Source organism: Cyprinodon tularosa, unplaced genomic scaffold, assembly GCF_016077235.1.
Source record: "Cyprinodon tularosa strain WSP-4 unplaced genomic scaffold, ASM1607723v1 ctg210, whole genome shotgun sequence".
Classification (NCBI taxonomy): domain Eukaryota; kingdom Metazoa; phylum Chordata; class Actinopteri; order Cyprinodontiformes; family Cyprinodontidae; genus Cyprinodon; species Cyprinodon tularosa.
Genome location: NW_024038779.1, coordinates 2933267 through 3077445, shown reverse-complemented (window position 1 = coordinate 3077445; position 144179 = coordinate 2933267). Strand labels below are relative to the sequence as shown.

Below are 144179 nucleotides of genomic sequence, written 5' to 3'. Positions count from 1 at the left end.
TCTTTTGAATGGATTTGATTAAACTTTAAGTCCCTCGGTATAAAATAAATATTTTGATGGAGATGAGGCATCTGCTTCCTCCTTGGTGAATAACCAATAGTTTACATCCAATAATTTAAAAAAACGGTGTTAGTTTTTTAGTTTATATATGTATTATGCTATAATTTCTAGTTACCGATCTTTGCTACTATATTTTAATTTGACGAACCGGAATTTCTCAATGTTCTTTTTCCTGTTTGGTGCGATTGCAATTGCGGGTCTTGACCTGGCCAGAACACTTATTCTGTATTTTTAAATCAGTTTTGAGGAGTTATAGCTGTTTTTATTTCTTTTTATGTCAGTATTTTTCATTGTAAAATGCTTATTGTTGTGTTTCTTTTTAGTTAGACAATTTTAAGATCTGTCCAGCGACAACAGATAAAAAAAATTGCCTTTTGGCTAATTTTGGTGCATTTGCAGGAATGCTTTTTAGTGTAGACTGTCCCTGTCAAATAAATAAATAAATTCAATTAAAATCCCAAGGACAAAACCCCCAAACCGAATATGAGCGGGGTGGTGTACACAGTTCAATGCAGTGAGGAATGCTCTGATCTTTTTATTGGAGAAACCAAACAACCTCTCCACAAACGCATAGCCCAACACAGAAGAGCCACCTCTTCTGGACAAGTCTCTGTGGTACATCTACATCTTTTGGACAAAGGACATTCATTTGAGGACCAGAATGTTCCCATTTTGGAGAAAGAAAATGGGTGGTTTGAGAGGGGTGTGAAGGCAGCCATCTATGTTAAGAAAGAAAAACCAACCTTAAACAGAGGGGGTGGAATCAGGTTCCAGCTTCCAAAAACTTAAAATGCAGCTATTGAGTTAATCCCGTCCCATTATCGTCCCAGCCCCACCCCCGGTACAGGAGAATGGAGGACCTTGTTGAATCAGCCAGTCCGACAATCCCCTTTAACAACCGACCTTTATATGGGCATGGGGTATTGCAGTGTAACAAAAGAAGCCAAACGACCCCCATTCCAACACCATTTGTCTGTTCCAATTTGCATGTTTTCAAAACAAAAACAAGCCGTGTTCGGGTACTGTATACAACCTCGAACTTAACGCTATTCCTGACATTTTGAATTGAAAAAGCTTTCTGGATGGAAAGTGAAACGTCTTCAAACTTGGAAACCACATCCAATGGATTTGTTTTAATTTTTTAGGAATGACTATGACCTGGATGACTGAGAACCTTCACCATCAACTAAAAAAGAATTTAGCTCAGCATGATTTTTCCCCCACAACTCACTAAACCGGTTTGGTCATAAGCAATGACTGGTTAACTTGATAGCCATCTAAGACTAATACCTTAATAAGAGTCCAGTGAGGGGAGAATTTTAATACCAAGCCATCTGACCAGGTCCCCATCCATGAACCCTGTATCAGCTCCAGAGTCCACAAAAGCTGAAAGGTCATAACCTTTCAGCTTCTGTGGACCAACAAAAACGGACACAGTATGTAGAAATCCTGGGGAGGCAGATCACACATCAACAACTGCCTAATAGGGATTTTTTCCTCTTTTGCTGCCAAAACATACAGATATAAATAATATTAACAATTTTTTTATTTAATCATTAATATGGAAGCTCAGCAACCTTTCATTTTATTAAGTCCTGTCAAACATGATTTCTTACTATTGTTTAAAACCACAAATATTTTTGTCAGTTCAGGGGCAATGCTAAGGTTTCATTTCTCATAAAAGGAAACTGATATGTTTGAGTTAGAAATAACGTGACCAGGCATGACCTAGAGGCACATCAGGAACAAAAGAAACCTGTGTTCGGGTAAAGAAGAAATTAAACCTATCTATTCATGCTTGTGTAAAACCATCTGAGAAAAATACAGTTGTATTTGTTTTATAAATTGAACACGGACTGTTTTCAACACTATAGGAATAGTGCCATATTAATTCCTTAAATCTAAGATATAGGAAACAATACTCTAAAAAACGCAACTTGTCAGAGAAGCTGCAGAGGGATGTGTTAACCTACGACTCTGCTTCCTGTTCTGCTACTGCTTTTGGTGTTTCCATGTGATGAAAATTTGTATCGGACCACTATTATTGAAATAAATTTAAAACTTTCCTCTTTACTTTGAGGATCCAAAAGCTTTCTTGCATTTGCTTCCTTGAAAACATACCTTAGGTCCCATTTTCATTCAAGAAAGCCAAACTGACTGTGTGTATGATGATTCAATTGAAATTATCTAATTACTTTTGCTTATTCTTTCTTATGAAAGACAAGTATCATAACATTGGATGCTCATATAAGGATCAAATCTAGTTTGGTATTTACAACAAAAAAGGTGTATAAAGCATGAAATTGAATATTAATATTGAATCTAGAAGTTAAAAAACTTAAAGAAAAAGTATAATCAAAAGGATTAAAACCTACAAATAAAAAAAACAAGCAGGAATATCTGACTAATTTCAAACAGCTACATAAGTTGATTATGAAGAATAAAACTAGTGGTCTATGAGATAAGCCCCTCCCAGAAAAAGTTCTGTATATATTTACTGAGAAAAGTGGAATTCACTTGTGTAGAGGCAACAAAATGTTCATGTTGTTGTTTATCGGGGTGTTTTTTCTCCCAAAAAGTAAGTTGTTGATTAAATTCAATGCTATTATTTATTTTTTTCATAAATTGATGCGATTTCATTAGGTTAAGCTTTTCTTGTATTTTCTAATTTTTCAGACCTTTCATTTAAATTGTATTTTAGCATATTTTAAGATAAGCTCAATTGGGTTGACTTAGACGGTGTTGCACTAATCTGTAAGAGCCTCAATGCCTATTCTGTGTGTTTTAGAAGACAATGTTAAAAAAAAGTTTAAGTGAATTAGGGGTTTTATAACTATTACACATTAAAAACTCTCTCTCTCTCTCTCTCTCTCTCTATATATATATATATATATATATATATATATATATGATGTCATTGCAGCTTTTGTTATTATCCTGTAATTATCCTGTAACAAATTGTAGCCTTTTCCTTCTCGCACTGTTTCAGCCTTTTTTGTCCCGTTTGCACCAAGAAATTTACGTAACATTGTGTAATTTATACTTTGCTTACAAAGAAGTGTGGTTTCTTATTGTTTTAAGCAGCTGATGCCCTGCAATGCTATGAATGTCCAATGAGTGTCGATGGGACATGCAAAGAGAAAAAAACAGAATGTCCCTCACAGAAGTACCAGTGTCTAGCGACAAGAGCAGTCTCATATCAAGGTGTGTAACTGTATGGTTTCACACGGTTTTTGGACCCTAGTTTGGAACTGACTTAAATGTATGTGTTCTTTGTCCTAGGAGAAAACAAGATTTTTGACATGACAGCCAAAGGTTGTGCTATGTCTGAAGAGTGTGTTGATGGCTCCATTAACTTTGGAATTGTCAGAACTGTACACATGACCTCATGCTGCACAACACCCCTCTGCAACAACAGATTTCAAGGTAGTTTAATTCTTAGCTGTTTTTTTTTGTTTTTATATTAATACTGCAGTAGTGAAGAGATTTAAACTAACAAGCATTTACTACTGAAGATGTATAACTTTTTTACACATTGAAGTAAAAATGGAATAAAAAAAAAAAATGAAAGTTGAAAGGGAAATATTTAATAAGTCTTAATCTCCTTTCAATGAATAACTATCTTGTTTCTTAGACTATAAATCCATTCCAAATGGCAAAAAGTGCTTCAGCTGCAAGGGAGAGGATTGCACCCGGACTGTTAATTGCGAAGGGGAGGAAAACCACTGCATCAAAATGACAGGTAAGTGGCCAGCATGTTTTTACATGTTATATGTTTGTCTTGAAGCTTAGTAGCTTTAGAAGAATTTTAAGAAAATATCTGAAGATGTTACTCTCCTGATAAATTCCATTTTTTTTTTTTTTTTTTTAGCAAATGCAGCAGGAGTTAGAGTGGAACTGAAGGGATGCGCCTCCAAGCTGATGTGCACAGATCAAGTGACTTCACTGCTAACAATGTACAGTGGTCTACAGTATAGTTGCTGCCAGGGAGACTACTGCAACAGTGCCAGCAGTGCAAGTCCTGCCCTGCTGCTCTTGTTGGTGCCACTGTTTTTTTCTGCACTATTTTGTTAGCTGATAAAAGCAGTTTAGGTGGTGCCAAGTTTACTTTTTAAGCCAGAGCCATCATTCATTTGACAAATGTACTCTTTTCCTCTTAGCGGATTTGTTACTAATGTAAAGCGTTGGTTAGTAATGACCAAGCAACATTCTGCAAAATTCTCATCATTGCATTGCTGTTTGAAAATAAAGAATGTTGAATAAAAGCAAGTATAAAGTAATTAAGTGTCCAGCACCTTCCTAAACCTAAAAAAAATCAATGTTAAAAGAAAATAATGACTTGATGGTAGTTAAAATGTGAATTATACTTTTTTCAAAGGTGACCTGTTTCATAAATAAAGTATTTTTCAAATTGATGATGGATGGATGGATGGATGGATGGATGGATGGATGGATGGATGGATGGATGGATGGATGGATGGATGGATGGATGGATGGATGGATGGATGGATGGAAACTGTATATAAACTCCACTTATATTCAGTGAGTACTTCTTCAGAAACTGGGCTACATGCTTTTTGTTAGTCTTCAACATGGTAATCATAACAACTCAGTGGGTTTCCATTTTTTTTTACAGTATCCTGTCTGGCAATGTGGCAATAAGAATAATTGTAAGTAGTATGGCAATTGCCATATTGCTCCACTTGTTTCATGCAAATAAATTGCTTCATTATAACTATGTAGGGAGTTTTACAGATTATATGGACACTGCAATGTAAATAGAACAGAAGAGGAAAAACAGAAGAAGAAAGAGATAAAAAAAGAGAAGTGATTAAAGAAAGAGGAACCAGAAAGGAGACAATGACAAAACATTTTCAGTCTGCTTTATCACCTGCAATGAGATGCAAAAAGAACAGCACAACCGAAAGACATGGTACCAGACATACAATAAAGCAACACCTTGAAACTGTCGCTGAAGTAGTATTATTTAGTCTGACATCTATTCTGTGTTACCTGAAGATAAGAGTGTGGGCTTTCTGTGTGGAGTTGGTTTCCTGACACAGGCCATGGGTTTTAGTATAGTTTCCAAATGTTCAATTGGATTTATGGCAAATCCTAAGCAGTAAAAAGCAGTAAAAGTTTTTGAGTTATGGAAAATCTTTTTTTCACTCATCTGTATTTAGTTTTTTTTGTGTTTTTTTACATACCTGTTCTTAGAGCTTATGTATGGATTTGGGTATTAAAAGGGGAAGTAATGCCAAATTCAATAGCTATGGAATGAGGTTTTAGTTTGGTTATGTTTTCCAAAGTGGCCATTTAGAAACTTCAGATGGTCACTATAGAAAAAGAAAAATGAAAAGGCTTTAACTCCTAAATCTTTCATCATATGCACAAAGTAAAATCTAATCCAATCCATCTTTTTTATATACCACTTTAAAAACTAACAAGACCAATTAAATGCACTAAGATTAATAAATACAGTATTAAATGAATTAAGTAAAAAAAAAATACAGAGAATAAAAGAAAAAAACATTAAATCATCCAGCACCGACATCTTTTATAGCATTAAACGCTAAAGAGAAAAAAATGAGAATTTCAAAGAGATTTTAAAAAATGATCTAAGAGAAAACCTGCCTGATACACAGTGGCAGATAATTCCAGAGTTTGGGAGTGTTATGCCATATGCCATGATAATGCATTGTGGACATTGGGAACCATCTTGACATGATGATGAGAGAAGAGGATAAAAGTTTGGTGAACAAGCAGCTATAAGAACTCTGCAACCCCCCTCTCTCAGCCACAGGAACTCCTACAGAGGTGTGACCAACCACCCCCCTCTGTGTGAGGACAGAATAAACCACAGACCACACAGGATTCTCCCTCTTTCCCCTCCGCTCTTTTTCCCCATGAAGGTGCTGAAGTCCACTTGAGAAGGGTCACCATCAAATTGGAGATTGATGGAGACCCAGGCCCAAAAAGACCCAGATCTCCAGAATGATCACAGATAAGTCATCATGGTTGACCATTCAGCACCAGACTGCTGCAAAACAGACTTTTTGCAACACGTTTCTCTTGAGTTTCAGAACTTACAGTGCCAGACTGGATGAGAAGGACCCCTGGTGTTAGCCTGAGACAAAGATACCCCTGGTTGCTGTTACCCTGATTGCTAAGCTGCTGCTGGATGAAACTCAACCTTCTAAATTGACATGGACAAAAATGGTATGCAGGTTTGGCACAATAAAGGACAGAACAAACAATATGTCTTTTGATTATGTTGAACATGTCATGTGTTTACTGATGGGTAAAGACAAGCTAATAGGATGGTATCTATGCTATGCTACAGTAACATGTTTTGAGCTGTTGTTGAAGCTTGGACAAGCTTAATTTCACTAAGGGTTTAACACTGATATAACATTAGTGTTTACGTCTTCCTCATATGCTGATTACATTTCGATTGCCAAGTATGACCAAGAGTCATGTAGTGGAATCCTCCTGTCTATATGCTGCTAGCTATTTCAAAGAGGGTAAAGAATCATTAACTAAAGGGTATTGGTTCCTGATTAAGCAAATCATTTAATAAAACATTATTTGGTCAAATAATGTTTTATTCACCTCATGGATTTGCATTGTGAACTGGTCGGAAAACATTCCAATTTCTCCAAATTAGTGAAAAGCTAATATGATTATATCCCAAATTCCTCCAAATAAACTTTGGTTTTCAAACACAAGATCCATCTTAAACTGTTGTAGTGAATTAATCTGCACCAATGATTAGAATAAAATGGAATTAAATGTTTTACAATGCATATAGAGTTGTTTCACAATAAATACATTTATGTTATTAAGGCCAAAGAGAGAGAAAGAGAGCAGTGTGTGTAAGGCTCTCTGCAGCTGGCCCTTTGAAGTTTTGGGATCCAAGTAAGATGCAGGTTTTTGGAAAGGGGACAGAAATATTGGATTGAATCCAAGGTGTTGGTACTGCAGAGCTACAGAGATAAGGCCTTTTGATGATGAAGTCACACTCATTAAAAATGAATTATTTGGACATATCAAGGTTGCACAGGCCAGCTGCACTAATTGTGATATATGAGTTGTCATATCCAAAGTGATACTGTGCGGTACTGAGCAGGTACTGAGCGACATACAAGTGATGTGTTACTAAGATTATGAGTTTTAATGTTATGCCGACTTTTTTAATGAGATGTTATGAAAACATAAGTCACACTGGATGATGAAAGCGTTGTTTTGACATATTGAGTTTTGATTTAACTGCAATAAATGTCACCATGAAAGTGTAAAGAAAAGGCTTTGATAGATCAAAAGAAAGGCTTTAAAAATAATGCTCCTCGAGTGTATAAAAGAGGGCCTTTTTCTGCATGTAAGTCAGAAGTTTTACCGGTATGCATCTCGGGTGGTTCATCTGTATTTTGCAATAAACCACTCTGGACCTGGACCCAGCTGCCTCTGCCTAATTTTTGATCATTGTTTGAAGACTTCTCAACTGTTTTTTAAGAACTTAGAATTTTTATAAGACTTAGTACCAATTTTAAGTCGTTGGGAGGACATTTTCCACGACACTGTAATATAGTTTTCAACCATGTTTCCCCTTTCTTTTTATACATAGTAGTTTAGTTTAGTTGAGTTTCACTAGTTTTAGTTAAGAGTTTTAAACTGAAATATGTTAGACTTGTTGGAGCTGAATGATTTTTGTTAATAAACTTATATTTTGAACAGAAATTGTGGGGAATTTATTCCATGTGTAACCCGGTTAAAAACATTGATTAATACTAGTTCACAAATTAAATAATTAGTCTGATTAAAAAAGGTTTGAAATTCATTAAAAGGTTCTAAACATGTTAAAAGCATTTTTAAAATAAGTATTATGCTTATTATGTTTATTGTTTTTCTTTAAAATGTAAAAAATTAATCTGTATCTGTATGTATCTGTAAAACTGTTTAAACCAGCATTTATGGGGTTAATGTAGACAGGCCGGAACGTAACAGGACGGGTGGGAGAACGGAGCAGAGTGAGAAGGAGAGAGACTGGAGAGAAAAGCGAGAAGAAGCAGTTAAAGAAAGAGTAACGAAAAGAGACTGTTAAACAGATGTTTTGACCAAGTTTGTGGAGAAGAACAACACGGACTCTCCAGAAGATTTATAAGACGCTTTTTTGTTGGTTTGAGTGAGCTACTCAACCTGAAAAGACAGAACTTTGCTAAGCTAGCAGCAAGCTAACTGTGTGGCAGAGACTGTTAGAGAGGCACGTGGAGCTGCAGACGACGAGCGAGCACCGCATCTTCGGCAGTGAAAGGGTCGTCATTTTCCTCTGGACGGACTTTCTTCTCAACTCACTTTTTTCTACCATCCAGCTGTGTGTTCTGAGGTTTCAACGAACTCAAGCTACACCCAGGCCTGCACCGAACACTAAAGGGTACCCATTTGGTTAAAAAAACTAATACGATTGCCGGCTTTAGTACTAAGGTGTGTGGGCCCACAAAATTTAGGTTTTTATTATTTGTGCATATTTCTGGTTCAGTGTTTTAATAAACAAAAAATTAGGATATCTCATTAACCTAGAAAAAAACATTTCAGTTTGATAATTTTCTATAAAAGAGGGAGAATTAAGTTACAGTTCCTGTGTAAACAAAAGAAGAATTCATCCAGAGTTTAACAATATAAAAGTATTTATTTTGAATATTTGTTCTCTTTAAAGAATAAGAAGCTCTGATATTTTAATTTCATTTTTACATTGCTTTAATCATTTGGTATTCAGTAAATAATTGAGAATTGATTTTCTAAAACAGTGTGTGGTGTATTTTATTACCTTAAATGAGTAATTAATTTAATTTTGGTTGTATAATCTTGATTAAACTTGTTAGTTCAAAGGTAAGTTAGTATAGTCCATTGGTATAAACTTAAAAAGAGAAATTCAAAACAAATATTAAACGTGAGTTAATCAGGTTTAAGCATATTTGGACATTTATTTTTTAGACGAACCCAAAAGCCCTGCCCTCATCTCTATGATTACTGAGGGGAGCGCTACATAAAATGGAGGCACCGCTGGGATAGTTTTGGATTTCTCAGTCTTAAAAAAATAAAAAAGGTTATTTTAAAAAAGTTTCAGAGTTAAAATAACTAATTTAAGAGCTAAGCTTTATACCAACAAAATAAAGATGGAAAAAACAGAACTAGTGTCAGAGTTAAAACGCTGGTGCCGTGGTGAAGGGTTAGATGAGACTCATTCGCTTATGACCATCGTCCCAGAAGATGTAGAGATCAGTGAAGTAGAAGAAACACTGGGAACTATCAAGTCTTTGGGACGGGTGCGTGTCCGTGGGAGAAGCTTCAGTACGAGACTAAACCGACGGATGGTTTTGTGTGAGTGTAAAGAGACTGTGAACGAGGCGAGTGTTCCTCCTGAGGTTGTGACAATTGATGGTGGAGAGGCTTGGCCTGTTATCATCATTGGAAAGGCGCAGGCAGCTGCGGAAGAGTTTAATAATAAACTGAAAGGGTTGCTGCAGGCTGAAGGTAAAACAATGGAGGACCTCAAAACCTTGTTCCCCGGTACACCCCCACCCACTACCTCCACTGAATCTATCTTTCAAGTTGTTGGAGAGTTATTGGACAAGACAAGCAGACCAGCTGATGGTGGGAGCTACATCAGACTGCGCATATTCTCGGGAACCCTACCAACACCACCAGGTGAGGAGACATTTGATCATTGGCTAGAGCAAGCATGGCTTATGGTGGAGGAGACTGAATGCTCCGACAGAGAAAAAAGACGCAGACTTATTGGAAGTTTAAAGGGGTCCGCACTAGAAATTGTGAAAGCAGTGCGACATGCCAACCCTGAAGCCAGCGCAAAAGAATGCTTGGAAGCCCTTGAAATAGCCTTTGGAAATGCAGAGTCCGGTGATGATCTCTATTTTTCTTTCAGATTAATGCAACAACAAAAAGGAGAGAAATTATCAGACTTCCTTCGACGTCTAGAGAGGTCTCTAACTAAGGTGGTTCAACGAGGTGGTCTTTCTGCAAGCTGCATGGATCGAGCGCGCTTGGAACAGCTGCTAAGAGGTGCTATTGCTTCAGACCTGATGTTGATCCAGCTGCGTTTGAGAGAAAGGAAGACCACACCCCCAAACTTTCTGCAGCTCTTGACTGAGATCCGTGCTGAGGAAGAGTATGAAACTTCTAGAATGAAGCTCAGTGCCTCAGTACATCAAGTGCATGCTAATCCTGAAGTGGATACCAGGCAGGCCGAGATCCAGAGCTTAAAGGTGGAAATAAAAGAACTGAAGGCAATGGTTGCATCATTATCTTCCCAATCCACTCCAGTCAAGGAGGATTATAGGATGGCCACACCCATTAACACACCACCTGCTCCCGAGAACCGGCAAAATGCCGAGCTGGCTGCCTTGAAAAAACAACTGAAACGACTACAGCAGAAAACCAGCAACAAGATGTCTGACCAAGATGCTGCAGTCTCATCCATCGAAGCTTCTGAACAGGTCTCCCACACACCCAAAGAAACACAGAAAAAGTCAGATGAGAATGTCTGCTACAGGTGTGGTGAGAGCGGACATTTTGTCACTAAATGCCGCAACCCTGAAAATCAAACCAAGGTTATCAGAAAGCTAATTCATGCTTTAAAGGTGACCAAAGACCAGAAGCAGTCAGCTGGTTCCACCACCAGTGAAGTGAACTGTGGTGTCAAGAAAAATGCTGTTACCTCATCTGAGCAGGCTGGCATCCCTGAAGGCTTGATTGGCCCACCCAGCATCGTACCCTTGAAAGTAAATGGTCATTGCTGTGATGCCTTGTTTGATAGTGGTTCTCAGGTCACCATTATTTTTGAATCTTGGTATCAGACTTACCTGTCTGATGTCCCCATACGCCCCGTGTCTGGTTTAGCCCTGTGGGGACTGAGTGAATCTGAGGGCAGTTATCCCTACCGTGGGTATGTAGTGGTCGATGTTGAATACCCAGCAAAGGTTATAGGGGCTGATCAGACCGTGACCATCCTTGCCCTAATCTGTCCCCAGCCCCGAACTGCAGACCAGACCCCTGTCATTGTGGGGACCAATGCCAGTCACATCCGACGTCTTGTGCAGCAATGTAAAGACAATGGCATTGACATCACCCAGACCCTGGGGATACGGTGTTACAGAGATAACAAAATAACATCGACTAACACAACAGCCTTGGATGATATTGGCTGTGTGTTATGGCAAGGCCCTGACCCTCTGACTCTGCCCCCTGGTGGTAACTGTAGTGCAGTCTGCAAAGTAGAGTATAGGCAGCACGTCGACAAAGAAATTCTGATGGTTGACTCGTCTCCTCTAACTCCACTCCCAGCTGGTGTACTACTTCAGCCAATGGTGGTGCCTAGTGAAGATGTAAATGTTAGCCAATTCAGAATCCTGGTCCAAAATGAGTCCTTGACCGAGACAGTCATACCAGTGGGAACAGTTATCGGACATATGTATCTGACTGATGCAGTTACTAACCTCTCTCACTCCAAGTCCGCTGACACGGAGTTTGATCCAAACCAGATCGACTTTGGAGACTCACCTGTCTCAGAGGAGTGGAAACAGAGACTCCGTCAGAAGCTATCCACAAGGGCTCAGGTGTTTTCGCTGCATGAATGGGATGTTGGATTGGCAAAAGGAGTAGAACAAACAATCCGAATGTCAGATCCACGGCCATTCAGAGAGCGCTCCCGTCGCCTGGCTCCAGCTGACCTAGAAGACGTGAGAAAGCACCTCCAAGAACTGTTGCATGCAGGCATTATTAAGGAGTCACGTAGCCCCTATGCCTCCCCAATCGTGATTGTTCATAAAAAGAATGGATCAGTGAGAATGTGCATTGATTATCGATTGTTGAACAGCCGAACAATTCCCGATCAGTACACAACACCTTGTATTGATGATGTGTTGGATTCAATGACTGGAAGCAAGTGGTTCTCCGTTCTTGATCTGCGGAGCGGATATTACCAAATTGCTATGGCTGAGGATGATAAGGAAAAGACGGCCTTCATCTGTCCACTGGGGTTCTTCCAGTTTGAGAGAATGCCTCAGGGGATAACTGGAGCCCCAGCCACCTTCCAGAGACTAATGGAGAAGGCTGTAGGTGACATGAACCTGCTTGAAGTCCTTGTATACCTCGATGACCTGATTGTATTTGGCCGAACTTTAGAAGAGCATGAAGAGAGACTTCTTAAAGTCCTTGATCGTCTGGCAGAGGTTGGACTAAAAATCTCAATCGACAAATGTCAGTTCTGCCTGCCTAAGGTAAAGTACCTTGGACATATTGTGTCGGCTGATGGAGTATCGCCTGACCCATCCAAGATAGAAGCCGTTACAAATTGGCCACAGCCTACACACCTGAAGGCTCTTCAATCCTTCTTAGGATTTTGCGGCTACTACCGTCGCTTCATTGCTAATTATGCAGCCATTGTCAGGCCATTGTCTGAGCTCACAAAAGGTTACGCTCCAACTCAGAGGGGCAAAAAGTCTGAGAAAGACAACACAAAGACTTACCTCAAAGAGTCTGAGCCTTTTGGTGAGCGATGGGACCAATCTTGCACCGAGGCTTTCCACAAGATTATCCACTGCCTCACCCATGCACCTGTGTTGGCCTTTGCAGACCCCAACAAGCCATACATCCTGCATGTAGATGCCAGCTTGAAAGGGCTTGGTGCTGTCCTGTATCAGGAACACAGGGAGGGTCTGAGACCAGTTGCCTTCGCCAGCAGGAAGCTAAAGGTCTCTGAGAGGAACTACCCCGTTCACCAGCTGGAGTTCCTGGCCCTTAAGTGGGCGGTTGTGGATAAATTCCATGACTATTTGTATGGGGTCAGGTTCACAGTACGTACAGACAACAACCCGCTCACATACGTACTGTCGACCGCCAAGCTCAGTGCCGTGGGGCACAGATGGCTTTCTGCCTTATCCACCTACGACTTCGATGTCCAATACCGACCGGGCAGACACAACATAGACGCAGACTTCTCTCGAGAAATATGCCTGATGAGAGCACAGAAGAATGGACAACAATACCACAGTCTGGTGTGAGATCGATCTGCAAACGAATCTGCATCCCTGGTTCTGCAGGCAGTCCGAGGTATGTGGATCAGTTGGGAGCTTGTGTGCCTGATGTCTTTGCATTCCCGACTCACCTGGAGTTGAGATCCTTGGGGCAAATGTCAAACCAGGAGCTTATAAAAGCTCAAGAGGAGGATGAAGCCATCCGACTTGCCATTCAGGCTGTTAAACATCGAAAATGGCCTGAAGAAAATGGATCCAAACCAGAGACCTTTCGCCTTAAGAAAGAGATGGGGAAGCTAGTGATGAAGGATGGGCTACTCCATCGTTTAAGCAAGCGGCCCTCCGGAGAAGAACTGACTCAACTTGTTTTGCCAAGCGGGTTCAAAGAAGCTGTGTTGAAAGCTACACATGATGATCTAGGACAACTTGGAATTGAAAGAACTACTGACTTGTTGAGGAACCGTTTCTTTTGGCCGAAGCTTGCAAGTGATGTTGAGCAGTACATAAAGAACTGTGGAGAGTGTGTCACGAGAAAGACCCCTTGTCATAGGTCAGCGCCTTTGCATCATATATCAAGCAGTGGACCAATGGACCTTGTGTGCATTGATTTTCTGTCGATGGAGCCAGATTCTGCCGGCATTGGAAATGTTTTAGTGGTAACGGATCATTTCACCCGTTACGCTCAGGCTTTCCCAGCCCGAAATCAGAAGGCACAGACAGTGGCGAAGATCCTGGTTGACAAGTATTTTCTACATTATGGTCTGCCAGCCAGAATTCACTCCGATCAGGGGAGAGACTTTGAAAGCCAGTTAATCAAAGAGCTTTTGAAGATGATGGGAATCCGTAAATCGAGAACCACTCCCTATCACCCGCAGGGAGATCCGCAGCCTGAAAGGTTCAACAGAACTCTTCTTTCCATGCTGGGAACCCTGGGGAGTGAGAGGAAAAAGCAGTGGAGCAAACATGTTGGCTACCTGGTTCATGCCTACAACAGTACCAAATGTGATGCTACAGGATACTCACCCTATTTCTTAATGTTTGGCCGAGAAGCAAGGCTTCCTATAGACTTGTGCTTTGGAACCTCTCCTGATGGTGAAGCTGATGGTTGCCATTCCCGCTATGTAACCAAGCTAAAAGATGACTTGCAGAAGGCCTACAAGCTTGCATCTGATACGGCTTTTAAGACACATCAGAGGAACAAAAGATCCTATGATAGAAGAGTGGGATTCCAAACCTTGGATATTGGTGACAGAGTGCTACTTAGGAACTTGGGACTGAAAGGAAAACATAAATTGGAGAGTCGATGGAGTCCTATCCCTTATATGGTTGTAGTAAAGATGCCCAACCTTCCAGTGTACAAAGTCAAACAAGAAGGAGGGGGAGGAGTCAAAACTCTCCATCGTGATCATCTCCTGGCAATTGGACAATTAGTGAGAATGCCAAATGTGGAGTTGGAGGAAAAGTCACATGTCATGAGAAGTTCAAGAACCAGAGCCGAGACACAAAAGAGATCAAAGAAACCTGAATCTGAAGTACAAGAGGTTTTTCAACAGTTGCAGGAGTGTACAGATTCTTCTTCAGATGTGGAGTATTATGGACCTGAAAAACCCTACAGTGTTCACCTGAAGGAAATCCTAAAAAAGGAAAGAGATACTGCAAGACAGTCAACTCTCATCCCAGATGATGGGGATTCTCCTCTACAGTCAGATGGAAATCCTGCTGAGGACAGCTTGTCAGAGGAAGACAGTGTGGAGGAGGAACACAACAATGTGGGAGAAGAGTATGGAGATCAAGATTCACTTCCAGAGGAGGAAAGTGGTTCAGAGTCTGATAACCCTAGCACCAATGAGCATCCAGAGACAGTCCCTAGAGCAAGAATTATTAGTAAACCGGAAAACCGTCCAAAAAGAATAGTGAAACCAGTTATCAGGTTAACTTATGATGAGCCTGGTAGGGCAAAGGATCAGCCTCTCACTATTGTACATAGAGGAGTTGTCATTAAGATTGGTAAGAGTTAATTTAAACATGGTTATGCACCCTTCTTACTAGTTAACAGTTAAAATAAATCAAAAAGTTCATTAGGGTTGATGAGGACATCAAAAACATTTAGAAGGGGGAGGGTGTAACCCGGTTAAAAACATTGATTAATACTAGTTCACAAATTAAATAATTAGTCTGATTAAAAAAGGTTTGAAATTCATTAAAAGGTTCTAAACATGTTAAAGGCATTTTTAAAATAAGTATTATGCTTATTATGTTTATTGTTTTTCTTTAAAATGTAAAAAATTAATCTGTATCTGTATGTATTTGTAAAACTGTTTAAACCAGCATTTATGGGGTTAATGTAGACAGGCCGGAACGTAACCGGACGGGTGGGAGAACGGAGCAGAGTGAGAAGGAGAGAGACTGGAGAGAAAAGCGAGAAGAAGCAGTTAAAGAAAGAGTAACGAAAAGAGACTGTTAAACAGATGTTTTGACCAAGTTTGTGGAGAAGAACAACACGGACTCTCCAGAAGATTTATAAGACGCTTTTTTGTTGGTTTGAGTGAGCTACTCAACCTGAAAAGACAGAACTTTGCTAAGCTAGCAGCAAGCTAACTGTGTGGCAGAGACTGTTAGAGAGGCACGTGGAGCTGCAGACGACGAGCGAGCACCGCATCTTCGGCAGTGAAAGGGTCGTCATTTTCCTCTGGACGGACTTTCTTCTCAACTCACTTTTTTCTACCATCCAGCTGTGTGTTCTGAGGTTTCAACGAACTCAAGCTACACCCAGGCCTGCACCGAACACTAAAGGGTACCCATTTGGTTAAAAAAACTAATACGATTGCCGGCTTTAGTACTAAGGTGTGTGGGCCCACAAAATTTAGGTTTTTATTATTTGTGCATATTTCTGGTTCAGTGTTTTAATAAACAAAAAATTAGGATATCTCATTAACCTAGAAAAAAACATTTCAGTTTGATAATTTTCTATAAAAGAGGGAGAATTAAGTTACAGTTCCTGTGTAAACAAAAGAAGAATTCATCCAGAGTTTAACAATATAAAAGTATTTATTTTGAATATTTGTTCTCTTTAAAGAATAAGAAGCTCTGATATTTTAATTTCATTTTTACATTGCTTTAATCATTTGGTATTCAGTAAATAATTGAGAATTGATTTTCTAAAACAGTGTGTGGTGTATTTTATTACCTTAAATGAGTAATTAATTTAATTTTGGTTGTATAATCTTGATTAAACTTGTTAGTTCAAAGGTAAGTTAGTATAGTCCATTGGTATAAACTTAAAAAGAGAAATTCAAAACAAATATTAAACGTGAGTTAATCAGGTTTAAGCATATTTGGACATTTATTTTTTAGACGAACCCAAAAGCCCTGCCCTCATCTCTATGATTACTGAGGGGAGCGCTACACATGTATGTGCAGAAATAACTGACTATGATTAGTGCTTGAATAAATTTTTTATTTATTGTTCTAACAGACAGCTAGTAGGGCTGTGTGTTCATAAACAACATATATCAGCCTAAATAATATTTGATTAAATAAAATATTTACCACCCCTACCGGGGAGGGCAATTAACATCTTAAAGTATGAGAAATATAAATTCCCAGCTGGCTGGGATTGAATAGAATATAAATCCACAACATCAATAGGCATCCCTGGATGACCATTGAAAATAAATTCCCAACAGGACCAACTACACAGAAGGTAGGTACTGATGGGATTAATTGATCCGCTGACTTAAGAGACAAAGTGAAACATATGGATGTAGGAGGTCAGCAATATATGGTGGGACAAGGCCACCAATTATTTTAAAATGAATCCTAATATTGACCGGCAGCGAGTGAGTTAAACTTCAGTGTATCCCAGTTAAAAGTTGTGCAGCACAATTTTGAACTGTCTGCAGGCAGGAAACTATAAATCTACTAACACAAAAATAAAGTGCATTGCAGTAATCCAGCCGGTTGGTCACAAAGGCATGAATAACTGTCTCAAAGTGTGCTTCACTCAGCATGAACTTTATTTTTTGATCAAGCGTATTTTTCCTACCCAAAGTGTAATGTTATAAGGTATAAACTCTAATGTTCTTTTTTTTATTATTATTATTTCTCTATGAGCCAAATTAGTAAAAGCAGACACCGCGTACAAAGCAGGATTATCAGAAGTGACACAAGTAAAATTACAGCAGAACTTTCTAATAGTGGGTGGGCACAGGAATTTTGCCTTAGCACAGTAAAATACAAGGTAATGATTCCTCCTGTTTCCCAAATACCTGATCCAGAACCCATGCAATTGGGGATAATTAAGGTTTCTCTAGAGGAGCATTCTCGCTGTAAGCAACCCAACCTGTGCTTTTACTGAGGGACACAGGGTCATGTTGCCGCCTAATGCCCCGCTAAAAGGCCAGGCGCAGTAGGGGTGAGGAGATCTTTGCTGAGCCTCGGTTCTATTTCTGTCTCCTCACTCCCCTTCCCTGCTAAGATTTTGGTCTGCTCTTTTTCCCATCAGTTCCCAGTATTTATTGAATAAGGGGCAGATATTAAGATTTTGGATGAGTCCTTTGCCATTGTGTTCCTCATTTACACACGTGTATGATTTAATGATGTGGCATAGTGTTCAAAAAGATACTTGGTGTATAAAAACTTTCTTTAACTCTGGTTCAGGGCCAACGTCTTAAAGCAGCAAGCCTGTGAAAATACCACACTTGCAAAATGTTTTTCAACAGTCCCAAGACTGTTTGTGGTGGTTGATGCATCTTTCTTGTCAACAGGAAATACCCTCAACAAGAATGAACAGATATGTACGGTACTTCATTCTTTATCTGTAAAATTACCAGGTCATGTCTGTTCATGTTAAAGCAAACTAACCACAGACCAGTTTCAGTTTGTGAGAAACAAAACTTAAAACCACTTAAATGTTTTCAGGTTTAAAACCAAGTTAGTCTGCACATTGTTACTGTTTGGTAGAAAATAATGAAATAAAAAATATATCCTTACATAATATAATTACAAAAAAAGCACTTTAACTATTTATTATACTTTTATGTTTTGGCATCAAACAAGTTAGCTGATCTATCACAAGCATTAACAGAAGAGTTTTGTTTCTTCAGTATATGTAAATTCTTCATATGTCTGTTATTGTAAGATGTTAACATAACTTTTGGTGACTGTTTCATGAAGAAAGAAATGTACAGTAATTTTGAATGTGTCAGTTTTCTGGCAGACAATATAAAAATTTATTGTGGACTGTGATAGAAGTATTTGTGATTGTTGTGCAAGCTACATTTAAGTGTTTGTTTAAATCATTGTGGTTATTAACAAAAATAATTAACACTGCTTGTGCTTTATTTGCCACAGTTCACAGGTTGACAAACCATAGTATCTCCTCGGCTGATGAACTCAAATCCAATAAGGGCTGCAATGAGTTTGCAAAGTTACAAATATCAGACATGCAGCCTGTACTTCAATATCAAATCCAGTACCAATGCTCTTACCAGTTAAAATAAATTCTATTAAGGGGGCGTGGCCTAGGTCTCAACATGGAGTAGACGTGTTTTGAGGGAGCTCCGACTCAACTCCACTATTACTGTATCTCACCCTAAATAATAATATTTAAACTTCTGCCTAGCATATTCGTAGTGCACCGTCACACTATGAAAAGGACGACCAAGCCCAAACCTATTAAGAAAGAAAAAAGCTCCTGGGAGGAGACCTTGGACGACCGGACCAAACTAGCAAGCCTGGAAGTGGCTAATGCAAACACAAGCCCCACGTGCTCTCAAGGTCCATCCGCTACCAATGAGGACGTCCTATCAGCTATTAGTAAGCTTACCAGCATGGTCGACATGAGGTTTGTGGAGCTCAACGGATCAATTTCCAGTCTCAAAGAGGCGCTTTCGGATATTTGTGACAGTGTGACATCAACCGAGGCCACAGTTGGGTCACAGGATAGACGGATTTCTGAGCTGGAGAAAGGACACTACAGTCTGGCAGCTCAATGCTCTCTACAGCAAGCAAAGCTGGAGGATTTGGAGGCGCGCTCACACCCGCAGAATATATGTATTGTAGGCCGAGAATGGTAGATCCACGGACTTTGTCTGTAAACTGCTGCCCAAATTGCTGGGAGAAAACAATTTTGATTGGCCAATTGAACTGGACACACCTGAGCCTAACGCAGGCCAAAGACGGTAAAGCGAGAGCCATCATTGTCAGGCTGCAGTATTTTCAAGAGAGAGAGCGTATGCTGCGGTTGGCGAGGGAGAAAAGTCCTCTGCAATACAACGGTCGCTCGGTGTTCATCTTTCCCGATCTCACCTCAGCTGTAATGAAGAAACGTCAGGCGTTCCAAGCTATCAGGGAGCAATGCAGGTCCAAGAAGATTCGCTATGGATTTCGATACCCTGCGCAGTTCATGATTACCGTGAATAACAACACCACTACGTTCGACACTCCGGTGGAAGCCTACAAATTCCTGAGTACTGGCACTCTGGGACTAAATGAAGCAGGTGGGCAAACTGTTCATTTGTTGCTACATTTGAGATTTTGAGAAAGCAAGAAAAATTTTGTCATCGGGTGAGAATTGGAATTTGTTTGTTTTAATAAGCTAGTTGTGAGGGGTTGAGTGGCTGTTCTTGTTGGAAAGGTGAAGAAGCTTGTTACTTGTCCTCCACTGGATAGACAGGTAGTTCCAGCTTTAAGGTGGAGGTGTGGAGATACCGCTCTTGGTTCTGTTCAGTTATGTTGGGTGGTTGGGAGGGTTAGTTATGTTTTTGGGAATACTGTTTCTTACACATCAGTGTGTTCTGAATACCTTAAAATTATCCTCACAGTCATGCAACAGTTGATTACTAAAATGTACACGAATTAATGTTAACTGATCCAGATAAACATTGTAGGGATGGGGTTAATTTGATTAGCTGGAATGTACGAGAAATAAACAGCCCTCTAAAAAGAGGTAAAGTTTATGCACATCTGCGTTCACTGAAGGCTGATATTTGTTTTCTCCAGGAGACCCATATTGAGAAAACAGCTGCACAAGCTCTTAGTCCCTCATGGGCTTCCAATGTATACTAGTCAAATTTCAGCAAAAAAACAACTAGAGGGGTTGCAATCCTGATTAAAAAAACATACATACCAGTGACACTAATAAATATATACGGGCCTAATTTTGATGATCCCATCATTTTTTAAGACCTATTTAATGTAGTGCCGGATTGGGTTGGCTCTAATATAATCATTGGTGGGGATTTAAACCTAATTCTGGACCCAGTTTTAGATAGACAACGCCCTCAGTCTAAATCATTAAATAGCGGGGAATCCCTTAAAAGTCTATTACAATCCCACAATATGGTTGACATTTGGAGACTACTAAATCCTACTGGGAGAGATTATTCATACTTTTCAGCAGTACATAATTCCTACTCTAGGATTGATTACTTCTTGTTGGACTCTAGGTTGCTAGCAGCAGTATCAAGCTGCAAATATGACAATATTCACATATCAGATCACGCTCCTGTGTCACTGAACCTTAAATTAGATTTTAAAAAGGCGAGGTGGAACAGGCGTTTACATAACACTCTGTTGAAAGATAAGATATTTTACTCTTTTATTTCATACAAAATTAAGTCATACCTGAGTGCTAATGACAGGGGGGATGTAGATGACTCGATGCTCTGGGAAGCAATGAAGGCGGTTATTAGGGAATGTATAATTTCGTTCGAGGCAGCAAAAAGTAAGGAGTCCAAGATTAGGTTGGATAAAATAGAAGGCCTGTTGACCAGCTTAGGAAACTCATACAAATTAAAGCAGTGTCCAGATATATTGAATAAATTAACAGCTCTACGTTATGCATATAACTCTATTATGTCAAGAAATGTTTCTAAATTACTGGGACAAGTCAAACAAAAATGCTTTGAGTTAGGTGATAAACCTCATAAGCTTTTAGCCCATCAGCTCAAACAATCACAGGCCTCTAGAGCCATACATCGTATTAAGCTTGAAGATGGAACTTTACTCACAGAACCGGATAAAATCAATAATTGCTTTGCGGACTTCTATGCTAGTGTTTATCAGTCACAGGAAAAATTAGATATTGAAAATTTGGAAAGATTTTTTGAAAACTTGAATTTGCCAAAACTCCCATCAGATTCAGCTGAAGCTCTGGAAGCTGATACAACTTTACAGGAAATTGAATCTGTTATCTCTTCACTTCCCAATAACAAAGCACCGGGTCCTGACGGCTTCAGTGCTGACTTCTTCAAAGTATTTAGTTCTAAATTATCACCTCCACTTTTGCGTATGTTAAACCATTCTAAGCAAGTTTCAAGACTGCCCCCCACTTTATACAGAGCCAATATTTAGCTAATTCCTAAACCTAGCCGAGATCCAGAGGTTGTTTCATCCTACCGCCCAATTTCGTTGTTACCTCTAGAAACCAAAATTCTTGAGAAAATTCTAGCCAATAGACTCAAAAAACACATTGGTTTAATCGTCCATCCGGATCAGACTGGCTTTATGCCAGGTAGGCATATGTTTTTTAACCTGCGGCGTCTTTTCAATATTTTATATTCAAATCATTCAAATGAGTCCATTGTCATTTCGCTAGACGCACAACGTGCATTTGACCATGTAGAATGGCCCTATATGATGTATGCGCTCAAAAAATTTGGTTTTGGAACCTTGTTTACAGAATGGATTGAAATAATTTATTCACACCCAACTGTTTCCGTCATTACAAATCAGAATATCTCCTGTCCCTTTGCTATTCATCGCGGTACACGTCAAGGCTGCCCCCTCTCCCTATTTCTCTTCTCAGTCATTATCGAACCCCTGGCCGCCGGCATTAGGCAAGACCCCTCAATATCCCCTATTGACATGTTTAATTGTAAGCATCATATTTCGCTGTATGCTGACGATATACTTTTGTATGTCTCTAACCCACGTAAAACGCTGTCTCCTCTTTTGACGATGATCAACAGTTTTGGCAGTTTCTCAGGTTTCTCTATTAATTGGGACAAAAGAGAGCTAATGCCGCTTACCACAGATGCTGATTTGGTATATTTGACTTACACTTTATTTAAGGTAGCTTATGACTCCTTTACGTATTTGGGCGTGTTGGTAACAAAAAAACCAGAACATCTTTTACGGCTGAACTGGCAAAGTAAAATTCTTCAACTCAAGCAGAATATTGATTTCTGGAGGACGCTCCCACTATCTATCGCCGGTAGGATCAACCCCATTAAAATGGTGGTGTAACCGCGATTCCTTCATTTATTCAATCTGTCCCATGTTTTATAGGTGTATCCTACTTCAGTCAATTAGATTCTATTATTATTCCCTTTATTTGGGGCTATAAAAGAGTCAGAATTTCCCAAAAACACTTATGTAAACCAGGAATGGATGGTGGGTTCTTCTTACCTGATTTCAAGCAATATTACTGGGCTTGCCATTTAAACATCCTGGCGGTGTGGAGGAAGGGCCCACTCTCATCTGATGTGACCTGTCCTACCTGGTTATCTTTAGAGCGTCTGCATTGTTGTAATTCGTCTCTACCCGCCCTCCTTAACAGCCCCATTAAAGTCAGTAAAACACTCTTTACCAATAGTTTTGTCATTGGTCATACTATCAGAATCTGGAATCAGATACCAAAATTTATAAAAGCTCCGGAGGTTTACTTTGACACTCCTATTTGTAAAAATCACTCCTTTGCACCAGGTCTCCGTGACGCCGTCTTTCGGATGTGGAGAATGAAGGGCATCAGTGTGATAGGTGATCTATATATTAATGGAACTTTTGCATCTTTTGCACAGTTATGTTCTGAGTATAATCTTCCCCCGTCAAGTTTTTTCCGTTACCTGCAGGTTCGGGACTATGTTAGGTAAAATGTATCGGATTTTGGAACTTTATGAAAACATGAAACCCTAGAGAAAATAAATAAATTTGATCCTGTCACTCGGGGGGCAGTGTCTCACTTTTATAAGATCTTTAATAATATATGTGTAGACACAACCAAGATTAAAAAGGCATGGAAGGATGAGTTGGGGCAGCAGTTATCTGAAGATCTGTGGGAGGAGGGTTTGAAAAGTATTCAAGATTGTTCAGTCAATGCCAGACACAATCTCATACAGTTCAAAACTATACATAGGCTCCATTATTCGAGGGAGAAACTGAGCACTTTCTTTCCTAGTGTGTCTCCAATTTGTATTTGTTGTCGGGTTGCTATTGGTAACTTGACGCGCTCCTTCTGGTCATGTGTTCAGCTTCACTCATTCTGGAAGAAAATTTTAAATTTTTTTTCAGCAGCTTTTGGAAAAAAATGGGTGGTGTTTTCATCATGTTGTCTTGACTGTGTAAGTGTTCTATGATGTGCTGTTTTGTGCGGGTAAGGGAAGGGTGGGGATTTGATCTTTTATGTTATTTTTTGTATATCCATTTGGAAAATTTTATACAAAAAAATAAATAAATAAATTCTATTAAAATGCCACAATTCTGCCAAATCAACTGAAAAACTTTATAACAAACTGCTGTGAAGTAAAATTGTGTTTTCAACTTATATCTTTGTTTTTAAGTAAGCAGTGTATTTATTGAGGGTCACAAGGGTGTAAAATGACCCTGCAGAGACTAAGCAGAGTTTCATAATAGGTGTTGCTTAACACTAAAAGTCCCAGGGATATGAGAATTTTCGTCAGCCTCCAGTACCCCCAACAGTACTTCACAACTCATGAATCCCTTTTCAGATGTATCCCTTTTCATATATTTATCTAGGAGCCTAATTAGCAAAAGCAGACACCACATAAAAAGCAGGATTATCAGAAGGGACACACAAGTAAAATTAAAGCAGAACTTCCTAATAGTGGCTGGTGTTGTCGGAAAATTTTGATTTCTCTTCTATTATATATTATTTATCCTATTTACTCACTATAAAAGTTTTCACTCAGTCTGTTTCTTTCTCGAGACCACACAATTCTCTGCAGGATGGTGTTTGTAGACCAGACATAGCTTCTTCCCATAACAAACCAGATTCTTTCTCAAGGTTTATTCATAACATGTTACTGTTTAACCAAAGTGTCTGTAATTTGTTTTGACTTTGACTACTTTTGCATTGTTATAAGGGGGGGCCAAACGCTGTCCAGATCAGAACAGGGCAAAATGCTGTGTCAATAGGGCTGTATGATGAACTGTTCTCTCTTTGCAAAGATATGAATAAATGTGCCGACTGAGTGAAATCCATCGATCTCCGTTTATTTAACTAGGGTGAACAGTTGAATACTTTTTTCTCACGACACTGTGCACAGGAATTTTGCCTTAGCACAGTGAAATACAAGGAATTGATTCCTCCTGCCTCCCAAAAACCTGATCCAGAACCCATACAATTGGGGATAATTAAGGTTTCTCTAGAGGAGCATTCTCACTGTAAGCAACCCAACCTGTGCTTTTACTGAGGGACACAGGGTCATGTTGCCGCCGAATGCCCCGCTAAAAGGCCAGGCTCAGCATGGGTGAGGAGATCTTTGCTGAGCCGTGGTTCTATTTCTGTCTCCTCACTCCCCTTCCCTGCTAAGATTTTAGTCTGCTCTGTTTCCCATCAGGTCTCAGTATTTATTGAATACGGAGCAGACATTAAGATTTTGAATGAGTCCTTTACCACTGTCTCCTCAATTACAAACGTGTATGATTTAAATATGTGGTAGGTGTCATGGTCTTGGTTCTGTTGCACTTTACTTTGCTCCTTGTTTTCTAGTTTTATTGGTTTAATTCCAGTTTTGTTGTAATTTCAAGATTTATGTTAGTTCTCATGTTTTTCTGTTGTCCTCTGTTGCCCTCTTTTGTGTGTGTGTGTGTGTGTGTTCCTTTCCCCTTGGCTCCCTCGTTGTCTCCTCTCACACCTGCTCCTTGTCAGCTCGTTAGCCCTGCCTTTGTCTCAGTCACCTATTTTTACTCTCCCTCTGCTGTCACTCCTGGTTGTTTCCTCGTTGTTACTGGTCCTGTCATCGCTCCTTTCTCCCTACCCAGCCTCTCCCCGGCTCCTCAGACTCGTTTTCCCCGGATGTCTCCATGGTTTTTTGGTTTGTTTAACATTTTAAGTTGGATTTTTGGATTGGTGCCTCTGTTTTTGCCTGTGTTCTTCAATTAAATCTGTCAGAACTCATCTCTGCTTCACTCGTCTCAGCATCTGGGTCCTCAAGCAACCTCACTACCCATATTTGACAGAAGGAACCAGGCAAATTGAACCGAGCAGAGTCAAACATTGCAGGAAGCATGACAGACTTTCTGAAGAACTGTCGGATCACTCTGGATAAGATTGCCACTCAGCCCACCTTGGAGACGGGTATGTGCTGCTGCCAATCTCCAAAAGATTTTAACCCCCAAAACTACTCTCCTCTCATCCCTAGGGTTTCTGGACATTTTAGAAGAGGTGGAGTGGAACCACAAGGCCGCTTTTGCTCAGCTTTTTAATAAGCTTCCTCACCTCGACCACAATCACCTGCAGTGGTTGCCTGCTCAACATCTCCATCCGTTCCTTCCACTTCTCCCTCAGCCTCTACTGTTTCTCCCCTGCCATCTGCTTCCTTCAGGCGTAAGCGCCGCCGGGGGAAGAAGACCACTCCTTCTCTGGCGGGTCAGCCTGATGCCTCCACTCCCTCTCGGGCAGGTCAGCCTGACAACTTGACCTCCTCTCCGGCGGGTCAGCCTGACGCATCCACTCTCTCTCCGGAGGGTCAACCTAACGCCTCCACTCCCATTGGTCAGTCAGCTTCTAGCTTTAACTCCCCTAGTAACCAGGTCAGTGTCTCCCTAAGTCTCAGTTGTCACCTCCATGACCAACAGCTAGCCCCATCTTTGAAGAGACTCAAATCAGTACCCATGATTACACACCCTGCAGTCAGAGCTCCCCATCTAGAGGAGTCTCAGGTATGGGCCTTCTTTTATGGGGAGAGGGAAAATCTTTTCCCTTTTCTACCACCTCCATCAGCTCCAGAGCCCTTTAGCGGACCAGTTTCCCTAGCTTCAGAACCCACAAGTGGGCCAGTTTCCCTAGCTCCAGTGCCCATTAGCGGACCAGTTTCCCTAGCTCCAGTGCCCATTAGCGGGCCAGTTTCCCCAGTGCCTGAGCCCATTACCAGGCCAGTAAGCCAAGCTTCAGAGACCCCTGAGCCAGCTCTGTGCCGTCCAGAGACCCATGAGCTAACTAACAAAAAGGCCTCAGAGTTAAAGCTCGGTGGGAGTTCATCCCCAAGGCCCCTCAGTGGGTGCTCCAAGCCTCCAAGAGCACTCAGCGGGCGCTCCCAGCCCCCTCTAAGGCAGTTCCTGAGCCGCAGTCAGCGGCCCCTCTGAGGCAGTTCCTGAGCCGCAGTCGGCGGCCCCCTGTGAGGCTGTTCCTGAGCCGCAGTCGGCGGCCGCCAAGGATGCTGCTGCATCAGAGACGGCGTCCTCCTTCAAAGGCCCCCCTTCGTCAGAGATGGCCTCTCCTCCAGCCCCACGGCCGGCCTCCAGAGACTTTGATTCTCCTCCGCCCACCCTGGGTGGGTTTTTTTTTGTTTCTGGACATTTTAGGGCATCTGGGAACCGCCCTTAAGTGGGGGGCACGGTCATGGTCTTGGTTCTGTTGTACTTTACTTTGCTCCTTATTTCTAGTTTATTGGTTTAATTCCACTTTTGTTGTAATTTCTAGATTTATGTTAGTCCTCTGTTCCCCTTGTGTGTGTGTGTGTGTGTGTGTTCCTTCCTTTCCCCTTGGCTCCCTCGTTGTCTCCTCTCACACCTGCTCTTTGTCAGCTCTTTAGCCCTGCCTTTGTCTTAGTCACCTATTTATACTGTCCCTCTGCTGTCACTCCTGGTTGGTTCCTTGTTGTTGCTGGTCCTGTCGTCACTGCTTTCTTCCTACCTCGTCTCTCCCCGGCTCCTCAGGCTCGTTTTCCCCTGATGTCTCCATGGTTTTGGTTTGTTTAGCATTCTAAGTTGATTCTAAGATTTCTGGATTTCTACCTCTGTTACCTATGGTCTGCAATTAAATCTCTCAGAACTCATCTCTGCTTCACTCGTCTTTGCATCTGGGTCCTCAAGCAACCTCACCACCCCCTCATGACAATAGAGTGTTCAAAAAGTTACTTGGTGTATAAAAACTTTCTTTAACTGTGATTCAGGGCTAACTTCCTGAAGCAGCAAGTCTGGGAAAGTACCACATTTGCAAAATGCTTTTCAACAGTCCCAAGACTGTTTGTGGTTGAGGGCTCAACAACCCTTCGCACCTTTCTGTTTTTTTTAGTAAAGAGGAAATTCTCTCAACAAGCATTAACGGATGAACTTTCTTCTGTATGTGTAAATCATCCAGGTCATGTCTGTTTATGTTGATGCAAACTAAAAACAGACCAGTTTCAGTTTGTGAGAAACAAATTTAAAACCACACAATAACTGCCTGAAATATTTTCAGGCAGTAATTGTTTCAGGTTAGAGTCTGCACATTATATCACAAATATATTGAAAAACAAAATACAAAGACTTTGAATAGAACATTTTGGACATGGCAATAATTCAGGAAGCTTCTTAGCAAATCAACTAAAAATAAACAAAGAAAAAAAGACTATATTTTGAGTTAGACTCAACTGGTAATACTTTCCATGATCTAGAATGTATAAACAACGCTTTCCAGGATTTCTACAAATCTTTATACAGTACACATCACAGATGAATCCATCAGATAATACATCAAGCAATTTCTGGATTAATTAACTTTTCTTGAATTATCAGAGAGTCAAAGATGGACCCTGGACTCACCGCTGACAACAATTGACGTTCAGGAAGCTCTAAAAAGCATGCCAAATAAAAAGGCTTCAGGCTTTTCCTAAAGGGGTAAATCATGATAATTAAAATAATTCTATTTGGGGAAGATGATTAAATGTGGTTTATTTAACATAAGATCTCTTTTCTCAAAATGTCTGTTAGTTAATGACATGATTTATGATAATGAGATTGATTTATGTTGCCTTATAGAAACTTGGCTGCAGCAAGAGGATTATGTAAGCATAAATGAGGCAACTCCCTCTAGTTAAAATTTTCACATACGCAGAAATTCTTGGTTAGTAGGAGGAGTGGCAACAATTTTTCAGTCTGACTTACTGATTGCTCCCAATTCAGTTAATAATTACAAATCTTTGAAAGTTTAACCGTTAGTTTCCCTCATCCAAATTGTAAAGCAACACAAAACCTCTTGTTTTTGTAACTTTGTATCGTCCACCAGGTCCTTACTCTGAATTTTTAGATTAGCTTCTATCTGATTTAGTGTTACATACTGACATGGTCATCATAGTGGGGGATTTTAACATCCATGCTGACATTGAAGGTGATAGCCCAAATATAGCCTTTAATGATATCTCAAACTCGATTGGCTTTCTTTAAAATGTTAGTAGTCCTACACATACTCATATTCATAGTTTGGACTTTGAGCTGACATGTGGCATTAAATGTGAAGAAATTTCAGTATTTCCTCAAAACCCCGTCCTCAGGATTGTCTTTTGACAGAGAACCCATATGATATACATATAACCTTCCTATGTTCCCTTTTTATAGCTATCACATAGGGATAACCAAAGCCTTAGATTTTGCTGAAATTTAGAGATATCTCCTGGAGATGATGTTGACAAACTGCATGTTTATAATAACTGCCAACAGTACAATGCATAAAATGAAGCCCCATTTGCATTCAATGTTTTTTTTCCCTCAAGCCTTTTCTTTTTGATCATTCATACATCATTTTTCACATTTTTGTTGCGTTTGCCTGTATCTTTTTTCGTTTTACAGGTTTTTGATTTATACATAGAAGGTTAGTGTTGCCTCATCAGTGGATAACTACATTAGAAACCATGTTTTTTTATGTGTTTTTGTTGTGTTAGTTTCTTTTAATCTCCGATAGTAAAAAAAAAAAACTCAGGTAGTTTTTTGTTTGAAGCGGAAAACAAAATAGTGTTGTAATTACAACGTAGATGATATGTAATATGTGATTACAAATGCTTTAATCACACTTTTTTAAATGATTGCTGTTGAAAAGTAGTTGCATTATTGGGCAATTACATGTTAACTTTGACAGCCAAAATAGAAAGGTTTTATCATTATTCCTTGCACTAAGCTGTTTTCAATGAATCACTTCATGGCATTGCTAAAGTATTCCTGCAGCATTTCTTTTTTTTTTTTTACTACTTCACTACATACACTGCTTATGAAGGAGGAAACACGACAAGACAGACTGGAAAGACGACAAGATATTCTATAAATATCTTTACTTAAACCTTATAGTATGCTTTCTACTTTTAAGTATGTCCTTATAATGGTTAGCAACTATTACTGGGTAAAATAATATGGTAAAAGTGGCATATGTTTGTTAAGACCAGGCCCAATAATGAGAAGAAAAATATTTTACAAAAGGAAACCTTAATGAGCGTATTGAAATCTTAAATCTTTTAAGTACCGGTAGCTTTCATTCTAATTCTATAAAGTAAATTTTCATGTCAACACAATGAGGCCTGAAGTTAGTAAAAATGGACGATTTGTGACTTTAAATTAGCCTCATATGGGTTTGATTTCCCATTTAAAGCACTGGTTTCATATTAGTTCATTTAAACAGTGTTCATGCTTGTCTCAGTCTGAAGTTGTCTACAATATAGGCTGTGGTCCCCTGCACAGAAAGAAAACATTTTAGCACATGTTGAAGTAAGCTTAACAGCTATCTAAACTTCTTAGTTTAGAACCAAAATATTTAATATGGTTTTTGATATCTGATCAATTATAGTAAAATCTGTTAATATTTTATGTACAACATTAATATTTGACATTTTAAATGTTGAAGCAGGCTATTTGCCTTATATAGACTTGTTGCATGGCTGTACACTGTCTCAGCAACAAAACTTAAAGGTCAGTTGTGAGCCTTAGTAACAACATGGTCTCCAAGGCTGCTTCGTATGCAATTAGATGATGCATGAGGGGGTTTGGCAAAATCAGAGAACATCTGTATAAACATTCCTTGAGGGTCGCAGTGACTTTGACACAAATCAGCACACTGTTGGGATCCTGAGGTTTGCCCACCAGAGGGCGCCGAGGATCCCTTCCTAGGGGTTTGTGTTACTGTTGGGATCTGGGGTTCTGTCTATCTTTTTTCCACCAGAGGGCGTATTGGATCTCCTGAAGCTGGAGCTGACTTCACCAGCTGTTCCTTATCTGCTCATCAGGAGCCCAGTATTTAAGTGGGCTGAGAACCATACTCCAGTGCCAGAGTGTTTAGTCAGTCACGGTACAGCAAACCCTGAGCCAACCTGCCTGTCTAGTCTCCTGACTACGAAACCTGAACCTGAACCGGATCCATTTTGTTTTCTCTGCTTCCCAGGTTGAACCAGCCAGAAACCAGAAATCCCCTGAAGAGTTTCTCTGTTGGGAAATCGGTCTGTCTGATCTCAGTAGAACCCTGGAGAACCAAACCTGTCAAGGATCTGCCAGCCGGCCCCCAGAAGAATCTGGAAGGGAAACTGAAGCTGAAACCAGGTGATTTACAAGCTCTAACCAAACTCAGCCTAACCAAACTCAGCCTCCACCAAGCCCTCAGCCTCTGGACCCCCTGGTTCCCCCCCTTTGCCGCTAAGCTCAAAACTCTAGCACTGTGAACCCTGTCGAGACCAGTCCCGAACCTGATAACCCTGGATCTGTTTATTCTCTGGACTGTGTTCAACAACAAACCTTTGAACTTTTTCCCTGCCTCCGGTTGTTTCTGCATATGGGCTAGGAACCAAAACCCAAATATGACACACACGTGAATTGTCAACACAATTTTCCGTTGTGCATGTGGATACACACAGTGCGAAGCTGAGACTATAAGACTTGGTGGATTGGAATGTGAGTTGAGAAATAAGCAAGATATGTTCAGCGCTGTGATACGTGTACTGAGGACAGCATGTAAATTTGATCTATAAAATAAATGCTTCTTCTCCAGTCCTGGGGCAATCAGATGATCGACTGAAGGTGTCCTGATTTTTGAGATTCTACCATTGAAAGCCACCACATTAACTCACGCAGCTAATACATGAAAAGCCTTTCAATTTTTTTTATCAGGTTTATGCTACACTCTTGGCAAAATCATTTCTTAGGTCAGTGACAAACTTAAAAATATTGTTTTTTTTATATCCAATGATCAATCTGACCTCTCTTGACTGCACGATGGAGTGGAGTCTGAGAAAAGCTATACTGCCATCTTCTGGTACAACAAAGCAACAAACAGAACTAACCAAAGCATTCATTTATTGCACAACTTGTAGCACCAAGATTAAACCCTTTTAACCAAGATGTATAAACTTATTTGTAAAGAAGCTTAAGCAGCCGGATTAGATGAATGGTAATTGGAAACCAGGCAGAGTTAGGCAAGTGAAAGAAATTAACAGGCCATTATCAGGCCAGCTCTCAGGGCTATGATAATGACAGACGAAATAAATGGGAGAAATTGAAGTACTGATGGATATTCAGATCTAATTTATAAAAAGGAGTGATCAGACCTTGGAGAGCTCCTGCATTAAGTGGACGGACATGAATCATGGCTCCAACATGAGAGATGTTAATTGAAACAAAGGAGAGGTTTATCAAACTCATAAAAGAGGGTAAATCATCACACAATGTTGCAAAAGATGTTGGTTGTTCACAGTCAGCTGTGTCTAAAATCTAGAAAAAATCAAACCAAATACGAAGGTTATTAAAGGTACGCATACTGGTAGACTAAGGAAGACATCAAAGCGTCAAGACAGAAAACCTAAAGCAATATGTTTAAAAAAAATGAAAATGCACAACAAAACAAATGAGGATCAAATGTGAGAAAAAACTGGAGTCAACGTCTGTGACCTAACTATAAGAAACTAGCTGATGGAAATGGGAATTTTAAAAAAAGAAAAGCTAAATTAAAGCCATCATTAACACCTAAACGGAAAAGACTCTCTGATGCGATGTACCTGCTCACACTGTATGACTGAAAACCATGTCGGACTCAGCTCCACAGTGAGATCGCACTACTCGGACTCATCTATTAGGAAGCCAAACGAGTAGAAAATTAATATTAAGCTCAATAAAGTTAAACGTGCTGCCTTGGCAATTTGTGCAATTGTGTTTGCTGAAAGCCCTAAAAAGAAAGGGCAAAATCGTATTTGGACAAAGACATAGCTGAACAAATGTGGTTACGGTCTGTTAATTTTACAGAAAGAACACCATTTCACTCACACCTCTGCCATGCTTCTGTGTTTTCCTCTGAGATTCCGTAAAAATTTTAAAAATATCCACTGGACTTGGCTTTCAAGATTTGAAGACGTTTCGCCATCTCTCTAGGAAGCTTTCTCAATTCAAATGTCTGGATCCGCAGTGAGTTTGAGTCTTATATAGACAAAGCCTTGTATTGCTTGGGAACATGCAAATGGTAACCGATGAATGGGTCGTTTAGTTCCATCTTTAGCCTGTAATATCTGAACCTGTCTATGATTCTAGGGGTCGGTCATTGAAGGGGGGATTGCTATTAAGGGGGGGATTGTCTCCTGTAATACCTGAAACCTGTCTATGATTGTTAAGAGTCGGTCGTTAAGGAGGTACTGTTCACCGGCTGTAGCGGGTAGGTCCCTCGTTCCTCTGTGATGGGGTGGGGGGTTTGGTGATATCTGGAAGGGATCATGTCTATGATTGAATTGTATGTTTTTGGAAGCTGGAATCTGAGTCCACCACCTCTGTTTAAAGTTGGTTTTTCTCTCTTAACATAGATGGCTTCCTTCACGCCCCTCTCAACCCACCTATTTTCTTTATCCAGAATATGGACATTCTGGTCCTCAAAAGAATGTCCTTTGTCCACAAGGTGTAGGTGTACTGCAGAGTCTTGTCCAGAGGCGGCCGCTTTTCTGTGTTGGGCCATGCGTCTGTGGACAGGTTGTTTGGTTTCTCCAATATAAAGATCAGAGCATTCCTCGCTGCACTGAACAGCATATACCTCTCCGCTCATATTCGATCTGGGGGTTTTATCTTTAGGATGCACTAGCCTCTGTACCGTGTAACCTGCATAAAATAAGAACCCGTATTTTATTTTGGCGGGTCAAATTGATAGCACCCTTTAAGTTCCGGGTCACAGGTGACTCAGATCTGAATAGCTGTTGCTGCTGTCGCTGTGGCTAGCTGCTCGTCTCGGCGTCTTCTAAACTAATAGAAGAATACGGCTGGATCAAGGCTTACTAAGACGGCCGAAGGATTTAACTGAGTGTTTTCTGTCGACCGCTCGACGGTGAGTCGTTTAATTTACGTATTTTGTTTTTCTTTAGAAATAGAAATGCGGTGGCGACACGCCCACTAAATTTGTGCATTTAAAGATTGAAAAGTATATTTATTGACTTAAGGGTCATTTTCTTTTGTTAATTTTGTGGCCGAATGGATTATATGTTGTTAAAATATTAAATAGGCCTTTTGATTTTTGTAGATTCATCCTTTTAGGACGGTTTCAGTTACTTTTTATTAAATTTTGCTAACAGCCTACAGAACTCTGGGCTTAGATATTTTTTTGTGAGGAATAAGAGGAAAAAAAACAATTCTTTTTTGAAATGATATGGAAGTCAATTAAGTTTAATTGACTGCGTCAATTAAACTTAGATGGAATTTAAAAAGTGCACTTTACTTTGATCTGTACCGGTAACTTTACTTTGATCTGTACCGGTAACTTTACTTTGATTTGTACTAGTAACTTTAATCTGATCGCGATCTTTAATTTAAATTCATGAGAAACACTTATTGAAATGAAGTTATTTATTTATGTTGTAATTGTTGAATGTTTCTTTATTTTGAATAACATTTTAACAATGTTTAAATATGATAGCTAATTTGTATTTTTATTTATGACCTTGTTTAGGTCAGGTTTTTTTCACCCCCTGTGTCACGTCAGGATGGCGAGCTACCGGATCACCGCAGCTTTGCGGTAGGATTTACATGAACCAAGTTACTTTCTCATTCTGAACTTATTTGCTTTGGGTTATGGACAAGAAAAACCCTACAACAATCAGACATTGATTGATGAACCGTTGAATCACTCTAGATTCATGAATGGACTAAAAAGGAAACTCTTGGGTGACATAAGGGTTTATTGTTTTTGTTGCTGAGTTGTTTGTCCTTTTTTTTTTCCCCCCCTTGTCGTGTTTTTGGTTATATTATAGAAAATCACTGTTATTATAAATATTATTAATATTGCATATCTTCCTATATATCAAACTTGAATACAATAATTTAAGCATACTTTTGTCTAATGGTATTTTGTTCACACCCACGGGCTCCATAGGCGAACCTGAGTGCCTATTATAACTGGCTGCAGTCAGGCGCCTAGCCTTAAATAAGCGTTACACGTGGCGAGCTAGCCAGGAGCTTGTGTGTGTGAACATTTTTTTTTTTTGGGCTATTTCTCATTTTGAACATTTATTTCAGTTGTAGGAATATGAAATTCTAAGTAAAATATTCAACTTTTTCAAAAGGTAAAATAAAGAATACTTAATAATTAATAAAAAAAGACAAAAGGATTTTGTTAGCAAATGGGTATAATTATCAAGCTGATGATTACTGGTGCTCCCGTACAAGGTTATGGGGAAAAAATATTTAAATTTGTTTTAAGTAATGGGTAAATTTTAACCCGCACTTTATTTATGATTCCTCAAAGCATTTTTTAAAAACCGATTTTGATTTGCGATTTAGTTTGTTTTTCCGCATACCCCCGCTTTACCTTTTTTACTTACCCCTTCAAAACAAATACGGACCGGTTTTTTGTGCACGCTTTGGCATTCGAGAAATGCCCACAGAGGGCAGCAGGCAAACATCACCCAAACATCGCTGGTCGGGGAAAATTTTGATCAAAGCGGCCATCGTTTTAAAGATGTTTAAACGAATGGCCAGATAGGCCAACATCTGCTTCAGCAGAGCAAGAAAATTTTGATGTTTGGATGATTAACATGACAATGATGAGGAAGGGACGAGTAAAGGTGAAAGGGAAAGGGAATGGATAAATTTATACGCCAGCCATGCAAATGGACTTTTGGGATCATTATCCTCACTTCCTCCTCTCATTCATCCTGGGGCCCGGGGGAGCACACCCGTCGAAAGCAAAAGGGCCCAGCCCCGGGGGTTCCCTTTCTACCAATGATTTTAACCCCCTCAGATAAAAGGGGTTGTTTTGAACATGGGTTCAAAATATGTTTTTGCGGGTTCCAACCCCCTTTTGTCTCCGTACTTTTTCGGGAAGGTTCCAAAAAGAGTAAGGGAAGTGATTTTAAAGTCCTGGCTTTCCCAAATTTGAGTTCTGTTTTGCGATCCCAGTCTCTCTGCCTCCCTATCACTAACGAACCAGAATTTGTCATCACCGCACTGATTTGGTAAAAAGGTTTGAGCCCCAACACGCCCAAAACATTTTGCAAAACTATAATTTCCTTTGGAACATTTTGCGGGACGGTGAAGAATGTTGCAAAATCTTAAACATTTCTGCAAATCCGGGGGGAACGAGTCCATTTAAACCTTCAAAGACTTCTGTCACTCTCAAACCTTTGGGAAAAAGGGGGGGGTTTTCCCCTCTGCTTTAATAAACATTTACCAAACATTTTGTCGGGGGTGTTGGGAAACCTGTCATCAAAATTACAGCTGGAAAAAAGAAAAAAAAACCCACCACTTTTTTATTTAGGTTTTTACTGGGGACAGAAGAAGATGGGAAAACTGCTAAAAAAAATCATTATGAAAAAAAAACTTTGGGAAACGTCCAACAGAAATTAACACCCCGTCCCAAAGTGCTTTTTTTGGGGGGGACTTTACATCCTAAAACTGAAAGAAATAAAAACGCCAGAAAACCGCGCAAAGCCCCAAACTTCTGTGGGAAAGTCCAACCTGAATTCAGCCCCATTTTCCAAAAAGAACAAGTCCTTCCCTTTTCACCTCCGGGGGGACGAACCCAAGCCAAGTTGGTACTTTTTATTGGGAGAAGACACCATTTTTCCTCCTCCTCCAATAAAGAAAACCCCATCGGGGTTGGCAAAAAAAAATGTTACGCCAGAAAAACAGCAGGGGATCCCAAAAAAAATTTCAAAATCTTTAAACTAGAAACGGGTCCTGTAGTGGACAACAGAACTGTGTATTAACACCCCCAAAGAACGCGGGTTTAAAACACTGCCACAATTTTATTGGAAAAAAGGCTTTATCCCAAGTTCAGAAAAAAGGGAGATCAGCTTAACTGCCCCCTTTGATTCGGTCAAGGGTTACCACCCCCTATCCTTCTACAATACTTACCCCGGGGGCCCATGAAATCAAACAATAAAAAACCTTTTGGGAAAAAAGGACAAATGGAAAAACATGCTTCCCTGGGATTTAGAATCAAATGACCTTCCCCACCTGAATTTTTTTGGTTTACCTTTAATTGACACACTTGTCTTTTTCCTGATAATAACCATTCAACATCTTTTCATTGGGCAAAAATCCCTTTAAATGTTGTTACAGCAAACTTTTTGACACCCCCTGACAGTCTTTCCCCTCGTCTCGGGTTTAAATTAGGGGTGTAAAGTCCTCCAACACCGCTATCCCAAGTCAAATGAACTTACAAAAAGTCCCCCCTGCATCTGCACCCAAATCTTTAAGCGGGGGCCACAGTTGTAGGGGGGGGCTTAGCTTCAAGATTGGGCAAGGAAAAAAACAAGTCCCCTAAAACATCCGAGTTCCTTTTGCCCTCCTGGGGGGCTCGGGAAAACCCCCTCTTTTGACTTGCTAAAACCCGGGCCCTTTTGATGTGCCCGGTGGAAATGAGTCAACCATAAATTCATTTTTCCAGCACGAGCATATAGCAAAAATAGCATTTTTCCAAATGTGTTCACAAAGAAACAGTCCACAATTCACCCGTTCAGACCCCTACAACCTTCTCAAAAAAAACAATTTGGGAGATCACTTTATCCCCAGAATGGAACACAAATCATCCAAAACTCAACATATTCTGGGTGTTTGCAAGCACCGGATTGGGCCGGGACAGCAAAGTTAAAACTAAAAACCCCCCAAAGTTGTCTGATCCCACCCCTTTCAAAAAAAGGCCAAGACCAATCCCCCCCTAAAGGTTTGTGCTGTAAGAAAGCATTTGCAAGAGTTCTGATTCGGAGTAATACGGTTGATTCACCATTTGCTTCCCCAATTGTGGTTGTACGCAAGAAGAACCAGTGTACCCCTCTTATTGACTACGGGAAAAGAAAATCTTCAAACAAAAAAAGGACCCATGCTCTCCCCAAGTTGAAGATACATTTTCTCCCCTTTCTGGATCAAAGTGGTTCACTTGTTAGACCTTAATCGGGCTATTCCCAATTGAAATGGGGAAAAAGGGATAAATCAAAAACTCCCTTTGTTGTCCATTGGGGTTTGGGGGGTTCAACCCCATGCCGCAAGGGGTACCAATCCCCCCCAAACATTCCAAAGGTTATGGGAAAAAACATGGGAACTTAAATTAAAAGAATTTTGGTTTTATCGATGATTTAATGTTTTTGCACCTCCTTTGGGAAAACATAAGACCCCGATGAAAGTTCTCAACAAACTTAAGGATTTTGGGTTGAGCGTCAGTTGAGAATTGTGTTTTTCCAAAAAATCTTGGGGAAGTATTGGGATGTTGTGTCCCCAAATTGTTGAACGTCCAATAGTCAAAACCTTACCCCTGGCCAGTGCCCAAAAACCTAAAAAACAAGGCCCCTTTCTGGTTTTTTGGGTTTCCGCGTTTTCCAAGGTATTCAGCCAATTAAACCATTGCTGACCGACTGCTGGTTATCCGCCCTCTCAAAAAAATGACCCAAAGGTAAAACCAAAGGGGAAATTTCCTGAACCCCAAGGGACCTTTGGGGACGATGGATCAGGGGTGAGAAGGGTTTTGAAACCATAATGAAAGATATTCTGCCCCTGTATTTGGGATTTGCTGATCCACAAAAAACCCCAATCCCCACACCGATGCCCGTTCTACGGGCTTTGGGCGGTGTTGTATCAGGAGCGGCAAAAGAACAGAGTTGTGCATATGCCCGCAAGGTCTCCGCGGGGGTGAACCCCAATATCCCGTACAAATGGAATTTCTCCTCTGAAAGGGCGTGACAGGAAAAATTTAATGTTACTTTAGGGGGCTCATTCAATTTTCACAGACAGCAATCCACTGACTTACCGTTACCTCAGCAAAATTGAGCGACCCTTACAGAGGGGTTTTACTTTGCAACATTACTTTAATCATCTCAGAGCCCGGGAAAACAAACATGGTGCTGATGGATTTTCGACGACCCCATGGTGAGCTGTTTTATGACCTACCCCCCAAAAACTGAACGGGTCCTGAAAATTTGTTCGTCACCTCAAAGAAAAAATTTTTTTCCCTTGATCAGCCACCATGAAGCAGTTTGTGCCCTCACCTGGTGTTTGCCCCGGGCACATCTTGACCCGCTTGGTGTTTTTATGACCCCCATGTCAACACCTACCTGAAGCTTTACTGATGATGAAAAGTTCAGCCCCCTTCACTTCCCCCATTCTCAGCGATAAATTGCAGCTAAGCAGCGTGACGACCCTTTACCCCATTCATAGCTATGGGAAAGAGGAAATCACCACACCCGGTGAAGGAAGAATTCCCGAACTCCCTTCTACTCCCCAGAAGTAAAAAATGGGGTCCAAAACACCCTTTCGTTGAGGGGACAATGGGAAGTGAAACAAAGTACCAATATAACCTAGGGGTACGAGTGTTGTGCTGCACAAAGCATAACCCAAAATTTATATGGGGAAATTTACAAAAACTATAGACTTGTGTTTTCCCGTTTCTACTGGCCTAATGTTTTTTTGTTTTTGTCAATAAATCAAACCTTGAAAGATGTGTGAACGCAAATCTTTACCCAAAAGAGCTCCCTTTGGTCAACTCAAACCCTCACCCTTTGGGGTTGTGTATGGATTTCCCCTTAGAAACCCCGGGTCCAGAATCAAAGACATCCTTGTTTAAAAAGCCACTTTACAAAGTTTTCCATTGCTGTGCCTAAAACCCAAACCCAAAAGGTTTTTGGGGAAAATTTTCCTTAGCTTATTTGGAATTCCGGGGAAAACTGCACAGGATCAGGTCCAGATTTTTTAATCAAGAAAAACCCCCAGAAGTAAAAAAGGCCCAAATTCACAAAATAAGGAACCCATTCATCCCAAAAGGGGAAATCCCGTGGAAAGTTTTTTTTAAAAGAACGCTTCTGGACATCTGGGGAAAATTATCTGAAAAAAAAAAAAACTAATTGGAGGGGTTTTGGTAAAACCAAGTGCATGCTTACAACTGCACAAAGAACAGTCAGGGGTTTCTCACCCCCGAGTGATGTTCGGGACGCAACCCCCCTTACCCGGTGGGATTTGTTTTGGATGCCCTTAAATGGGATGGGTTTTCTCCATAGCATATGTGCAAAAATTTAAAATCCCCCTGGGAAAAATACAAACGGCCGTAAGAATCAGCAAAGGGTCACGTAACAAAACCGTTTACCAGAAAGTTATGATCAAACTTAATTTGGGAGACAGAGCCTAGTAAGGACGGGGGATAAGGGGGAAAAACCAAATCGAATAAGTGGGGGGTCATCGTGTTATTGTGTGAAAAGCCGGGTTTTTTACCAGTCAGACCGGAAGGCAGAACAAACCCCTAAAACCCCACAGACCTTTTATTGCCATGTGGGTACTTACCTTTTTCCGAGGAAAATTGCCTCCAGACTTAAAAAAATTCTGGTTTTTTTCCAGTATCTCCTGATATGAAGAGGGTCCCTCAGAGGAAAAATAGTCGATCCACCTTTGCACATTCCATATCTTTAACCTGTCGATTTACGATTATATTACCTGCCCCCCTGCAGCAGTCGTCCCAGGGGAAATGAACTTTTTCCCATCACACAATCTCCTGCTGTAATGAAGAGGACAGTTGCGAGGATGATTCCCAAATTTTTTGGAAGGGGAACCTATGACTGTTTTAAAAAGGAAAACTAACAGTAACATGAGGGAACTGAAATTGATGTGGGAAAATCCCTCCCCGCTAACCCTCCCAATTGAAGGAAACTTCTCCAATCCTGATACTCCAGATCTGACAATCAAAATAACAAAAAACTGAATTATTTCATTCCCACCTACTGAAGAACCTTTTCCCCACCGTAGTTTTGTTCTCTGGAATGAAACCAACCTCGAGGGGTTTTAGCCGCAAAAAATCCACCTGACGATTTCATACACTAAACCCGGGGAAAAAATTACTGAAAAAACATTCAGGCTTTTTCTTCACGGTTTGAGCTTGCTTTCTCCTTCGCCCTTCAGAAGATGAAGAAAAACATTTTCTCCGTACTCCAATCACCCCCCATTTCTGCCCCCCGTGCTGTCGGGGCGTACTGGATCAGGAGGGAGGGGGGTAACCTGCATAAAATAAGACCCGTATTTTTTTTTGGCGGGGGGCAAATTTTATAGCACCCCTTTAGTTCGGGGCACAGGGACTCAGATCTGAAAAGCTTCTCTGTGCTGTGGGACTCTCGTTCTGGGGTTTTTTCTAAACAAAAAGAAAATACGGGGGATCAAGGCTTATAAACGGCCGAAAAATTTTTCTGAGTGTTTTCTGTCGACCGTCGCGGGAAGTCGTTTTTAAATTTACGTATTTTGTTTTTTTTAGAAATAAAATCGGTGGCACACCCCATAAATTTGTGCATTTAAAGTTGAAAAGAATTTATTTACTTTAAGGGGCATTCTTTGTTTTAAATTTTTTGGGGCCCATGGGTTATATGTTGTTAAAATATTAATAGGGGCCTTTGATTTTGGTGATTTTCCTTTTTTGGGGGTTTTTAGTTTCTTTTTATTAATTTTTTTAAAAGCCTACAGAATCTGGGGTTAGAATTTTTTTGTGAGGAAAAAGAGGAAAAAAAAAAATTCTTTTTGAAAAGATATGGAAAATCAATTAAGTTTAATTGACTGCGGTCAAAAAAATTTGATTTTAAAAAAGTGCCTTTTTTGATTGAGGAAAAACTTTTATCTTGGAAATTTTAACAAACTTTAAATTTTCGCGATTTTAATTTAAATTATGGAAAACCTTTTGAAATTTAAGATTTATTTTGTGTAATTTTTAATGTTTTTTTTTTGAAAAACATTTTAAAAAATGTTTAAATTTGATAGCAATTTTTTTTTTATTTATACCTTTTTAGTGGTTTTTTTTTACCCCCTTGTCACTCAATGGCGAGCTACCGGGTCCCGCAGCTTCGCGGGGAGGGTTTAAAATAACCCAAATTACTTTTATTCTGAAATTTTTTCTTTGGGAGGGCAAAAAACCCCACAACAACAACTTGATTATGAAACCTTAAATTGTTCATGAATGGCTAAAAAAGAACTCTTGGGGAATAAGGGTTTTTTGTTTTTGGGGTTTGAGTTTTTGTCCCCTTTTTTTTTTCCCCCCCTTTTTTTTTTGGTTTTTATTTTAAAAAACACGTTTTTAAAATTTATTAAAATTTGCTTTCTTCCCATTTTAGAAAAAAAACTCAAACTTAAATACAATAATTTAAGCATACTTTTGTCTAATGGTATTTTGTTCACACCCACGGGCTCCATAGGCGAACCTATCTGAGTACCTATTATAACTGGCTGCAGACAGGCGCCTAGCCTTAAATAAGCGTTACAACCGACTCTTAACAATCATAGACAGGTTTCAGGTATTACAGGAGACAATCCCCCCCTTAATGGCAATCCCCCCTTCAACGATCGACCCCTAGAATCATAGACAGGTTCAGATGCTGATGAAGGTTCTCAGTCATCCAGGTCATAGTCATTCCGTAAAAATTCAAAAAATATCCACTGGACTTGGTTTTCAAGATTTGAAGACGTTTCGCCACCTCTCCAGGAAGCTTTCTCAATTCAAATGTCTGGATCCGCAGTGAGTTTGAGTCTTATATAGACACGCCTTGTATCGCTTGGAAACATGCGATACTTTAATAGGATTACTTTAATAGAGTTTTGCTCCCCCAAAAGAAGGTTTCACTTTAGACGGGCTTAAACTGTGCGATTTTTAGCCCTTTTCAGGATGACTTTCCAGTCATGCGAGAATTTTCCGATCGGACTGACTTTCAGCCTGGTTGTGCGTTGTGTAGTGTACAAAGGGTAACGAGGGGCGTCAGGGGACGACCACCTCCCGATCAGGAATCATTAGGTCGGCAGAAAATCAATCATGTCCAATTTTCTCCCGACCGTCTTGGACAAATTGCTCTGTGGGCATGCGCAAACAAGGATTCTTCTTCTCCTTCCTCTCAGAGGAAATATGCTGATGAAGGTTCTCAGTCATCCAGGTCATAGTCATTCTGTAACAATTCAAAAAATATCCACTGGACTTGGCTTTCAAGATTTGAAGACGTTTCGCCACCTCTCAATGAAGCTTTATCAATTCAAATGTCTGGATCCGCAGTGAGTTTGAGTCTTATATAGACAAAGCCTTGTATTGCTTGGGAACATGCAAATGGTAACCGATGAATGGGTCGTTTAGTTCCATCGTTAGCCTGTAATATCTGAACCTGTCATTCCGTAAAAATTCAAAAAATATCCACTGGACTTGGTTTTCAAGATTTGAAGACGTTTCGCCACCTCTCCAGGAAGCTTTCTCAATTCAAATGTCTGGATCCGCAGTGAGTTTGAGTCTTATATACACGCCTTGTATCGCTTGGAAACATGCAATGGTAACCGATGAATGGGTCGTTAGTTCCATCGTTAGCCTGTAATATCTGAACCTGTCTATGATTCTAGGGGTCGGTCGTTAAAGGGGGGATTGCCATTAACGGGGGGGATTGTCTCCTGTAATACCTGAAACCTGTCTATGATTGTTAAGGGTTGGTCGTTAAGGAGGTATTGTTCACCGGCTGGGGCGGGTAGGTCCCTCGTTCCTCTGTGATGGGGTGGGGGGTTTGGTGATATCTGGAAGGGATCATGTCTATGATTGAATTGTATGTTTTTGGAAGCTGGAATCTGAGTCCACCACCTCTGTTTAAAGTTGGTTTTTCTCTCTTAACATAGATGGCTTCCTTCACGCCCCTCTCAAACCACCCATTTTCTTTATCCAGAATATGGACATTCTGGTCCTCAAAAGAATGTCCTTTGTCCATAAGGTGTAGGTGTACTGCGGAGTCTTGTCCAGAGGCGGCCGCTCTTCTGTGTTGGGCCATGCGTCTGTGGAGAGGTTGTTTTGTTTCGCCAATATAAAGATCAGAGCATTCCTCGCTGCACTGAACAGCATATACCACTCCGCTCATATTCGGTCTGGAGGTTTTATCTTTAGGGTGCACTAGCCTCTGTTTAAGGGTTTGGTTTGGCTTGAAATGTACTGGGATCTTGTGTTTGGAGAAAATCCTCTTGAGCTTTTCAGACACTCCAGCAACATAAGGGATTGTGATGTTTTTGCGTTTAATTTTCCCATCGCTGTCTTCTGTTGCGTGTCTTTTGGATTTCCTTGCTGATTTGATAAAAGCCCAGTTTGGATATCCACAGTTTTGGAGAGCATCTTTGATGTGTTTCTGTTCTTTTTGCTTCCCATCTGTTTTAGTAGGGACATGTTCTGCCCGGTGTTGTAAGGTTCTGATGACTGAGAGTTTGTGTTCCAGTGGGTGGTGTGAGTCAAAAAGAAGATACTGGTCTGTGTGAGTAGGTTTCCTATACACTTCAATGTTTAGGCTTCCATCTCCTTCCATGCTCACCAGGCAGTCCAGAAAGGGTAGTTTGTTGTCCTTGGCATCCTCTCTGGTGAATTTGATGTTACGGTCAACAGAGTTGATGTGTTTGGTGAAAGCTTCCACTTCCTCTAGTTGGATTTTGACGAAAGTGTCATCCACGTATCTAAACCAGTGGCTTGGTGGTATTCCATTGAAAGTGTCTAAATCCTACCTAAAATAATAAACCCAGACCAGGCAGGGTTTATAAAAATGAGATATGGCACAGACAATATCCGACGTGTTCTTAATGTTGTTCAGTACCTTAATACTCACAAAGAGCCAGCAGTAATTGTTTCCCTTGATGCTGAGAAGGCTTTTGACCGAGTTGAATGGCAGTTTCTTTTTCAGGTGTTACATAAATTCGGTCTGGGCCCAAACTTTATCAAGCTGGTTAAAAGCTTTTATTCAGACCCAACAGCCTCAGTTAACACAAATGGCTTGATGTCTGAGCCCTTCGAGATCCATAGGGGCTGTAGGCAGGGATGCCCCCTTTCACCCTTATTGTTTACATTGTTTATTGAACCTTTGGCCGAGATTATCAGGACTAATCCAGATGTATCTGGAATAAATATAGACGGTAGAAACCACGTAATCTCATTATTTGCAGATGATATACTATTGTATATGTGTAACCCTGAGAAATCAATTCCAGCTACTCTGGAATCTATGACTACATTCAGTGCATTGTCAGGATATAAAATCAATTTAGGAAAGTCTGTCGCCACCCCTTTCAGCATGCCCCCAGAAAGTCTCACGCAATCTCCCTTTCAAATGTCTACAAAAGGTTTCAAGTATCTGGGTATTTTTGTTACACCTGATCTGAATAATCTTTTTGGGACTAATTACTCTCCTTTAATACAAAAGATAAAAAATGATTTGATAAAATGGGCTCCCCTGCCAACTTCTCTTTTAGGGAGAATCAACACTATAAAAATAAACATTCTTCCACGACTGAACTATTTATATCAAAACCTTCCCTGCTATCTATCTCCTGCACACTTCAAATCACTAAATTCTCATTTATCTCGTTTTGTCTGGAACAACAAACATCCAAGAGTCAAGTTCTCTATATTAACTAAGCCAAAACACCTTGGAGGTTTGTCATTACCTTCCCTGCAGCTTTATTATTGGTCAGCACAACTTAAAATCGTTTCTAATTGGTTTATGAACAGAGGGAACTCTTTGTGGCTGGATTTGGAATCCCAATCTTGTTTCCCTAGCAAACTTAACTCTCTTTTCTTTATAAATGGCATAGATCAAATACCCCATCTCAAAAGTAATTTTATTGTTTATAATACTTTACTGGCCTGGCGAGATGTGAAGAAATACTTTAATATCTCTTCCACCCTCTCCTCTTGGTCATCGTTGACTTTGAATCCTGATTTACCAGCAGAAATTAGAAGCATTGGATTGTCTGAATGGTCATCGAAGGGATTGTCAAATATTCTGGACATATTGAATTCTGACTCTGTTAAACCCTTTGAACAAATTAAAGCTAATTTCAATATTTCTAATAGAGATTTTTATAAATACTTACAGATTCGTCATTTTGTGAACTCTCTCAGGAGGACAGGAAAACTACGTACAAAATTGTCTGAGTTAGAGAATACAATTGTTTTGACCAAATCTTCTAAGGGACTTATATCTAAGATATATAGTTTGTTATCTGGCTCTGACTCCTCAGGTTATGATGCCATGAAGCTGGTGTGGGAGTATGATCTGGGATTGACGTTCAATCCAGCAGATTGGGAGGAAATCTGTGATGGGGTTTTCCCTAATTGCACTTCGCTTTCTATACACGAGCAGAATTTTAAACTCTTCTATCGAACATATTACACACCTGTTCGCCTTCGGAAAATGTTTCCTGATGCTTCAGATCTCTGTCATAAATGCAGAATACATAAGGGCACATTTATTCATTTATTTTGGTCTTGTGACTATATTCAAGTCTTCTGGAAGGCAGTTCATCTGGTGATACAAGAGATTATTGGTAAACAGTTCTCACTAACTTCCTCCTTCTGTCTTTTTAATCACACTTCAGGGATTTTCTTTAATGCAGATACCAAACATCTGCTTGCAATTCTCTTATTTCTGGCTAAGAAATGTATACTACTGAGGTGGTCAGCATTACTAGCCCCTACAGTCGATATGTGGTTATCACAAATGTCTGCTATTGTCGCAGTTGAAAAACTGACTTGTGACCTTCATCAAGAGTCGGACAAATTCCGAAGGATATGGGACCCGGTACAATCTTTTTTACAGAAACTGTAAATTCAGTTTTTTTTTTTTTTTCTTTTTTTTTGATTTTTTCTCTCTATTTTTCTTTCTTTTTTTTTTTTTTTTTTTTTTTTTTTTTTTTTTATTCAATATACCATACATTTGGTTGTCCGACAGTGTGGACCACTTTGAACCATGTCTGTTTGTATTTTGTGTATGTGGGCTGTATGTATGTATGATTCTTTTTTTCTCTTTTTTCTCTTTTATGTGAACACCGCAGTGCTCCTTGTTGATTTGGGGTGGGTTGTTTTTGTTTGTTTGTTTATTTATTTGTTTGTTTGTTTTTGTTGATGTTTATATAAAGCTGTGAAAACTTAAAAAAGATAATAAAAAAAAAAAAAAAAAAAAAGTGTCTAAAGCTCTCTTTTCCATTTCTTCCATGTAAAGATTGGCTACAATTGGTGATACTGGAGATCCCATTGCGCAGCCATGCTTCTGTCTGTAAAAATTACCTCTGAATTTGAAATAGGTTGTGGAAAGACAAAGACCCAGTAGTGTGCAGATCTGGTCCGGAGTGAAATTAGTCCTGTTGTTTAAATCACTATCTTGTTCAAGACGTGTCCTGACTGTTTCCACTGCCTCTGTTATAGGTATGCATGTGAAAAGTGAAGTAACATCAAACGATACCAAGGTTTCTCCTGGAGCCATCCTTAAATGTTTGGCTTTGTTGGCAAAGTCTTTGGAGTTTTCTATGTGATGTGGTGTGTTCCCCACCAAGGGAGCTAAGATATTAGTAAGCTGTTTAGCAATGTTGTATGTTACTGAGTTAATGCTGCTGACGATATGGACTTCACCAAACCCTTATCTGATCCCCTTCTGCCTTATCCCTTCTGCCTTATCTGATCTATTTTGTGCGAGATAGCTTCAATTGTGAAATGAGTCTGTCTAATCCTCTCACTAAGCAGCTTTTTGTGCGCATTCCTAAGAATCTCTTCTGCCCTGTGTCCTTTGATAGTAGACTTCAGTCTTAGACTGTTGGGAATGAGACCTTGCTGTCTACATCTTAAATTGAAACGTAGATGATTCCTATAATCTGCAAGTTTCCTAAGCAATTTCTCATACTCACGCGTTATCCCGAGGGTGTCTTTCCCAAAATGGAGTGCAATATGCTGATGAAGGTTCTCAGTCATCCAGGTCATAGTCATTCCGTAAAAATTCAAAAAATATCCACTGGACTTGGTTTTCAAGATTTGAAGACGTTTCGCCACCTCTCCAGGAAGCTTTCTCAATTCAAATGTCTGGATCCGCAGTGAGTTTGAGTCTTATATAGACACGCCTTGTATCGCTTGGAAACATGCAATGGTAACCGATGAATGGGTCGTTAGTTCCATCGTTAGCCTGTAATACCTGAAACCTGTCTATGATTGTTAAGGGTTGGTCGTTAAGGAGGTATTGTTCACCGGCTGGGGCGGGTAGGTCCCTCGTTCCTCTGTGATGGGGTGGGGGGTTTGGTGATAGTTTGGTGAAGTTATATGGACTTCCAAAAATTCACAAAGAAGGGGCACCACTCAGGCCCATCGTCAGCAGCATTAACTCAGTAACATACAACATTGCTAAACAGCTTACTAATATCTTAGCTCCCTTGGTGGGGAACACACCACATCACATAGAAAACTCCAAAGACTTTGCCAACAAAGCCAAACATTTAAGGATGGCTCCAGGAGAAACCTTGGTATCGTTTGATGTTACTTCACTTTTCACATGCATACCTATAACAGAGGCAGTGGAAACAGTCAGGACACGTCTTGAACAAGATAGTGATTTAAACAACAGGACTAATTTCACTCCGGACCAGATCTGCACACTACTGGGCCTTTGTCTTTCCACAACCTATTTCAAATTCAGAGGTAATTTTTACAGACAAAAGCATGGCTGCGCAATGGGATCTCCAGTATCACCAATTGTAGCCAATCTTTACATGGAAGAAATGGAAAAGAGAGCTTTAGACACTTTCAATGGAATACCACCAAGCCACTGGTTTAGATACGTGGATGACACTTTCGTCAAAATCCAACTAGAGGAAGTGGAAGCTTTCACCAAACACATCAACTCTGTTGACCGTAACATCAAATTCACCAGAGAGGATGCCAAGGACAACAAACTACCCTTTCTGGACTGCCTGGTGAGCATGGAAGGAGATGGAAGCCTAAACATTGAAGTGTATAGGAAACCTACTCACACAGACCAGTATCTTCTTTTTGACTCACACCACCCACTGGAACACAAACTCTCAGTCATCAGAACCTTACAACACCGGGCAGAACATGTCCCTACTAAAACAGATGGGAAGCAAAAAGAACAGAAACACATCAAAGATGCTCTCCAAAACTGTGGATATCCAAACTGGGCTTTTATCAAATCAGCAAGGAAATCCAAAAGACACGCAACAGAAGACAGCGATGGGAAAATTAAACGCAAAAACATCACAATCCCTTATGTTGCTGGAGTGTCTGAAAAGCTCAAGAGGATTTTCTCCAAACACAAGATCCCAGTACATTTCAAGCCAAACCAAACCCTTAAACAGAGGCTAGTGCACCCTAAAGATAAAACCTCCAGACCGAATATGAGCGGAGTGGTATATGCTGTTCAGTGCAGCGAGGAATGCTCTGATCTTTATATTGGCGAAACAAAACAACCTCTCCACAGACGCATGGCCCAACACAGAAGAGCGGCCGCCTCTGGACAAGACTCCGCAGTACACCTACACCTTATGGACAAAGGACATTCTTTTGAGGACCAGAATGTCCATATTCTGGATAAAGAAAATAGGTGGTTTGAGAGGGGCGTGAAGGAAGCCATCTGTTAAGAGAGAAAAACCAACTTTAAACAGAGGTGGTGGACTCAGATTCCAGCTTCCAAAAACATACAATTCAATCATAGACATGATCCCTTCCAGATATCACCAAACCCCCCACCCCATCACAGAGGAACGAGGGACCTACCCGCCCCAGCCGGTGAACAATACCTCCTTAACGACCAACCCTTAACAATCATAGACAGGTTTCAGGTATTACAGGAGACAATCCCCCCCGTTAATGGCAATCCCCCCCTTTAACGACCGACCCCTAGAATCATAGACAGGTTCAGATATTACAGGCTAACGATGGAACTAACGACCCATTCATCGGTTACCATTGCATGTTTCCAAGCGATACAAGGCGTGTATATAAGACTCAAACTCACTGCGGATCCAGACATTTGAATTGAGAAAGCTTCCTGGAGAGGTGGCGAAACGTCTTCAAATCTTGAAAACCAAGTCCAGTGGATATTTTTTGAATTTTTACGGAATGACAGGTTCAGATATTACAGGCTAACGATGGAACTAAACGACCCATTCATCGGTTACCATTTGCATGTTCCCAAGCAATACAAGGCTTTGTCTATATAAGACTCAAACTCACTGCGGATCCAGACATTTGAATTGAGAAAGCTTCATTGAGAGGTGGCGAAACGTCTTCAAATCTTGAAAGCCAAGTCCAGTGGATATTTTTTGAATTGTTACAGAATGACTATGACCTGGATGACTGAGAACCTTCATCAGCATATTTCCTCTGAGAGGAAGGAGAAGAAGAATCCTTGTTTGCGCATGCCCACAGAGCAATTTGTCCAAGACGGTCGGGAGAAAATTGGACATGATTGATTTTCTGCCGACCTAATGATTCCTGATCGGGAGGTGGTCGTCCCCTGACGCCCCTCGTTACCCTTTGTACACTACACAACGCACAACCAGGCTGAAAGTCAGTCCGATCGGAAAATTCTCGCATGACTGGAAAGTCATCCTGAAAAGGGCTAAAAATCGCACAGTTTAAGCCCGTCTAAAGTGAAACCTTCTTTTGGGGGAGCAAAACTCTATTAAAGTAATCCTTATTAAAAAGTGGTCAGAAGAGGACAGGATCTCCACCATCGCTACAGGCATGCTTAGTGTGAGGGACTGCCTTCGAGTCAATGAGTCAATGCAATCAACTGATTCTCCTTAGATAGAAAACTTTGAATCAATTTAACTGTATGATCTGGTGAACTGTAAAGTGCATGACGTGTTGTGAATTGGCGCTATATAATTAAACTGAATTGATTTGTTAGCTGCTAGGCTGGGTTTTTTGTGGTATAAAATACAAGCTTTAAAAACTAGGACAGTTATATGTCTTCATGACATATTCCATTTTTTTATTTTTTTGAGGTTTTTACAACACAAATTTTACTAGGCTAATTTTGACTAATTTTGGCACATTTTTACTAGTGCACTAGTGCCGTTTTTGCGGCACCACTGGCTAGTTTTCACAGTAGGCTGACAGGGAAGAAGGTATGGGAGAAGGGGAGAGACATGCGACAAAGGACCACAGGTTGGATTCCAGCCTGGGTCATCGAGGACTAAGGCCACCGTACACACTAACCACTAGGTCACCAAAGCACGCCAAAATGGCACATTCCCATTCGTGCGTAAAGATTAAGAACACTGAGATATGAAGGAGGACCTTATTTAATGCTATCCATGACAAGAGAAATTAATGTGATGATGTAATTTCTGCTTAATCTTGTAGCCAACTTTTCCTCGAAAGGCCTAAAGGGTTTCTATAACGGTTGCATATATTTTGAGGGACATAAAATAAGAGCACAGTATATACCATATAAAATAGGTCTGTGATACAATGCAATGTTGAAATAATGCCAAAGAAGACACATTAACAAAATCTTACACTTAAAATCTGATTTAAACTCGTTTTATCTCTCTGACATTTGGTGTGTAACTTTGACATCACGAGGGACAATTTTAAAAAACAACGTTTTAGGGAGCACTCAGGAGCTATTTGGTTTTGCAAATAATATTTAGGAAATAAATTCAGGAATTACTTTTACTACAGCTAAAGTTATATTATGTTTTCAGATTACTTGAATTACTTTAATTTACATAACAGGTGTGTGTGCATTCAATTTTTACATGGATTGTTTAACATTTCATGGCAGGGACATAACATATCCTCCATTTCTGGAATAACCCCTAAAGTGAATATATATAAATATCAATTGCCAAAACATTCTGAAAGTTAAAATGCAAACCATATTAAATATGGTTCATCAGACAACTGAATGAGGAATCTGTATTTATTACTTCTTGTCTCTGGAAAATAACTTTTCAGCTTTGTAACAATTCTTTTAAAAAATTAAGACACATTGAACTTTATTACACATTGAACATACCAGTAATTCAAACAAATTTGTAACATAAGTTTTTGCATCTGTGTTCATCCATTAACTATGTAAACAAGACTAAAAATAACAGTGATGTGGGCAAAAGGAGCAGGCCGGCACTTGCACTGCTGGCGCTATTGCAGTAGTCACCCTGGCAGCAGCTGCTTCCCAATCCAATATAATTTTGAAAGAGCACAGAGGGATTTTCTGAGCACATAATCTTGGAGGCACAGCCTTTCAGGGTCTGGACTTCCCCTCCTACATTTACTGAGAAGATGAAAACAAATACATTAATGTGGTTCACTTCTTTAATCGTAGAAGCTCATGACATTTTTTTAAAAGAAAGATGTGGAACTTAGAAAATAAAACAGATGTCTCACTTGTTGATTTGATGCAGTAGTCCTGATCTCCATCACAGTTTAGAGTTTTCATGCACTGATTTCCTTCACAGCTGAAGCACTTTTTTCCATTTGGAACAAAGTTGGGCTCTGAAACACAACAATTTGGGGATTTTTACATTATGTAGTCCCAGTTAAACGTTTAAAAAAACACATTATTCAAACTGCATGCAGTTCTTAACACAAGAATCTGTTTAAAATGTGTGGATGCTTTGGACAAAATAAAAGTAAATTGTAGATGCAGAATACTTTATTCATAAAGGTATTGGTTCAAAAACAAAACTGAACAAGTTTCAAATTACCAGATGCATGCTGGATGTTGCAAAGCTCTGAGGAGCAGCATTCACTCACTATCACAGTTTTATCAGATCCAAAGTTGACTGAGCCTCTAATGCAATCTCCACGCAGAGCACACATTTTGGCTTTGATCTCTTTGTCCTTAGAGGCACCTACAAAATGTACAAAGTAGAACTAATAAACGAGTGCCTAAAAGGTGAATGAAAGCAAATTGTGATCATATAGTTTATACCTGCATATGTTACCAATCTCATTGCTGCACATAGATTATTTGGTGAGGGACATTCCTTTGCTGTGTCAATGCAGGTTTCAGAGGTTCCTGGTACACACTCGAAACATTTCAGGGCATTGGCTGATAATAGATCAGGTCAAAGGTATTAAAGTACTTTGAATCCTTTCTCAAAAATATTATTTGGAAAAGACAAACCAAATGCTTTTAAAATATCGAATAACAAGCAGCTAAAATGCAGAGACATCGTCAATTAAAAGCCAATTACAGTACTGGTTATTGAAGTGCAGTAATAAAACATAAAAAAAAAACATATAGAACAAAATTGCATGGGTAAAAAAACTTACCTTTTGAAAGAAGCAATACCCCAACAACCAGTGTGACCAAATACATTTTGTTAGTATCAGCAAATAACCAAGCCTTTCTTTGATTTATATATGTGGCTCACTTTAGCGGGGCTTGTCTCTTGGTTTTAGACCACACCTTCATCTCTCCTGTGTTTTGGTGAATACAAATAGTTTTAGAGTTAAAATATACAGGGAAGGCTTTGTAAATCATTCAATCAAAGAACAGAAATGAAGAAAAGCTGTAATTCAATTAGTGCCCAAAGCGGTATCACATAACACATGTTATTTTGAATAATTCTCTGTTTGGTGTGCCTATTAGTTTCAAGTGTACAGATATGTTTTGGTTTTTCCACTTAGCAGTTGTGTAATCTGTTTCTTTTCTATGATTTCAGATAACAGTCAACTGCTTTGTTTAAAACCTGTCTTAGAAGTTCACTGGTGATGTTTTTATGGCTTTATAGTGCACCTGAAGGAAATTATTATCTACAACAGTATATCATAAAATTTTAAAAACTTAAATTTAATAAAAAAATGGAAAATCTTTATACAGTGTTATCAATAGTTTTCAGAGCCCTATTTTGTAATATGAATGAAGACTGTGTTTAAGTGTAGCTCATCTCTATGCAATAAGTTTAGCATGGTATGATCATTGTGTTGTACAAAGTGAGGAATGTTAAGCGATTCAAAAGTAATTGACTTTATGTAACACAGCTAGGAATTCTACTAACTTTCCTTTTTATAATTTCTGCAACTTTGAACTGAGATACTCATCAATGATAACCAGAAGATAAGGGGAAATTATTAAAAATTTATATATGGGGACAAGACTCTTAATGAACACATTAATAGGATAACATCCAGAAGGCACTTTGAGGAAAAAAAAGGAAGGGTATGTTTTTCTTTGATTATTTTTTTTACTCTTAATCTCTTTTAGCATCTTGTGTAAGCCTTTACTAAGGTCCTGGTGTCTTCTGAGTTGATCATCTCCCCTAGTGGTCTGGAGGACTTCCTTCAAGCAGTGCTAATTATTAGCTTTCCTTAAAGCCACAGTGGGTAATTTTCAGCAACATCTAAGGGTTTAGACCAGGGGTCGGCAACCTGCGGCTCTTTAGTGGCCCCCCTGTGGCTCCCTGGAGCTTGCTTGTTTATTTTAATATGGTTGGCAGGAGGTTAAACAAACATTTATTATGTTTTCCAATGCTGTAAAAATGTGGAAAATAAATTCATTTAAGCAATAAATGTAAATATTTCCTTCAACAAAAATTTGCGTCATAGCCATAGAGATCAGTGGTCCTAGCCTGCAACACTCGTTCAGCATGGCTCGGTGCCAGGTAAACGAAGGGACAGGTGTGTCTCAGGCGATTTTTAATACTTCTTGCACAATGTCTGATGACTTTGTTGTTTTAGCTTTTATACAACGTCTGTATGGATATTTATTCTACTTATAAGCATTCTTTATCATTTAAACATCTTTAAATGATAATAAAGTTGAATTGGATTCTATTCTAAATATCAACAGCTGATCTTTCTTTTTCTTGTTTTGATAAAATATTTTGCAGTTTTTAAGATATCAAAGTTTCTGTCAAACGAGCACTAACCTGCTATTTTAAAAGTTGAAAACCTATGGGATGGGTAAATTAAAATCGTTATTAAAAAAATATTTTAATTCATCCTGAAATGAGACATCTTTTTATATAATTACAAGATAAAGCCTATATTTCACAGAAATAATTTACAGAGAAAGTTCTACACAGTTCTTTTTAAACGACATAAAACCCCAAGTATGAAAACCTTAAAACAACATAAACTTTACCAAAACCTCGTAGAACTCCCCCCACTGTCTTTTTTTGTAGAATTAAAGCTTAAAAAAATGTAGATGGTAACATGCAGTAAAATGGTCAAATCTTACCAAACACCCTTTGTAACTTGTAGGTAAACTTACTAGGCCGTTAAGTTTACCAGAATTTTAATGATACCTGTAGGCATAGTTAGAACTATTCTCATTTTAATTACCCTGGGTTTCATAGACAAAAAAATGCATATATACATTCAAAGATAAAATATATTTCGAAACAACATGTTTGCCAAAGAACGGTTTCAGACACCCTTAGCAGCTAGCACTACTATCAAATGTTTGACATAACTGACCTTAGCTGATGCATAGAGGCGTGCCGTTATCTGGATGTTGTTGTGGGGTTTTTGGTGAACTGATGGAGGAGTCATTGCTGTGCTCTTCAGATCATTTTGGTTGGCTGTCCAAGGTTTTAGAAGTGGTTTAGTAACACTCTCCCGGCTGGTACATCTCAATTGTTGTCATCCACTTGTGAAAGTAAAATCTTTTGGGCTCTTTTTGTCATCAAGACAATTACTATTATTGCAACATTGCAAGACAGGACACTGTTAAAAAAAAATAATAATAATTACGTTGTCATTTGCTCTTGAATTTCTTTTGATCTTTGCCTGGAGATCTTTTGATGGGTCATTTCTTGGTAGAGAGCAGGTGGGCCAGTGATCAATTGTATTGAATTTATGTGTGATACATGACATTAATGTTTAAACATGGGGGCTTTCACACTTATGTGTGTTTGGATATTTTTCTCCTTAATAATAATTTTTAAAAGACTAATTTTAAAAGGTTGCCTTCTAACTGCATTTGGTCAATATTGCTCTGGAAAAAGCTTGTTGTGTCACAAAGGAGCTCTTAAGATTATTAATTTTAATTTAAAAGCAAACATCAAATAATTTTTCTCCAGTTTAGGGATTTAGGAGCAGATGAGTAAATGTTGGATGTCAGACAGGAATTTATCAAATATTTCAACATTGTCTGGCCTTTCCATCCTGTTATGTTTTTAAAACCAACTGCAATAAAGCTTTTTTTTCCCAGAATAAAAAGTGGAGACAAATATCCGTTCAAAAAGGGAAATGAAATACCTAACATTCCTTTCATTTAAAAGGACATTTTGGTAACCATTTTATTTGCGTTCTAAACCCTGTTCAGACACATTTACCTTGCTTGGGCAGGAAAAACTACACAGAACTAGAGCAAATAAATTATTTTTTTCAGATGAAAAGGTTTAGACTGTAGGTTTTCCTGCAATCCTTTTTTTTTTTTTTTGCTTCATGACTGTCTTACTGCCAAATCTACAGTTTCCTCACTGTATATCATATGGTCTTTAAACTTTATATATTTTTAAACTTTGGTGTATTTTTTTTTTTTTTTTTTTTGAAAATTCATGGAATTAAAATAAACATGTGACTGATTGTGAAGTAGAGGGACATTTTAAATTGTTTTGTATTTTTTGCAGCTATCATGATTACAGTTTGGCTCAAAATACACATGTAATACAGACATAATTAAAAAATTTTTTGAAAAACTAAGCATCTTTGGAAGACTTAAATTGTGAAAAAAAAAAAAAACAAGAAAACATATGGGTAAAGATCTGCTGTGTCACTGCTGTGAGATAATCAAAGAAGGAAATATCGCCCTAAAGAGGATCCTGATGATTGGGAAGTATAGAAACAGCTAAAAAAAAAAAAAAACATGTTTAACACACCAGAAATGCCAAATTTAGGATTTTATAAACTGGTTCCAAGAATCCTAAATATTCCTGGAAAGATGTAATCATTTAATAGGTAAATCTGATGCATTACAAAAAGGTTTATTGATAATAGCTTTACTTCTGGTCCAATGATAATTGGAAACGCTTCCAGTCAGCTCTTCTTCATTTTACCCATTTCACCTAAACATAGCATGTTCTATACTATGAACTGCTTTGTGGCAGCTAGTTCTGATGGCTTTGAGGCCAAATTTATTAAATATGCATCTCCAGTCCTCCATTTGTCTTTGAGCAATCTTTCCAGTGTATATTTTGCTATGTGCCTTCTAAGGGGAAATGTTCCACAATTCCCCTTCAAAAAGGAAATGATCTGTATGATAAGGACAACTGCAGAGCTGTCTTAATCTAAAACAGAACTGCCAAAGTCTTGGAAAATACTATTTTTAAATCGGCCATAATAGTTCACAATAACATTCCTTTTTATATATCCCTACATTTTTTTTGTTAATTATGATCCACTTACTACTCATACTCATAACATCTGATTTAAGATTTAACAAAATTATGTAAATTTGAATAAAATATTAAAGTTATATGCACGCAAATTCTGGTGTTTCAAAGAATGAGATATAAAACAAACATAACATACAAAAAAAAAAAGTTTGGGTTTAATGAACACTCTTCAATTTTTTTTGTTATAAAATTTACAAAATCAATAGTTACAATATGTAGAATAAGTTAAATTACGGTATAGTGTTTATACTGGCAGATTAAGTAGATGGAAAATGACATTAAAAACAATAAAGCTCAATGGTGAATATTTCTTTACCTCGAGATAGATTTTATTATGTGGAGTTACTCACAATGCATGGAGCAGCCAGAAATGTTACCCAAGAGTAGTGATAAGAATATAATAAATTAAGTACAAGCCAAAAAAATCTTATTTTAAAGAATCTTTCTTATTATATTTTAACAGATAAACAATGCAAATGAATCATTAAAAAGCCACATATTAAATTCACATTAATGCCTATAAGAGAAGATGAACATAAAAGCCTGATGTACTGTTGGCATAAGAACAGATATCAAACATTGTTTTGTGATGTCAGACATTTTGAAACGGTTTTATTTATTCATTTTTTTTTATCATTTGTTTTTCTCAAACAAGAAAAAACATACAAAAAGATTTGTATTTTAGCAGAGAATATGTAGCATAAATTTATACAAGCACAGAATTCTAAAATATTCACCACTGTGCTTGGTCCAAAGGTTTAAACTTCGTTGTTCATCATTTGAGTGCAGGCGTCTCAAAGGAAACAGTTTTCTAGAATGTCGCTTTTTTTATCAAAATAAAATGTCACTGTACATCAGTAATTTTAGATGGTGCTAACAGAGGAGGCGGCTATATTCAGAGAGAGCTGAAGACTTTTTAACTCCATCCCAGATACGAGCAGCGTAGTGAAACCTGGAAAAAATAGATAAATAAAAAACAAATAAACAAAGGGAGAGAGAATTATGTTATAAGTGAAGAGATTGGAAGATCTGTAGCTTTATGCTGATACTAAATGTGGTTGTCATTCAAAAACTAGTAAAATGTGAGTCACTAGAAACCCAATATTTCCTAATTAATATCTCAATGCTGACTTGTAGAAATTTTGATTCTTTTACTGTGAAACTTTTTTAGGACAAATTAAACATTTGACATTTTGGGCTCATCTTTTCAGTCTTTGATTTCTCTGTTTTTGCATAAAAGAAAATTAATAAATAAAAATCTGTAACATTTTAAAATAAAAATACAACACTGGCATATTGAGAACCAACTGACAGAATAAAAAAAATACAGAAAGAAATAAATGTGGATTCAATAAATCAGTGTACCTCAAAATACAACAACTAGATAAATAAACGCAGTATTTAAGTCATACGAAGAAATAAATTAATACATCTCTTTTAAAGCAACACTTGGTACGTTTGAAAACAAGGTTGACCTGTAATTGCTGTTCCTCCATTATGACATACAGTGTGAGATATTTACCAGTTTTTCTCAGTGAGAATTGTGTGAGACAGCTGACAGCGAGGCATGGCCAAGATTTGGCTGCGGAGCTTAGAGACCATGGTGGAGAAGGTGGGATGACCTCTGTAACCGGGCAGCAAAGAGAAGAGCGGGTATGTCCCTGTCCCTAAGAAACATAGGAAATCATTTAAATCCTGTTTACTTCCAGCAAACAAGCTGTGCAAACAGAGGGGCACATGTTGGACTGTTTTTTTTTTGTTTTTTTTTTACTCAAAGCAAGTCAGGCTAACAGAAAAGTCCCTATTCCTGATTTAAGGCAAACATTTCTGGAGCAAATGTTCTGGTTCAAGAGCAGAAAAAGAGTTAATAAGCTGCTGGGAAGAGGCAACACTACCTTCAGGGCAGCAGACAAAGAACTGTCGAATACTAAAGCATAGAAATGAAAAAGGGGGGTCAAAAAGGTAGAGGAGGGCTACAAAACAAAAGCAGAGGACCATCTGACTATAAAAAAAGGTCAATGATGTGGTAAGAGTTTCAGAAAATTTCCAACTTCAGGGGAAATACAGAATAAGTCTCATATGCTGATCCATCAGTGGCTGAGAAAATGATCCACTTCTCATCCTGGTTTAAGGTTAATGCTTTTATCAGTGCCTTCCAGTCACTTAACCTTCATCAATATGTCTACCATGCAAAAATAGGCTGAGGATGCCATCACCGTGGCATTATACCGTTATTTTTTAGATTTAGAGGACATTTTATATTACTACCTTTGAATTTATTTTTTTTTTTAAACGAAATACAGAAGCAAGCCCCTGTTATGTTATAAATAAAAGCTATTCAAATACCAATTATAATGGTCTCTGTAGCAAAAGTAATTCCTAAATATTATTCAAAATCGCAAACAGGTCTTGAACACCTTTTAAAACTGCTTTCTGTTCTTTTCCCAAGTTACTAATCAAATTCAACAGATAAACCTACTTTTAATTTAGATTTCTTTCGGTATGATGTTGAATATGCATCTACCTCATAATTGTTAAAACAGTGTAATAAAGGAACAAAATGTTACTTAAACAGTTTACTAACCTGCTTTGTTCAGGTTATCCTCTCCATCATTTTCTTGAACCGGAAGCAGAAACATGTTGACCTCAGCATCCAAATATTCCTGCACCATTCCTGGAAAGATGTTGCAATCCAACATGGATAGGGTACCTGGGAAAATAATATGGGCATAATTTTTAATGATTAGTTTGTGTTTATTGGGGATTGTACAATTTACAGTCATGATTTTTTTAACCCAACCTTACAGACATGAACATCTTGGGCTAAATGTTAGATGCTTTCATAAGTATTCCCAGTAGTTCAATATCAAATGGCTGAAGTATCTAAAAGACAACTGGGCTGTGCTTGGGGCACTTTAAGCTTTCTGAATATTTATAACTGAGGTTCCTTTTATTATTAATATTATTTATCAGAGTAATAAAGCCTTTGCTTTTATATTTGAGTTTTAAAAAACAATCATGCAACTGTGGCTTACCATCACGTTACAATACAATACCTCAGCTTATACTGCGTTCAGGCCGAATGCGGGTCTATTGTGTTAGGGAATCTAGTTTACATGCTAATTTAATGGTTGATGCAACTCAAGTGGCTTCAAGACATCAAAGCCACAGGTTTTAAAAAGTGAGGAGAAATGATTTTTATGTACAAAGAGACTGAGCTCTGATCCTTATTACTCTTCTGCAAAGGCCAGTAGAGCACACAAAAATTGTACTTAAATTGCCTTTAAAGAAATTAGTGTACTAAGAATTAGTAAAAAGGCTACTCAAGTACTTAGTAACTGATCTACTTACTACTCATATTCAAAACAACAGATTTAAGATTTAACAAAATTATGTAAAATTAAACAAAATATGAAGTCTTATGCATGCAAATTCTGGTGTTTCAAAGAATAAGATATAAAATAAACATAACATAGAAAAAACTGTAGGTGTGATGAACACTATTCAAAATCATTTTTGAGAGTAAAACTTACTAAATCAATAGTTAGAGTATGTAGATTAACAAATAAAAGTATAGTAAAGTAAGGCAGACTTAGCAGATGGAAAATAACTTAAAGGAATAGTACACCCAAAACATGATTAGCCTTCATTTTCTACTCACCCCCATGCTGAACAACACCCTGGAGTACTTTTTTGATATCTCAAATGCATCTGGAGATCTGGGAGGCTTCTTGCTGTCTGCTGACATTCAAATAATGGAGGTCTATGGTGCCCGAGGCAGAAAGGTCCATAAAAGTCCACAAAAAACCTGTCAATATTCCTCCATACTGCTCGTCCAATGTATTCCAAGTGTCCTGAGTGGGTAGCATCCAGAATTTACTCGAAACGAAGCAGGTGCGCGCTTTCAGGATTTCCTGAAAGCGCGCACCTGCGCGATCACGAGGCTACAGAAGCCGGCAGACCAAGCCAGATGAAAGTGCGCATTCAGCGTCTGCTCTGCCAATAATGCAAGCGTAGAAGAAGAAATGTGCTGTTTACCTGTGCAAAGAAAGAAACAACGAAAGAAAAATGTCTGAGGACTTCAGTGTTGAGGAAGAGCATGAGTTCTTTGCCGAGCTGAATGCGCTGGTTTGGTCTGCCGGCTTCCGTAGCGTCGTGAGCGCGCATGTGCGCGCTTTCAGGAAATCCTATACACTACTGTTTATGCTCTAAAAACATTCTAAATGACTTCGTTTCGAGTAAATTCTGGATGCTACCCACTCAGGACACATGGAATACATTGGACGAGCAGTATGGAGGAATATTGACACGTTTTTTGTGGACTTTTATGGACCTTTCTGTCTCGGGCACAATAGACCTCCATTATTTGAATGTCAGCAGACAGCAAGAAGCCTCCCAGATCTCCAGATGCATTTGAGATATCAAAAAAGTACTCCAGAGTGTTGTTCAGCATGGGGGTGAGTAGAAAATGAAGGCTAATCATGTTTTGGGTGTACTATTCCTTTAAACCAATAAAGCTCAATAGTGAATATTCCTTTAAAGCAAGATAGATTTTATTACGTGAAGTTACTCACAATGCATGGAGCAGCCAGAAATTTTAACAGAGTAGTGATAATTTATTATATTCTTACTCAAGAACAACCAAAACTATTTTAAAACTACTCCTGAAAGTACATTTTTCAAAAAATTACAGGTAAAAATAACTGAGTAAATGTTACTAGTTACTACCCACCTCTGCTCCACTGAAACATTTTCTTACTGAACTGTGGTGAAGCGGTTTATAAATATTTACACTAACTAAAATGATAAAGCTGCCAGCCAAAAATAGGATTTTATATTCAATTGCTTTCCATTCATTTTCCGGGGCTATGGATAGCAACAGGAAATCCCAGACTACCTAGCCAGCCTTGGAGCGCCTTCACTGGGGACTCTGAGTGATGTGTGGGTGTCTGCTGCCCAGAACGAGGCCAGAATATTTAACTAGAATCCTAATCTTGATGAACTCACTCACCAGATGATGTTTTTCAGCTGGACTTTCTCGCACAAAAACATTCCTAAAGTATTTTTATTTTCAAAACCACAATAAGAAAAGTAGTAATAATAATTGAACTTTATTGATTTAACACTGGAGAAATGTACATCTGCATTTATCCCATCCCCTTGAGGAGCAGTGGGCTGCCATCGTGGGGTCCCCGGGGAGCAGTGTGGGATTAAAAGTCTTGCTCAGAGACCCAGAGTGGCAGTCTGTAGGAGGGGAGCTCAGGATTCCAAGCGCTATGCCCTAACCACTAGGCTGCCAACTCCTCCACTAAAGCAAATAAAGCCAAACACAATCTAGATTGCGATGAAGGATTAGATCAGCTCAACAATCGGAGCGTTGAGCATTCAGCCTCCAGAGAGTCTAACTTCAATAAACACAGTTGCGTGTGTTTGGTGAGAACGCAGGACAAATTTAATCCCTTTCCTTTAAAACAGAAAGCTATTTTGCAAAAGTATATACCGGTACAAGTTATTAGTTCTCTAATCATAAAAAAGATGGTGAAAATAATTACTGAAAAAACAAATAAATACAAAGTTTTAGGAAACGTAAATATTCCAAAAACCTTCATGTTAGGTTGATTGGACATTCCAGATGGCCCTTAGGAGTGAGGGTGTTTGGTTGTTCATCTTTGTGCGTCTCTGTGTGGCCCTGTGATGGACTGGCAGACCGTCTGGGGTGAACCCTGCATCTCACCCATTGACTACTGGTTTAGGCTCCAGTCCCCCCCTCTGCGACGCCATTTAGGGAATACGGGTTACGATAACGGATGGAGGGGTTCGAACAAACTATTCTGCTTCACAATCCTATAATATACTAATAAATGTATCCAGGTTATTGCTTAAACTGGTTTCTTTTTATTTATTTTATGAAACTGATATTTCTAGGAAATAAATTAAAGAGTCTGTCACCTTTATATTTAAGATGAGAATGTGCCATTAGTTTGTCCACGACCATGTGCATGTTCTTAAAATTTCTTGGACAGAAATCCTCTCTTCTTGACTTATTCTGGAGAAAAACTAGATAAGAAAAAAAAAAATAAAGGTGAGAAATTTTTACTTCCATAATATGAATAAATCTGGTTGGTATGGGACGGTGTGATTGTGCCGATTAGCCCCACCTATATGAGGATAGTACTCTGCTCCATCATCACTGCCAGAGGAGCCAGAGCTGTCATGGCTTGCAGATGGGGTGGAAGGCTTGAGCATCTCAGCAGTCTGTAGAAACCTACCGGTACCAATAAACCAACATCCATTGATAGTTTAATGCGCGGAATAAAACCTCAAAAGAGGCAAAATACAATACTTAGTGCTCTTTTAAAAAAAATGGAGCCTTCAGGTTGTATTAAGACCCACATTACCACTAAATTATCTTCTTTTAGATTTTGGGTAAAGCAATAAAAAAAAAAAAAAAACACAAAGAAATGCTAACCTGTATAGGTTTATGTCAGTAAACCAGTCTTGTACCACAATAACTACGTGGCATACCGTAAACAGGAAGGCTGCGATCTGAAGAGACTGTGGGCAGATTTTAGTAAAAGAGTCAAAATATGACTTATATAAAAGAACAAATCTTATCTTTTTTTAGATGAAGATTAAGACTTAGGTAGGAAATTTCACCTAATGGTCCCAACAGGACAGATACAAACCTGCATTTCCACATATGTGTGAGGAAGGTTGTACTCTGGAGGCAGCTTTCGATCATTGTTGATAACATGGTCAAGTATAAAGGGGCTGAGAATGGGCTGAAAACAACAACATAAAAATACATCTGTCATCGGCATGTTCTGAAGCATCGACCAAAGCATGTTTGAACAAACATCTTACCTGTGTGTCCAAAAAGATGACTCTCTCCTGAGTGATGAAGAAATCAATACCTGAGCTCTGATTCCCTCCTCTCTCCTTTATCTCTTGACTCTGGGCTCTGAAGACGTAACTCCTGCACAGAACAACAGAGTTTTTCACTAACAGTGAGGCTTATTTTAGGTGACTAAAATATAAACCAATTTTATTACTATAAAACATTTTGTGCAGTAAAGGAATCACATTCTGCTTCACTGGCCAAATAAATCAAATTAATTAGGGATGAAACAACTAACCGGTTTAATCGATTACTGAAATAATGGTCAACTAATTTAGGAATTGATAATCGTTAACTGCAGTATGGAGACTGTAAAACGTGCCTTTCCCTGACACAGTGACCTACTTAGAGCAGTAATTTAATCAAAATTGTAAAATAATATAAAAACATTCTGCATTTAAGATAAAAAAGCATTTTTTGTCTGTCAGTATGCTCTATTCAGAAATCATCAGGTGGAAACATTTCTGTTTCACTTGGTTTAATTTCGTAAAAAAATCTTCTTTAAGGAATCTTTGGCTCTAAAAAAATAATCGACAGATAATCGATTTGCAAACTAATTGTTAGTTGCAACCCTAAAATATATATATATACACAATATATTAAAACACATAAGGACCATGCAGTACCGCACCCCACAAACCTGTTACTGTCTTATTTTTCTGTGGACTACACTAAAAAAAATGTTGATATCTAAACAACCGTACCTAAAATCGAATACCAGACGTAGCAAACAGGTACAAGTTGCTTATTCTTTGACAACAATTTATGATTCTTTAGGAAGGTAACAAAATGCAGTGAACTTAAAAAAAAAATATTAATGAAAATCCATAATTATGTCCATTAAACAAATACATTTTTAACTGAAGCTTTTTACAGTCCTGGTATTTGATCATCTAATGACTGACTTCTGAAATAACCGTTACAGTGTATAAAGGAATGACTTAGAAATAGAAAGCAAATTAAATGTCCATCATATTCTTGGTGCCATCATTAAGCTTACCTTTGATCTTCTTCAGGTGTGTTTGCAGATAACAGTGACATAATGGTAGATTTGCCAGTTCCCTGCAGGCCAATGACTCCCACTACCAACATGTCAGTCTGGTCCCTCAGATACTGCAGCATGAAAAAAAACACAAAAAACACAACTCCTTCTAAGTTGATTTAAAAACCTTTGCAAACTAATTGTTAGTTGCAGCCCTAAAATAAATATATACACAATATATTAAAACACATAAGGCCCAAGAGTGATTCAGACACTTCAGATCAGCTCAGAGAGAAGACAAAATGTTGATCTTAGTGAGGATGAGTGGTTGATAGAAAAACATAAAGAAAAAAAAACAGACACACACAAATGTGCTCCTAGTAACCAAAGAGACAAAATAACCCAGTATATTTTTCAGACATGCCTTAAGATCATTTTAACATTATGATGAAACTTCAGCAAAATCAAAGTATTGTCAAACAGCATCAAAAGTTAAAACCATCCTTATTTACATCCTAATCATTATTATTATTTTTATTTGCTTATTGATATGTTTAATCACATTAGCCGCTTCATTTTGATGTTCAACTCAGTAAAAAACAGCCACTCACCTCCAAGGCACTGTCACACCAGTTCATCTGGTCATCAACCAGCTTAATGCTGTGCTTCATCTTTTCTGGATGGAGGAGTTTGGACTGACCGACCATGGCTGGAAGTCACAAGTAAAACAATAAATGTTCCTTTCTTTCACACAAGACTTTTTTGTTCAAAGTAATAAAAGTCCTTTATTGAATCAAATTATACATTTATATGCCAAATAATTGACAAGTGCAGTAGAGTAATAGGGAATGAACAGATCCATAATGCTGATTAGGTGTGATTCATTCATTCAAAGATCTGAGTATAAAAACATATTAGATTTCAATCAGTGATACTGAAGGGTTCAGATTTGTTTGTGGTACATTTCTTTCTGAAAACCTGCGAAACATAGTTTTCCTAAACGTCTTAAAAATGAAAACTTACACTGGCAAAGACACAGTACTTTTTTAAACTGGCCTCAAACACTAAATAGAATCCACTGTTCACTGTGAATCTAGGTGAGTTTAAGTCAAGTATCATGCCTGTTAGGATGTTTCTCATGCTATGATGTAGGGCTGCAGCTATTGGCTATTCTAGCAATCAAATATGCCTCAATTAAAATACATTAATACATGTTTTAAATGCAATATAAATGGCTTTAAATTGAAAGTTAACTCAATTTAATAGTCAGAAGTGCAAGCGTGTTTATGGAGGAAGGAGGTTTTTTTTAAAACTCGAATTCAAAATTTCAGCTCTGAGGATGTTCTTTTAGTAAATAGTATGTTTTACAGTTGACATACTTCAAATAAATGATTATTTATTAATTAAATAAATTACCTTTTAATTAATTAACCATGATACTACAATTAATTGTTTCAGCCCAAATATGATGGCCAGCCTGTTTATTACATGCAAAGTACAGCGGATCCTTTTGAATACATCAATATACTTTAAGAGGTTATGATGCCGAATAAGAACTATTCTCAGTTGGTGTATTTTTAACAAAACAACAATCTATGGCTGCAACTAAAGATTATTTTTGCAAATTGATTTATCTTTCGATTATTTTTCAATTAATCGATTAATAATCGGATAGCCAAACATTCCTTCAAGATGATTTTTTTTTGCAAAATTAAACTAAAACTTATAATACAGCATATTGATGGACGAAAACGTTTTTTTTTGTTTTTTTTTTATCTTAAATGCAAAATGTAAACTTTTTTTTTACAACTTTAATATAATTGCTGCTCAAGCATGGTTGCTCTTTTAGCTAAAAGCACGTTTTAGAGGCGCTTTACTCCATTTAACGATTAATCGATTACTAGATTAGTTGACGATTATTTCAATAATCAATTATTCACGATTAATCCGATTAATTGTTTCGGCCCTACAACAATCCCAAACATAACAGTAAGTAAGCAGAATCTAGTTTCCATGTTGATAGAAATAACATGAATGATGATGAAAGATCTTAATTTAAGAAAAAGCTTTTTCTGTTAGGGCGGATGAGCACCTTCTGGAGACAAACCAAGTAATGCTGAGCAATGAATGTTCTGTGTTGGAATACCTGCTTACAGGTGCTAGTAGCTGTTGGACTCCGATTTCAGGAAGTTATTAAAAAACAAATGTGATTAAAACAAGTAATAGTTGAGAGGTTTAAAGTAAAGTAGCATCTTTACGTATTTACAAATGTATAGATCAAATATTCACGTTAGTTTTACACCCTACATTTCATTTTCCTCACTTCCACTTGAGAGATAAATTGTTTGCATTTTGTTTCCGTTTTTGTTTGCAGCAGAAAGTGTAGTATTAATGCATTTGACAAGATGGTGGAAAAATCTAGAAATATTTAACATCCCTGCAAAAGAGAGCAGGTTTTGAAGTTTTAATGACTCACGGTCCACAGCATTGCCTGATGCAGAAGCCCCCATTCCTCGGTTCTGAATCTGGTAGACAGGTTGTGTGGGTCTCTGCCCTTCCCTCTCCATCTTGGAGGGTCCGGGACCAGAGGACTGAGCTGCTGTATCTGGAGGTGTCCCTGGCTTCCCTCCATCATCCCTGGCTTTCATTAGCATGATTGGCTTGTCCAGAACTGGAGCTCCGCTGACGGGTGCATTCTGTGAAGGTTTGGCCTAAGAAAAAGATCCAAAACCACACAACTTATAAAAGCTGATTGCCTGGTATAAAAGCAAGAACAACTTATAGATTACCCTGCGATGTTTGAGTAATGAGACTAATTATATCATATAACATTACTTTATGAATTCAAAAGCACTGAAGCCACTTACTCTTTAAAAGCAGCTTAGTAAAACTAAAATGACCCACCCTTTCACCTGGAGGCTTTGCAAGAATGATGGGTGTTTTTTGGATGAGGGGTCCTGGTGGATCCTCACTCCCATCCTAAAAATCAAACAACAGCAATAAATACATTGTAACTAGTGATGTTATGAGATGAGCCGAGGCTTCGAGACGTGTCGAGTAATGGAGGGGGTGTTTCCCCGAAATGTGTGTCGAGGCGTGATTCATTTAGAGGAGGGGCCAAAATTGATGACGCCGGAGGCCGTGATATTACGTGACCGCTACGGGATAGATTCTAAGAATAGATTGGATGATTTTTCCAACCAATATACGGTAGTTGCACAAAACTATTTTGGTTAGAATAAACAATGTAATGATCAAAATCTGAGCAAGCCACTGGACACAGTGTTAACATGTTAGTGTTAAGTAATATTTTCTCCATTGAACAGTCATCCACATAAGTGTCTGTAAGACCCAGATTCCCTCTCCAGAGGTTGATGGTTCAAAACCTTTCTTTGACTTTTGAAAGTTGCGGTTATACTTAATTATTTTGGCTAATTAGACAAATTTGCATTAGCTTGCCCTAATAAAAATACAGATTGGGTAGAAACGCTGCCAAATTACATTGGTTTAGCCAACAGATTGGTTTAACACAACTGCCAACCTGATTAAAACCAAAAAATGTGGGGAAAAAACTATTATGTTTAAATAAAAATGACTAACACCTTTCATTTTTCTGATCATTGGCCAATTTGCACAGACACTTTCACTGTCTGTTTGAGTTTATTTCACTAAAATGGCAGAAAAACTGTGCACTTTAAATGATTTTTCTAAAAATTTTACACTTACAAAAGGTTTTATTATACACACCAACCATTAACAATTTCAAAGGAGCTTAAAAGGGGGTAAAAAAGAAAAACAACCGCAAACAAATCAGATTTTATTACAAATTCTAGTTCTGCCCTCCACCAGTAGGTGGTGACATGTTCACGTGGAGCCTCATGAACTGTGCAATTTGGCCAAACGGTTCAATGCCTCATGAGGCCTCATCTCAGCATCACTAATAATTGTAACTATTAATCATATAAACATATTTCTGCTTTTTGGAGGTGTGTATTTATCTTACCCTTCGTTCTCTCGGTTGGTATTCTCGGTCACGGCTGGGCCCAGACAGATTTTGTCCAGGGGGTCCAATATCTCTCTCGCCCCGGCGTCGCCTCCTCCTCCTACCCTGCCCGTACATCCCGGGCTGGCTGTGCCCGGACTCTGACATGTTCAAAACTGTGAAACTTGCAACACCTAATGGTGGGATAGACGTTAAAACAACTACTAATTAGGTTTTGGTAAGTGTCGATGTGACTCACTCTCTTGTAAATAAATATAACAAATACTTCCGGGTAGTGTGCTCGTTTTCTACTCAGAGCTTACCGTTGTATTACGAAGGGGCGGTAGCATATATTAACCACTTACTGGGTTAGGGTCTCCGCTCGCGTGCACAACGCTATGCACCTTAACTAACAAGATATTTGCCGTACAGCAAATAAAGTCGTATCGAAAACTTGTTCCTTTATGTTTAGTTCCGCTCAGTCGGAATCGCATCATATATTGATCTCTTTCTTTCTTTTTCTTTGCTAGTGTTCATTGTTTTAAGCACAAATGCTTATAAATACAAAATAAACGTAAACAAATTAAGAGATCCTTTGAATAAAAACGATATAAATTACTAGGTCAGTCTGTTGGGTTTTAGACGTCTAAACCATATTTTGTGACCATTTCTGAATCAAGTGTCATCTGCTGCGGAATTCCCACACTATTCTGTTGAATGTAGAGACGTGTCCTTATCTGACTTGATTTATGTTTTTTCTTGATACACTGAAACACGTGGTCACATTGTGACAAAAAATACATTTAATGGAGAACGAATGCCTTTTTAAAGTATTGTAAATTATTTCGGAGAAAAATTATTTATAAGAAATTCCCAATAAGTCAACTGAGTTTATAAATCAGATCAATATTATTATGTCGAATGTCTGCTCCACGCTACTTCCGGTCCAAACCGGATGTGGGTGTAACCGGTTTGTTTCTCGGACGCCGCCATCGTGTAAATTCCCCCGGTCCAATAAAGGAGTTTGTTTTTAGAATGGTATTTATCTATTCTCCGTTTTTCAGTGAAGTTTATTACTTGTAATATCACTAAAATCACATTTTCGGATTTATGAAAAAAACGTGTTTGTGGAAATGTGAACTATTGTTATAATATATACCTACCTCGTGAGGAATTATATTTTCTGCGCACACCGTTGACCAAGAAAACCGTCAAATAGGGGTAAGTAGAGAGTAGGCGTCTAGAAATTGTTATATTTTGCTGTATAATCTAATTGTTGCTAGAAATACTCTATCGTTACATCCAGTAATTAGCTACACTTAAGGGGGAGATGTAAATTGTTGGCAAACTTATTTTCTCTTTTGGAGGGTTATAATTTCTCAGAATAATTGTGAATAAACAATTAAGTAAAAAAAAAAAAAGTAATGTGAATCTTATAGAAAATAAAATAAATGCCTTTTATTGTGCCTAAACCGGGAGATTGGAGCGCGTGCGTGATAGTTCAAAAACATGTTAATAGAGGACACCAGACTTTCACCCTTGATTTTTATAGAATAATATAATTAAAATCCTATCCTAAGTAGGAGAGTTTGTAAGAAAAGGGAAACAAACTTACAAATAATTTATACCTAACAAATTAAATAGGAAGACCATCATGTTGAGTCTGGTTCTGCCAGGGGTTCTTCCCAACAGGGAGTTTTTCCTCTCCACTGTCGCTTCATGCTTGCTCATCATGGACAGGTTTTCTCAACCTGTGTTATCCAAACTGGACTTCCAGTTCCTGGTCCCTGGGTAAAGCGCTAGTATCAGCTCACGCAGTCCAGTGGATCTCCCCATAAAGCTCAGCAGACCGTCTCACTAACCAGCAGTCTACAGACTGACCAACTTCATCTATCTCCACTCCACCACTAGTTTCAGGCCTGGGGGGGGGGGACAGCCCTATTCTTTACTCCTATTCACGCATATCTATCAAAATGAAGCGCTATGTTTCCTGCCGAGGTCTGAGCGCCAAAGACAAAGTAATTGTATCCATACATTTCTCCTAATTGTCTTTTCTCTTCATGTGAGTTTTTCCAGATTGAACTATGGTTCAGCATTCTGTTATTGAAACAGCTCTGCAGTTCTCCAAAAGCTCCATGCATGTGATGGAGACGTCCTAGAGATATACATTCCTTAAAGTCCCAGATGACCTTAGTCTCCTCTGAGGCATCCTGTAACAATCAGTTCCATTTGTTTTTGAAGCAAACTCCTAAGAGATCCCTCTCTCAGCACCAGTTCCCTGAATGCTCAACAGGGTCAACGAGGTGGTCCTGCACCTCCCTGCATTTAAAGCATCAGATAGTTTTGCTGGCCCCAGTCCAAAAGCTTGGTATCCACTGTCTTAACGACTCAATAAGGCAAATTACATATACTTTTATTACATGTTTTGTAGTGTGGACTATTAGAAAAGGCTTGATGAAGTAATATTACTAGAATAGAGAACAACAGAATAATAGGTTTGAGATCAACTGACTGATTTATTAATAACTAATGGGTTATATAAACTTTTAAACAGAAGCAGAATGTTTCTATCAGTGTGCTAATATATATAGGTTTCACATGAAGGCTGATATATTCTGATCTTACTTTTTTGGCCAAAATCGACAAATTGGTCCGATATCAGCCAAAAAAAGTAGGAAAAGAAGAACATTGGAAATATATCACATGTGTTTAATCAACCTATCTTTTAATTTATAACATTCATGTTTTAAATATGTTTTTGTTTCTAAAACTGATTAGATCTTCTGTGTTAAATTGGCAGGAAAGTGGCGAATGCATGACCAGCTCCGTGCTTCTACTCCAGCTGTGGATCAAATCTACATGATGAGTGAATCAGCAGCTTGATTTGACGTTTTTACCACCACAGAATCCAAATCCTCCACACCACCCTCAGGAATTGTTACCATCACTGGAGGTCTATCTCCACTCACCTGGATGATGCAGACTACTCAGCCCTCCGCTTGTTGTCCCGCCAGTCTTTTGCTGCCAGCTAAGAACGAGAAAGGAAGGAGCAACAGGGCGCTATTCTAAGTCGTGCTCGCTCATCTTTGGAGATGAATCACAAAACGGCTGAATACAGCGTGGAATATACCGTAGGTGAAAATGATGAGAACCCTGACATAGAAAATGAATCTGATGAGAGTTCCTCTGAAACCTCCAACAGTTCTGACTCGGAGGAAGCAGCTCTACCTCCCCCCATTGAAAATGGAGTAACCTGCCAAAAGTGTGGCCGGGGACCCTTCAGGTCCGTGAAGCGCCATTTGCTTTACTGCCATGGGGTGCAGGAAAAGTTCCAGTGCATTTTGTGCAAGCTTTTCTTTTTTAGTGAGGAGACACTCCGAGAACACCACATGCCTCTGTATTTATGTCACAGCTGTGGGCAGGTACTTCCCACCAAGAACTCATTCAACCAGCACCCGTGTAGAGGAGCCAAATCCACTTTGGTGCTCTTCTGCTCTGAGTCGATGCCCAAAGCGTGCAACTTATGCAAGTCCTTTTTCTCCTCTGATAAAACTTTGTCAATCCATCTCACCAAAGTTCACTCTTCTGTTATCAAAACCAAACGCATCTTTGTTGCATGTTCATCGTCATTGACAGAAGCCGGAGATGCACAGAAGGAAGCTGTTAGCAGGAATCTCTGTGTCGACGAAGCTCCAGACACTCAGGACTCGAACGTAGACGCTCCAACAACGCTCTCTATCCTAGCCCTTTTTGAGAATGAGAGCCGACAGTGGGATCTGATGAAGCGGATGAACACAGGATGGCGCTCCAAGACCCCCTGTCCCTGCAGGCAGTGCGGCGCCATCTTCCGGCAGCCCTCCTTCGCCATCAGCCACCGCTACCTTCATCGAGGCCAGCGCTCACACCTCTGCCAGTGCGGTCGAGCTTTTAGGCACCAGCTGCATCTCCTGCGGCACTGCGTTCAGCACGCTGAGGCTTTGAGCTACATCTGCGTTGGCTGCGGGGACACTTTCTCTGGAGCAAAACATTTAACACGGCACCTAACAGGCAAACAGTGGAAACAGTCTCAGTGTGGAGAGAGGGTGAAAGAAAGTAGGGAGAGAAAGTGCAGGATGCCTTTTATGTGTATCTGCGGCCTGGTGTTTTTGAGGCCCTCGGCCTACATATGGCACCAACTAAGAAACAGAGCTGAAACAAAGAGCCATTGCAGAAATGACATATCCCATAAAAAATAAGTTCTGTTTCATTTTTTATCTAAAATACCACTATTGATCAAAAAGGGTTACAATTTGTCCATATTTGGTTTTGGTTTCTCCTGTTCTGTGGAACACAGCTCTGCATGGGTTTGAGGTTTTCATCACCTTTATAATAAAGTGCTTCATTAAAAAAACTGCAATTTTTGTGTTTTTATTTGTTAGGCTTTATATAACATTTTAATTAATATAATAAACAGAAATATTTCCACATAACAGAAAAAGGTGGATATGGTATATTAATTATTCCATGTTGAGCCACGCCTTTTAAGTTTGAAATCAGAACCAGAAAAACAAGCTTTATTTACCAAGTACTGTGATGCTTGGTTATAAAGCTTTGTTCTTTGGTGATGAGATGTTACACATAGACAAACACACAGCTGACATCAATACTGGTATGTTAAGTTACATGTTTGTTTTTTACCAAACCACAGTAGCAGATCCCCAGTAAAAAAATAGAGGTTGACCCAGGAGTTATGAGAAGAATTTAAAATGAAAATAAATGTTATTTGTTTCCTGAGGTTTCCAGACTGTTGTTTTGTGTCATTAGCTGCCTCTGTCCAGATTTTATACTGAAACAATTTTTTTCACCCAGCCTTAATCAAACCTAATTGTGTTCATTACTTCTAGATCAGATCTAAAGAAAAGCTGCTAAATCATGCAAATACTAGTCACCTCAAAGCTTTTGGTTTTGAATATTAGTTTCTTTTTCGCTATATTTGCAAAATTAAATTAACTAGTCATGTCAGCAGTGACACACAATACATGCTATTCATCTTAGAATTGTAAAACCGGTATCAGTTATTTAGTGCAATGCAGAAGTTAAATGTTTTTGTAATTCTAAATATATGAATAAATTATATTCCCCTGTTTTTAAAAAACCATTAATTAATTGGAAAATTTTGTCCATAGATCACAAATTAATCAGTAGTTGTTGGTGAGGCTCTAGAGGCAACGCCATTGAAGTGAATACTAGAAAGAATGTCTCTTAGAGTAGAAGGTTAATATGGTGCTTTGGCTAAAAATATGACAAAATGCATAATTTCTTAAAATCAGTTTTTATTAAATTAGACATAAAAAAAAGGCACAGCACATTTAAACTTCTGCTCATTTGTTTTGACCATTTAAAAAAAAAAGAACACCTACATTTCAGTTCAATATTCAGTAATATAAAACAAAAATCATTGGAAAAAAATGTTTTTCACTGCAAGTGTTTGACATAATCACCAGGTCTGCCTAAAACATGCATGGATGACATAGAAGACCACAGCAAAAGTAAAAATATATTTATTCTAACTTAACTTTGTTTTTGGCATCTGTCCAGTTTTGGATGTTTTGTTTTCTTCACACAAGATTATTTAAAGTAAACTAAGTAACATTAGGTTCCACACTCTAAAAAAAAAAAAAAAAAAGTCAACATGAGCAGCAAAGATTTAAATCAATGCATTTAAATCAAAAGTCTAGTGTATCTTTTTTGCACAATTGTCAAGAAAAGCATATGCAAATGTTTTTTTTTAAGATATTTGTTTGCTTAGATGCAATTACATTAATGGAACCCAGTGAATGTTGTTAAGTAGGAAATTAACTGAAGCTTTGTGACAAATATAACCATCTCTGATCTGTTACTTTGAGCAGTGTCTGGAAAATCAACAGTATATTTAATGTATGATTAATCAGTGACATTTCGCAGTTTTTGAGACAAAACTGATGTGATGTTATCTAGATACCAAAAAAGTAGTGAAATAGCATTTACTGTTGAAATGTTACCACCTGTGTCATTTGATAATTCATAAAAACAAAAAAAAATATCTCATAAAATCTGTTGTAAATTTTTGGATGAAATTTTTGTGTTGATATCCATTAGTTAAAGTTCTTAGGTGAGATTAAAGGTGAGAGAAATTACTAACCTGTGAGTACATTCTGTACTGCAAAGGTAACAAAAATCTTGTTTAACCAACACTTGACCACTAGGTGGAGCCATTGGCTTTCTTAAACAAAACAGGAAAAGCCCTACATGTTTAATCAGACAGCTGCTGTGTTATATTTAGTTATCTGCATGATCGTTCTGATATTTATTGAACACTAAAAATCTACTCCCACTTCTTGGGGACTAATCGATTTTTTGTCCTGCAGAACATTTTTAAATACATTAGCACAAGATGACCAGAACAAATGTAAATAGAGCCATGTAAATAACACCATAACACTTGATAAAATGTCCAAATCTAAGTGTTTGGAAATAGACATCATTGGTATAAGAATTAAACAACTTGAAAATACAGAAAAAGGTATGAGGTTTTTTTCTAAAATATAAAAAGAATATATGAAAATGACCTCAAAAATAAAATACAAATATAAAACTTTTAATTCCACAGGAATAAGGTGATAATTATTCATACAAAAATCATTTAGATTATCTAATCTCAGTTCTTTTCAATAAGTTTTCTAAGCACAATAACAAATATTTTTGCCACACATTGTAGCAGACTTCCCAATATTTTATTCAGATAATTCTACAGCAGAAAAATTCCTCTGTAATTCTTCTGCTTTAGTCACTGAGCAACGCATGCAGCACTGAACTGGATGAGATGTTTCCTCTGCTTTGTAACAGTTCTGCAGCTGCCCTGGCTGCCCCTGATCCTTGCAGCAGAAGGAAATGTTACAGACACTTTGTGAAAAAAGCATTTGCAGCCATGTCACCTGCAGAAGGAAAGGAAATGGAATGAAAAACAAAACAAACTTCTTCTATCTTCCAAAGCTGGGGTGTTCCAGTTCAGCTCAGCTACCACATCCTGCCATGTGTTATCAGCAGTTCTGTGCAACAGCAGCCTCATCGCCAGCAACTGTAAATACCGTTTACCTGATCTCCGGGTTTCTGTGACGTAGGACCTCAGACAGCAGCTCCGATGTCTGCTGGAAGCAGCGAGTCAGGTGGTCCAGCTTCTGCTCCATGAAGAGGATCCTCTGCTCCAGTTCTCTGTAAGAGTTGTTCCAGTTGGCGCTGAGGTCACACATGATCATCTGCATCTGATAAAATCAGATGTACAACACAAATATAGACGTTAATGTTTTTTTGTTTTTTTTGTGAGCAATTTCATAATAACAGTGCTTTGAGGTAAGACTATAGGACATTCTTGTTCCATTATGGATTTAATTCTTTTTTTTCTTCAAAACTCAAACTAACACCACATAATGAAGATGTGATTTTCTCATACTGTAGAAGAATGAAAATAAAAAAAAATAAAAAAAAAATAAGAAAACTGAGCTGAGGTGCATCCTGTTTCCCATGATCGTCCTTGAGATTATCATCAATTGGCATCAATTTGTAGACTTTAATCCTGTTCCTCAGGAAACACCTAGTCTGTTTTAGACATTCTCTTCCATCCATAATTAAATATGTGGGTGATTATCAGGCCTCTGCAGCTGCTGAAGGTGGAACACAATCATTTGATTTAGGTATGCTGGGAAAAAAGACATTTGAAACATACAGGATGGTGTGGTTCTGAGTAAAAGGATTAAAGACACCCATTGTACAAGATTCCCCCCCTAAAAAACACACCTGCTTATGCAAGCTCTCGCAATTGACAGTCTGTGTCAGTGGACAAACCCAGCATAAACTCAAAGGAACTGTCTGTATTGTCAAGTCAATAATCTGCAGAGGGGAACAGACACATTTCTCCAGCTTTAAAGGTTACTTTGAGCGCAGTGGCACAGAAGAAGTTCAGAACTAAGGGACTCCCCTGGACCTTGGTTGCTGTCAAACTTAAGGGATCCAGGGAGCAAGGCTTTATTGAGTCTGCAGTGCTCCAGTGCTGCTCTAATCCACCAATTAGGCTTGCATGGTAGAGCGGCCAGATGGAAGCCAGTCCTTAATAAAAGGCACATGGCAGTCTGTCTGAAATTTGCCAAAAGGCACCTGAAGGACTCTCAGACCATCAGAGATATGATCCTATAGTCTGATGAGGTAAAGATTAATTTGCCATGTATTTCAGACATTTTTTATGGATGAAACCAGACACAGATTATCAGTTGGCCAATACCATCCCTACAGAAAAGCATAGTGGTGGAGGCATCATGCAATGAGGATCGTTTCTAGGGCCAAATTTGAAAGACTAGCTGAGAATGGAAGATGATTGCAGCAGAATACAGAAACATGGATGAAACCCAGCTCCAGAAGGCTGCTGACCTCAGATTTGGGCAAATTGTTTCTTCTGTCAGATATGTCAAAGTAATGACTTCAGGACAACTCTTTGAATATTCATGAGTTTAAACCAGAATCCACATTTTTAATTAGATTGAACATCTTGGGAAGATCTAAAAAAAAACCTGCATAAATACTTGCAGTATATTGTAGTATGCATTTAAGCTAATGGATTTAAAAAAAAAAAATGAGTGAAAGAAACTTTCAATAAACATTTAGTTTACTGAAAGCTGTATTTTCAACCACTAATAAACAAAACCATTATCTGTGTTTGTAGTCTGCTTTTCTGTCTGTTTTCTTTTTGTTCCCTTTTAAATGGCTTTAGTTGTGCACCCATAACCATTACTGTTAAACAGCTTTTATTTGTTTACTGATTTCCTTGAATATTTTCCATAGAGCAAAAACATCCAGCTTTATACTGAATTATAATTTAGCCTCAATGCTTGCCTCAATGTTTAACCCTCGGTTTATTTTCCATGTAACTTGATCAAGAGGACTGTACTATCTTTACAGTGGTTACTTTTAATATCCTTGGCTCAAAAATGATTTGGACAATGATCAGAAATAAAGAACACAAGAGAAATGTGTGGTTTATTTTACTTTGATGTGAAACAGTAACTAAATGTTCCAGCTGGCATTTACCTTTGGGAGGTCCACCATCTCACTGACATAATCTCTCAGTTTTCTTTGTTTGAGGCGTAAATGTCGAAATCTGAAATAGAAAAAAAAAAGTCTTTTTTAAATCAAATCCATGTGGTAATATTTCAAACACACCACACAAAAAAACTTTGTATTATATGATTCAAAGTATAACAAAAGAGACAGAAGTGGATCAAATCAGTCATTTGTTTTCAGGAAAGCCCTTCCTTTGGATTTATTTTAAGCCAGTTATATGGTGTTTTTGGTTTAAAAGCTCCATGTAGGGATGTGGATCGCTCATCTAAAGACAGAGCGTCCTAATTTTGGACAAATACACCATTCCTGGCACAAGATGGTCCGATTTAGGAAAAGAATATGCTGACGAGTATTCCACTAATCAGCACGGAGAGGGTCATGCTGAGTTTGTTAAACAGCTGTAAAACATTGCCAGAGGCGGAAAACGGATAAATTTAGCTCCACAGATGGACGAAAGCAGAAGTACAAAGAGAGCAGATTTATGGAAACCAATAGTGCGATCGGTGCTTGGCGGCCCAGAGCATAATGAGGTGATGGAGTCTCATTACGGTAGACAGTAACTCCAGAGGTGTGGAGGTTCCTCCCGCTCCCATTCTTTCCACAGGGTGTTTATTTGTAATAGTTCAGCCCAGTTTGAAACAGGAAACACAGGCCCTATGCTAACGCAGAGTGCCCTCACACGTGTATTCCTGTTGACAGAAAAGTGGAGCTCTTAATCACTTCTGAATCTCCTGGCTTGTGTAATCCACTTGTTCTTGGTGTTTGGAGCTTCCATGTTTATAAAGAATGAAAAAACAATATGAAGTCATATCCTTCTAGAGACTTGTGTTTAATTTTTAGATAAGTGAATTTTTGGGGATGGATTTAATCTGATAATTAATCTAAACCAGACTCAGTGTGTTGACAATAAGTTAATGATCCATAAAATACACATTGCAAGGCATACAAACGCCACCCTTTTATAGCTCCTGGGCAGATTTAAGCACACGGCCACCACTCACACTCTGATGGCTTCAAGAAGACATCGCAGGTGTCTTCGGTGCTCGTTCCGGCTGCCCTTTGGCAGGTTTGCACGATGCAGCAGCCAGCATTCTCTCAGAACATTAGCAGCAGCATGCCGGATCTGAATAACCAAGCAGACAAACAATGATAAGATTATTAAGATAAAGTCTGTCAATCATTAACCAGTAAAGTGCATTGCCTTAGGATTTTTAACACCCTGAACTGTTCCACATTTGTCACGTAACAAACGCAAACCTTGATATTGGGATTTTTTTGGTGACAACACAGATTAATGGATAACTGTGAATAGTAAATACAAAAACATTTTACAGGATGTTCTTTTTTTTAACAAGCACAATTAACAGTGAGTTGTGCATATGCGCACTGTTAAACTGATTAAAAATAAGAACAAAGAGTGGATTTACCCGTAATTTGAGTAGGTAAATAAGATGAAATGCCGATGGAATGAGAGTTTTCAGTCATAGATATAAGATAACTAGATATTATGCATGAACTTAAGACAAGATGATAGATTTGCTTTTCATATTTAAATATAAATTATTAAATATATATTATCAATACACTCACAAGAAAGTCATTTTACTACTTCAATACTGTTGATGCCCTATTGTAACTTATTTGAACAGTTTTTAAAAGCTTTTTTTTTTTTTTAGTTTGTCCCTTCATTTTATTTTGACTTGTTCTTGTTTAGGCTTAGGGCTTTATTGAGTTTATTCAGGGTGCTGTATGAATGATTGTGTCTGTTGGTGTTATGTTGTTGTTGCTAGTAAAAAAAATCCCAGAGGTAGCAACCAAAGGGATGTAATAAAATGAATATGAACCTTTACTTTCTTTTTTTTTTGCCCAATAGCTTAATACTAGTCACACTTGGCAAAGAATGCCAATTTATGCTGAGATTCAGGTCTGGAAAAATCAACTAGGTTTATGTCTAACCCATTTTAATTCACTGATAAGTCCATCATCAATTCTCCAGTCCTCAGGGCCATTGTTCTGAAGCTTCACGCTGTCTGTATTTTTACACACCATAATCAAATAAATATATATTTAGGAAGAGAAGTCAGAAGTTTTATTAAGCTTTCTTAAAACATGGACACATCTAGAAGTTGTAGCACACCAGTCCCTGAGCACTGAAATTTGACACCACTAATCTAAAATATTGTAATCTATTTAGTAGAGTCTGTACACCAGGAAGCTTCCACCACATCATTTTAATGGAGGCCATTGTGTCCTTCAGGCCTGCATGACTTATTGCAGTTCTTTCAAACATTTCCAAGAATCTGGTCACTTTTTTGCTTCAGAGGCCAGACTTGAATTAATGTGAACATATTCTGACAGGTGAGCTGTGGATCTTTGCAGCTCACCACATGCTTCTTAGATCAATGCTTTACTTGCAGCAGAGTAGTGCATACGTGCCTTGAAGGGTTTGTGGTTGTGGCATACTCGTAACCTAAGCATACTTTAAACGTACACTCAACACCTTATCTCTGACTTGTCTGTGGTGTTCCTTGGCCTCCATGAGGCTGTACGTCCACATATATTATCTAAAACGCCTCTGAAAATAGAATGCACATAGGTTTGTGGGTAAGTTGAATTTAATTGCATGTGTTTTCTCTGCATTTTATTTTATGTAGAAATTGTAAACTAGTTGTTGGTAAAAAAAAGAAAAAAAAAGAAAAATTAATTAAGGATTTTGACTCTGTTACAGTCTATAAAAAAAAATGTCTATAACATATAGTAAATGTTGCTGTTGTATAATGACTTTTACATTGCAGTAAATTGCCCAATATCCTCTACAGCTTTTTCATATCTTTTAGAAAGGACATCAGTACATCTGAAGTAGCTAATAAAATCCGTATAGTCTTTCCTGTTTCATGCTTTCTTCCTTTGATGCAGATCTCAGGCAAATAGCAAAAAGTTTCTTATCTCACAAGACCAAACAGCGCAGCGTCAGGTCCTGCCACAGTCTTCCCTCTGATTCTATTTACATCCACCTTGCTTTCCCGTACAAATCTCTACTATTGCCCTGTTGTGATGTCACTTCTTCCCTGTTGCTGTAGTTATTAGTGGACCCTGTCAGTGTCGGCATCCAGATGTCTTCCCTTGTTCCCATCAGTGATTGCTCTGAAGGATGCATGAACACGCACCTAGAGACAGGATGCAGCCACCAGAGGAGAGGAAATGGTTGCATTCTCCAAACAGTGCTGCTACTGCATATGGTGAGAGGCTGTAGCTCTCCTCACAAAAACCTAAGCTCATGTTGTTTTATGATGTCACACATGTGCCTTTCTGCAAAGCAAATAAGAATGTCGGTCCCTTTAAATGAAAACTCTCACTTTCTTTTAAATCAATAACTAAAAATCTAAGAGTTAAACATCTTTGAATTCTTTGCAGGGAAGTTTCATCAAAAGCATCAATGTAAGCTCAAACTGTTTCCTGTCCTGCTCTGACCTTAACTGACAGAAGCTTCTTTCCTGTCAGAGATAAGATTATTTCCTAAGCTTCCTAACCCCAATGCCTTGAAAGAGCTCTAAAGAACACACACACACACACCCACACACATACTATCCTGTTCTAACGTGTGACATTTATTTAGGGAAGAGAAAAGAAGCAGAAACAGAATCAACATTTTGACACACAGATCCCTAAACCATAAAATGTCTCCTTTAACATGAGTAGATCTGTATAAAAATGAGGGAGATTTAGTATTTAATGACCTTCAAATTTCTGCTAAGCTTTTAAAAAGCCAGCGCTTCTTGTAAAAACCATTTAACTTTGCACGTTGCTGCAGTTTAATGCAGTTTGGTAGAATAAGGGTGACTAGAGGTCTTTTGTATAGTTATTTGCAAATAAATGAATTCTTATCAAATGAAATCACTCCTCCCTTATTAAAAACATTACCTTGTAAAAAAAAAAAAAAAAAAAAAGAACAGTTCAGGACAAGGTTTTCTTAATTTTCAGTAGCACAAAAACACACTGTTCCCATGAGGCAGCAGCTTCAGAGACATAATGTTCATTTTGATATATTATCTCACTAATAAGTCTCTTACTTTCAAACCCTGTACAGCTCCCATAGGCAGCCACTTATTATAGCTTCCAGAGTCTGTTTTTAACAGATCTTTACCAGGATTGCCTCCAGAAACTTTTCAAAGGGATGGTCAGACTTGGAGCCACATCAAAATCAAATGTTGGAATAGAATTTCGGGAGTTTTACATTTTTTCATAGTTTTAAAGGGGATGGGGGATAAATATGGCAATACATCAAAATCAACAAAACTACAAAGTCAAAGTCAAAATCAACCAACTACAAAGACAGAAACATACGTATTTCTGGCAAATATTAGCGAGATGAACACCAATAGTATGAACTTCAAAGGTTAACACTGAAGATGCTTTTCCATGAGATCAAATGGTTAATCTTTGAAGTTGAATGCAACCTTTAAGTTATTAAGGTCTTTGATCTTAATTACATTTTTCTAAAATACTAATTTTACAAAGTTGAAAACCTATATAATCAATAAAGTTACATTCAATGAATTTCATTCGGCACTAAAAAGTTTTATGCAAACGTTTACATATAAGAAGTTAAATAAAAAGAAAATAATTGTTTTAATTAAAATGTGAGACTTTTGGCCCTTAATTCAAGATTTAGTGATTAAAACAGAGAAACCCCCCCCAGAGACACACACATACCAACCCTTTCACTCCCTATTTGTGCTCAGAGGCCAGTGATCTCAAGCTGCATGTTCTATTCTCTCATACAGCCAGTGTTTCACCTTTTGCACACATCTGCTGTATTCAAAACTCACCCTTTTAGATATCTGGATGTCCATCATGAAGAAGTGGACATGCTTCTCTCCTTTGTTTAGGGCAAGTTTCTCAGTAACGATGGCCACCAGCATGGCGGTGCAGGCTACACCCTGGAACCCAAAAGACACACGGAAATTAGCTCAAGCCTCTCCAGAGATCCTCGGTTAACATTTCAAGTGGTTTGGAATGCTACCCTCAAAGGAAAGCAGCTGTATTAAAAGTCATGTTGATCTTCATATCTTAATGGCTACTAATAAAACAAGTTATATTTATAAAAAAGGAAAGTTCTGCAGCCAAACAGAGCTATAAGACTATAATTGTGTGGTTTCCTCTGAGAATAACTTACTATTACTGGACAGGGAACTGCAGACTTTTCCAAAAATCCATCCACAAACACAACAAACACAAAAAGATGTAAAACAGAACACATGCATAAAACTGCATTGAGATCATGTCCACAATAGTTAAGAAGAGTTAACCAACTTTTACCTTTTGTTCTGCGTTTTGGTTTGCAACAGAAAGAGAGAGAAGGAGAAAGACATGCAAAACATGAGCATAAGAAAGATTCAGGCAGGGGGATGTCTTTTCTTCACTTTAGCAAGCCACCAAATATCCATCATTACATCATCTGTGAAACCCTGGAGGTACAAACTCTTTCCTGGGATCCATCTACACACAGGAATAAGTCGTACACACAAATGTCAACCCCTGGAAACAGCTGCAGACTGATTTCTAGCAGATTGTTGAGCAGAGTGGCTTCCAGCTATAATACAGGTGTGAGCATCACTACCTTGTAGCTCCCTTAAATTCCCTGATGGGAGTTGGAATTTTATTTTTTATTTTTCCAAACTGTGGGCACAGGTTTGAACGCCCTGCTGTTGTTGTGGTGCCAAATGCAATAAACCACCCAAAAATGGATATGGTGGAAAGTTTTCCCTTTTAGTTCTCCCTTATAAAACAAGGGAGATGGAGAAATATGGAGATACAGAGTGGTTGTTTTCCACAACCACCACAGATACAGATATGCACTGGTTTTTCAAAATCTGCCACACCTCATCCTGAGTGACCTATATAGTCTGTCTTGCTGTAATTCATCCTTTTTTTTTATCACACCTTACCTTTCAGTATTTGTTTCAGACTGAGCCCTTGCCCTCGTTCTCAGCATCACAGTACAGAAGGTACTGAAATCCATTATACCTTTTCACATTTTGGTATATTCAAGAGTACACAGTAGTGCATAATTGCACTTTGAATGAAAAATTATAATTTTCAAGTGACTTCACAGATAAATCTGAAAAGAGGGGTCTACATATTTATTCACCCTGCTCTGATGTCCCAGAACCAGTGCAGCTAATTGTTTTAAAACCTCATATGCATAATTTAATTTCCGTGTAAATACAGATTTTCTGTAATTAAAAGTTACATGGACAAGAAGCACAGGCAAAATTGTAGGGAATAAAGGCGTGGAGAAGTGTAAGACACATTTAGGTTATAAATAAATATTTTTTATATTTTTTTAACAGATTCGCCATTCAGTCTAGCATCCAGATAAAAAAGTATGGTGCAACAAAAAGCTACCAGGCCTTGGAAATCTAAAGTCATAGCCTCAAACATCAGAGCATTAATCAAAGAAACAAAATGCTATTATACCGAGACTCTTTTGACTTCACACTAAATTTTAATAGTTATGTGTGGCAACAGACCAACACATCACATCAATCTGGACATAAAATCCCACTTTAAACCATGTGGAGACGCTTTTCATTTGAGTTTCTTTGGAGTTGATGAGTAAAGTCGTGGAGCCTAGAGGAAGCCCAGACTGAAATACAATGGATAATTTGTAGCAGGAATTTATGGTTACAAAAACTCCATCTAAAACTGAGTAGATTAGATTAATAGTCATTCAACTAAGAACACCAAATTGATTTCACCTCCGACTTTGAATAAGTTAAATAATTAACTACAGCTCCAGTTCTAGTTAATCATACAGGATATATTATTTCAACACCTGTTCTTCCTTTTAACCACTGATCTTGCCTGTTCCCATCTGATCTGTTGGGAACAGGCAAGAAAAAGAATTGATTAATTTTCTCCTTTTAGATGTTGATATTTGAGAAAAGGCATGTTACAAAAAACATTGTTTTCAACCTAATTACAAGATCTAAAGAAAACTTACTGTTCCCATAAGTGTATTTCTGTTGCAAAACTTTAGATCATATCACCCTATTTACATACATATCTTATACCGGAGGTTCCAAAGGATCTACTTGCGGCTCCGGGCTATCCAGAGTTGTTAATTTTTTGTATGTTAGCATGTAAAAGCAAAATATATTGAAAGAAGATGGCTGGCAGAGTTCAACTTAAAAACTGAAACAGCTGAATAAAAGAAGGCTTATTTCTATGTGTTATCAGGTTGATTATCTCGTGAAAGCAAAGTTCTCAAATGTTTCATACTTAATAAATAGAGAAGTGACACAAAGGTACGACACTTTAATGCATCAAGTTTTTCAAGTCAAACATTAACTTCTGCTTTTCTGTAACAGATAGATATATATAGGTACTAATCCCCAAGAGAACCCAAAACAGCCACCTGGTATGAAGCACAACACCATTCCTCAACAGAATATGAAGCTATTTACCATGACACCGGTAAAGAGACACACCCCCTTGCCACAGCTGGTCTTGGGTGCAACATCTCCATAGCCCACAGTGAGGAATGTGATGGCAATGAGCCACAGGGCTGTGTCCATTTGTCCCGTCGTCAGGGCCTCGGTTCGTCTGCGGGGATGGGGGTGGGGCGACAGATGAATAGACAGATGAAATCAAGGCCTGTCAGGAAAACTTCATAAATTATATTATAATAAAAGAACATTAATACTTCAAGACCTTTGGAAGGAAGGCACATTTTGTAATGGATGTGAAATTTCAGTCGAAGTTGAACCAAAAATGAGGAGTATTTACACATGGACACAGAGCTGGTGAATATTTACGGAATGAGAAACGAGATGTCATGATCTGCCCTAATGGCTGACCTTAATTACTCCATTCACCTGCCGTTCCCTGCCCGTTCTCTAATCATCACTCATCCTATGCACCTGCGCCTACTGTTTACATGTTGCTCAGCCCAGCTATCGGGGCCATATCATTGCTTTTTTCATGTTAGATGTTAGTTATGTTTGTTGCATAGTTACCCTGAGCATGAGTCCTGGATTTAAGAACTGTCCCTGTCTGATCTGTTTTCCCTGACATGGATCGGATCCCTGCCTTACTCAGAGAGGATGGACTGAACTGTTAAACCAGATAAGTGACTCACAAAGATGATTATCTTCCGTCAGTTGATCATAATCACTTACCTGTTTTTCCCACATCCAGAATGCCAGTGATGTGTTGCACCCCACCCCCCTGCTGCCGCTGCAGTACACAGATCCACAGCTCTGCACTTCAGTTCTGTTATGTTTTTGTTTTAATAAACATTTTGAACTTTCCCACTGCCTGTCTCACCTTGAATACAGGGTCGATCTGCCCTCTATCATGACACTTAATCGTATAGTTCCTGTCAGTGGTGGACAACCATTAAGGACTATTTGAATGAATATAGTGAAAAAGAAAATATTTTGAAGCTGCAAAGGTGTGCTCAGGGCAACCACATTGATCATTATTACAGCCCACTTTGTGGGTTTTTAGAGCCATTTGAATCAATGCAAGTTGTGCAAGACACAGTCCACTAACTCAACCCTCCTATCAGTGTTGGAATGGGACTATAACATTATAAACTCAAAAAACATTATAAAGAACAAATACACACCCACTCCAAATCTGATTACTATGGTGCGAAAGAGCAGCTATCAATACAGTTACTCCCTTGGTTCTGTGGGATTATGAAAAAAACGATTTGCGTTAAATTTATTTTCAGTTCTTAGGTTACTGTCTTTTAAGTAAACAACTGTTTGTATCTATTGCTTTTGTTAAAGGTATAATATGAGTTTCACAGCAGAGGGTGCTTAGAGCAGTGTGTACCACTTGCTGATACTCTGGCCAGCGGAAGAAGTTGACCAGTTTGTTGTGAAGCAGTTTAGAGTGAAAGCACCAAGCATCTCCTATAACCTGCCACAGAGTCCTGCAATGGATCAGGTACCCGGTGAGTACCCGTATAAACAACATACATCTACAGATAGAAAAAAAACATACATATTATTTCACGGGTATATATGGACAAAATGTGGGTATCGTATACCCCTTTTACACTGGCCAAAAACCCTCTTTAAATAATCAGTTTTTAGTGGCAGTGGGAACAGCTCACTGAACCATGTCTACCCGGATCAAACGACTTGGCAAGCGACCCGCGTTAAAATTCACCTCGCTTTGATCGGCATACAGTGGGAACACCTGACCTGGGTTGACCCGCTAAATTACCTGACCCTTATGAATGCAACGTACGGATGTCAACACACTGCGGCAGTTGCTTTTGAAGTAGCTAACACAACTCAGTTTACATTCGATAAGTATTGGGACAGATAAAAGAACACTAATAATAAAGAATACTGACTATGCTCTGGCCCCGTCAATGTTGCTCTCCATTACTTACTTCCCTGATTCCCATTGCTTTTCGGTCAAATAGGAAAACGGCCAAGATCCGATTGTGTCACAGCTGGGTGGAGAATTTTGAGGACCCAAATGCATAGATCAGGAGGCAAAGGTCTTAAAGATTTAATAAGGCAACAGAGGCAAAAATACAAGGAACCAAAAAACCGGAAAACATTAGGGGAAAAAAAAACTCACGTGGGGAGCCAGAGATGAGGAAGCAGTAGAACAACAACAAAGAACCAGCAAGCAGAGAATGAACATTAGGTGTATAAATGGGAGACTGAACAAAGACCAGGCTAATCAACAGATTGGGTGCAGGTGTGGACAGAGGAGTCTAGAAGGGAGCTAGGGGAAAAAGAGCCTGACATAAGAGAGCAGTAGAGGGCAAACAATACCCATGAACTCAATTGCAATCAAAAATAACTAGAATAACACAAATTAGAAATGAAACTAGAAAAGTTGACAGTCATGACAGATTGTTTTAGTGGGAAAGGGGCTATAGAGTTACAGCATGAATGAAACTTTATACTTTTTAAAAATTCCTTGTTATTAACTCTACACCTTAAAAAATAAATAGATATGAGAATATCCAGATAAGAGTAATTTTTTCAAGCAACGAGGCAAACCTTCTTTTTTGGCCAATTTACAGCTGTTAATCTGTGAGTGCCGCTCGCACTGGATGAGAGTGTGAGGCAATTTCTTTTCTGCCTCTGTTATTATAAACAGCTGTGGGTACACTTTGTGATCCCATGTCGGGTCGCACTTAATTATTTATGGGTCCATGCAGTTCCGGCCATGTTTTAAATGAGGACAATCGCAGGTAATGGGTCAAGTCTCGGTTCTAAACTCTACGGGTACGGGAGGTCCCAGGTTTTAAACGGGAATAATTGCGGGCAACGGGTCAGGTCTCGGTTCTAATCACTATGGGTGTGGGCAGTCCCAGGTATTCAATGGGGATAATTGTGGGTAATCGGTTGAGTCGTGGTTCTGATCTCTACAGTTTTGAAAATCAGACATGTGCAGAACTCTGACCTCCTGTATGTTTTGCAGGTGAGCAGGTTGATTAATGATATATGCATGGTAACTATCAGTAGAAGTATCTCATGAGTGCTGTGGGGCAAAGCAGAGGTAAAGCTAGCAGGTAAGAGCACACATATAAGCATTTGGGAAGATGATTAATGTGGTGGAAATGGCGGACTTGTCACCGAGTTGGTTTGTGATTGAAGAGAAAGAAGCTAATAACTGAGGCATGCACCTACTATCAGTAAAAAAGAATGAGTTTATTTTAAAGCAAGTAAAAGAGGTCATGTCATGATGACCTCAAGTTACACTGAACTGTTGAGCCAAAATGTGGAGCCAAGTTGAGCATCAGGCTAGGCTACGTACGTATCAAAAGATTGGTTCGGTACATTCTATTGATTTCGTAAAGATGGAATAGAATGGAAATAATAAGGACTGTTGAAGTGCTACTGTTTGATCATTAGAATGCACAGTATAGAAGTATTGTTATTTTTATTGTAAAGCTAGGGAATCTTGAGTTTGGTGTTAGTTTAGTTTAAGTTTTGACCACAATGCCAAAAGGAAAAGCCAATCACTTCCTAAATGAATCCTTTCTTTCATTCGGTATTGTTCATTCTTTACAAGTGAAAATGAAGTATTAATATTTTGTTAAAAAGAAAAAGATCAATTAGCTCTGTCGGCCCCACACATATTGAACCGATGCTCCAGCAGTTGGATTTTAAATTGTGTTTTTTGGCTGTATCGTTAGGTTTACAATTTACGTTTTCAAGTAAGCCCACCTTTTAAAGCTGTTTTTACAGTGAGTTTTAGAGGTGAAATAAATCTCAGTTTCAAATGCAATGTCTGATATTTTCTTTATTTTGTCATGAATCAAGGTTTAACTTTCTACATATTAGTTATCTTTTTATTTAAGCCAATGAGTGCAGTGTTTTTCAGTTGTTAAATGTTAAACATCATAGTTTATATGTGGACATTGCCTGATTTATCTGTTTTTCTATAGTTTATCTTGATTTACTTCTTTGTCCTTTTTACATCTGCTATTTTATGTGTAGATGCAATTTAAATTCACACACATGAAATAAATGTTGTGTCAAGGATGCAGCTTACATTCTCTGTCAAACCTCATTAAGGTCTTGACCTGGTCTCTGCCACATTAACTTCACAAATTTACAGCAGCATTGCTTTTTTTTTTTTTTTTTTTTTTTTTTTTTAATGTTTTGAATACTTCCATTAGCCGTCATTAGTATTTCAAGTTCCATTAGTGAAAAATACAGACTTTGAGGTTCCTTAATTCATCCCACTATCAGGGTTGATTATTTTATATGGCTTCCATTTATGAGGGCCTCTTCTAAACATAGGCTGATGCTGAAATCAGCTAAGATAACTAACAGTTGAATTACTTTGTTGATACCACCTGTTCCGAAAAAGAAAATTCTGAATATTATAGAGCAAAATAGGTTTACTCAGGATATCTGCTCTCTACTCAGACTAAGTTAAGCCTGCCTTCAGGAAAGGGCACAAGTGGTACATAGATATTTTAATATTCTGTTTTGGTCATATTGTTAATCAATTTTCCTAATTTCTAAATATATGCTTTAAACAATAATGTCACAATATTTGCTGTGGAACAAATAATCATTTCCATGGACTGCCGTTTTTATGTCTCTACTATGAAGCTATTAAATTAGCCAAATGGAGTAGAGTCTGATGCTCTTAAACCACAATAAATGGAAGGAATGCTGTAAAGAATAGATTTATTCTTTCCACATGAGTGTGGATAAAAAGTCTGGATGAGACTATATCTGTCTTCTGTAAGTAGGTAGTTGCAAGATTGGCTGGTGTAACACTTCATGATGTGAAGATTTAGCGGGAACAGAAGCTGTCATTTTCAAACTCTAATATTACTTTGGACAAACAAAACACTTAGTCTAAGTCTGGGTTAGACCTATCATTAGGCTTTAAATGTACAAATGACCTCACCTAACAGGTTGCAGGGGATAATTTCATTTGGTTTCCTCACAGAACTTAAAATAAAAACTATTACATCACGAATTGGAAAGCCACAATGAATAAAATAAAACTAATTACAAATTCAATTTATGGAGGAGGTCTGTTAAATTAGTTAGCAATAAAAAATCAGAGTGCTTAAGCAAAAGGGAAACTTAGAATAAAATACTGTTTTCTAGAGCTGTATCTAATGAAAACTAATATGCTTCTAAAATGTAATCAAAAGTATTCTTGCAAAGCAACACACCAGAGCCAATTGTTGGTCCGATATAGATGAATGCACCATGAAATGTTGTTTTAACTAATTAATTATTTAACTTAAGAATAGTCATAAATGAATAAAAAAATAAAATAAAAATTTGATTACATTAATAGTAGTGAATTAAATATTTATATATGATAGGTTAAAAAAAGTAATACACGGGAGTCCTTCAAAAAAGGCAAAAAGAAGGCTGCATTTGTCAGCCCCATAACGAGGAGTCTTCCTAAAAGGCTCCTTTGGAATACTGCAAAAAGGTAAGGACATTTAAGCCAAAATGGAAGTGTCATCATGATAAGTATGTATAGTGCTGACAGTAAGGAGCTAGGAAGAGGAGGCAGGATGCTTCTTATTGCCAGTTCAGTTAGCATAGGGACCTCCCGATGTTCAGCATTATTTATGTCTTTCCATCATGAATTGGCGCCCGTAAGGCTGGAAACTATCGGATTCACCACACCAGTCTGGAGCTCCTTTAAAGGCTAAAATGGTCTGCAGTTTTCCAAATTTCAGTTTGTGAAAAAAAAAATTTAAAGTATGTATCACTTTCCCCCTATTTTATGTTTTGTCTTGTTCTGTCATGTAAAAAAAAAAAAAAAAAAAAAAAAAAGCACTTACCGGTAAGTAAAAAATAGCAGTTTGAGCATTTATTAAAAAATGTGAACATCCAAACCATGATTGTAAGTATTTTTGGTTTTCAAATTTTAGTGTTTTTTAAAAAACTTTTGTATTTTGGCTTTATGGTTGTAGAATCTATGGTGTTTGGTTTTGTAGGTTAGATCTGAACAATTTTAGACCCTGGTAAAGAACAGCTCATTTGTATGCAATGACAATAATTTCGGCAGAAGGATTACTTTCTTTTAATTAACGTTAGTATTACTAACTTGCCTCATATGACTCTCCTGTATATTTGCAGGAAAGAATAGATTTTTATCTAAAAGAAACAATCTGCTATGTAAACAGAAGCTTCTTGCGAACATATTAAAATAAGAAATTTTTACAGAATAAAGTTTTACATGTGATCAGGTGCAGACATGTTTGTACATCCAGATCTTCAAAGAAGGTCCAATGTGATTTGAAATTGCAATGCAGCAGCTAGCATGTGCAAACCCCTTTTTGCACGCACAAATCTGAATCTCAATTTTAGTTCCTTTTTTAGCACTTCTGAAAGTCTGATTCTGTGCACAAGTAAACACATTACAACCTTAAAAAAATAACAATTGCAAAATAATAAATAGAGCTGGAGGGCACAAATTGATGCTGCAGGATGGCAGATAATCTTTATAGAGTCAAGCCAAGATGATTCTTTTTTTTTTTTCTTTTATTGGAGGAAACAATTGTCCCACTCTACCTACATAAATCAAAATAAAAATCCTCTGGGTCAAATAAAAAAAAAAAAAGTGAAGAGAAAATCAATTAACAGGCACTCATCTAACTGAATGGCAAAAGAAAGGGATTGCTGAAAAGCTGCTTCTGTCCTGCATTGCCTCTCATAAGCATCCTAGTTTACCCTACATCTTTTTTATTTAGATCTTGTCAGCATATTAAAAGTGCAAACCTCTCACTTATCTTTGTTGATTTAACAAAGCACAAAGCATGGTTCAACAAAGACAACTTTATGTTTTATATCTAAGATTTTTTTTTAATTAACCTTCAGTTAATTGAATCATTTTATTTTTTAACGTAGCACTAACTAGCAAGCTTTATAAATTATTTTTATCATTAAAACTGACTACATAGTAGCCTATATTACTTTTACGATCACTCTGAACTGCATGTTCATGTTCTGCCCCTCAGTTCAGAGGGGCACAACTAAACTGGTTTCCACCTCTCCCACAACATCCCAACTTATTGCATGTACTATGTACTAAATAAGGGGGGGAAAAAAATTGGAAACTTTGAAGGTAAGGCCTTAAATCCTGTATTTCCTGTTGGGTGATGTAATGTTTACCTCTATAGTTATAATGGTGCTCTTTCCCAGATAAAATCTATACACGCTGTTCGCAGTTATCACCTACCTCTCACACAACGTCAGCATCCACGACGCTGTAAGCCAGAACAGGAGGATAAACACTAGCAGCACACGTGCTGGATGTTTATTCATCAGTACTTTAAGAACAAAGCGAAAGGTGAAGTTGATGTTGTTAAGCGATCCTATGCTCCTGTAGGAGGCACTCAGAAGCACTTTGCTGTGTAGTAGAATGGCTCGGTGGACCAGGTATAGGCGCAGGAACATGAGCATGGATAGCAGCAGCTCCATGTCCACTAGAGTCTTGTCATGGTGACTGGAAACACATAGTGGGGCAGCGGAGGAGGTGTTGGTGTAGAGGCCCACCTCCCAGTACGACCCGACTGGATGGATGATGCAGACCAACAGCTCCAAGGTGATCACAAGAACCCTGTGGCCTGTTATAGCTATTCTCCAGTCCACTTCTTTGTGATCAATGATGAATAGCTAAATAGAGGAAAAAACAAAGATAGAACATAATTAAAATCCAACATAACAAAAGTTCACCTGTTTAGCTCATATTCAGTCTCACTGAATATCTTCTGGTGATCCAATCCTCCAAGCAGCCATTAAATTTTTTTCATTTGGATTTATTTGTAAAATAAGCCTTTTTTTAGAACTCTCTCTGATCTAATTTTAAAAAGGGAAACTAATTATTTGTCTACATAGAACAGACTATTTGCCAACCTTGGCAACCTTTGGCATATTTTTTAAATCGCAACTAATCACAAAGATACATTATTTATCAATTCTTTAGTTGAATTCAATAAATTATAAAGAGCTATTGAAAATGGATTTTCTTTTTGAAATGAGAAAAGTAAAACAAGCTGTCATAACACAAAGAATAAACAGAGAATTAATGACAAGCAGTCAAGGTACAATGGTAAGGCAGAGTTAAAAACACTAACTAACTAAACAACCAACTAACTAAGAAAAACTGAACAAATATACCGTCGTGAAAAATCTTTCTTCTCTGGCCTGGAGGGCAAATAAACATCAATCTGAGCTTCGATGTCCAGCCAAGGTTTAATAAAAGAAAAAAGCCCTTACAATAATAGATGTTTATGACAGAAGGGGAAAGACGTCAGTGCTTTGCCACAACTCTGTTTTTTTTTTTTGCTGGTTTTATTTTAACTTTTGCTTTTGTTTAACCACAGCCCTGTTGTGGGTCTTTACTTTTTCATTGTGACTAATGAGCCCATTTTTTTTCTTCCTGTTATAAGATTACATTCTACCTCCTGTCTTATTTCATTTTTCCCTTTATTCTTGCTCTTTTTTGCATTTTTGTTGCTGTTATTTCCCTATTGTTTTGTTTCAGTCGATGCTCCATGGGCACCATTTCCGTGATTGTCCTTAGTGACACCTCTGCAATTCTTGGACAGTTTGATCTATTGACATAATCAAGGCATCCCCAAAGTCGGTCCTCGAGGGCCGCTGTCCTGTAGGTTTTAAAGTTTTCCTTGCTCCAGCACAGTTAATTTCAACTGAGAGCTGACGGGCTTTTGCTTGACTGCAATCATCATAATCAGCTGTGCTAAAGCAGGGAAACCTCTAAAACCTGCAGGACAGCGGCCCTCAAGGATCGACTTTGGGGATGCCTGACATAAACCTTGCTAAAGCTTTCAAAACACACAAAAACTGTAGTGCATTTACATGTTTATGTCTCCACCCAGAGCCTTTCCTCCCTTATCTCCTCTTCACACTCGTAGTGGTCCCCCATGTTTATCAGGCAGATGACATAACTGCTGTCAGTAAGAATAAAACCCAAATACCTGCTTAAAACCTTAGTCCTACAAAGGGATCATTTTTAATATTTAAGCTTGTTAAATGAACAAGCATGCTTTTACTGTTTAAGGACAAAGACAGAAATGTTTTCTCAGCTTAATCTCAATCAAATCCCTTCTTGTATACCGACTAAACAAACTGCGGCAGCGAGCCATGTGGACTGGAAAAACATCACAGCTCAGATGTAATGCTGCCTCATGTGGGTTTATGTTCTCATTCAGACTCTTTTTACGCATAAAGCGAATGAAGTACAGCTAAACAATGTTGAGGCTATCATCAGAGGACCAAAAGCTCCATCAAAAACAACTGTCATGAGTGATCTCAAACAAAACATTGTTTCTAACTAAGCTAATTTGGAACAAAAATGAAAAGAGAACATCATTACACAACAACAAACTAAAGGAAACAAGGAGAACTCACCCTGATGTCTTTATAATGGAATGCTATGATGAGAATTAGGAGACACCCAGTGGATAGGCTTATGGAGCAGTTGATTACCAATGAGACTTTTGAGCCCTGCAAAAAAGAATATATATCATAAATCAATCAATAAATAATAGAACAGGTGGAGATAATTTGTTTAAAAAAATAAATAAAATAAAAAACTACTCAAATTTGGATAATTATCTTAATGTTCTCCTCAGACAGTTTCTTGAAGATACTATCCAGTGGGGTATTTTCATTTTTTTTTACTAACGAACATGCAATTAATATAAAAGCATAGCTTTCCAAAGAAGTATACATTTCCACTGTATTATTACTTAAATACATAGTCCTTATAGAATTATTATTTTTTGCATGGAGCCTTGTGTTTGATAACAACGCTCCATCTGTTATGGCCGATGTCAACGTTGCGCAATAAGTTGCTAAAATATGCTGACACTGTGTTATGGGTGTGCAATGTTATTTTTGCAAAGTACCGTTTCAAATGCATTTTTGTTTTTGTTGCTAATGCAAAGCAATGTTTTCCAACCTTTTTTGACTTGTATAACCCTTTGGGCATTTTTTTGTACCTCTCAGTAAAAAGTATTGATGATTGTGAAACATGCAATAGGTCAAGGTTTGGTTGTGGTTTTTGAGGACCCAAATGCAGAGGCAGAGAGGCAGAGGTGAGTTTCTTGGAGATTTAATTAATCCACACAGGTAACGGAGGCAGGAATCCAAAATCCAACTAAAAATGTAAAACTTAACCAGAACCATGGAGACATCAGGCAAAAAGAGCACTTAGAGTCAGGGAAAGGCGAGGAGAGACAAGGTAAGACAAGGAACCAGCACTGAGAAACTGGAGAGTATTTATGGTAGACTGAATGAAGAGAGGACTAACGAGATGATTGGGAGCAGGTGTGAAGAGAGCAGTCTGAGAAGGAGCTAGGTAAAAGGAGATCAACACAAGAAGGCAACAGATAAAAACCTAAAAACTCAAATATATCCAGAAAATACAACAAAACAGGAATTAAACCAATAAAACTAGAAAACATGGAGCAAAGTAAAACATAACAGAACCAAGACCGTGACACAATAAAATAAAAACTATTTCACTTAATCTTTTAATTTTAGCATTTCATTCTTAAACATTTTTTCTTTCCATCACAAATTTGAAAAAAAACAAAAACATAAACATGTTGCCTGGAGGCTGGTAAGGAAACTAAATAAATACAACATAAAATCCTATTATAAACCTGTATTTATAAAACTGGAGCTTCTCTCTGTGTAACTCCCTTATAATCACATTTAAAATGGATGAATTAGGAACAAACCACAGAGCAAAAATTATAGTCAGACTGATTTAATTAGTCTTACTTTGTTTTCATCAAGACACCTGAGCTCCTTTGATGATCTCTGTTACCTCAGTGTAGAAAACAGCTGTTCTTCTACTTGGTTTGGATGTGTGTCAAAGCTGAAGGTGACCTCAAGACTTTTTCAATGATAAAAGCTTATTTAAATTTTCAATTGGGTCCTCACAAAGCAGAACATATCCCCTTCCTATTTTATGTTACTAGGGGTACAAGTAATCACTGATGTAGAGCATGGGCGTATTCACATAGCATGAAGTAACTTCTGCATGTATCCCCTTAAATATGTGATTTTCTAGTATGGTGGCACTGCACTTAACAACCTGTCTCTTTCAAACAGCCAATGGACAGGTATTTCTTTCTTAGTCATGATTGCCATGGTATAATTGGCACTGGTAGGGTTAACTGGTGTCTCACCAAAGTTATATTTTTTTGTGAAAATAATCTGTTATGCCATTCGACATTATTGTAGGAATGTCAAACACATCTATCAGGCCACACGGTTTTTGTAACAACTTGACTCAAAATGAATGCTAATTAACATTTGACCACTTCCATGTGTTTTAGTGATATTTCCCTTTGATTCATACAGTTCTTTTGCATACAGCTCCAATGTTTTGCAGCAGGATATAAATAAACAGCTTTAGAAGAAGGAATTTGATTTAAAAATAAGCAAATAAATAGGAAAAATGAGGGGGGAAAAACCGACTGGACCTGTTCAGAGGAGAACATGATGCAATCAGAGGTATATGGACCCTAGAGGTTTGGATTTTATACACAAAAATACCAATTTGTAAAAAAAACAAAAAAAAAAAAAAAAACTTAGTATGATCCCTCTTCATTGTTAATTGTTTTCAAAAGTCCCTTTAAAGCTATGTTGTAACGCATAAGAGTTTTCGGTAATTAATCACCCTTTTAATTTTCAACGCCATAAACTTCAGGCTTCAAACGAAATCCTCTGAAACCCAGAGTGTCTTGATCTCTTTAAAAAACTGACTAAAACAGTATATCTGCGGTTGAACTTTTGATTGATGATTATTATCTCTTTCCTTTACTTACCCTGTGGATCTGATGCAAATGGAAAAAGGTTATACAACTAAGAACTGTTAAGATTATGTTTTGAAAACCGAGGCTGCCTGTGATGGAGGCTGTTTATTTTTTTTTTCAAGACAGACAGAAAGCATGACCTAACATATGATTACTGTTAAGCTGTTTGGTGCTTCGACTGTTTGCACATGTCTGGAAAATTGTACAATTTGTAATAAAAGCCTGCGTGCCTCAGTGGCAGCATATTGCAATGTGTATCTAAAGATATCACATTCTTAGAAATGAACGTGTCAGTCGACTAAAATGGCCCATTAGCATCGTTGAAAACAATATCCTGCAAGGAGGAAATTATTAACTTCTTTCATCTGACAGTCTGGACCTACTGTTTGCTCAGGGGGAATGTAGACAAACAGAAGGAAAAGTTCTTAGAGTCCAAATCAGAAAGTTTTCCAACAAGGGATTTCAGGTCAGGAGCTTCCGAGGAAGGGGTAAACTTTATTTCAATCCAATATCCAAGAATAAGAAGATTAAGCAACATGTCAGAGAACTAAAATGTTTCAGCATTAATCTACGTAAATTACCACGAATTTCAACTATAATAAAAAGTAAAAATATGAGGACTACAAAATAAAGGAGTTTTTTTTTACCTAGACAACAACAAAAAAGCAGTTGGCAGGTTGCTTTAAAATAAGTAAATCGAAAGAGTGAATAGAATCTGTAGAGGCAGGACGAGATTTAGTGGTTTATGAGTTCTTTAGCAAGATACAATTTTAAAGACCAAGTTCAAGTTTACCTTGCATATGCAAATTATAACAAACAGTACTGATAGTTGGGTACACATTACGTTTTTTTTTTTTTTTTTTGGTCTGGCCGCCTGAATGGTGACATTATTCTATGACTTAGACTCTTCCATATACTGCAAAGAAACGTGTAACAACATCTTGACAAAAAAAGGCACTCAATAGTCTTCTCCTATTTCTAACATATTTATATTTTTTATTTTGGAGGGGAGTTTACTTAATTTGCTTTAAAACATACGGCTTTAATAGTGTATTTCTATATTACATAGAAATTTTTCAGTCACCTACAGAAATGTGTTTATAGACAAGGAAATCCATTGTCAAAGACTTGAGCCTTTACTTTGAAAATCGACTTGTAAACATTTATATACTAAAGTTTAATTTTCTTTTTAAAAAATTATAGAAAAGTTATTCATAGAAACAGCAAGTATTCTTTGAGTGATGTAGCATGTCTACACTGCAATTAGCATAGCTATGCTATGTGGAAACCCTTCACAATATAAGTATCTCTGCCAGTATAGACACCAGTAAACTTAGCTGAATCAGCAAAACATTGTTGTCAAATACACACAGCTATTTAAGAATCAGTCCTGGTGTTGTTCATAAATCATGCTCTGAAAGATGCAGCTCTGTTGTCCTTATTGTGCTATTAGATTAATCTACAGCATTGTGAAGCATTCCTAAGCACTCCTTAATAGTGATAATATTACCAAGCAGGTGAGATTAGAGACCAAGGTTTCTGGGACAGATAATATCATTTGTGCGATTAAATGGTCTCCAGGTACTGAAATCCTTCAAATACAGACAGAAAAAAAAAACATTAAATAAAGCAGGAGGATATATAAAGAAGATGTTAATAATGACTTAATGGCATGGCTGTGACTTGGCTCTCAGGTTGTGGAAAACCAAACTGGTTCTTTTACAGAACTTACTCTTGCACCAATTAGGGTTAAAAACTGGAAATTCTTTTTGTGGAAAATTCCTAATTGTTAATAAAAAGCTAAATATGAATCAAATGGAATGGAAAACCTCCAAATACATAAAAAAATAATACCATATTTAAAAAAAAACATTTTAAAAACTGATTTGTATATTATCATATTTCCTGTTCCTACTGTTTAGCTATTCTGATGGGCTGATAGAAAAATATTTTCAACAAATTATTCTGCTTTTTCTCCTCAGAGGACACAACAGGATATGTTATGATCATTGTCTTTCCACGTGAAGCTTAAGCAGGGATTTACAGTAATTGTTTCTAATGAAAAAGAAATAGATGATTGTATAATGAACTGAGGTGCTGAACCGAGCATGCTGGTAATGGAATACTTTCCACAGAAGGAAACTGTCAGCTGGAGGCACAGATGCACACACAAAGGTTCGTTTTTGCAAATTAAATGAGGAACTGAGAAGGAATTCACCGCACCATCTCATAACAGCAGGTTAAGCGCACCTTTACCCATGAGTCATGGTAAAGCAAAGAATGAAACTGGTTGTGGGATTAAAACAGGAAGTGGTTTTTTGTTTAAAAAGGAAAAATGCTAACTTGAACTTTGCTAAGACTGAGAATGTTGGTGGTAGTGTGGGATGTCCGTTGGCAAGGTAGACTGTTTTCCACTGTTTCTGCAGTAGCATCCACATTGCGTCTGTGTTTCATCCAGCACCAATTAGGAGATCCCACAAAACAGAGACAGAGACTTTAACAGCATGCATCTTGCAGAGTTTCTTCAAATGTGTCTGTAAAGTTTTCCTGATGGACTGAAGTTTTTTGATGCAAATTAGGTGTCAATCGTAAGATGAGTTAAAACACACCATTGCTTGTAGGACAAACCAGGCACATAGCTAAAAAGAAGATTAAATTGAATAATTGAACGCAAAATAAAAGCTCACCCAACGAAAACCAGTATTAAAAATAAAATTAAAATACTCTAAATTGATAGATAATAATACTAGGTTTGTGTTTTCAAAAGAATTATTTTTCAATCTTTTTTTTTTATTTTCAACATAGTCATGCACTGATGCAGGCAAAAAAACTCTTTAAACTTTTTTTTCTTATAAAGAAAAAAGAAATTTAGGATTCAAACATGGTTTGGTACTGCAGACACCTAGAGTCAAACATTGGATCACATAGATTTTGCTTTTATGCCCTATGCTTTTATGACTACTCTTATGGCTGTAGCTCATTTGGATAAATTCTGCACTTTGCTTGGAGCTGCAATAAAGTAAAATCTCCCAAGTAGGCATTTACATGTCGGACAGGTCTAACTTTTAGCTCAGTGCATGCTCTTTTGTGTGATAAACATCATATTTGCCTGTACTAAGGGAAACAGGTAAAGTATAGTTCACAAAGGATTAACATTTGTCAATTTTGCAAAAGGGTTTCATACTACACTATATTCTTTTACGTGTTGGTGTTTTAAAAACCACAGACAAAAAGTCAATGACTAACCTTTTTTGCAAAATATGATTAAAAAACCTAAAAAGATGGAAAGAACATTTTGCTTGACTAAATTATATGGCTAAATGGAAATATAATTCCTGACTTAAATCATCCAAAGTGTCATGATTTTGTTTTTTTAAAGGAAATTCTTTTAAAGTACAAATTAACTTTTAGATTTAAGGCTGTCTATGCATTATTTGCAAAATGAAAAAAGGAGAGTTCAACAAACATAGAGGAAGTTAATAAAAATGAGGCTTTAATAAGTTAGGAATTTATATATCAGCAATGTGATTCTATTTTCTTTCCTAAAACAGACATTATACTCTCTGTGATGTTTAGAATTACTGTTCTGATATGCCTATCGTAGTTATATCGTATGAAATATGGACAACATCATCCTGAACACAATATAGTTTCCCAGTGACACGATGATTAGGGATACACGATTATGTTGAAAATGTATTTCCATCAAAATATTAGCCTTGGCGATAGGCATACTGCACAAAACTCTGAAAACTGGTTGGCTCATATTTTTGCATTTATGTTGTACATCAGTGTTTAGTCAATCCCATGGAAGCTTGAAGTATTTGACCCATCAAATGGAGACATTTACATATTTTGGCCTTCATAGAAAGGGATGGGTAACAAACAGCTCTCAGTGAACGTTGCAGTGTCTAAGGGGAAGACAAATGGAGTAAAATGCTATATTCTCATCAAATACATATATAAAGAGCAGATCACTCATGGCCCACTTTTGCCCCTTGCTCTTGAATACATGTCCTCTCGGTTGCCAAAACGCATGCTAAAAGGACAGCTTTAATTATGCATGAATTGGATATATATTAATAAATCAGCAGTTTACCTTTTTAATTATTCCTTTTTCTGTCTGTTTTTGGAACCGAAAACAGGCAGAAAAACAAGACTTCTGCTTTATTTCAATAGAAATATGCTTTTTAAAGTGGAAAAAAAAAATCCAGAACACAATATGCAAGTGAAACTTAACACACTATTCTTGTTTATGGACATTCTCAATACAGAGCTAGTAGCATTACATTGTGTTGGCCATGCAATTATAATCCAAGTAAAATACATAGAAAATTGTAGTTATAGTATGACAAAATGTGTGAAAGTTACGGAGTTGCTGTAAACAGTGTGTTATGTGTGCTGCTGTATGAGTTTTAACTTTTATTTTTTTAACACGTCTGAAACCACAAATGTCTAACAGAAAAGCCATTCAAAATAATCCACTTTTCACCTTGAAAGGTGATGCAGAGTTTAAAACTTTAAAGAATTTTCTAGGAACTTACGGTAAAATGAATGATGTCACAAGGTCACTAACACAAGTTCATGGCGAGACACAGAGTCTAAGTCTAGATTGAGAAGGACTGCTCAGACTGGCCATGCATACGCCATAATTATAAACTAAATGATGTGGAAAGATAGCCTAGAATGCTCTTGGCAATCTTGCTGCAGGGAAAAAGGTAAAAAGTGGAAAAAGGCGACATAAATAGATCCCATTTTCATGCAAAACTATGAAAAAGTATGCTAAAATATAACTTTGAGGGCTGCTGATATCTTAGACAGAACATTCTAAAAATATGCTGCATACTTTAAAAAATTAGATCATATTTTTATTATAAAATATGACTAAGACATTTCAATCATGAAGCTAGTGATGAAAAGCCATGCTCTTAAGCTTTCAGTCATGAATTGGACATCATATAAATTATTATTACAATACAAGCTATATAAACCAGTTGTGCAGAGAGTTTAAAACAGTAAAAAATTAACTGTACAACAGTGAATGTTTCCAGTGCATCAACATTTCCATGGCCACAAGACTTTTATTACTGTTTTCAAATATGATCGGTTAACACCTGTTCTCTGCTCACACTCAACTGGAAAAGAACATCCTGATTTTTTTTTTTCCAGTGGCTTCTCCTACTCTAACTCCCTGAATAAATGAATCAGGTGTATATTAGGAGTCAGTGCTTCCTTTCTCTTAGCTGCTCAAAGACGTGAGGCTGATGTTTGCTGGAAACATGGGGCCCGTTCTCACTGTAATCAATCACCACGGCTTTACAGGATGAAGGGAGTCGGATGCTCTGGGGTTTGCATGAGAACTTTTTTCCACATGCAGAGCTGGCGTGTTGAGTCTAAGAAGTTAGTGGGTGGGATTGGGGGTTAATAATTGGTTGATTGTGTGGCCTGGCATTGTTATCCAATGAGATCTACATGTTAATGTCATGAGGCTGCACTACTAAAGCGGATATCTGGAAACAGACTAATCAGAGGGTCAGAGGGGGTCAAAGCCCAGGTGCAGTCTGCTGCTGAGCTGCAGGGGGTTTGCGTTGTCTGCTAATTTCTTCATGACAGCAAAAAGTAAGAGCTACAGTGGATTGTTGGTCTTCTTTTCAGCAAATATCAGTATTTTGTAGTAAAACATATATATGAACATCAAAGTCTGAGTTTAAAATAAGACTGGAGCAGGCCAGGTTATAAAGCTGTCCTTCCTGTACAAAATACCAAAAGAGGGCTCCACTTTTACACCTAAAATCTGATGATAAACTAAACGACCCACAGCCAAATATTTTTTAAGCAGCTGAGAAAACCCAGTGGAATTATGTTAAAATCTAAGGTCCCTGTTTTAATGCAGTTGTTAATCTAGATATGTTGATTTGGGAGATTTCCGCTTACAGAAAAAGAGATATAAAGAAAAAAAAATGCCAAATGAAGTGATAAGCATGTTTTTTTTTCAGAAAATACAGTTCATTCGATGTATTTTATTTATTTTGACACAACGTTTAAAGAAATTAACTTTCTGAATTATATTTTGTCAATTCCCTACTGACTTACAGTCAGTTGAGAGCGACCAGATAAGGGTGAGCAATATTTCTTTGATATTCTCACCATCTTAATGCAACTAACATCACACATTTTAAATGATAAGTTATTTTTTCCGTGTTGCTTATAGCTTTACGCACAATGGATTGTATTGATTTTCTTCCATTTTACAAATTATTAGTGAGTGAAAACTTTAAACTGTTTATGGAGGGTAGCTTTGTGTTCTTCTGCTTGAGATATGACAAAAGTTGATCATTTCTAATTTGCTTATCCTATAGAATATGGTCCATAAAAAAAGAAGAAAGCACAGGTTTCCATCAAAAGGAAGCAGTTTTAAATTTAACTGATAATGGAGATATTTTGACATCAACCTAATTTTTGCATCAAAGCAGTTGTCTCTGTCTGAGTTTTTGTTTTATTAAACTTAAATAAAGTAAATTGAAGTAGAAGAAGTTGGTTAATGTGTTTGCAGATTGAAAATTGTGTAATTTCTTATATTTGATCCATTTGATAAATACAACATAAACATTACAAAGTCTGTACATTCTGAAGATACACCTGCATGCATCAATATCACTCAATGCGTGGTCGCAGATGTTTTTTGGTACAGAAACAAGAAGCATTTGGTTTATTTTTCAACATGTACAACAAATATTAAATTATTTTTAACCAACTGTGACAATTTGCTAAATTTTCTCTTCTCTTTACAGAAAAAAATTAACTAATTGTATTTGTTTCTAATCTTATCGAGGCAACATTAAAACACATTAAATAAATAATTTTGAAATAGAATTAAGACTAATATAAATCATAATCAAACTAAAAGGGCTTTACATATCCATTTCTAACTTAAGATCTGTAATGCCTTAAAACCTTTACATTTAAATGCCTCTCTAAATTCAAAAAATTATTTCAGGTAAAAAGAAAGCAAAAAGAATAAAATTTCCTACAATAATGATGACTGATTGGCGACATCCCAAAACCCCCATAACCGTTAGTATGTATATGACTACTACTTGCACTTTAATTTAGCGGTTGCTTGAAGATATCAATAAATGTGGTGTTGATGTTTTCAAATATAACGGAATGCATTCAAAGTTTATTATTCTTCAGAACACATACATTTATGATTCACTTTCAATGTTCTTCATTTCATGTGCTGCATTTATCATTCCTGTAAAGATAAAGGTTAGTATGTAATTAATTAATAGGAAAACATTACCATCTCATAGTAAAACGAATATATACTGAAACAACTGAGCATGAACCAACCACTGTGGGTGGATCTAAAAAGAACTATATTGATAGCAACTAGTGAAAATTTGTGAGTATCAGGCATCATGCTAGGACAGGCATCCCCATACTCGGTCCTCAAGGCCCCCTGTCCTGCAGGTTTTAGAGGTTTCCTTGCTCCAGCACAGCTGATTTTAATTGAAAGCTAATTAACAGGCTTTTGGTCTAGTGCAATCATTATAACCAGCTGTGCTGAAGCAGAGAAACCTCTAAAACCTGCAAGACAGGGGGCCTTGAGGACTGAGTTTGGGGATGCCTGTGCTAGGACATGGGGACCAATACTTTACATAAATAACATGTAAGGTTTCAAATGTTTTACTGTTAGATTTGCATGCAGATGATACATATATTTTGGTGGGACGATAAAGGAATTTACATATAATTCCAGAGGCTAAAAATCTGGTGTGACAAAATGTCTTTGAATGTGGGAAAAACAAAGTTCATGTAATTTAAAAATTATGAAAAAAATATATATGTGTAAAAGCTGTAAAGGTGAAATAAGTAAATTAAATAAAATTTTCGGTGGTATTATTGACTACTATATCTACTAGAAACCTCACATCAAGTATCATAATTCTTTGTAAAACAAAACAATTCCTTATTTATAAATCAATACATAATCTCCACAGTTACTTGATTTTAGCATTCATAAGCTATTGTGTAGAAATCTGGGGTAGCAACTGCAGAACATCACTAAAACTGCTATGCATGCTGGAGAAAAGAGCCATTAGGATAGTTTATAAGGCTGGCTTACATGACCACATTAATCCATCATACTCATTCCTAACTGTAATAAACATCAAATCTGGTTAATAGATGTTAAAGGCACACTATGCAACATTTTTCAGTTAATTAATGTGTTCCATAACGTTTTGGATGATTAAATGAGTCATTTCAGGACGAACAAAGGTATTCTCGGCCGCCCTGGTGGTCTGTGGGGGAAATACTGCACTTGCAATTGCAGGAGCACCGACCCGCACCCACAGGCTCAGAAGTCTCGTGAGAGTCAGTCTTGCTTTACGGCGAGAACTGCTACACCCCCCCAGTTAAAAGCATTCTCGTTGCTAGCACAGTGGCGATCTTTGTGCAGTTATGCTACGTTCACGCAGCAAAAGCAGCAAAATCGCGTCTGCTGCTTCATTTTTGCTGCCTGTACCAGTTAGTTCTGACGCGCGGCTGAAGCAGCTTTGCTGCTCTGGCTGCGCGGTGCAAAAGTGGCTCTGACGCGCGTTGGGCGGAGCTTCACTATCCTTTCTCTGCCTTGCAGCTATATTTGCTGTGATCAGTGGGAATAAAGTAGTTTTAATATGTGTTTAAATGAGAAAATACACCTGAAAACGTAATCAGTGCCGTCAGTTCATTCAGATTATTATCCTGCCTTCAATATTTTTTCTGTCGGAGCCGCTCAGACCCCCACATACCAGCGGTGCGCAGACAGAAGGGATCCCTTCATCAGCAGCCTCTGGCCGGGTCACCTCCTCGCGGTTCACCACGGCAGCTGGTAGGTGTTTTTCATCTAAATAATCCAAACTGCATATTCTGCCGGCAGATTTCTGCATTTTAAGTTAATTTAGGCGTCAATAAACTGTTTAAGAGGAGAGATCATAGCCTCTGATCATCAGCGCTGTGTCTCTCTCCCTGCGTCAGATGATTAAACGCGCCTTTCAGCTGCTCAGACGCGCTGGGCCTGCTGCTAAAAAAGGCGCCGCGGGACCTTTTGCTGCGCCTTGACGCGCGTCAACCATTGACTTTGCATGTAAACTCGCTGCTTCTGTCGCGCCAGCTGCGGTGTGAACGCAGCATTAGTCATTCGTTGCGTTCGCCTGTCTGCTAAGCTCAAAACAACCGCGCCTGGCTTGACGGGGAACAGCTGAGCATATTTACGACAGTGCACTTTTACTTTCGCCCTCTGGGGGGAGCCTCGCTGGAAAATCAACACCGGTTGCATAGTGTACCTTTAATGTCAGGGCTCCTGTCTGTGTGTTTGTTTTTGTGTTTGTCTCCCTTCCACCAACAGGAGGCGCCTGGTTCCGGTTCGCCTCCTCACACACCTGCTGATGGTTACCTCATTAACGGAGTTCTCTTAAGCTGCTGATTGCCACTACCTCGACGCCAGAGTGTTTGCCAGTTTATGGTACTCTAGCCAAGCTGAGTTTTCTGTGAGTAAGACTGAGTTCTTGTCTCCCAGAGTTTTAACTTTGTTTTTTGTCTTTGCCTCTCGGCAGGAAGTCATCCTGCAAACTGGACCTTTTCGGACCTCCTCTCCCAGGAGGGATCAGTCTTAAACTGAGCCTGGGATTCAAACAGGAGGTCTGGATCCAGTCTCCTTTTTGAGGACGTTGAAATTACTCTCTGAGCAAGGGAATCATCTTCACCACGACCCATTCAAGTACAACAGGAAATCTGAGTGGCAATCAGCTTCTCCGTTCCCCTACACCGTCCGAGTTCTGGGTAAACCCTGTTCCGCCCTCTGCCGAATCAGACATACACTGGAAAACCAACACACAGCTTGGAGTCAAGGATCCTTCACTTCTCTGGAAACGTGAGTCAACAATCAGATCCTCTCCTTCAAGATCAACGAATTAAATTTCCCACTGAGCCTTAACTAACAGTCTGTCTTCCCCTCGCCTTCCAGTTCTGGCTAAGCAGAGTTCAGGGAAACTCTGCACCGAGCTTAACATCTTCAATAAAAGCTGTCAAACTCTTCATCCGTGTCTCTCTGTTTGGTGTCAGTGCATGTGGGTCCGAGCCTTAGATAAAATCATGACAGTTAATATGTATGGACTAAATAAAGTAAAGTAAGGAATTAGGAAGACTGCTAGTGCTAAGGACGATAGGAAGGAGAATGAGTATGATTGAAAAGGTGTTTCCTCTTCACACCCCTTTTAAAACAGAACTACTACATTATAAAAATCATTGATTATACAAAATGTTTGCATGTGTTTCATTTGTGATTTTACGGGATAGTCATTCATTCATTCTATTGAAGTAGAATGATAGGCTTCCCTCCAAACAAGGTGACCGTTGCCATCATCACAAGAAATACAGTTAAAAGGTTGTTACTTATTGCACGTTTTGTTGTACTTTTTACAATTCTAACGTCATACAAATAATAGGTCCGCATGGATAGGGAAACTGGGACATTCATAAAACAGGTCATTTTCCTCCAATCAGATACCAGCTAGAGTGATGTTCATACTGCACACTACTGTTTTTGTTATGCTATTGTCACTGATTGTGTGATTTAGCTTAATCCTATATGGTTTAAACAAGTGAAAGGTTTACTTTTAGTTAATATGTTTAGCATCAAGATCACAGAGTTTAGCAAGTGCAAGGTTTTATCAAGGCTGTAAAAAGGCAAATATTTATCTATATATTTACATATTTAGAATATATATTTAGAATAATATTTACATATTTACAATGTATTTATATAACATATAGGGGCGACAGTGGCGTCGGCTGCAGGAGTTTGCACTGCAATGGAGGGTTGTCGGTTTGAGCTCCGGCTTTCAGTGCTGTTGTCTCCTTGGGCAACACGTTTTACCTGCATTCTCTACTGGTGGTGGTCAGAGTGGGCAGCAGTGCATGGTAGCCTTGCTTCTGTCAGTGAGCCCCAGGGCAGCTGGCTCTAATGCTCGCCACCATTAGTGTTTGTGAATGAATGAATGTAGTGTAAAGTGCTTTAGTCAAGTCTCCTTTTGTGATGTCATGATCTTAATAGATGCAACATTTAATTGTCCTTTACCTAAGTAGACAATGTGGTATTAATGGTAGATTTATAGTTGGATATATACAGATATATATTTTTTAAGTTGTGGTTTTCCAAAGTGGTTTTGGAAAAGGTACATTTGTGGTGGTTCTCTCAAAGGTAAATGCTTCATAATAAATGCTTTTATTGAAAATGGACAAAATAAAAGTTAATATGCTCACAGATTTTTCCAATAACAATAGTAAAAATCATCAGCGAGATGTATGTGTTTTTTACATTTTATTTACAAAATAAATTAATTAAATAAATAATGCAACTGACCCCAGTCCTAGTTGTTTTCTTTAATGGGCTTTAAATGATTTCGACTATAAAAAATGTATTAATATTTTTATATAATAATAATGTTTATAATATTGTAAACATTTTTGCCTTACTCATGGAAGGTATCTATAATGTGACACTTCTAAGCACATAAATTGACATATTACTCAGTCTCAAGAGAGGGGGGTTAATAACAGGCTATATTTAATTTTATCCCAATATACATGAGTTTACCTACTGAGCATCGGTTAAAAATCAAATAATAGAAGGATGCTTGTATAGATAGTTAAACACACTGTTAACTCATCATAATATAGTGTGTCCAACCTACCGGTTCATTAACATAGGGGCATATTTCTGCGTGGACAATCATCAGTAGGATCCCCAGCAGAGCGGTGCCCAGAGCCAGCGCGCACAGGCGCTTCTTGTCCTCTATCAGGAACTTTCTGTCTATCAGTCTGCACAGGTCGTCTCCTTCCATGTGAGTCACCCGCTTCCCCATGGTGGACAGCGGCACCGAAACCTCTGCGGACTCCGCGCAGTTTCGATGGAGCAGGTCGTCGCAGTTCATGCAGTCCATCTTCCTCGACAGGCTGCGGTCCGTCAGCTCCATCTCCAGGGCGCACTCCAGACCTCCGCCGTCCCGTCCTCTCTCAGCATCTCCGTCATCCACCCATCCGCTCTCCGCTGCTGAGTCCCTCCGAGAAAGGGAAGGCATCGCCCGGCGGAGGAACTGAGCATGGGACCTTGTGTGGACTCTTGCTTGCAGGAGTTACGGAGTTATAGCAACGATCGGTGATGCTGAAGGAACCCGGCGCCTCACGGTCATGCCCACTGACGCCATCTGCTCACAGCACAGGGCTGCGCGCTCTTATTTGCTTGTTATTCTAAGACCGTGCGTCAGCGCGTAATGGTGCACGCGAGGGTGGAATCTTCATGCCTGTTTGCAAGGTTTCATATGCTAGCCTACTTATCAAAGAAGCAAGAAAGAACCAGAGCGACCTGTAAAGGTACTGATGCGCTTAAAAGTTTTCACAACCATCTGTCATGCCTTGTTTTTTTCTGGCGTATAAACACAAAGCACAATATCTCTTAAATGGATGATAACATATAGCTGTTTTCTATTTTTACAAATAAAACTGGGCAATGATTTGCTCTTATTACTGTCTGTACAGAAGAGGTTGCTTACCTCTTTAGACAAGAGGTAGAGGGAGTGGAGTCCTGGTTACACTGGAAGTATAACCTTGCTCAAACTAAAAAAAATGATGTCCAGATGTCAGATCTAAAATATTTGACTTCACAGAATCCGAATTTAATCGGTTGTTATGAACTGATTATATTATGTTGATGTAAACAATAATATTGCACTTGACACAACTTAAAATCTTTGCCCTGTTCCAAATGATTTTCTGAACATTTCAAATGATGAACCAAACTAATAAATTGACATTGGACCAACCTCATATACCTACTTTTAACTAAATAAACAAAAATTAATGTTTGTATAGAAACCAGTTCATTTAAATATAACCAAATTAGATTTTTCACATACCGTCTGACTTTACTTCAAAAGTGATTTCCATTTCCTATTTTACAAACGCGATACACCCTGGACAGGTTTCCAGTCCATCGCAGGACAACACAACCATTCACACACACAATCACACCTATGGAGAATTTAGAGAAGCCAATTAACCTAACAATCATGTTTTTGTACTGTGGGAGGAAGCCGGAGTACCCAGAGAGAACCCACGCATGCTCAGGGAGAACATGCAAACTCCATGCAGAAAGTTCCCAGGCATTAGTTTGAATGAAGTTACATGTTACACTTTTTTCAGTGTAGGGCATAGAGCTTGGATTCCTGAGGTTCTGATTTCAAGCCCCACTCTCTCTCTGAGCAAGACCCTTAACCCCGATTGCTCCCATGGGATGGGTTAAATGCAGAGGTAAATTTCTCCAATGTGAGATTAATTGTATTATTGTGAATAAAAACCAATAAACACATCAGAAATGCAAGGATAAATATGGAGATCTTTTAAGGATCATACCAAGTTTTAATCCTCTCCAAGAAGACTGCTCAACTAGTATCTATAAATCAATAGAGTATGGAATAACTGCATAACTTCCAGGCAAAACAGTCCAGGCAAGGAGAGCTTTAATCTCAAGACAAAACACATGGTAACACTGTCTGAAGGCTCTAAGTTATCTTTGCTTTCACCGAAGGTGATCAGATTTGGTTTTGTTACATTTGGAAGATCTTGAAACAAAATTCTGGTAAAATTCTTAATACAAACAGATGCCACTTAAAGTTGAATTATAAAAGCCAGCAAATAACAGTGTGGTACACATTAAGATCCTGTAGATTATTTCCATCTGAGATCAGGCAAAGTGAAATGGTGCCAATAGAACCAGTATGTCTTACTGCTTATTTATAGAAACTCAAAATAATCTAAAAGTAGCTTGATCTATTTATTGACTCGGTCATATCCAGAGAATACATTTTGAAGCCCAGCCTTCCAAGAGAAAGACGGAAGAATAACATAATGGCCTTGGCTTGACATGCCAAACACAAGGGAGTCTTTCCCCTGTAGCATCCTGCTCCTGATGAAAACTTCTGCAACACAGGATGAGTTTGAGTTCAGACTAACAGGTGTCCTCTTGAAAAATACTTGAGGAAGAAAACACACAACGCCTTGCTGTGGGAGCTATGAGTCTGAAAAATCACAGGCCAAACATTTGAGTAAAAGTTTGTTTTAATCTGCAGTAAAAGAGGTACTTTTGAATGGTAAACAAATCAATGAACACAAGCTTAAAACTGTCAAGACACTGAATAAATATTCATCCAAGTCGTCACAGAGTTTAGTGAGTAAAGCAGGTGTTTGCATCCTTTTATATAGCTGCAGCAGATAATTATAATTTACAATAATTTAAAAAGCAAAGCAATGAGAAAGAGGTAATGTATGGCATTATACAGATGCTGATCATCATGAAAAACATAGCGGACTATAAATAAATGCAACTTGAGCACCATCTACTGGTGTGCAAATAAATTACAAAATACAAAGTTTAGAAAGCGTGCATATGCAAGTTCTTATATATATATATACACAAGATGTTTAGTAGAAATCATAGTCTTAATATACAGAATTGCCATTGTAAGGAAAATACATGGAGACCCTGAATTGCATTTTACAAAGATTAGCAGTATCATGTGCAGAGAGAACCTTGTTTGGTAAAGATCATTACATTATAAATTTCTTTGGCATAAAGCATATTGCTGAGAGTTCCTGAGATGGTCCACGTATTCTGTGATTGAGGTTATTCTAAATAAATTAAGTAATTTTACAAAAAAGATGCAGTGCAGAGACACTAGCAGATTAAAAAGTCATAGCTCTTGTTCAGTGGTATAAAAACTACAAGTTAGCAGAGGAATTAAAGAATGTGCAAGACATGGCTTTAAACATGATAATTTTTAAAAATGTACTCTTTGTAGCACTATTGTAGCTAAACTCAAACACTCTTCACTACATGGCTCAGTTAAACGAGAGGCATAATGCTCCGCCTGGCTTAACCCCTCCCTCCCCGCACCGATGGGACGCTTTAACCCTTCACTGCTCCCCACGGCTGCATGGCGGCCTGAGGCAGAATGAACTGTGGAGACGGCTGCGGCACGATGTAGTAACCAAAAACCTGCTGGGGTGGAGGAGGCGTCGTTGTGGAAGCACACACTGTGGTCAGAAACACCGGAGCGCCCTTCTTATACTGGGACCAAACCGGTGTGGGATGGTAGAAGTACTGGAGGCTGGCTGGAACCTGGTTAATAAACAGATAGGAGAGGGTATGAGAGATCAGCAAATTTCCCTTTATTTAAAAAGAAAACAAAAAACTTTGAGAGTTTGACTAAATGCTGACTGACCGAAAAAAAAAAAAAAAATATTTTTTTTTTCCTTTTAGGGATTCATAAAATTGTTTATGAAGAAACATAACTCATTGTAGTTTTCATATCCAAAATCAATAAAATTTGTTTTAATAGCAGCGTGTTAAGAAAAAAACAAATAAAAAGACAAATAGCACTTTTTTTTGCATGCATAATCAGATAAGACATTTGGACTACGCTCATCTCACATAGATGCCACATGTAAAAATGTCCTGCAACAAACGTGACCTTTTTCCTCATTTGCATGGTGTAGCAGAGATAACACGGCCATATGGGGCTCCCAGAATTTCCTTCTCTGTAAATCAGTTTCTAGGCATGTTTTAACTCTCCGTCACACGCCATGGGTCAATTCATAGGAGACGGGATGACACACTCAAAACTTATTTTATTTTAGAAGTTTGAGCAGCAATTGAAAAGGCCCATTGATCCATTCAGAACAGAGGAGATAGATCAGCTTTCCAAATGGATTCCAAAGTTTTGTCATAAGTAAGTAATTATGTAATTATTAAGTAATTATGGCAGCTGATCTTTATGTACCAATAAGTGCCCCACCCCCATAATGAGAGAACATGCTTAGCATTTTTTTTTTTCAGACAAAAATGAAGCTCTACAGCACAGACAAACGGCCTCATCAGATCCTTAAGCTACAAATCAATAGAATGTCTTTAAAACAAAAAATTACCTTCTTTCTGACGTATTTGACTTTATTCTGTGCGTCTCCGTTCCCCTTGCGGATCCTGGGCACCATCGTCACTGTGGAGGCGTTGCTTTCTGCTGCCTCCTTTTTTGCGTGCTCCGCCAGTTTCCTCTGCTCCTTCAGCTCTCCATCCTTGGCTTCCTCCTCTGTGTCGCTGGAGGAGGCAGAGCTGCAGTCTGACGAGGTAGCTGAGTGGTAATCAGACGTGTCTAGGGTTACGGAGGAGTCGTCCTGGCCTTCTGTGGTCTCCTCTTCTTTGCTGAACTGAGTTACTGTAAATGGTCTGCTGTTTTCCCCAGATCTGAGAAAGAGAAAATGAGTCATTAAAAAAAAAACAGTCACTTCTAGTTCTACATTAATGATTCAAAACACCTTCCCTCAGGGAATACACACCTGCCATGACTCACTCATAATTCTTGCTTGAACTCTCACAGTTGCAACATGTCTGTCTGTGGTGTGTGTTGCCAGAACAGGCCAGCCGGTGACTCACCTTACAGACACCTCCAGTGGGTCGATCCAAAGCGTTATCTCTGGTGAAAGCCCGAGTTTGCTGGGCGTGAGCTCGCTCTCCTCACAGGCCTTAAGCACCACCTCATCACAAGGTCCACCGTTGTTTATCCGGATACATCTGTCAATGTTTGCATCAATATTAGTATAGAAAACCTGATCCTCCAGAACAAATCAGCTTCAATTCTGAATATTTTGGAAAGTAGACTTTACAATGATGCCTACCTGTAAGCCTGGCCTTTGCTAGGGCTGTCAGGATACCAATGGTCACAGTATTTGTCACATAAAAGTTTCTGCAGCTTCTGAGAGAACAGCTCTGCTTTGGCTTCATCAAGCTTCCCTCGGGCCACCACCAGGCGCTTAATGAAGTCGACTCCGGCTTTTACTTCTCTCTTCATTTTTTTTCTGGAAAAAGAAAAAAAAATAAACAATTTAAAAATCACCAACCCTCCTCATTAGCTCCACTTTTCTGCGTATTCGCTTTGACTTCTGTTTAATGGGCTTAGGAGGAGTAGAAACAAAAGAAAAATAGTAAATAGTAGACAGGGCATGTGGAAAACTGTGTGGGGTTCACAGATGTTTGACTTGTTTCCACGCTTGTAAAAATCCACAGTACACATGCAAACGAGACGCAAACTAGCTGATGCTTCCTTGCCAAGTGAATGTAAATACCTTGTTGTTTTTGTGCTGTTTATCTTCTGATAGTAAGAGCTGCTGGGGCAGGTTGACCAAAGTGGTTCAGGCTGTGCTGCTGCCCTAACCTAACGCAGAGTGTGCGAACATCCTGCAGCCCTGACAGAAGACTGACACCTTGAACCTCTGTGGTGCAGACGGCTGTTTTGTTATTGCGGCTACAGTCTGTGTGATGTGTTCTGATGGAAAATTGTTATTTGTTCTGGGAAACGCAGACACAGCCTTTACCTCAAGAACGGCAAGAGAGACACAACAAGCCAACGACTTCAGATCCCTGACAAGTGCTCAGCGATTACGTGAGAGCAAACATGCGTTACCAAGCCTTGTGTTTAGACAGCAAAATAGCAGCTGCAACACCAGCCAATAAGTCTTCAAAGACAATAACAAGCTTTCTATTTAAAGTTGTTTTCCTCGGTTCCATCCGCCTCGTCATTTTAATGTTGTGCTGACCTAAAGAGGTAGAAGTACAACTGAAGATGCAAACCTTAATAGGCATTGATTAAAGAAAAGCTAATAACTAAATAACTTCTAACACCACCTTATATTATTCATTTGAGTTGGCTATTAAAAAAAACCCACCTGAAATATAAACAGACAGCTTATAAAGGAATAGTTTTAAAATATCAACTTTATGCCATTCCTTTAGACTAAAAGTAATTTTCAGGCTAAATTAAAGGTAGTATCTTCATATTATTGCTCTTAAAGAAAGGATATAATTTACAATAATACATACTCTTAATACCAATTTATTGGGCGTTGATATATATATTATATATACATATGGGCAGCGGCTAAAGATAATTATGCAAATCAATTAATCTGTTGATTTTTTTTTTTTATTAATTAATAAGCGGATAGCCAAAAGTTCCTTAAAGATATTTTACGAAATGAATCCAGTTGAAACTAAAACTTTTCCCCTTGAGGAGTTCTGATACAACATATCGACATACAAATCTTATCTAAAATGCAAATGCTTAGGGTAGTATTTATGTTTACAATTTTGGTTTAATTGCTGCTCAAGGTGGGTCGGCATGTTTTAGAGCCTCTATACTCCAGTTAACGATTAATCGATTACTGAATTAGTTAACGATTATTTCAGAAATCAATTAATCACGGTTAATCCGATTATTTGTTACAGCTCTTATATATCCATCCATCCATTTTCTTCCGCTTATCCAGGGCCGGGTCGCGGAGGCAGCAGTCTAAGCAAAGATGCCCAGACTTCCCAATCAAAGCACACTTCTTCCAGCTGCTCTGGGGGGACCTTGAGGCAACACCAGGCCAGCTCATATTTACGTATTTATACTTCTCAAACTTATTTGAATCAAAAGAAAATAATCCAAATTAGTATAACAGCTATAACAATAACCGAGTTTATCCATTTATGAACCAATAATTAAATGCACTCTTCTTGTTTAAAATTGTATTGAATCATACAGTGATTTATCTAAACAAATTCACAAAGTGAAAATCTCCAATCAGCCTATGCTGGCTATAAGATTGTACTACAGGATTTATGCTTTCATTGCACTAAGCTTGCAACTACTGCTAGTTACATTTTTGTGGCATAATTTAATTCTAAGAGTTCACATTTATTTTCTGGCATCTAAAAGCTTTTCGTGTGGAAAAATTCCTTTATTGCTTTACTTTAACTAGGATTTGGGAAGCAACTGTTAAGTATTTTTTGAAACCTGCCCTTTTAAAGTTGCTCAAATGTACATTAGCACCTATACAGCAACATGATGCTGATGGTGAGCACTGCCAGTGAGCCAATTGAAAGAAAAAAAAAATAAAACTACCACACTTTCATTCTTCACACAAAGCAGCCAAATATAACGCCTAAGAGAAAAAAAACAATGCTGTGGCAACAATCATATAATATTAATACTGCTGTAAAACCACAAGCCAAAGCTGGTGTTACAGGCTTAGCAAACAGCTGGATAGCCTTGGCTTAAAGAGCCTTTGTTTCGCAAAAAAAAAAAAAAATGTGAAAAATAACATTCAGTTCAATTGATAATTATTTGAAGACTAAATTATGTGTAAACTGATATGTGGGATTATTGTGGCTTTATTGTTTTTAATAGAAGCAGTTTGAATTATACCTTAAAGGTAATCACTGTGAGAAATCTCAGCCAGTTTCTTCAATAAGGCAATGCATGATTATTACCATTTCTTATCATTTAAGTTAAAAGTTATTTTCTTTGATGTTGGAAGAGAACTGAATGTGTCTTCAGACACAGACCTGATTGTTAAGTCCTCTGATGTTGGCTTCTATCAAACAAATGATGCTGATGTTCTTGCTTGTTGTTCTAAATACTCCTGATCTGACTCTTCACACTTGATCTAATCAACACTTTAAAAGGCTGAGCTCCCCAAACCCCAGCAGGTTTCTAAACACTGTCTAGAGTCACATCATCAGGAAATGTGTATTCTCAAACACTTTGATTAGATTCAGGCAGAGATAATGAGCTTCAGTCTTTCTAAAGTGGCTATTTTCTCATCCTACAGAGTAAATAAAAAATATCTACGGCAAATTACATTAGACAGATAAAGAAAACAGATTTAAGAACATTTAAGCTGTTTTGCTTTTGTTTAAATCAGATGTATTTGTTGACCCAAGCGGAGACAAAGCAGGGTGTACATAACGTGATGTACTGGAGGCACGTGTTACTGCGTGGATGTGAGAATATTCACTGTAACTCAAAAACAGCGGTACTAAACCTATTTTTTAAACTGAGTTTTGTATGATACTTTTTTTTTTTTTTTTTTTTTTTAACAGGAAAACTGTGTCACAGACAGAAAAAACCCACAGTAGGTAACTTTTCTTTTTCGACTGAGCGGAAAACCCCAGGTGGAAACTCAGAGAGTTGACAGAAACCAGCCTACGAACCTCGGAACAATTATTCCCATTTTAAAGTTACCGAAAAACAAGTTCGTTTCATTTTATATATTTAAAAAAAATTATATATATATATATATATATATATATATATATATATATATATATATATATATACTGGTTCAAGCAATTATAAATAGCAGGATAAAAGTAAAAATATTTGAATAAGTAGAAATGATTTACATTTTTAAAACTACTGTTAGGATATCTACTTTGTTCGTGAAACATACTATCTAAAGTAGAAGGAATAAAATACTCACCTTTGATAAAAACGTGTCCTTTTAGAAGGAAACTTAGAATAAGTTCGTGTTCGCCTCTTGGTCCGCTCTGGTGCTTCGTTGGAGTTATTATGTTTCGCACATGTTGCTTCCTTGTTCTCTACTCTGCTGCAACAGGGACGAAACGTTGCCGTAAGCGTGACTCACTTCCGGTAAGCGGGGGGCTGACTGGCTCCCCGTCAGACCGACCTCCCAAATATGGTCATTTTAGGTAGACTTGAGTAGCCAATCACAGTTGTTCTTGGACTTTACTACGATGATGACACATGAAGTAATAGGAATGTCCTGTAACTTTCTTATAAATGAGCTCTTTGTTGATGGTGGCAAAAACACCCAAAGATTCTGGTATCCATTGTTCTTCTTTACTGTTTGTTCAGAGAAAAACACATTTTCCCAATAAATGTATTCAAATCAGAATCAGACATACTTTAATAATCCCGAAGAGTAATTACTTTTGTTACACGCTACAGATATACAAACATTTACATGTATATATAAATGTATATATATATATATATATATATATATATATATATATATATATATATATATATATATATATATATATATATATATATATATATATATATATATATATATATATATATATATATATATATATATATATATATATATATATATATATATATATATATAGATATATATATTATATTATATATATCTCTCTCTCTCTCTCTCTATATATATATATATATATATATATATATATAGATATATATATATATATATAATATTATATATATATCTATATATCTATATATATCTATATATATATATATATATATATATATATATATATATATATATATATATATATATATATATATATATATATATATAATCCAAATAAAGTGATAGTGACATGCAAAATCAGTGCAAGGACTGAATAAATGTCAATTACAGAGGGGGGGGGATCACTTGAGGGATGTGGTTTTGAAATATTTTTAATGTTTTAAACTGTTATGATTATCCATACCACTGTATCATTTTCTTTTCAGAATATACTTTTTTCTGACTAACTAACTGTTGTATTTTAGTCAAAGTTGGTGCGATTCTCATACTAATCACAATGACTATGTATTATGTAAAAACAAACAAACAAAAAAAAGACTTAAAATAAGGTGCAACATACAAAAATAAAAAAATCAATGTAGACTTTAAATGAGAAAGAGATTAAGGAAAGAGAAAACAAGTAGGCAAAAATTGCTGTATATTAAACAGTTACAAATGAACTGTGGAGCAGCCTGTTCTCTCAGGGTCCAGGTTCATACTGATCAAAGAAATTGAACTGTTGACCAAAAGCAATGCTGCACCCTCTTTCTCCTTGCTCCCTAATGTGGTTCATGTGCTGTTTTGCTTTTGAAGGGTATCTTTTCTTAGACTTAGACAACTTTTACAGTCATATATACAGAGTGTATATAAAACATACAGCTCTCATGAAATTTCAATTTTTTAAAGTACAGCAGTGATCAAATGTAAACATTGTGGGAGAAAACACATGGTCATGTATGGTCAGTTTGATGCAGAGTCTGTGACTCTGGGATTTTTTTTTAACATTCAGCTGTCTGACGGCAGCGGCGAAGAAGCTGTTTTGGAATCTGTTGGATCTGCATTGAATGCTCTGAAGCCTCTACCCAGAGGGCAGCAGGGAGAACAGCCCATGGTGGGGGTGTGAGGGGTCATTGATGATGTTACGAGCTCGGAACACGCAGCGCTGGGATGAAATGTCTATTTCATTGCGTGGATAATAGCCAAATAGTTTTCCTTAGTCAGTAATTATAAACATCTCCCCAAGTGAATCAGTTCCATTCGTTTATTTGAACTATGTTAAACCACAATTCCCTGTTAGAATAAAATTCTAGTCTTGTACTTTTTATACCCATAATCATCATATGCAGAAGATCAATGACTATGCTGATAAAATCCATGGACCTTCCCTGGATTCAGACAATGTCATTTGATGTCACATCTACTATCTCAGCCAGCCCACACTGTGGAGGAGGTGAGGTAGAAATTAGATGAGTGAGTACACAGCAAAACATAGAACACAACTCAGTCAATATGCAGTGCAAATAGGCTATAGCATTGATACAAGACAGATAGATTGACGGATTTCCACAAACATTAAAGCAAAATGATGAAAGAAGCGTGGAGTTTAGAAGAAAGACTGGCAAATAGAGACAAAAAGAAAAAGGCAAAGCAGTCAAAACTTTATCCAGGGACATGTGATTATTTATTTTCCCAATGGAGCCTGTTTGTGCTTTCAGGACAGGAAGGACATGTCTAACATGTCCTGTTCCATGTCTGTACCAAATAAGCATCACTTTTTGTTTAGAAACTTGCTTAGCATACAAATATAGTCTTTCAAATTTTCCAGAAAACCCTTAAAATGAGGCTCATTTATCTGCAGTTTTAAAGCAAAATTCTCAAGCAAACCTAAAGCTATCTGCCAAGTTTTATCAAGTCATCTTGTAAAATGCAAACATTGTTTTATTTATTTACTTTGTTATCTGTAGATTTTTTTAAATAAAAAAAAACCTTGTAGCACAGTACTTTTTTGTTACTTTGTAGTATGTTGAGTAACCTTCTGCAGAGGAATTCAGCTCGATTCCTCAAGGCCTGGTGCTCCCCCCACTGCTATATGTGTCCTTGGTCCAACACACACGAATCAAACGTCTCAATGACATCCTCAACAGTTTTCCAGAGTCCTGCCTTTTATGTCTTTATTTTATGTAAGTGTTTAATGTGTGAGTGTGATTAAATTTGTCGCTTTGCCATCAGTGGTTTTCTGTTTTAAAAAAAAAAACTATTTCAGCCACAGCTTTTTTAAAACAGGTTTTCTCTCTGCTTTGACTGCAAGCATGGGTATGTTTTTGTTTGGCTTTTTAAATAATCATCTAGCAATAATGCTCTTAATTTGAATTATTAAGGATTGCAATTTTTGTTGGTTTAGAATACTTTTAAATTTATCCAATGCAGTTTCACTTTTTGCAGAATCACATAAAAACCATGAATTGAAATTGATGGTGGATGTTAAGGAAGTTTGTGGGAATTTCAAGACTTTACTTTCAAAATTGTAACCGATGTTCAGAAGAAAAAAAGAGACAACCAATCTGATGTAACGCAATTAATAAAAGCCAGCCACCTTATTTGGAAAAACCTTTCTTTTAACAGGTTGCTCCTATTCAGAAATGGTTAACTATCTTTTTGTGGTGCAGATTCAACAAGTCTGCTAACATATTTCTAAAATATGTTCAGGCCAAAACATGACAACAACAAAAAAGTTGCTGCAGATTGTTTTAGTTGCACATCCATGATGCCCTCTTCTGCTACAATCCAATTGAGATCTATTAGACCCAGTTGGAGTACATCTCAGTCATTTTTATCTCTCAGGAACCAGTATATGATGATTAGAGTTTTGTGAAATTAGATAGCCATCCTCACTGATTGCACTGAGGATACTCAACAGCAATACTGAAAAAGTTTGTAGGGAAAGGGTGCTGACAGGGACCCAAAGTGTGCAGAGACAATTTCTCAAGCATTTTTTATTACTATTTTACTATTACTATATTATTATTTTATTTCTTCATACCACATTTAAATGCACTGATTTGCTCAAATTGTGAAAGGCTGACTTATTATTCGTGTTAACAAGCAATTTGACAGGTTTACCTGATAAAGTGGTAAGGTTGGATTTTCCTGGATGATTCAGAGTAAAATTTTACCCATAAATATAGAGATCTATTTTAATTGAAATGACATGAAAATGTGTTTTATGATATGATAACATTAATAATTATCAAGTACTGTTAATAAATAATTAATAAATGCACTCTCAGTTTGACTCTTTAATCCCATCAAAAATGTAAATGTATTTTCTTTTCTTTCAGGTCTAGGAATAATATTTCTTTTATTTTGCTCTCACTTTTGTGCGTTAAAGAACAGTGAGCTATGAACAGTATCTCTGTAACATTGACGGAGAATTTTTTTAACCACAGACCTCTAACCACAACAAGTCATGGGTCAATGTGTTTGAAATCAATATTACTCCCATAAATGGAAGCAAAAGGAGCAGCACAGACACAGAGACTGAACGTCTGACATAGTGACATCATTGTATACTGATAATGGCGTCATGGGAGGATCTGGTCTCTTTATAATCCATTTCTTTGCATTTCATCAAACTGAATAGGTGTATTAAAATGATTTGTGATCGTAAGTGATAAAACTGTAAACACTGATTACTAAAATAACCCTTTTGATTATAGGTATCAGGGTTAAAAGCTAAACATTATGTAATTGTAATTGATTGTCCTACTGCTCTAGTTTTATTACATTTCCTGTGAAGAAAATACACAAAAACAACTTGATTCTAGATTTAATTGTTAACCTGAATAAAGTATTTATAAAGCAGCCTCGAGATTAATGATTTACATATTAGCCTTTCAAAGTCTATAGATGGAGAAAAAATATAAACAGCAGAAAACTCAAAAATGCTTTATGAGTTTGGGAAATAAGTGTGAGATGATCAATCACGTCCCGAGAGCCAGCTGGTGGTCTTGAGCTGGAAAAGGGGGGGTGTCCTGCCCCAAGTGGAGGAGTTTAAGTATCTTGGGATCTTGTTCACGAATGAGGGAAGAAGGGAGCGGGAGATCGACAGGCGGATTGGTGCAGCATCTGCCGTGAAGCGGGCGCTATACCGGTCCGTCGTGGTGAAGAGAGAGCTGAGTCAAAAAGCAAAGCTCTCGATTTACCGGTCGATCTACGTTCCTACCCTCATCTATGGTCATGAACTCTGGGTCATGACCGAAAGAACGAGATCGCGGATACAAGCGGCCGAAATGGGTTTCCTCCGTAGGGTGGCTGGGCTCTCCCTTAGAGATGAGTGAGAAGCTCGGTCATCCGGGAGGGACTCGGAGTAGAGCCGCTGCTCCTCCACGTCGAGAGGAGCCAGTTGAGGTGGCTTGGGCATCTGTTTAGGATGCCTCCTGGACGCCTCCCTGGTGAGGTGTTCCGGGCACGTCCCACCGGGGGAGGCCCCGGGGAAGACCCAGGACACGCTGGAGAGACTATGTTTCTCGGCTGGCCTGGGAACGCCTTGGGGTTCCTCCTGAAGAGCTGGAAGAAGTGGCCGGGGAGAGGGAAGTCTGGGCCTCCCTTCTTAAGCTGCTGCCCCCGCGACCCGACCCCGGATAAGCGGAGGAAGATGGATGGATGGATGGATGATCAATCACTGAAGAGCTTACCGAAAGCAACACTGTGCCAGTTTTGACCCTGGTATTAGCTTAGCTTTAGATATTTAGGTCAATATACGGCACTTGGTATGTATCGATAATCCCTACAGGCTGCTTTTCTATTAAAAAAGTCATGGTAGCAGGTCTGATCAGTGACTGAACAGGTGATCCGAGTCAGAACACCACTTTATGGTGGTTTGAGTTCTTGAAGGTAAACACCAGAGCTAACCCTAAAAATCTGTTGTTATGCAACAAAACAGATATGACACCTGATCAGTAACTCCATGACTCCTCAGTTTGCAGATCCAAAGTAATCTGCTAGATTTCTTTCCCCCATATTTGATCTCATCAATTTTATAAACAGATACAGGTGACACCTTGCGAACATGTAACACTGAAGTACACAGAGCGTTAAATACATATTAAATAAATAGAGAAATTTATCAGTATGCATAAAGACACATTCCAACAATAAACTAATAAAACAACAACATATTTATATATATTTTATGGACAGTGTTGGAGCCAAATGCTTGATTTATGTTTATTTTTAGTGAATATTTTGTTCTTTATAGCTTACTATTTGCCTGATTGTTTTTTTAGATATGAATGTGAAATATTCTTGTTTGAAGAATGTGGTGCACAATTGATGCCTTTAATCCCCTCTGGCCCTCCTTTGCAGACAGGTGACTGCAGCACCAAGGTTATATACATGTAGGGGCTGGCTGCTCAGGCCCTCCTGATTTTCACGTACACAGCCATGTTTGCTGTTGTTTCTGAATGGCTTGAAGGGAAAGAAATTATTGATTTTAACTGACTACATATGTTTTATGTAGTCATACTTTTGGAGATCGGTTTTGTATGCTTCCATTGGTTTTAAAGCAAATTGTTTATTTATTTATGTTCGTTGCCTTGCACAAGTTAAGTTTATCTCCTGTATAAAACTGTTAATTTCTCTTTTTTTTGTAAGAATGAAAAGTGGAGATTCCTACTTGAAAATGTAAATTAATGTTTTTGCTCGATAATGCAAAAAAAGGAAAGGAAAGAACTCAAATGAGCAGATATGAACTGCATGTCACTTCATAATACGGTAGGAAAAGTGTTTTTTTTACTTCTTTTTAGACAATAAAATGTCTTGAAGCGGATGAAAAAAATGTATTGGATTTCAGTTTAAAAATATTTGACAGCACTCCAAGGCATCTTAACTTGGATGCATGTAAATCTCAAGCCAACGCTTCTCTATAGCAAAGATTGTGCTTCCACAAACTGTAAAGATGTGAAATATATGCAACAAACAGTGCAAATTATTATGAATGAACATTTAATTCAAAAAGTTAGTAGAATAGGGGCATTCCTAAAATAAATGCGACAATACTAGAGGAGATTTTTTTTTATGTAGCAACAGTGGAGTTTTGCTATTTGCCTCCAATCTGCAAGCTACAGGTCTAGCGCCCCAAGTGGTGTATTTACATAGCGTTGGTTTAATAAAAAATATATGTAAAAAAATAAATCTAAACAAACCCGGCATTGTGTGAAAAAAATAATCCAACCACTTGGTTAGATATAATTTATCAATAAAATAACCTCATTTTCTGTAAAGCAGGACTCAAGCTTTACCAGACACACCCAGGATTACTGCCAGACCCATGGAATCAACAAAGCCCTTAAATGGAACCTGCCTTCACTGCAAAAAAAATGTAATTCAAATAAGTCTTTTTTTTTTCCTAATATAAATGCATTAGTTCTTGAATTGAGGTGGTAAGTAAAACACTTTGCCAATGGAAAAAGAAAATTTACATTTAAAATAAGAAAAAACAATTGCACTGTCTTCTTTCAAATGCACATAATCTATTATCTTTTTTAAGAGTAAAAATATTCTATTATTCCATAAGCAGATCATCTTACTTACCTGCTCAAATACACATAATTTACAGATTGTTTTTGCAGTGTGACAACACTGAGATAAAATAGATTGCAAAAAGCAACACATCAGATCCCAAACTGAAGACCAAGACAAATAAGAACTAGAGTAGAAGTCATTGGATTGCCCATTATATAGTCACAGACATAAACCAACTAGACTGAGCAAAAAGAAAAATATGATGAAGTTAGATGCTGCATCAAGGAAGTGAATGATCTGAACTCTGCAAAGAATGGTGTCTATGGCAAGAATTAAAAATAATAATCACTGCAGAGCAGAAAGAGGAAAGATTATACTCTTTTCTTTGTCAAATGTATTTTGACAAACTGTTCTAAAAAAAAAAAAAAAAAAAAAAACTCTTGGTCCCTGAGTCAATCATATGAGAACTCATATGAGAACTAACAGGGTTACCAGAACAGAGTGCAGCATTTGTTTATGTTGGCCAGCGAGCAGCAGACAACAAACATGGAAGACTGTTAGTGTTACTTATTGTGTGTTTTTTGGATTGCAAATACTGGGTGTCTTTAATACTCATTTCTCCTTTGATTTCAAACTAACTTCGATTATGCAGCTGGATACTGATCCGGATGATGCCAAAAAGGTTCTAATTGGTTCAAACAAATCTAAATGTAGGTTTTGGAGGGGTCTAGTTAAAGGCTAGTCTGAGTTTAGATTAAGATGCAGTAGCATTATGCTAAATTAATATATTAAGGACAAAAAATCTTTAGCACATTGCTGGTTGTGAAAACATATTTTTCTGCAAAGGCCAGTAAGACCCTAAGGCTTTGTTGAGTCACTAAATCCTTTTGAGCTACTTTTAAGATTTCTTCTTGTAATCTGACAGTAGAATTTTCTATTTAACACATGTAAGTGTGACGTAAAAGCGTCCCTGTCTATCTTCAGGAAACTCAAAAGACCCATAGCTCTGTACCCCTCTACTACTCTTTCTGTACTTCCCTCTCTCGCTTTACTGTTCCCACTGATTCTGATTAGGGATCTTCCTAGAGAACGTATTGTCATATTGATGATAATTGTATCATTGTCTCTACTTTGTAAGTCGCTTTGGATATAGGCACCTGCTTAATGCATAAACATAAAGAAAACAGCAGGTAGGTAATTATTCTTACACAACATTAAACCATTGTTTTGAAGGCTGCAGCAGATGCAATCCTGAACACTGCATAGAGCAACAAGGCTCTCAGTAAAGTATGATTTTCTTTAATCAGTCACTGAAGACTGAAATATAATCTCTATTTGAATTCACTGCGATAGTTCTGAGCCGTGGCTTACAAAGTGGAGGTTGGAATCCCTCTCTGGGAACAAAATGGGGAACCTGAATATATGCTTTTACAACAGATAACAACTGTGGGTGCTTTTATTTTCTCTTTTATTACTTATAAATTAGATATGCAACAAGCAATGCCGGTGTATCCAACCCATAGTCACAGACGCAATCTTTTTTATAATTGTAAATTTGAAACTGAAGATTTTTCTTTAAGTTTTCCTTAAATCAGTTTATATTTTTGACCGCTAGAGGGCAGGCTTGTGTGCTTTCTGTATTTTCAGTCATTCAGTTCCAGGTGACTGAAGCATAAAGTCTGGATCAGAACTATTTGGAACATTAGCAGCAGGATTGATTCTTTTTTCTCAGAACCAATTAAAGCTGACATTCCCAACCTTTTAGTCATTTATCCTCAGAATCAGGGAATAAAGCTTAAACCATAGAACGGTGGGGTGTTTTTATGTAAATGTTAGGATGATGCCACCTCCTCAGGATCACATGCCAGTCTTGTATCAGCCAGTGCACTTGAAAGCACTTCTCTATTTATGGGTTGTTCTGACTCTCAGCCCTGCCTTATCTCTCACATCTAACCTCATGTGTCACTCTGGCACCTTTAGGTTGAGAATTTGGGGAAAGTGTGTTAGATCTGTGCAGAGACGTCTTTTATCACCCCGGCTCTGCTGGATCAAGCTCACTGTCCCAGATGCCAACTCAAGAGTGAATTATCGCTGAGAGGGTGCCTGAGAGAGATGGAAATAGACAGAGAGGAAAGCAGGGGGAGGTGATAGGTAGAAATTAGTTGCGAAGAATGGGTGCCCTTTTGTACCGATTAGCATTGTTTTGGCTACAGATGGAAATGAAATTATTTTCTCTCTCTTTGTTTCCCCTCCTGACTTGTCTCTTTTTCTTATTCATTGCACCCGCTGACCTTCTTCCCACTCATTTATCTCCTGAGTTTAAACCTGTGTAGGCAATCTTCATTATAATCTGTAAGACATTGCTTTACTATCCCCTAACCATTACTTTCCTGACACGTATTTTTACCAGTCTTGATGCTACCCTACAGAGCTTGAATTTCTGCAAAGTTCCTCATCTGAAAACAATTGATTCCCCCCCTCTATGTGTCATTTTTGCTCCTTAAAGACTGGGACAACACTCTGCTATCATAACCCGAACCCAGCCAGAGATGCATCAAGCACAAACATGTGATCTTTCCAGTCTCATGCGCCTCACAGGTGTCATGATTTTGCAGATAAGTATTGGAAATGAGACCACTTGACCTCGAAACGTGATAGCACTTTTGCAGGAGCGGCTCCTTTTCTGAATGCGTCTGGCCGTATCAATGGAGCCCACACGCATGCACCACATGCAACTTGCTTCGCCTTTAAAAACATATTGATTTCTCTCTTTCACGGAGAGCTTAACACGATTGATTGCAGGGGCCCTTTCAAGATCAGCGCCAGTATAAGCATCTCTTCCCCTAACGCACATGCTGCCTTTCCCCTCAGGTAATGATTGTCCTTGGTCTGGGGGAATAGTTTGTCTGCATTTAGAAGAAGTGTTTCTCTTTCCATCCAATTCATCTTCCTCTTATATGTGCACAAGTACTGTGGTTAGATATGGTACAGGAATTCACACCTTTTGTGACCCTAAATCACTGCCTGTTCATAGCTTAAAAACCTACTCTACCCTACTGTTAGTGGTTCAGTAAATCTGTACATCTGAATTACAACCTAACTAAAAATGCATGCTCAGTTTTCGATCAGAAATTTAAAGCTAAATATTAACCCATTAACCCATTTCATTTCACGTGTTTTTCTATTTTTTATCCTCCTGGCCCAGCATAAATAATCTCTGTTCTATCTGACTTTTACATGTAGCATGCAGCCCCTGGCTACTAATGAGCTGATCTGAAATGCTTTGAGATTCCTGAGAAAAATCTCAGCTGTTTAAAAGTTTGGAAAATAAAAAAGAAGCTCAATCCAATTTGACTGTCACTCCAAATACATAATTTGTTTTTTAATATGTTATAGGATCAACTGGCCGTGGTCAAAATATATACAAGGTGTGAAGTAACATTTAGGCAGAGGTGTCAAAGATAATATTCTTTTAATCTGTGAAAGTACAGTTAATTGTGTAAAAAAAAAAAACTCCTTTTATCCTTAGATTATAAAAGATAAGTTTATAAAACTATATTCTGAAAAAATCTGTTCTATACACACATAAAAGATTAATATCCCCCTGAAAACTTCTGAGAGCTTCTTCATGGGTACTGACCTAAACCAATACTGATCTATTAACTGGAGGGGTCAGTGTTCTCCTAAACTTTATTAATAATAAACATATTTTTATTGTTTTTTTATTCATGATTTTCTTTTAAATATTGTCATTTTGAAATCTCTATAAATGCTTTAAAGAATTCATATGATAAAATGCTCTGTAATTATTAATGATTTGCATAAATGCTTGAACTTGAGTTGGTACTGTAGTTTTATACCAGTGTGCTTCCAGCCTAATTTTAGATATTTAGTGGAGTTGAACAGTTCTCCCTGACTAAACTATTTCAAACCAAAAAGCATAAAGCGGTTCCAATTTGAAGTGAGTGAAGCCTCTTATATAGACCTTATTGTGTTCAAGTGAATGAAAGTTGAATTTCTCTCTGTGTCCTGTGGATTATTTTATACCTTCCTTGTTTTTCACTTGATATACTGTGACATCTGATAACAGCAGCTTTAGCCAGAGTTGAAATAGCAAGATTGTAATATCCCACACTTCCTATGTTATAATGACCCTTGTTTCAGATCCCATCTTTTTTCGAATTTGAAATTATCTTTTGACTGGGTTGTATTTAAACACCACGTTAGATTGGAATTATCTAATTGAATTATAGAATGAAAAATGTTTTGAAAAGATAAAACTGTTGCCCATGGTTTTCTTATTGAATGAGCTTGTGTTTTCTGTTTCATAATGTTTTCTCTGTTCAGTGGTTATCTTCAGAAGCTCTGCTATTAATAAAAAAAACTCCCAATGCTGAATTTCAAATATCTGTGGTATGAACTTGCTTTTATCATTTTTCAGACATTTGATATTTTTCTTGTCTTTTTCCAGCCCATTGGGAATAGATTTTTTTAATAATCCTTTAAAGTATTCATTTTACTTTTTCAAATTTTTTCAGATTATTACTACAAACTGCAATGTAATCTAATGGGTTTTAAAGTGATAGACCAACACAAAGAAATGTGTAATTATCAGGTTTGATGGAAAAGATGAATGACAGTGATAATGATAAAAGATAAATGCTTAGATTTCTCCTGCAACTTTAACAGCCGTCTCAGTCTCAAGCCCTGTAGGAGCTATTTCTCTATTTTTGTTTAAGAACTTAGATTATTTAGTTAGTTTGTATTTATTTAGTTATTTGTTGCATTTTTGTTTGAAAGTAGTTGCTTAGAATACAATTATTTCTTAGTAAATTGTTTAATTAGTTAATTGATTTTGTCTGGGTGTCTGGTATATAGATACATGGATTCCAGGTAGCTCAGGTGAAAAGTGGGTGGGCTTATGGTTTTTTACCAGTCTGTCTTCTAGCTGCAGTCTACCAGGCCTTTCAGAAGGCAAGTCACTCAGCCTTAATCAGTGAGCACAAAGGCAGAAACCAGGCCAGGAGATGTGGCAAGTAGTCTTTTTGAGTTTTTTGTATCATGTTTATTTTTCCTGAAGAAACCTGGAATAAACTCACTGAACTGCATTTTTCACGTATTTTGAGAATTTTTTGTACTGCGTAAAACCAGAAACCCACTATTCCTCAAGTGACTATTTGATTTACATTTATTTTTTGCTTTTTCATTTTTAAGTTTTTTCATAGACAACTAGTCACTACATCAAGTAAAAAACCCGCCCTTGGACCTTTGTTTTCAACGATCTCAAATCTGCTGATGAGTGGATAGTGAAGCCATGGATTCAACTTCTTTGTTCTTGGATGGTGTCACCTGGAGGAAGTGCCGCGCCCACAAGCCATGAGGTGCCTCACTTACAAGCCACAAACACTCATGTCCCCCTTCAATGAGAATGGTATGTACAAAGATTGCTAATGCTGTAAAGGAAAACGGCCAGACGATTGGAGTTTGATGATAGCAATCAATGTTAAAGCAACAGTTTGTCAACATGAAGATGAGTTAAGGATTGAATTAAAGCATTTGCATTCCTAAACAAAGCAAGTGGATTTGAAATATAAACTGAACAAAGGCAACAACAAAGTTACACGCAGTTTAAAGTTTGTGCACAAAATGTCTGATGTAACAAAACCACAGATGGCCAAGAGTGACTCAGAGGTTTCATCCAAAAGAAGCATTAAATACACTGAGAAAGGCTTGATGTCATATATAAAAACATGCCAAGATAAAAGAAGTGCTAAATTGAAACAGGCAAGACGGATAAAAGATGATTTAAATGTTTTGATGGAATCAAAGGATAAAGCTGACTCAGTAAAGTCTCTTTTGGCTACATTTATGCAATGTTGTGAGGATGCAGAGGTGTCGCATAAACAATTAACAAGTATGCCACTCCCCTCTGATGAACTCAAGAGACAAAATGAACATTTTCTAAGTATAATGAGTACCTACCAGGAGTTTACTGAATGTGTAAAGGGTTGGTTATATGAACTGGGTACGCCATTTGTGATACCAAATGCAGATACTGATGATCAAGTCAAAAATAACACTGAAGATGTAATTAACCCTGAAGACAGTGTTTCCAATGTGTGCTCTGTAAAGTCCAATCCATGTTCTCAAGTGTCCCGTGTATCTTCCATTAAATCTGCACACATAAGAGCAGAGGCAGAAAGAGCAGCGCTGTTGGAGCGTGCTGCAACTCTCAAAAGGAAGCATCAGCTTGAAGCTATGGAGGAAAAGTTAAAACAAGAAAGGGAGCAATTTGAACTTGAGACAGAGCTAGCAGCTGCTAATGCAAAGCTGCGCGTATTTGAAATAAATTCACAAGGTGGCTCGAAATGTTCTGATGGCATGAACTCGTACATTAAAAAAGGTATTTGTAAGTCAGGGCCAAAACTTAATGCAAGTGCCAACATAGTCGTTCCCGAGGACAAGGATTATGTTATGTCCTCTGCCATCTCTGAGCATCCAGTTGTTCGACTGAAACATAAGTCAGCAATTCAAGGCACTGATGAGCCACAAAGTGTCCATGCTCAACTAAATGTTCAAAGTCCAGACACAACTGTACAGCCACAATTGGATCATCAAACCAGTATAATTAACATCATGCAAAGGCAAAATGACATCACTGCCATGTTGGTTCAGCAGAGTCAGAGTTCGGTTTTGCCACCAAGAAACATTCCAGTTTTCGATGGCAACCCTCTTGAATACAAATCATTCATAAGAGCATTTGAGAACGTTGTGGAAGCCAAAACATCTAACTTAAGTGATTGTTTGCACTTTCTAGAACAATTCACTAGGGGACAACCTAGAGACCTTGTGCATAGTTGCCAGCATTTACCATCGGAATTGGGCTATCGTCAAGCTAAAAATCTTCTTTCTGAACATTTTGGAAATGAATACAAGATTGCACAGGCCTATATGGATAAAATTAACAACTGGCCAGCTATTAAAAGTGAGGATATTAAATCACTGGAAGCATTCGCTCTGTTTCTTAAAGGATGCTCAAATTTAACGAAACACCTCACTCATATGAAAGAACTGGACTTGCCTTCAAATATGAGGAGCATAATCTTTAAGCTTCCCTATAAAATGAGAGAGAGATGGAGAAATGTAGCCTGTGACCTGCAAGAAAAAAGGGATCAAAGAGCATTATTTACAGATCTTGTTGCTTTTATTGAAAAGCAGGTTAAAATTGCTTCTGATCCGTTGTTTGGCAATATCATTGACCTTCAACAGTTCAGCTCTAAAAACCCCAATACCGGCTTTACAAAACCAAAGAAAAAGGGAAGCAGCTTTGCTACAAAAGTTCTTTCAGTGAATAATGAATCACCTGAAAATGAGATGAAGTCCTCTAAAAGCCACAACTGTTTGTATTGTTTCAAAAGTAATCACTCAGTTGACAAATGTTTTAAGTTTAAAGACAAGCCACACAAGGATAAAGTGAACTTTATTAAAGAAAAAGGCATGTGTTTTGGTTGTTTAAAGGTGGGACACATAAGCAAAGAATGCAGAGGTCGCTTGGTCTGTACTGTCTGTCACCAACAACATCCCAGTGTCCTGCACATTGACAAGGAAAGTACAAAAGCTTTCTCCAGATGTCCACAGATTCCTCTGAGAACCACGTCCACCATGACTCAAACCTGTAGTCATATTAAGGTCTGTGATGAAGATAATTCAATTCTCTCTATTGTTGCAGTTCAATAGGAGTCCAACAACCAACTCAACCGTGCAGACATATGCATTTCTGGACCCGGGCAGCACAGCAACATTCTGCACAGAGAGTCTAGCCAGAAAGCTGCAACTGAAAGGCAAAAGAACAAGCATTCAGCTGCAAACGATGGGTCATAAAGACATTGTGAGTACAAACATCATTTCTGGACTTCAAGTAGCAGCGTTTGATAAAAATGATTTCATTGAACTTCCAGATGTCATGACACAAAAACTAATGCCTGTTTCAAAGCGAAATGTTCCACAACAGGAGGACATTAACCAGTGGCCATACCTGCAAAGTATCAAGCTCCACAACATAGATGCTGATGTAGATTTGCTCATTGGCACAAACGCACCTAAAGTAATGGAGCCATGGGAGCTGATAAACAGCCAGGATGATGGCCCATATGCAGTTTGGACTCGAGTTGGTTGGGTCATCAATGGACCACTTAGGAGTGAAAGGAAAAAGACAGACTTTCATGCTTTCACCGCAAACATTGTTCACTGTTCAAAATCTGGAAACAATGTTGATTGAACAATATAATCATGATTTCAATGAAAAAACATCCCAAGAACAGATTGAAAATTCCAGAGAAGATAGCAAGTTTATGGATATCATGAACAATACAGCACATTTAATCAATGGACATTATTGTATTGATTTGCCTTTTAAGGCTGAAAATCCTACCTTGCCAGTGAACCGCTGTATTGCAGAGCAACGTCTTCAAAGCCTGAAAAAGAAGTTTGATAAAAGCCTCACCTTCAAGAAAGATTACATTGCTTTTATGGATGACATGATATGTAACGGATACGCTGAAGTTGTTCCTGATGACCACTTGGTGGGCAGTGAGGGAAAAGTGTGGTATATACCCCACCATGGTGTTTATCACCCCAGAAAAGGCAAACTAAGAGTTGTTTTTGATTGTGCTGCAACATTCAAGGGGACCTCACTGAATTGCCAGCTATTACAAGGACCTGATCTGACCAACTCAATTGTGGGAGTTCTTGTGCGCTTCAGACAAGAGCCTATTGCCATTATGGCAGATATTCAAGCCATGTTTCACCAGGTCCATGTTCCAGAGAAACATAGAGACTTTCTTCGCTTCCTTTGGTGGCCCAATGGTGACACGTCCCAAGTTCCACAAGAATATCGAATGACAGTGCATCTGTTTGGAGCAGTTTCCTCGCCGAGCTGTGCAAATTTTGCATTAAGAAAAACAGCAGAAGACAATGCTCAGCAATTTCCAGCTGAAGTGGTCAGTACTATAAAGCATAATTTCTATGTGGATGATTGCCTGAAATCTTTGCCTACAGAAAAAGAAGCAATAAAATTTGCCCAAGATTTGACAGCTCTTTGCAATAAAGGAGGATTTAAGCTCTCCAAGTGGATCAGTAATAATCATGCAGTGTTGCAAACATTTCCAGACAACATCAAAGCAAAGGAAATACTGGAACTAGATTTGGAGCTTCCAATTGAACGGGCACTTGGCTTACAGTGGTGCACTCAACGAGATGTCTTTAAATTTAAAGGTTCATTTTCAGAGAGGCTGCACACGAGAAGGGGAATACTGTCAGTAGTAAGCTCATTTTATGATCCCCTGGGTTTTCTCGCTCCCTTCATCATCACCGCCAAAATGATACTACAGGAGCTCTGCAGGAGAAACCTGAGTTGGGACGATGCTGTTCCTAATAATTTCTCCAAACAGTGGACCGACTGGATGGATGATCTGAAGAGGATCTCAAAGTTTGAAGTGGACCGCTGCATTAAGCCTAAATACTTTTGTCCTGTTACTGCACAGCTTCACCACTTCTCTGATGCCAGCCAAGTGGGATATGGTACAGTGTCATATCTAAGATTAAAAAATGAGCATCATGTACACCTAGCATTCCTCCTGGGAAAGGCAAGAGTTGCCCCTCTTAAGCAGACAACCATTCCTCGTTTGGAGCTGACTGCAGCTGTCCTCGCTGTTCGAATGGACCAACTACTACACAGAGAGTTGCATCTTGAGCTTGAGACATCCGTTTTCTGGACTGACAGTACCACTGTCTTAAAGTACATCTGCAGTGAAGCAAAGAGGTTTCATACCTTTGTTGCTAACATAGTGTCCATCATCAGAGATGCTACGCAAACTGATCAATGGAGATATGAAAGACAAAAATGGATGAGACCGAGAAGAAACATCACTGTTGGAGATATTGTCCTGATTGCAGATGCGACAGCACCCAGAGGATGTTGGCAGATGGGGAGAGTCCTGGCTGTCAACGCTGATGCACGAGGACTGGTTCGTTCAGTGCAACTTCGGACCAAAACCAGTGTGCTGGAGAGACCAGTGAAGAAGCTCTGCTTGCTTTTGGAAGCATCTGAGGACTAAGGACATTTATTCTCTCTTTTTTCTTTCTCTCTTTCTTTCTCTCTTTTATCCAATCTCTTTGCAGGTTAATAATGAAGAAGAATGAAGAACCCAGAAGATTTGCTTTGTATTGAAATTGTTGTTAGAATAGCTCCTTTTAGTTAAAGAAGTAATTGTGATGTAATGCACAATTGGGGGCCGGAGTGTAGGAGCTATTTCTCTATTTTTGTTTAAGAACTTAGATTATTTAGTTAGTTTGTATTTATTTAGTTATTTGTTGCATTTTTGTTTGAAAGTAGTTGCTTAGAATACAATTATTTCTTAGTAAATTGTTTAATTAGTTAATTGATTTTGTCTGGGTGTCTGGTATATAGATACATGGATTCCAGGTAGCTCAGGTGAAAAGTGGGTGGGCTTATGGTTTTTTACCAGTCTGTCTTCTAGCTGCAGTCTACCAGGCCTTTCAGAAGGCAAGTCACTCAGCCTTAATCAGTGAGCACAAAGGCAGAAACCAGGCCAGGAGATGTGGCAAGTAGTCTTTTTGAGTTTTTTGTATCATGTTTATTTTTCCTGAAGAAACCTGGAATAAACTCACTGAACTGCATTTTTCACGTATTTTGAGAATTTTTTGTACTGCGTAAAACCAGAAACACACTATTCCTCAAGTGACTATTTGATTTACATTTATTTTTTGCTTTTTCATTTTTAAGTTTTTTCATAGACAACTAGTCACTACAAGCCCCTTGTCATATTTAACAGGTTTCCTATAAGTGTTGCCCTTTTTTCTGCTCAGTCCATCTTCCCATAGACTCTAATAAGCCACCAGGTGTGTGAATATTTGGGAAGAGGATATAGTCAATGTTAGGAAATAAAAATTGCCATAAAATTGAACCTTAATTTAGATAAATATATATTCACTTGAATTTATAGCTGGGTTCATTTTTCCAGGATTGTACAACTAATAAAGAACTAACTGTGCAAATCTGTGCATCATTTCAGACCAAGTTCCTTTTTTAACCATATATTTTTTTACTTTGTTCTTACATTCCTATACCTTGTGCTTTACTCCTCACAGTCATCTGCTGCACATGCAACAGTTCAGGAGCTGTTAGTAACGTGCAGAACAATTAGGTTTCTCTCATGAGAAGCGACGCGTTTTCAGTTTCCCCGCTGGCCTGCTATCGACTTGCAGATACGTATCTTTTACTCCACCACACCCCACCCATATCTCCTGCTGTCTCAACAATTAAATAAGTCTAGGTGAGTAGACTTCATACTGTGTTTTAGTAAAAACTATGTTTTTTGTTTTTATTTTTGCAAGCAACCTTTTGCTTATTGTTATGTCTGACTTTTACCTTTCAAAAATCGATGACTTCACGATGTTACTTAGCATCGTTTGCGTCCATGTTTTAAAAACAGTCTGTTTTAGAATGATTCGATCACAACCATCCACTCAAAATCAGTGCATGCATCCGTCAAGAAAAGTACAGTTTTTGCTCTCTTTGCTCTTAGTTTTTTTTTGTTTTAGATCAAATATATTTCTATTGCAGATCCTCCAGAGCCCTGAAGTACCATGCCTTTCTCCCCTCCCCCATCTGCATTTCTCTTTCTGCCCCTTTTTGCCCCTCTGTCCTGTTCTGTCTCTCCTGCAAGCCGACTCTCTTTCCTGTGTGCTGGGGGCCAGCGGAGGGGAAGTACACAAGGAAAGAAAAGCACTCCCTGAGTTCAAGTGCACAGGCTTTAAAGACACAGCTGGCTTCAGCAAACTGGGCCAGACGATGAGGGGGAAAAAGCTGTAGAAGACCAGGATAATAAACCACTGAAAGCGTGGTGGTGTCTACAGAGGCAGCATGGGAATTTTTTAATAAAAAGAAAAGAGATTTAGAAAAAAGCCTAAAAGGAAAACTGAGGAAAAATGTCCCCTCCCCTTTTTTCTTTCCACATATACTCCCTCCCACCTTCAGTTCCCTCCCTCGCTCTCTTCTCTTCTTCATTGCTATCCTGCATACATATACACACTCCCACAAACACGATGACTGATGTCTTTCCCTTCTCTGGCCTGCTCCCCTTTTTCTCAGCGACCCTTCCTGCAGCTCTTAGCCTTTCTATTTGTTCTCGGCTAAAGCGTGCGGTGGAACTGGTTGTGCAGACCTCTGGCACATGCTGTCCCAGATACCACAGAGCAGCAGCAGTGGATCAGCATGCCTCTCACTTTACCGCCTGTGACTTTATCTGCTGCTTTTCCCCTCCTGCGCTCCTCCTTACAGGACCGACTTCCTTTGTCCATAATGCATGTTTCCTTTCAAAGTGCTGAACGCCAAGGGATGAAGAACAGACAAATGGTGTTTGGGGAGAAGATGAGGCGGTATCAGGGGATAAAGTCGAACTGTGCTGAAGTGCCACGGAGATGCTAGAGAGAAAATGAATAAGATAAGAGACTGAGGATGAGGGAGCAGAGAGGAAGAATCCGATTGGAATCTGGAAAGAAGAAACATTGAAAAGGTAAAAAGAAAAAGGAACTACCTTAATTTCCAACAGAATTTTTCATCCTGTTTTGTATTCTGTGTTTTCATCTTCTACGTTTTCTGTTTTCAGCTGTTTGATTTTGTAAAATCTTTCCCTCCCATCCGCTTTGCAATCTTTTCCCCCAACCCCAACCATTATCCTTCAGCGGAACATGCATGTTTGCCTAAACTAAGCTTGTATTAGATAAGTTTAGCTCAAGCCAAAGGTTTGTTGTTGGTGCTGGGGACAAGATGGGATTAGGATGTAGAAGGAAGAATGAAACTCGGCCACTCTTTTACTACTTTTTGAAATTGTTGTCCTGCTATCTGTGTGTTTTCAGTGGTTTTAATCTTGGTTTGTTACTACTTCTTTATCCAGCTGATATGAATCTAAAGAATTACTCAAAGTATTTTAATTATTTGTGCGTCATCCTCCCTGCCTCGGAATTGGCGCGGCCCACCCCTCTACTTCCCGTCACTGTTTGTTTTTGGTCTCAGTATGCCTCCCCTGCTATGCAGCTAAAAACTAAACATCATTTCAGATCTTTTAAGGATCCACAAACACAGAAATTACAGATCTGAATTGAATTTTTGCTTTGTGTACAAGTATACACACGCTTCTGTTCAGGCGTTTTCACAACCCACCCTCCATTGTTTCACACAGTCAAATTCTTCACAAACCCTCACAGCTTCATCCATGTTTCAAAAGTAGTTCCATCTTCATCTCTCAATAAAACAACCTTTCCATCCATTATACCACAATATTCAAACACTCAGTGATACTGAATTGGCTATGCCATTTACCACCATTTGGCAGAAGACGAACTGTGGGGATTCAACTGCTCTTTGGATCAAAACTCATAAAGTAGACCAGCTTTATGATCTCAATCGAAAATTAAACGCAAGATTAAAATTTGGAAAAGAAGGTTAAAAAGAAAATTTTGAAGGCAGTCAAATGTATACCTCGTCTTCTGTTGTACAAATGCACTGTTTCTAAGTTATTTTAGAATAGGAGGGTGAACTCGGGCAGTAAAGTAAATTATTTTTATTAAATGCGATCAGACTAATGTAACAATCAGTCGGCTGAAGCTCGGACTAATTTCCCCTGAGTTGCCCTGATCAGTGAATGGCATATTAAACAGTGAAAGATTTATTTTACTTTTGTATTAAAGAAGTTAAACTGAACTTTTTTTAAAACTTTTTTACTATATTGTGTCTGGAAATATTTTAACAAACAGCTCTACTCTTATATGCTTTTACCTTTACAAAAGGTCATGTGAAGATTAGGGATATATGTTTAATGCATAACTGGAACTAATCTTGTGAATTTCTTAATTTTCTGTTTGTTCTGGAACTAATACCTCAAACAAGCTGTACAATTTCCAAGGACGGACACACCAAAGTAAAAAAGAAAAAAAAGGATTGGCAGGCAGATCAAAATCATCATTGACGCAGAAAGGTCTAATCGATGCTTCTTTAATGTCAGAAACACTAAGGGAAACAGCTTCCTCATACACATTTCACAGACAATAAGCTTTCTCAATAATTACATTAATAACAAAAAATATACAACATGGAACAAAATATTACTCTCTATTTATGTGATGAGAATCAGAAACATTGTGGTAAACCTATTGGTTTGCAGTTAGTAATGTATGATAATTGATTTATAAAACGATCATTGAAAACATCTCCAGAATTTTCCCATACTCTTCCTTTTGGTTCAAAGTCCCTCAGTTGAAATCTTGAAGTGGAGGACCTGAGTTTCTACAAGTTTATAAAGAATATTAAAAGAGCACTGCCCCTCCTGCACCTGATGCTGAGCACTGCTGGTCAGCTGGCTCCTATACGTTTCCACTGATTAGAGAGATAGATAAGAAGAAAACCAAATTCCAACATTTTTATATTAAATATGATCATTGTTTGGAAATCAAAGAAATGTAACCCATAACTCTTACTAAGTTTTTTAAACTACATTTGGAAAGCTACAGATGCAGCAGACTGCAGCCTAGATGCCCCAGCTGATAGCCTGATTCAACAGCTGTTATCCTAGTGTTACTTTAAGCAGTAAAACGTATAATATTGTTCAAGATAAACACATTAAACAAAGTCTGTAGTTTTTGCGCAAGTCTCAGTATGTACCTGCAGTAACAATAAATGCATATCAGAAATAAAATATTATTAATCAAAAAGATTACTCCATTTTGTAGCACTGTGAGTTGTATAGTTTTATATTTTCGTCTAATAGCAACCCATGCCATAGTGATATTTGGCCGTAGCTGTGGTGGCAGTGATTTAATGTGGTGCTTTTCTTATCTGCCTCCTTGGAAACAGTTTTTTGATAGCAACACAACTGAACGATTACAGGAAGATCTTCTTTGTTTTCCCTGAATCCTTTTCGTTCTATCCTGTGTTAAAATATCACCTTTACTTTTGACACATCAGACATGAAACTGTTTTGAAAGAAATATCTCCCTTGTGTTTTTGTTTTGAATTGTTTTTTTTTTACAAACCTGAAAGAGGAAAGCATATATCAGGACTGTTGTAAAATGGACAAATCAAAAAGCTTTTTTCGTATGATAACCCGTGAATTGTAAAAAGCTTTTCAGACCTTCAGTTAATCTCAACAAGATTCCTTTGATGTAACTATGCTTGATACTGATCTTGTACATAATGGATTGCCATAGATCATTTTAGTTTAAAAACCCCAGAAAAGGATCCATTGGGTATTTAAAACCTTTTCAACTTAGGGTTGCCACTTATAGCTCCCTAGCACATCTAAACATCAGAGTGGATGGGAAGCCATTTATGTGCTTCACTTTATAAAACATAACTCGCCCTTCGCTATCAATTATGTAGTTCGGGTGTGAAAGAGATGGGAAAAGGGCCACACACAGCAGGCACTGAGGTCCTGCATGGAGAGAAAGCTATGCACCATGTGACCACTGTAGATGTGCGCCGCCTCTCTCTCACGGCCTGAGTGGGAGCTTTTCCCCCTGGACTCCGTGTTCCAGTTGCATCAGTGTTTGTCTGCTTTCTCTAAGACATGGGGGCTGAAATGGGGCTGGAACAGAGAAAGCTCCATCTGGATACCCGAAGGGTTTTTCTACATTATTAGCACAGCACTGATACTCTCTCTGTTGCTCTGTCCACCAGCAGTTTAAAAATATAAATTTATCTTGTGTTTGGTTCTGATGCAAAGGGTCTATTTTTAATAATAAATTCAGATAAACAGTATCGCTGTATGACTTACAATGCATTACATTAATATCACTATTACATATGGTTTGCTGCTTATCGTAGGAACTGTAAGTTGTAAACTGGATTTTGGAATGATTTTTCATTAATAGACTCAATCATTTATTTTTTAAAGGTTAGTAAACATATACAGTAATGAGGCCACTATTTACATATTTATATAAAATTTTAATTGAACACTGTGTGTCTGCATTGTCCTGTAATACACACTTTACTACATATGGCCAGCACTCAATTATGACCACATCAAAATTCAAAAGGCAACACCTTCAGTCTCAAACAACATTAGCATCACAAAAATCAACAAATATTGCCCGCTTTAAAGAATAATAAAGTACAAGAGGAAAAGCTGTATAGAGTGTAAAAGCTGCAGACATGTTTGCGCTTCTCATTTCTATGTGAAGCGTACATATGTCAAGATTTAAGCTTTAGTCCGGTTTTTATGTTTTCAGTACTATTTGAATTTACTGTGAATTCGTACATTTGCACAGCATTTGAACCCCTCTGATCCTGTACTTTTCCCTTTCATCATGAGCACACTGAAAGGTCACACTAATGATTTTTATACCAGCAAATCATTTTTTTTTTTTTCACTTTTACTATTAAGCATGACCTAAGATAACACAAGAGGATTAATTAAAAATGTGTGTGTTTTATCGAAAGAATAAACTATGGATTTATTTCTGAATAAGTTATATTTTTGACACATTTTGACACATAGCTAATTGAAAAAGTAACCATTAAGTCAAATTTATCCTGCATTTTCAGTTAATGAGTGTAACTGCACATGGTAAAAGTTTAGTGTTTACATCAGTTTTGAGGAACCTTGTTCTGCAATCAATAGTGCTAATAGCAGGTAATATGTCATACGAAAAGGGTCAGGAAGAGGTTTTCATAACTTAGGCTAAAGGGTATAGACTTACTTGCATATTGCTTACAAACTGAGGGCATAAAATCAGATTTCATTAATTTATCCATCTTCTACCACTTGATGCATATATTCAGCAGGGTCCAGCCTCCACAGCTCACTATTCCATCAGAGCGACACAAAACAATGGACACAAACCTGAAGGCAAGTTATTCTTACCGGTTTGCCTAATTGGTCATGTTTTTGGATTTTGGAAGGAAGCAGGAGGACCCAGGCAGAACCCATGCTTGCACTGGATGACCATGGAAACTTCATGCAGAAAGGCCCAGGGTTGGAATTTGAACCCTGAACCTTCTTGCTAAGCATCAGTGGTCCAAACTTTGCCGGTGTGGGGCCACATCCAGATTTCAATATCTATTAGTTAAAAGACCAAACACAGCAGTCATTTTAAAGATCAACTCAGAATAAGATTGAGAATATTTTATTTTCATTATTTTCTTATGATTTATTAAAGTTGATCAAAAATATAGTTTATAAAATGTGACATCATATTGATAGTTGTTGGTAAAATTGTTTTGATGGAGATGCAGCTGTAGCTGAAATGACCATCTTTGAACAGAGAACACTACAAACCTTGAAGCAGATGGACTACAGCTGCAGCAGACCGCATCAGGTGCCCCACAGGCCAACCAAAATGGATCACGGATTTAAAAAGAAGGCTTTTCAGTGTGAGGAATCTTGATTTGAACTCCAGCATTAAGGGATAACACACCATATCACAAACCGTAAATCATCTCAGTCCAGATTCTCAGTCCACATTACAATGAGCCCACTCTTTTCCACCCCCTTCCACAGGCAGCAGATTGAAATCTAAGAAAGACCCTATGGAATGCATAAAGCTGGTGATTTGCATCATGGATGTCCATCCAATATATCTGCAAGGCTGTGTGATGCTATCTTTTCAATGTGGGTCAAATCTTGCAGAAATGTTTCCTCCTTATTGTTGGCAAGAATTAAAGCGTTTATGAAGGTAAAAAGTGGTGTGATCCCTTACTTAGCAATGTGAACCCTAAAGCGGCCATTCATAATAACAGGCCCTCTATGTACAATACAATCCCCAACGATTGCCCTTCTGTGGGTGCAAGTTAATGTTTTCCACAACACTTCTTCCTCTCAGTCGTGTTGAAATTATTTCCAGTAGGCGAGTTGATATCAATGAATAGCTTCCTCATGGATTCACCAGGTGGCCGCCTTGTGTGCTCCAGAGCAAGCAGAGGCGGTAAGGTGGGGGTTAATATTTGCAGGCTGCAGGAATGTGTTTGGAGTCAGCAGCAAGAATTCCTCAGTTCTGCATTAGTAGGTCGCACCGCTGCCTCTTAGCTCTCCCGTATCAATCTCCTTTCTCCTTCTGGACAGCTCTCATCTTTATTGCTATGTTCTTTCCTGTCTTATTCTGGATGCACACCTTTTCTTATTTTTCCTCTGCTCTCCCCCTCAACTTTTGATCCTCACCATTTCTCCCTCTCCTCTCCACCCCCTTAGATGTCTCATAGACATTATTGGAGCTGCAGGAGTTGGGGGTTGGGTTAAAAAAAGAAAAGAAGAAATTGAGAAATCTTCTAGGAGTGAACTAATGTTAGTGCTTAGCCTTCATTTATAAATGATCTGGCAGGTTTCATTATATATGCATTCTTGATGTTATCAGATGTAATCTTTGAAGTTTATTTTTTGCATTTTTTCACAGTAAAATAGGTTTTAAAAATGCTCAATTGATGTTATGGCAAATAAATAAGCCCAAATCAAAGGGAATTAAATCCCTCTTGCAGAAGTGGTCATTGACCAATTTTCACTATAGATTTATAGCAGAGACCTGATAATTTCATATAAATTAATTCCCATTTATGTTGGTCTCATATATCATGTTTATTATCCTTAATTATTTAATGCATTAGAATTTTTTTTTTATCATTTTTTTTCAAGAGCAGCTGCTATAGAACTTGAGAGGATTCATTCATAGGGAAAGGCCACTGCTAACAGCTTTATAGATGAACATACTGTTATATGAGGCAGAAATATGCTCTATATGCTGATTCTTACATCTCATTTTCAATTTTAGAATGAGGTCAAAGTTGTTGTATTATCACAAATACATAATGGGTCAGTGAAATATATAAATCCTTCCTTTTTGACATCTCAAAATTTTTTTTTTACTGGATATAACTAAAACAGTTGCATCATTCGGCATATAAATGTGCCCTTTCTTTTCCTATCCAAAAGCGTGTTTTTCCCCTCCTGCCAGGACCCACAGCGGTTATCTACCCTCACTGGTACTTTTAACATTCTAGGTAAAAAACCAAAGCATACTGTAGCTTTGCTAGAGTTGATATTAGTAATGTGTTCAGTCTGAACATGGATGTGACGTAGTTTGAGAGTTTGGTTAAAAATTGAATCTAAATGTCACTGATGTTGGCGTCCCATCTTAGAAAATTGAAAGTTTCTCATAGACCCAGATCTAAAAACCTACATGGCTGCATCAGACAGAATATTAGTGCTACAGTAGGTCTATTGATAAAGTGTTTCATTGTTCTTATCTTATTACTTTTAGGGAATCATTCTACAGACTGACAAGGGTAAAGCAGAATCTTCTGGAAGATGTGTACAGTTAGATATAACACAACATTTCAGTTAATAACATCACACTGACAGACAAACAAAGTGGTGGTGGTGTGATGATCTGACACCGTTGCTTCATGACTTGCTGTTATTTATAGAACATTTTTAATACCAACCTTCTGCTGAATGCCTAAAACCACCTTATAAAAATTTTGGATCTGCCTAGTCATGATGCAGAGTTGCAATGAATTGAGATGCCATTATATGGCCGTTCACACGTGTATTAGCTCCAGTGTGAATGAATAGAAAGACCTCTTCAGAATTCCCCCATAACAAAATAAAATCTTTACTCCCAATTAT

The 144179-nt window shown here is 38.0% G+C and overlaps 6 protein-coding genes across 7 annotated transcripts; 2 read left to right on the top strand and 4 right to left on the bottom strand.

The window, feature by feature from the left end:
* Positions 1-3305: 3305 nt before the first annotated feature.
* LOC119783821 (urokinase plasminogen activator surface receptor-like) lies at positions 3306-4340 on the top strand. The gene is made up of 3 exons (XM_038285510.1): positions 3306-3486; positions 3695-3802; positions 3932-4340. Exons 1-3 carry the CDS (start codon positions 3321-3323, stop codon positions 4132-4134), a joined length of 477 nt encoding a protein of 158 aa, XP_038141438.1. The 5' UTR covers positions 3306-3320; the 3' UTR covers positions 4135-4340.
* A 47015-nt stretch (positions 4341-51355) lies between these two features.
* LOC119783829 (urokinase plasminogen activator surface receptor-like) lies at positions 51356-52697 on the bottom strand. Of its 2 annotated transcripts, none has more exons than XM_038285519.1 (5): positions 52581-52697; positions 52235-52368; positions 52008-52154; positions 51688-51795; positions 51356-51574 (listed from the first exon to the last, which is right to left on the bottom strand). In XM_038285519.1, the coding sequence occupies exons 1-5, from the start codon at positions 52622-52624 to the stop codon at positions 51372-51374; spliced, it is 636 nt and encodes a 211-aa protein (XP_038141447.1). In that variant the 5' UTR covers positions 52625-52697; the 3' UTR covers positions 51356-51371. The 2 variants fall into 2 exon arrangements, with proteins under 2 accessions (XP_038141447.1, XP_038141448.1); XM_038285520.1 differs by having other exon boundaries at positions 52235-52354; positions 52579-52633.
* A 4574-nt stretch (positions 52698-57271) lies between these two features.
* On the bottom strand, positions 57272-68820 carry smg9 (SMG9 nonsense mediated mRNA decay factor). The gene is made up of 13 exons (XM_038285521.1): positions 68532-68820; positions 67433-67507; positions 67005-67239; positions 65140-65237; positions 64547-64659; positions 63513-63624; positions 63335-63430; positions 63118-63203; positions 62807-62913; positions 62598-62705; positions 59233-59358; positions 58171-58315; positions 57272-57600 (listed from the first exon to the last, which is right to left on the bottom strand). The coding sequence occupies exons 1-13, from the start codon at positions 68676-68678 to the stop codon at positions 57522-57524; spliced, it is 1527 nt and encodes a 508-aa protein (XP_038141449.1). The 5' UTR covers positions 68679-68820; the 3' UTR covers positions 57272-57521.
* Positions 68821-69461: 641 nt separating this feature from the next.
* Positions 69462-72906, top strand: si:dkey-79d12.4 (zinc finger protein 99). The gene is made up of 2 exons (XM_038285364.1): positions 69462-69731; positions 71311-72906. The coding sequence occupies exon 2, from the start codon at positions 71603-71605 to the stop codon at positions 72743-72745; it is 1143 nt and encodes a 380-aa protein (XP_038141292.1). The 5' UTR covers positions 69462-69731; positions 71311-71602; the 3' UTR covers positions 72746-72906.
* Positions 72907-73820: 914 nt separating this feature from the next.
* On the bottom strand, positions 73821-109302 carry kcnn4 (potassium intermediate/small conductance calcium-activated channel, subfamily N, member 4). Its single transcript, XM_038285382.1, has 9 exons — positions 108708-109302; positions 94550-94645; positions 92355-92791; positions 85109-85247; positions 82469-82579; positions 78641-78762; positions 77607-77676; positions 75624-75790; positions 73821-75463 (listed from the first exon to the last, which is right to left on the bottom strand). The coding sequence occupies exons 1-9, from the start codon at positions 109092-109094 to the stop codon at positions 75460-75462; spliced, it is 1533 nt and encodes a 510-aa protein (XP_038141310.1). The 5' UTR covers positions 109095-109302; the 3' UTR covers positions 73821-75459.
* A 1809-nt stretch (positions 109303-111111) lies between these two features.
* si:dkey-79d12.5 (maternal B9.15 protein) lies at positions 111112-117518 on the bottom strand. Its single transcript, XM_038285515.1, has 5 exons — positions 117370-117518; positions 113743-113922; positions 113501-113638; positions 112996-113311; positions 111112-112189 (listed from the first exon to the last, which is right to left on the bottom strand). The coding sequence occupies exons 2-5, from the start codon at positions 113913-113915 to the stop codon at positions 111977-111979; spliced, it is 840 nt and encodes a 279-aa protein (XP_038141443.1). The 5' UTR covers positions 113916-113922; positions 117370-117518; the 3' UTR covers positions 111112-111976.
* Positions 117519-144179: the final 26661 nt, after the last annotated feature.

Coding starts and splice junctions, on each gene's coding strand:
- smg9 (XM_038285521.1), bottom strand. CDS start 68,678: ATGTCAGAGTCCGGGCACAGCCAGCCCGGGATGTACGGGCAGGGTAGG. Junction 65,238..67,004: donor ATCAGGCAATGCTGTGGACC/GTGAGTCATTAA, acceptor TGTGACTTCCAG/CCATGGTCGGTCAGTCCAAA. Junction 63,625..64,546: donor ACACCTGAAGAAGATCAAAG/GTAAGCTTAATG, acceptor TGTTCTGTGCAG/GAGTTACGTCTTCAGAGCCC.
- LOC119783829 (XM_038285519.1), bottom strand. CDS start 52,624: ATGTATTTGGTCACACTGGTTGTTGGGGTATTGCTTCTTTCAAA. Junction 52,369..52,580: donor GGGGTATTGCTTCTTTCAAA/AGGTAAGTTTTT, acceptor ATACCTTTGACC/TGATCTATTATCAGCCAATG. Junction 52,155..52,234: donor GAGATTGGTAACATATGCAG/GTATAAACTATA, acceptor TACATTTTGTAG/GTGCCTCTAAGGACAAAGAG.
- LOC119783821 (XM_038285510.1), top strand. CDS start 3,321: ATGTATGTGTTCTTTGTCCTAGGAGAAAACAAGATTTTTGACATGACA. Junction 3,487..3,694: donor CTGCAACAACAGATTTCAAG/GTAGTTTAATTC, acceptor CTTGTTTCTTAG/ACTATAAATCCATTCCAAAT. Junction 3,803..3,931: donor CCACTGCATCAAAATGACAG/GTAAGTGGCCAG, acceptor TTTTTTTTTTAG/CAAATGCAGCAGGAGTTAGA.
- si:dkey-79d12.5 (XM_038285515.1), bottom strand. CDS start 113,915: ATGAAGAGAGAAGTAAAAGCCGGAGTCGACTTCATTAAGCGCCTGGTG. Junction 113,312..113,500: donor CCACTGGAGGTGTCTGTAAG/GTGAGTCACCGG, acceptor TCTCTTTCTCAG/ATCTGGGGAAAACAGCAGAC. Junction 112,190..112,995: donor TCAAATACGTCAGAAAGAAG/GTAATTTTTTGT, acceptor TTTATTAACCAG/GTTCCAGCCAGCCTCCAGTA.
- kcnn4 (XM_038285382.1), bottom strand. CDS start 109,094: ATGCCTTCCCTTTCTCGGAGGGACTCAGCAGCGGAGAGCGGATGGGTG. Junction 94,646..108,707: donor GCCCCTATGTTAATGAACCG/GTAGGTTGGACA, acceptor TCTTTTTTGCAG/GGCTCAAAAGTCTCATTGGT. Junction 75,791..77,606: donor AGATGGTGGACCTCCCAAAG/GTAAATGCCAGC, acceptor TGATTTTATCAG/ATGCAGATGATCATGTGTGA.
- si:dkey-79d12.4 (XM_038285364.1), top strand. CDS start 71,603: ATGAATCACAAAACGGCTGAATACAGCGTGGAATATACCGTAGGTGAA.